A 144,179-nucleotide genomic window follows, 5' to 3' on the forward strand; every position below is an offset into this window, starting at 1 on the left:
TGTAGAGAGGAATGTTAAACAAAAAACACAGATTTTACTCCCAGTGAGATTTAAAACTCTCAGAACAGAAATCTTTACAGGGCAAAAGGGGTAAGTACCCATTAACCTACTCATCTTTTAATATAATGACTAAAAATAGTAAAACTTTCTGGACTGAGAATTCCATATCCCAAATGCAGAGTCCTGCCATGAGGTCACTGAGGAAAGCTTTGATGATGAGCATTGACCTCAAATATTTAAAGAACTAGATTCACCATGTTTGTGTGGCCAGGACCTGTGCCCCTTTAGGTTCAGACGCTGTATATTTCTCTGTGATTAAGCACATATTACAATATCAACTAACATTTTTAACTTGATTGTCTTTTGGTAACAAAGCTTCCAGGAGCGCCTGAGCCAGCTACGCCATTCAGGAAAACAGCTTAAAATTACGACGTTAGTTTAGTTTTAAAAATATTATGAGCCGGGCTTCCCTGGTGGCGCAGTGGTTGAGAATTCGCCTGCCGATGCAGGGGACGCGGGTTCATGCCCCGGTCCGGGAGGATCCCACATGCCGCGGAGCGGCTAGGCCCGTGAGCCATGGCCGCTGGGCCTGCGCGCCCGGAGCCTGTGCTCCGCAACGGGAGAGGCCACAACAGTGAGAGGCCCGCGTACCGCAAAAAATAAAAATAAATAAATAAAAATAAACCGAATCCTATCCTTTACAAATTTGTCACAAAACTTATGAGTACAGATTTTTTACCCGATTGTTAATGCCTCTTGTAACTACTGTAAATGCAACTTGTATTGTAATATTCTAACATTCAAGGATTTTATTTTGGCCAGAAACCATAATTGGAGAAAAAGTTTATTAAAAACAAATTCAACCTCAAAAAGTTGAAGATTTACTTTGATACTAACTGGAAAAGGCCTAATATAGTAGAATGCAAATATTAATCATGAGTTTATAAACTACGTAACACATTCAATAATAATTTCATCTTACAGAAACATTGTATTTTGATTTAGTTTATGCCAAACCACAGACTCAATCCAAGGAATTTTCTATGGCACAACTATTCACTTGGAAATACAAGGTTTCTCTAGAATAGAAGCTTAACTATTATATTCTCACTGATATTTGATTGCTCTAAATGAGAGAGAAGTAGAGATAGAATGAATATATCACTGGCTTAGTTCACTACATTTGGTGTGAAATGTAGGTTTAAATCCAGGGTAGTAGTTTCATGACACTGGACAAATTACTTAACTTCTCCATGTCTCAGTTTACTTCTGGGGATGCTATTAATGGTCCTCAAAATAATTTGATGAGATAATAGCTAGAAGTTGTGTGTGTTGTAGTAGCAGATTGAATTCCCTAGAAAGCTAACTCTGACTTGAAGATTAAGTTCATTATGGAGTATTCTTGGGATAAACACTGTGGAAGGGAATATGCAGAAATGGGATTAGGCAGAGGTAGACGCTAAGAGGCAATGTGGTATCAGTGGAAGCCTCAGCCAGCCCATGGAGAGTTCTGTAGATAGGATGAATCTTCAGAGGAGTCCTGAGTTTGGATGAGAGGAATGAGTCGTTTTACCCCCTCACAGATCAGTCATAAGATGAGGGCCATCTGGAATGGTGGAATGACCTTGGCTGAGGCTGTTCACTTCAGCTGAGGCAATCATTGAAGAGGGCTTGGCAGCTTGAGGACTGTCAATCATTAGCAGTACTTCCAGCACCTGGAGTAATTGACCCTCTCTTTCTGAAGGGGATCTGGGCAGCACTTCAGTGTCCACTACAGTTAGTCACAAAGTCAAATGTAAGTGTTTAACAGTATATGTTACTATGAGAAGGGTCATTTTTCATATTTCAAAGAGACTTTAGAAGTTCCATCCTGCCTCTTTTTATTCAGTTGCACTATTTTTGTATTTGAATTTGCTCTTCTATATTGGGTCAGGCACCCTATGAGGTATCTTGCATGTCTTATATCATTTAATTTTCATAATAACCTGGTAAATTGGTATCATTTTCAACAAGTTACTAGAGGAAACTGTTGTCAAAATTGAGGGTATAAACGTTTTAATTTATGAATCTAATATACAGTGAAATATGAACTCAACCCCAATATTTTTTTAAATCTAAAGCCTATATTTTATTGAGGACTTTGGTGTGGTTGGACTTTGCTATAATTTATAACTTAAGCTATTCTGACAAAATCTTTTAATGCCTATAAGGATTTTAATTTAGCATATGCTGTCGGCAACAATTATCATATTAAGATTAAATGTAAGATCTTTTAATTTTTATATAATTTTATAAGTAAGTTAATTACATGAATTTAGTTTAATTATTAAAACTTGTGTTTAATTTGGATAGACAGGTAAACCTAGAATTTTCATGAATATCTGACAAATATTCTCATATCTTATATAAAATATTTTGGCACCATAATTTCTTACTATGCTATTCACTCATTTTGACCTAGAAACACAAGTGAACTGATTAAAATAAGAATTTACCTAACTGTTAAATACCAGTGTCCAAAATAGAATGAACCAGAAATATCACAAGATATAATGTGACACACACATTAGGTGGTCTTCAAAAAAATACACTTTGTTCTTTGAGATACACTAGTTAGAGGTGCATAAGCAGTACACCATGAGAAGATAGAAGAGAACAGCTGAGTTTTTCAAGTAGCTCACTCATGAAAGGCAGGCGAGTGGGTGGTGTATTCAGTTAAGGGATTGAGGAGTTAAGGACCTTTCTCCATAACCGAGGGCTCAGAGAAAAGCCTTGGAGGTACAGAGAAAGTGAAAAGGAGATCCAAGTGAGAAAAAGCACAATGTATAGTGGGCATACAAGTCTAGAAGCAGACAGATAACAGGGATCACTTTTGATTTGGCCTGTGACCAAGGATTGCAGTCATATGAAACATGTTGGGGTTGGCTATTTTATTTAAAAAAATATTTATTTATTTTTTTTGGCTGCACCACGCACCATGTGGGATCTTAGTTCCCTGACCAGGGATTGAGCCCATGCCCCCCTGCAGTGGAAGCACAGAGTCTTAATCACTGGACCTCCAGGGATGTCCCTGGGGTTGGCTATTTTAGAAGGCTTCCAAAAGCGTTATTCTCAGAAGTTTAGTGATAGAAGGAAACAGCATCAGCCTCCAGGTTATGGGATCAGAGATCAGCTTCATCACATGAGAGTTACTAGAAATTTCCCCCAGGTTGTGGCATCAGGTTTTTAGACAGTTTTAGCCTCTGAGAATGATATGAACTTTTCTTAAAAATCTTCCATGAGTGTGTCTTCAAGGTATTTTAGAAGTAGATTAGAATTTATTGCATTGGGGCCTGGATGTAATAGTTAAGATGAATTTTAAACAAGAAATTCTTGGAGCGACATAGGTCATTCCCAACTTGGCTCCCCTTCCCAACAAGAACAACTAAGAACTATTTATGGACAAGACACCACTGAAAAGATCCTAGAACACAGTGGTGAAGCTAAAGCACCCCCTGTATCACAGAGGCCAAGACAGAACCAATCAGAGGATAAGACGAGCAGTTACATGCTGACCTCAATGTCCCACCTGCAGGCTGGCCCAGTGACCAAGCCCCGCAGATTCCCCGACAATCCCCATGAGGTGAGAGCAGAGTGGGGACTGCCAAGAAGCAACTGACAGGGCTAAGGAAGCTGGATGTCGGCAAGAACTGTAGGCTCAGAGGTCTCCCCTACAGTTCTTAGCTTACAGTTCTTAGCACTGTGGGTCACTTCTTGTCAGTCCCCACTCTGTTCGCTTCATGGGGATTGTGGGGGAATCTGTGGGGCTTGGTCACTGGGAATCTGATTGTGACTAAGAAGTGGGGAGGAGCTCACAACAACCAGCACTTAGATCTGGGCAGACCAAGCTCCTACCTACAGTACCCGAGTTGTAGTCCCAACCAGCAGCTATACTCATCTGCAGAGCCAAGTGGGACAGTTTGACCAAGGAACGGGGAGGGGTGCGGATATGCCTGACTTGGGTCCTCAAAGGAAGAGCCTTGCCGGCCCTGGAGCCTGGTCTGCCTCGCCCCCTGCCCACCCAGGCAGAGGAGGTGTCATAGCCCCACCCCTGCTGAGTGTAGCTCCCAGCCCTGCCTGACCAGAAATCCTGTCCGGAACATGTGAAAACTGTGTAGCCCAGCAACACTCAAGTGGAGAGTCTGGAAGACAGAACTGATCTTCTGCAGAGCAAAGCCAGTGGCCCCATTCAGCTAAGGAACTTGGGGTACTGGTCGGGTTGAGTCAAGACCGCAAAGAACCTCGCTAGGGCTTCCCTGGTGGCGCAGTGGTTGAGAGTCCGCCTGCGGATGCAGGGGACACGAGTTCGTGCCTCGGTCCGGGAAGATCCCACATGCCATGAAGCGGCTGGGCTAGTGAGCCATGGCCACTGGGCCTGCGCGTCCGGAGCCTGTGCTCCGCAATGGGAGAGGCCACAGCAGTGAGAGGCCCACGCACTGCAAAAAAAATCAAACAAAAAAAAACCCCCCAAAAACAAAAAAAGAACCTTGCTAACTTTGCAGTCAGTTCTGCCGGGACAGGGAAACTAATTTGTAGCCCCACCTATGACTGAATACAGCCTTCAGCCCATCTGACTAGGGAACCTAACCAGAGCACACTGGAAGCTGCAAAGCCCATTCAACAGCCCTGCTTACAGTGTCACTTGAACAGAGAGCACTACCAGTGGCTTTCCCCATCTGCAGAACAAAACTGGTGACCCCATCTGGCTGGGGAATTCAGTGCATATTCTTGCTTGATTCAGGTCAGTGAACAGAGAGCACTGCAGGTCTTAGGGCTGTTTTGCTGCCCACCGAGTGCAGGGAAACTAATTCATAGTCCCACCTACAACAGTATAGTACCCCGCCCTATTATCTAGGAAGCCCAACCAAAGAACCCAGACACCCATGGAGCCCATCCTACAGCCTCGCTTGGGCAGGGAACAAAGCCAGCAGTTCTATCCAACTGTTCTCAGCGAGTGGCACCACCCCAATCCCACCTCAGAGCTTGGGCAATGGCTCTGCCCCCAAATAGAGCCCATTAGTAAGCTCCACCTGCCCAAGGACATTACCAGCTGACATGTCCAGAAACCCAAAGTGAGCTGCATGGTAGAGAACTGTCTCTGCCAAACACATTAGGGTGGTTCAACGTATGCAAATAAATAAATGTGATGCATCACATTAATAGAATGAAATATAAAAATCATATGATCACCTCAATAGATGCAGATAAAGTATTGGACAAAATTCAACATCCTTTCATAATAAAAACTCTCAACAAATCAGGTATAGAAGGAACATAACATAATAAAGGCCATATATGACAAGCCCACAGCTAACATCATACTCAGTGGTGAAAGGTTGAAAGCTTTCTTGCTATGATCAGGAAAAAGACATGGGTGCCAACTGTTACCGCTTACTGGAAGTCCTGGCTGGAGTATTAGGCAAGAAAAAGAAATGAAAGGCATCCAGATCAGAAAGGAAGAAGTAAAATTGTCTCTGCTTGCATATGATATGATCTTATATATAGAAAATCATAAAGACTCTACAAAAAGTGTTATGTTAGCAAATTCAGTAATGTACAACCTGGTAACTGTAGTTAATAATACTATATTAGTTAAGTACTTGGAAATTGCTAAGAGAGTAGATCTTTAATGTTATCACCAAAAAATGAAATGGTAATTATGTGAAGTGATGGAGGTGTTAACTAACCCTACTGTGGTAATAATCATTTCTCAATATATAAGTATCAAATCATCACATTGTGCATCTTAAACTTATACCAAATTATATGTCAATTATATATCAATAAAGCTGGAAAATAAATAAAATTCAGTTCCTCCCAAGAGGCCAATCCTCAGTTAGATAAGGAGCTGAGCCAGAATGAAACTCAATGCACTGCTTCCTTCTTTGAGAAAGTCATATCATGAAAAATAGAAAGCTGGCTGAATGAAATAGTGTGCTTAGTGATATAGCTGAATTACATTTTGGCATAAGCTCCTTATCTCATTGTAGTCTAGTCATGGACAGGCAGCCATTAACTTGGTGTAACAAAGTTTTACCTGTATCATTTAATTTAATCCTCAAATCCATGCTATGAGAAATAATTATTAATCTCATTTTACAGGGAATTCAGATCCAGAGAGTTAGTGTAATTTACTCTCGTGTCTGCAATTAGCAAGTGCTGGTCAAGGATTTTCAATGCAGACTGACTCCATTGTCCTCCTGTTTAATTACTGTGCTTTACTGACATTTCGAATATAAATGGGCTTTAGAAGCTTTTACACAATAATTTTTAAAATGAAATCTCATGTGTGTTCCAACACATAAAATAGATAAAAGTGGATGTATCTGGTTTGATTTGGGAAAGCAGGGAATTTGATATCTTACTTACTCAGACTCTATCAGCCCCATCTGTCTTGTTTTGTGTCTCTAGACACAGCTTGGACCCCTCTAGACTAGATTATACTGGAGATTGGCATAGTCATTAGAGCACAGACAAGTTTTATTTTGTTCACTTGATAACATAACCAAGGTATGTATGTAATACACAAAATACAATTTCATTTTGTGGATCAGACCTATAGAGAACAAAAGGAAGTCATTATTCAAAAGTCTGGGGGAACACTGATAGAATCAACCCAAGATCATCAATCTGGGAATATCTTATTCTTGTTTCAATGGCTCCCTTAAGTCTCTCTTTACCATGCTTTTATTGATGCAAACAATCATTTGGGAAACCCAAATGTGATAAAAGAAGCACAATTCCTCAGTCTATGCAGGTACATGTTAATTCCATTTAAAAATTTTTTTCAGAGGATGTTGATAGCATATCAATACTTCTACCATTTTATGATGAACTCCTTGTTAGGGTCAGTTGCCTCAGGTTAAAAAAAGTGTAAATATGTTGTTTCTTTCAGTGAAATTATCTCCTTTCAAGGCCTGGAGGGATAAAGTTTGAATTGCATCTATGATTCCTGATGTTTATGTAATGAAGTTTGCATACAGCTGAGGTTCTACATTGTATTAAGGGAATGATCAACAAATCTGTTTAGATTACATTTCTTCCAGGTAAATCTTAGGATAAAAATGTAGAGTTAACAAAGAGACTTTGCAATGTGAAAATGTAGTATACGAAAATAACCACATTAACATAAAATATTTATATGTTCCAACCTTATTTTCAGTAAAATAATTTTATACCATATAACTATTCTTAATAAGTGACCAAGTAAAATAGCAGCCCATTGATACTAATTATTTGACTTATCTCCCTCAAAGTATTTCTTAAAGTATGCTTCCATTACTAAAACCATACTGAAAAAGCCACAAGCTTCATTCAAATAAAAATTTCTGATTATGCAGTTCACCACCAAGAGGAAATGCATTATTAATTATCAGAGCATTTGCTAGTTCCACTCACATTCTGCTTGGTAGTAGTTACTGCCATTTGCCATTCCATAATTTACACTACACTCAGACCTAATTGCTTGCAGCTTCTAAAACAAAAAAAACTTTTTAATCTTGGGTGCCTGCTGACACAGTTCTTTTTATCTGGGAACCCACTCTACTTTTAATAGAGTAATTAATGCTCCCTGCTATAATAAAATTCCCACAATCTCATTGCCTTAACCTACAAAGATTTAGTTCATTTTATCAAATCTAAGCTGCCATCTATTGTAAGGTGCATTGTTTTGTATATTGCCAAGGAAGAAAATGAATTCTCCCAGTTAAAATTATGGTACCTTGCTTCCTTATCACTTTAATTTTAAGAAGCATCCTTATTATAGAGAAATTAAAATGTAAGGAGGAAAAGTACCTGAGAATCAATGATACTGCATTCTCCTTGTGCATAGTCTACTGAAGATCATCTAACTGGAAAGGGTCTCCATCAGGCTGTGACTAAGGTATCCTGGCTCTTTCCATCTTGAGGCTCCACTGTCTCCTGGCGACTTCTGAGTTCTCCATAGGATCCTGTCCATTGAGATTAGCAAGAAGTCACGACAGAGAGAGAGAGAGAGAGAGAGAGGATGGCAATCGTTGTTTCAAATGTCAGGTCTAGGAGTGTCTTACATCACTATCACTCACATCCCTTTGGCAGCACTGATCACATGACACATCCAGATTTACGAGGAAGAGAAACGTATTTCTCCTGTGGTCCAGGAGGAAAATGAAATGGTGTGAATACCACATGGTATCACTACTCCAGTTCAGCCCCTATCACTTCCACTTATCTATCACAACTTAGCACAAGAATCACCTTTTCTGTTCAAGTTTTTCTTACTCATTACTCTTCCAAGTTAAAATGACTACTCTTCCTTTTGTGCTGTACTGATTTTTTTTTAAATTTGATTTTATTTATTTTTTTATACAGCAGGTTCTTATTAGTTACCTATTTTATACATATTAGTGCATACATGTAAATCCCAATCTCCCAATTCATCCCACCACCATCACTCCACCCCCACTTTTCCCCCTTGGTGTCCACACGTTTTGTACTGATTTTCTGATATAAAATTAATAACCCTGTATGTTTGCATTAGACAGTGTCATAGTCTGCTAGGGCTGCCATAACAAAATACCACAGACTGAGTGGCTTAAACAACAGAAGGTCATTTTCCCAAAAATCTGGAGGCTAGAAATCCAAGATCAAGGAGCCAGTAGGGTTCCTTTCTGGTGAGACCTCTCTTCCTTGCTTGCAGACAGCTGCCTTCTCACAGTTTACTCATGAGTCCTTTTCTCTGTGCACGTGCACGCACCAAGAGAGAAATCTCTCTGGTGTCTGTTCCTCTTCTATAAGGACACCAGTCCTATTGGATTAGGGCCCCATCTTTATGACCTCATTTAACCTTAATTACCTCCTTAAAGGCCCTATCTCCAAATGCAATGACATTGGGAGGTTAGGGCTTCAATACAGGAATTTTGGAGAGACACAATTCAGTCCATAACAGATACCAAGTCCTTTTAAATGAGTGGATCCCTTCTGCCTGGAAGAACTTAGAAAATTAATACAGTTGTTTTAGTTTAATTGGAATTAAATTGGAAGATGATGAAGAAGGGAAACTGTTGGGCTGTAGTTCTAGAATTTACCTCATTTATCTATGTGATTTTTTTTTTTTTTGTGGTACCCGGGCCTCTCACCGCTGTGGCCTCTCCCGTTGTGGAGCACAGGCTTCGGACGCGCATGCCCAGTGGCCATGGCTCACGGGCTCAGCCGCTGTGCGGCACGTGGGATCCTCCCGGACCAGGGCACGAACCCGCGTCCCCTGCATCGGCAGGCAGACTCTCAACCACTGCGCCACCAGGGAAGCCCATCTATGTGATTTTTAACCCTTCAGACACAAGTTTCTTCATCAAAAATTTTAGGGATTACAACAGATGGGTCTTTAAGTTTTCTTGAATGCTAAAATTTTTAATCTATTTGACACCCACAATAAAAATCAATGAAAGATCTTAATTCTCAATCAGGGCTCACAATTTTGATGTACATTCATCTTTTAAAGCAACAGATCATATTCCTGTATTGGGTCACAATTCACATTTATGCAAATTCATGACTGAATTCATGATTCCTGGCTTTGTAACTATATCCTACCACATGCTGAAGACACATAATGCTATTCCAATTTCCCTTGCTATTGACTGGGTTGAAGTATAATATATTCTAATAATTATTTGCCATCAGGGAATTCTTTAGCAAGTCTTTCCTCAGTTATTCCATTTCTGCAATACAGATGGGGAGATTTTTCACTTTTCAAAACACTAGTGAATAAAATTCACATAAAGCTACCTTTTAAAATATAAAGAATTCATCTCATTTGAATCCTACCAAGGTCACCAGTGACTCTAAATGTTACTTGAAAAAACGCATTTAAGTTAGAATGTGTTGTTAAAAAAGCAAAAATCAGCCAGAGCATTGTGAATGAGGGATAATGATAAACAGTATTTCACCATATAGTTAGAAGTCATCAGCAGTAGTAAGTTAACACTATTAGTTTTGAGGCTAGTTATAGTTAGTATTTTTATAAAAATACATTAAGAAAACAAAAGAATGCTAATTTATTTTTCTAACTAGGAAGAAGTTAGAACAAAATACAAATATTCAAAAGAAAAATGTATCACTTCAGATTTGAAAATGTTTCCAAATATATTCATTTCTCTGTAATCTAATTACATATTTTGAGACTTTCAAATGATACTTCTCTGTTGAAAGCAGGAAATAAAGAATATTTTTAAAAATCAACATATATACATGGTAAGATTTGGGTATATATAGATATATATGTTATTAATGGCACCAATGATCAGAAGTTTTTATTGAGCCTCACTATATATACAAGTCACTGTATTCAGTGATTTAAATATAAATCCTCACACTAAATGAATGAGGTAGGTGCTATTAACATCCTGTTTTGTAAATGTGGAACCCAACCAAGGTACAGAGATTTAATGTCAAGACTGTACAATTATAAAGTTGTTAAGCCCAGACAATTTGACTCCAGAATTTGTGTTCTTTCCACCATATTAAACTATTTCTGATAACGCTGGGGCATCAGTTATGTGATTCGTACCTAAAGTAAATAAAGTCTTAATAAATTTTGTATCTTTTTGTGTATGGTTGTAAAGTAACTTTTTATAGTACATAATTAAGAATGAATTAGAAGTATTTTTTTATTCTTGCCAAAAATGTACAAACAGAATCTAACCATGAAGAAACAACAGATAAGCACTGTACAAGATACTTGTATTCTTCAAAACCGTCAAGGTCAAGAAATACAAAAAAAGGCTGAGGAACTTCTCCAGAATAAAAAAAGACTAAGGAAACATGACAAGTAAACGCAGAGGATGATTTTGGATTGGATCCTGGACTGGTGATAAAAGGGAATATATATAAAGGGGATTATTGGAAAAATTGACTAGATCTGAATATGAGCTGAAGTTTAAGTAATAATGTATGAATGTTAAATTTCCTGTGTTGTGGCTATATAAGAGAATATACTTGTTCTTAGGAAATACACACTGAAGTACTGAAATGTGTGTGTGTTTGTGTGTGTGTGTGCATTGGTGGGGGGTGCACATGAAAGGAGAGAATGATAAACAAATGGGATAAAATGCAAATATAAATGAATTAATGAATCTGGTGAAGGCCATAAGGGGATTTTCTTGCAACTTTTCTTTAGGTTTGAAATCATGGAGAACATAATGCTAAGTGAAATAAACCAGACACAGAAAAACAAATGTTGTATGATGTCATTTATATGTGCAATCTAACATATTAAGACTCAGAATCAGAGAGTAGAATAGTGGTTGCCAGGAGCAGGAGGGAGGGGGAAATAGAGAGATGTTGGTTAAAGGGTACAAAGTTTCAGTTATGCAAGATATGTTCTGGAGATCAAATACACAGTATACAACACGGTGACTATAGTTAACAATACTGTATTAAACACTCAAAATTTGCCAAGAGGGTAGATCTTAAGTGTTCTCACCACAAACAAAAAGAAAAAAAAGAAAGAACATGGTGACTATGTGAGGTTATGGATGTATTAATTAATTAATTTGATTGTGGTGATCATTTCACAATGTATTCAAAACATCAAGTTGTACACCATAAATATATACAGTTCCTATTTATCAATTATACCCCAATAAAACTGAAAAAATAGGAAAAAACACACTAAAAGGATAGGATAGAAAGAAGTATGTTATCAATTGTTTAATTCATAAGCTTATAAAAATATAGATTAATAAGCCATCAAGCACTAAAGCAGGCACTAAGGATCAAATGAAATTGAAACTAAGTATCTTCATCAGGAATGTAATTATCTGTGAAGAAATGTTTGAAAGTAATAAAAACCTTCAGTTAAATAGAGAGTTGGGATATGTTAATTTAATTGTTTTTTATTAAGAAAACTATCAAGAGACTAAAAGAATATATTCCAGATAATATTAAAATATGTTGGCTTCTTTCACAGGAAATATCCATTTTAATCATAAGAATGTTTCCTTTCTTGTGGATCTTCTTTGGTAACTTTTTTAAACTAATATAAGTTAGGCACTTTCACATTTATTATTATTTTAATTCACAGAATCATTCTCTAAGTTGTGTTATTATTTCCATTTTTGTAGATGAGGAAACTGAGGCTCAGAGCAATTAAAGAACTTGTTCAAGGGCACACAGGAGTTATGCTTCTTGGATTTCACATCCCCATCAGCCTGATTTTAATCCCATATTTTTTCTACCTTAACTCTCTGGCATTTGGTGAAAGGTGATTCATTAAAATATAAAGTAAATTGAAATAGCCAAGACCACTTTCAATGAAAAATGAGATGGGATCCTTCTTAGTGGCAAAATGGATTTTGAAACTTTGCTTTGTAATGAAATGCTAGCCCTTTACAAATTAGAAGTTGTTGATCTTTAAACCATGGCTCATTTCAGTTTACTGAAGGGGAAAAAAAAGACTAAAATGGAAAGAAAGAATAAAAGAAATACTGCTTTTATCAATGTGTTAGACATAAAAATGACTGATTAATTGAAAAATTGTCACGTAGCTTCTCTGATATTGAATAATTTCAGACACATTTGGCGTAAAACTGAATGATTCCTTAGAGACCTTTTTTCTACCCCCATAGCTGCAATGCACCTTAAAAAACCCTCATTGGCAGGAGTCTCAAAGCTGCTGCAGCATTTTGTATGACAAAATATCTGACAAGAACTCTTCTCACTGGGACAGCCATTAGAAGCCCAGAAAATAATGCCAATAGAATAAGTCATCCATCAGCTAAAGAAGATGTGCCTTCTTGGCTTTTTCATTTTATTTTAAGGAGAATCATAAAATAAATATGTGCCATTGTCATTGATATCCAAAAGAATTTTTTGAAGTGTTACATAATTATTTACTGAACTATTAAATAATAAAGAAAATAACTTATTGTGTTAATTAATTAATCAGTTATTTAGTATACTGTTGTTGCTCCACAACAGAGATTTTCAAAAGTGCATTAGAATCACCTGGAGGTCTTATTAAATGCAGATTGCTAGACCCCAAGCTTTGAGTATCTGATTTAAGATTGGGGCAGGGCTTGATAATTTATATTTCTAACAAGTTCCTAGGTGATGCTGATGCTGCTGATCTAGGGACCATACTTCAGGAACATTTGGTTGGGAATATATGTAAGATTTTTAGATTTCCAAACTAAGATTCTTCATTGATCATCTGGAATCACTTAGAATCCTTTGTATTCAAGAAAAGATTATAAATATGCAAACATAACTATCTTTAAAAGGCTCTGTCTCCACCTGGTTTGTTATTTGACCTTTGGACCTAGATCTTCACTGTCCAATATGGTAAACACTAGGTACATGTGGCTATTTAATTAATTAAAGTTAAATAAATTTAAAAGTTCAGTTCTTCAGTCACACTAGCCACATTCAAGTGTTCAATAGCCACATGTGGCTAGTGGCTACTAGAGTAGACAGAGAAGAACATTTCCTTCATCTTTGGAAGTTGTATTGGATAGTTAATAGAGTCTTCCTTAATTTTTAAAAAATTTTTTATTAAAAAAAAATTTTTTTTGACTGCGTTGGGTCTTGGTTGCTGCTCGTGAGCTTTCTCTAGTTGCGGCAGGTGGGGGCTACTCTTCGCTGCAGTGCATGGGCTTCTCATTGCGGTGGCTTCTCTTGTTGCACAGCGTGGGCTCTAGGCACACGGGCTTCAGTAGTTGCAGCACACGGGCTCAGTAGTTGTGGTATGTGGGCCCTAGAGTGCGTAGGCTTCAGTACTTCCAGTGCATGGGCTCAGTAGTTGTGGCGCGTGGGCTCTAGGGCATGCTGGCTTCAGTAGTTGTGGTGCACAGGCTTAGTTGCTCTGCGGCACGTGGGATCTTTCTGGACCAGGGATCGAACCTGTTTCCCCTGCATTGGCATGAGGATTCTTAACCACTGCACCACCAGGGAAGTCCCTTCCTTAACTTTTTTAAGTTAACATAACATAACATAAACAGAGCAGGCAGATCCGTGATGTAATTTCAGGCATTTGGTCTTCCTCAACATCCCCTCCAGCTAAGATCATCTGTGCGTGCATACATGCACACTCACGAACACAATTTTCTCATTCAATATCTAATATCTACAAGCTAACCTTCAAGTCTGGGATCCAGTTTAAAGACATACACACTAGGAAAGATTGTCCCTTACATGTTTTAATCGTTTAAAATTCTGTAGGTTTTAAGAGCTACCTGAAGTTCTAATTTGAGGGCACAGATAATAGAGAAAATTAAAAGTAAAATTAAAATAGTAAAACATATTTTGATCCTGGGATGTTGGAACAGAGGAATGAACCATTCAGGAAGCATGTAAAATATTCAATTTTAGTTCATTTTCTTCTAAATTGTCCTGGGTATTATACTGAATCTTCTCTATAGTGCCAATTTGGCTATGAAGAATAGAGAACAGGGGGCTGTGGCTTTCTATACGGAATGCTGTATGTCTGTGTCCCCATTCTACTTACTTTTCTGTGACATTGTATGACATCATTGGATCTCAGTGCCTTGTTTATAAATGGAACCAACATGATTGTTGTAAAGAGGACATGAAGAAAGTATGCTTGAATGTACTTTGTATACTGTCAAAGCTTATGCAAATTCTGTCTATGGCATTTCTCTCATGCTAAAAGTTGATATTCTGGTTGTGAAAGAAAGCTGATAAACAGCCTTACGAGACAGTATGGCACTACAATCCCAGAAATTCTCATCTTCATCTCTGTGAAACAGGGCTGCCAACTCAGTGCACTTTGCAGCACTGTGCAAAGATAAACAACAAAATATTTCAGCCTTTTAAAGCTTCACACATTCAACTTAGAAGTATAAGATGGATGTGATAAGTAGGATGCTAAGGTGTCTCTCAATGTTCTTTGCCCACTCCTATGAGATCCTCTGCCCTTGAGTGTTTGTGGGACCTGTGAATATAATGAGATATTACTACCATGATTATGTTAAATTTCATGGCAAAAGGAATTTTGCAGATGTCATTAAGATCTTAAATTAGTTGATGTCAAAATAGGGAAATCAGGGCTTCCCTGGTGGCGCAGTGGTTGAGAGTCCGCCTGCCGATGCAGGGGACACGGGTTCGTGCCCCGGTCCGGGAAGATCCCACATGCCGCGGAGCAGCTAGGCCCGTGAGCCATGGCCGCTGAGCCTGCGCGTCCGGAGCCTGTGCTCCGCAATGGGAGAGGCCACAACAGTGAGAGGCCTGCGTACCGAAAAAAAAAAACAAAAAAAAAAACAGGGAAATCATCCTGGGTGGTTCAGACCTAATCAGATAAGCCCTTAAAAGGTCCTGAACTCTTCCTAATGCAAGAGATTGGAAGTGTGAAGGATTCAATGAGAGGGAAGGTCTCTGTTACTGACATTGAAGATGAAGGGGGCTACATGGCAAAGAATGTGGGAGGCCTCTAGGAGCTGAGAGTAGCCACAGATGATAGCCAGTGAGGAAATGGGGACTTCAGTCCTACAACCACAAGGAAGTAAATTCTGCTAACAACCTGAATGAACTTGGAAGAGAATCCCAAGCTCCAGATGAGAGTGCTGACATCTTGATCGCAGCCTTGTGAGATTATGAGCAGAGAATCCACTCATACTAGCTCAACTTCTGACCTATAGAAACTGTGAATAATTCTTTACAATAATTGTAAATTGGTGTTTAAGCTGCTAGATTTATGGTATTTTTGGTACAGAACAATAGAAAACTAACACAGTGCACTGGCACTTAGGAGGTTGCTTTTTAGTATCTATTATTTGAGAGAAAGAGACACTTTGACTGCAGTATTTCTGTACATAAAGTATTTGAAATCATAGCATGTTATTCATATTTAGTGTGGTTCAATTCCTCAGGAATCAGAGGACTTAAAGGGAGGAGAGTATGCAGTGAGTAGATGATTCCTAGGCTCTAATTCAGTAGGTCTGCATGTGTGGCCTGCAGTTAAGACTACTAGGGAACATCTGTCAATGGTTACTGAGAAAAAGTTAATTAAAATCAAGGCCACTTGGTCTGTACAATGAATTTTATGGGCGTGCCATGTGAGAATCAGGTAAGGTCCTTTTAAAAACTGACTTAGGGCTTCCCTGGTGGCGCAGTGGTTGAGAGTCCGCCTGCCGATGCAGGGGACGCGGGTTCGTGCCCCGGTCTGGGAAGATCCCACATGCCGCGGAGCAGCTGGGCCCGTGAGCCATGGCCGCTGAGCCTGCGCGTCTGGAGCCTGTGCTCCGCAACGGGAGAGGCCACAACAGTGAGAGGCCCGCGTACGGCAAAAAAAAAAAAAAAAAAAAAAAAAAAAAACTGACTTAGAGAGAAAGGCACAATATATATATCTGTGATCACCAAAGTGTCAATAATATCCTAAGCCTTCTTACAGTTTTTCCATCTTCCATTCAAAATGGTAATAACATACAATATTCTAGAAGAAAGGGAGTAGAGAAAACCTTACCACAGAAGTGTCTGTGTTTTGAAACATCTGATATTCCTAAGTGATCATGATCCACCTTGTTCTCATCTTGGGCTGTACGGCCAACATTATTTTTATTGAGGATGATCAACTGCCTTACAATGTGTCTTTGGTATGCAACTCAGTGATCTGCAAAGTCGAGAAACAAAAAGAGGTCATATTGAAGACTCTGCTTATTAAAAGCCACCCTGCCTTAATATTAGAGCCACAACAATGATTGGAAAATTGAACATTTTTTATTCCTTCTCAGTTAATTACAAATTTTCTTCTAGCATTAATATTGGACTATCATATGTTTAAAATTATATCTCAACATCGATGAACCTATATTTTAAATAATTCCTTAATTTGATTCTATTACTGCTGGTTCATTGATCTACTTTTGAGAATCAATTGGAGAGATCATTGATAAAGAGCACTTACAGTGGCTGAGAAGTAATTTGATCAGACCTACTACCGTAGTCAAGATGAGAAAGTTACCAGTTCTGCCTATGGAATGAATCAATATTGGTAGTAAAATCTAAGTATAGGGATTTATTCCTCTTGAAAATTATCTCCTAGGCATACAGTGCTGTTCCTGAAGATTGTTCCGTGGACCACCCACATTAGAATCACCTAGAAAGCTTGTTAAAATGTACATGCCTTGGCCTCACCTCTGGCCTATTCAGTTAGAGCCTTTGGTTTTACTGCCCAAGAGTCTGCATTTTCAAGAAGCTCCCTACAAGATTCTTAGGAACACCTAAGTCAAGAAACAGTGATAAATGGAGGCTAAGAAGTGGAGTTGTTTTGTTTCCTAGGTCTGGTAGACTCCAGACCTCTTCAATCTCGGCATACCCTCTCTTCTGAGGTTCATGAGGCCTACCTTAATGGTCTCTGATCTCAACGATGATGACAAATCCTACCTCAATATTGAATGTCTTTGTACCCTCTGCCAACAACATATCTCAAGTAAGAGACTGTTTCTAACTTGTCTTTAGCTTTGCAAATCTCTCCACTTTCCTCCATTTTTATTCAAAAGAGTAAATCACCTAGAATGCCTTTGAATATGATGTTACTATTTTATACCAGATGAGTTAAGATAGTAGGCACATTTGGAAGGGTTTGTGCCTCAGGACTCCACAGTCATATTTTGAACCTGAAAATCTGAGACTTTTCATGCTTCAAGAGAAGTTATCTTAAAGCATGTCATAAGATCATGTGATGGGCCTGAAACTTCTGGGAATTTAAACAGGGATGATTAACTTTTGTGATCATGGATGAAAGAAACCCCTCAAAAAAAGTCAGGAGGTGAGCTTTCACCTATACTTTACATATATATTTTGGGCCTTGGAGATGGATAGACCTCAAATTGTACTGCTACTGTGTTACATTTGAACCGTATGTGTCTGTTTTGTCTTCTATAAAGTTCATGTGTATATGTCTCAATTTTATCATCTATAAAATTCACCTGCCTTTAGGATAGAGTTTTCAGATAAAATATAGGACGTGCAGTTGAATTTGAATTTCAGATAAACAACAAACAATTGTTTCAGTATAAGTGTATCCCATGAAATACTTGGGACACATTTACATGAAAAATTGGTTTGTTGTGTATCTTAAATTCATATTTAACTGGGCATCCTACACTTTGTTAAATTGCACAACCTTAGTTTAGGGATTTAAATTGCATAAGTCTAAGGATTTTTGGAACAATTAAATGAGCTAGCACATGCAAAATGCAAAAATGAATGCTTGGTAAATATTTGGCATTGCTGTGTACATTTTCCTACTTCTTATCCATAACTTCTGTTCCAGTTTGGGCACTCTGCATAGGTGGAAGCTCTGATAGGAAGAGATCTACTTGTCTTCAGATTTTCCCATCTGACTAAATAACAACTTTTATAGTTAAATCTGCTATTAGTTTTCATAGCTTAGCTATATGTAAATTCCTATATTCTACTTTGCAAAAATTAGAAGCACAGAAAAAACAGCTAAACATTATTTTATTTAAGCCCTGGAACAGGTTAATACATATATCTAATAACAATCAATGAAAAGTCCTTTTTACTGATATGAAACATATAGGTTAGATATGAGGTACACTATATAGGAAGTAATTTCCTTTGGACATATCTTAAAAATTTCTGAAAAACATCGTGAAATTGCATCAGTAACTTTTTTGATAATGCAGAAATGTTTCAAGAAGCCAAACAGTAAGCCAGTTTCTGTACCAGTTTCACTTCTTTATAAATGAAAATGGTGTTTCAGTCTAATTCAGTCTAATTCTAGTTGTGATTTTCTTGCCATGAATTTTCATAAAGAGAGAAAACCAATATGTATATATGTTAATTTTTAAACTTCATATTATATACTTATATAAGCAAATCCAGATATACTTAATAAAATAGAAATGGGAGTCTTGTTTATTGTCATTTACATCAAGTTGGTGATTTGATTTTGAGTTGGGTGCTCTTCAGCAGATCAGATTAATTGGAACTTCTCAGTACAGTTCAGCAAATACTGCTAAGTGATTTTCAACTGTTCGCAGCTGATGACTAGGAGGACAATAATTTGGGGGGCCTTTTTAGATCAAATACCACAATATTTTAGATTGAACATATCTAATGTTAAATAGCTGTGTACACTTTGCTTTGGCAGACAGCACAAAGGAAAAAGACACAATCTGCCTTTGGTAATTTTAACTCATCGAGGAGATAAGTTTGTATCTATTTCACTTTCTGTAGTTTCAAGAGTGTTCTTTAATTCAAGGTCCAAATTGGTTCTCCAAATATCAAGAGATTTTTAATTAATAAGTGTGTAAAATTTTGGTAGAAATGCTGTATAGTTTATCACTAGACTGTGTGGTCCTCAATTTCTTCCCTCTTCCAAAGTTTAGGGACCTTTGTGTGAGGGACAGGAGAATTAATGTGAAACAGAAAGCCTAGCCTGCTAAAGGAGAAACGGTTTGCTCAACGATTAATCACTTCAAATTGCAGTGTGGGTAGCTGCAATTAATTCGGGATCTCCCTTCTTTCCAGCAGAAAAGACTGTGTCTTCTAGTAGCAGCATTGTTCCTATCATGTCATCCCTTGGCAATTCTATACCTGAGGAGTAAGAATGACTTAGGTATGTCAGAGGAATCACCTTGAAAGAGAATACAAAGTAATAAAAACAAACATTTATCGAGTGCTTCAATTTGCCATGCACTTTTCTAAGTTCGCACTCTACATATGTTACTGTTTATATTCTCAACAAATCTGAAGTGGATAGTATTATCCTCATTTAAATTGGGACACAGAAAACTTAAGTATCCTAACTAGTGTCACACAAGAATGAACTGGTGGAGTTAAGATTTGAACCCAGGCGGTCTGATTCCAGAGCCACTGCTCTTATGATTTATATCATAATTGTGGGGAGATGGTTAGTCCTTCTTCATAATTCAGCTTTCTCCTATCAAGAAACTATTACTATTGAGTGGAGTTCAAGTTAAATCTGGGAGCAAAACATTTAGCCTAAATTATTGTCTTCCTTATTGTCTGTCACATGTCTGTAATTTCTCAGCACATTCAATCATTCAACATATGTTTATTGAACATCCACTACATTTGGGGATTATTTGAGACTTCAAGGTTAAGAATGCAAATAAATTACAGTTTGGCATTAGAAGAAGTTAACTACTTAAAGTGCAAGGTCCGGGAGGTATTAGAAGCACCATGTATAATATGTGGGGAACAGAAATAAATAAGGTCTTGGATTCTGCCTGGGCCCTTAGGAAAGGCTTCCTTCAGATTTTCTCTCTAAAATTATATGGTTTTAAGATCAGCATTAACTTAAGATCTTGATTGCTAACATCAAGGATCTATAGCAATCATACTCTGCCTTTATACCAAGACGTCAATAATGAGCTAAATAAAACGTTCTGTATTATAAAATATTATCTATTTATATAATTTTGGAACTTGCCCTACCAGTTCTCATTCATAGATCCTACTAAGCAAACACATAACTGCATATCCATGCTATTTAGTAGCGGCCATAATCTTCATCCAGGGTATGACCTCATCTTGATATCCCTCAGTGTTCTGCCTATATTATATCAACTTGACTCTGTATCTTAAAAAATGTAGCTGTGATCATTTGCTAATTTTCAGGGAAACTGGGCCTTTTAACACTGACTAAGGGAAAGAGAAAATCAAATTCCCCTTTCTGTTCTTTTTATCCCTATACACTTTTTGCTGGTTAAGTTATGGATGGAGTATTATAGCATAGAATAAACACATTAAATGTACAGACTAGTGAACATACCTCCCCTCCCATCCGTAACATGTGCCTGTACACACGTGAATACACACACACACACAGGAAAATACAGACTCAGTAAATGGCCATTTATCTCACATTTCATATAGAGCAGAGAAATACTCATATTTGTTTTTTTTCCTTTCTAGTTTGCTTTTCTAAACAATTCAGGATATATAACAATGATATGACACAGATATATTACTCTGTGGAGATATGCGCATTCACGACATTGGCAAGCGGTTTGAGATTGATGACATAGAACTGCTCTACCAGTTGATCTGGCATTGTATGCTCTTCTCCTCTAATGAAAGAAGGAGCTACACATGGATCATAATTATCAAGAACTATCTGTTACTGTCAGTGACAAAAGGAAATCACATTTTTTCACTGTGTGTATTACATATTACTGCTGAAGATTAAATAAAGGTAATGTATTGTAGATACAGAAGGAATACATTAAAAATTAGCTGAGATATTTATAAGATGCCACAATAGGAAGCAAGGGTTCATGGCATTATCTAAGATAATGATGATTTTGGCATTGAACACGACTTACATATTTATGCAATGGTAAATGTTTTCCTGTTTCAGAAGTTACTTTTTATAGAAAAAGGCAACAAGCATGTAATCCCTGGTATTAAGTGCATTAGGGGAAGTAACTAAGCAGATGAAATGTTTCTGAACATTCTCCAGCATTGTAAAAATACACTTAATCATATGGCCACATCACTGGTTACATGACCTCTTTAAAAAAAAAATCTGAATAAGAAGCACAAATATTTTAAAATATTTTTAGGGTTAAGAAAAGCAAAAACAAATACTGTGTTTTTGGCAGGGAATATTATCTAAGTTGCATAGATTAGGATGACTTTGCTCTGTTTTAAAATCTAAGTTCAAAATTATTTAACTGTGAAATGGAAATGATAAACAGAAATACTATTTACATTACCAGATATAAATTTTCAAATATTCGTAGTAATGGACGGGAACCTGGAAAATACTGGTTGCAATTAAATTTGGATTTGGAATTGTAATCACCTATTCACACCCTCAGCATTCAGCTAACTAGTTTTTCTATTACATTTTAAAATTATCTTAGCTATACCTACACAAATGTTAGAGGGCTTGAGTTTATAACTTAACAATTTACTAACTGAGGAGAAAGTAAGTGATCTTCTTTCACATTAATCAGTTGCTACAATTGATGACACCGAGCAGAAAGAACAACCAGAAATCAAGAGCTCTGGAATTCTCAATGCCTACTGCTTGGTTTCATTGCAGCAGCTGTTCCACTTTGGCTGTGAGAATTCAGCAGCAGGGTTTGGTCTCCCTAACCACTCCTGTGGTTGTGTATTCATGCTATACTCTGAAGTCCACTTTCAGAGAATCTCCAGTTGCTGGTTTTTGGTTTGTTTGTTTATTTACTTACTAGTGTGGCAATTAAAAATATGTTTCTTGTAGGTCTAGACAATAAATTCATGCATACTTGGTAGTTAACTATAAAAAAGAGATGAGCCGGGCTTCCCTGGTGGCGCAGTGGTTGAGAGTCCACCTGCCGATGCAGGGGACACGGGTTCGTGCCCTGGTCGGGGAGGATCCCACATGCCGTGGAGCGGCTGGGCCCGTGAGCCATGGACGCTGAGCCTGTGCGTCCGGAGCCTGTGCTCCGCAAGGGGAGAGGCCACAACAGTGAGAGGCCCACGTTAAAAAAAAAAAAAAAAAGAGATGAGCCATCAATACATGTTCTGTAGAGGCATTCCAAAACAGGAGTGTCTGGTATATTTAACACAGGGCTTAAGGTATTATAATAATTGAAAGACAAGCTATGTTTGGTATTTTACTATTATTATTTTACTTTATGGTATTTTTGTTTATTTCCCCTTTTTGTTATTTTTCTGGACTAAGTTGCTCTACATGCTTTTTTTTTCTCTGTCACTTAGAAGGCAAGACTCTTTAAAAATTTTCTGTTGGTGATAGGATGACTGAAATGTTTGACCCTATCAAGTATTATCAAGGATGTGGAATTTTAGAACACTTACATTGCTAGTGATGATGTAAATTTGCACAGCTGTTTTGGGGGAAATACCTAAAATTATTTACTTAAGCTATGCAGCAACTTAAGCAGCTTATTTTATTCCTGGATATATACCCAACAGAAATAATTGTTCATGCATGTACAAGGCATGCATGACAGTGATCACAGAAGTTTTATTCATAATAGTTGAAAGCTGAAAACAACCTAAATGTACATCAAAAGTTGAATCGGTAAACAAATTGTGATATATTTATGCAGTGGAACACTTTACAGCAATGAAAAAGAGCAAACTACCAATAGGTGCAACAAGATGGATTAATTTCAAAGACATAATATTGACAGAAAGAAGTCAGACACAAAAGAGCACGCACTGTATGATTCCATTCATGTGAAGTTAAAAATACAACTTGTTGTGATAGAGATTAGAATAGTATTTATCATTGTAGGGGGATGTTACTGGCTAGTCAGGTGGACAGGAGAAACTCCTTGGGATGCTAAAGATGTTCTCTAACTTGATGTGGGTGGTGGTTACATATGTGAGTATATGTGAAAATCCACAGAAATTAAGATTTATTTTTTCAATTTAAGTAATTCTTCAGTTAAGAAAAATATACTGTACCAGTATATTATATACCAGTTGTATATAAATGTCAACTACTTTTGAGTTAATATTCCTTTCTTTTCTTTTAACATCTTTATTGTACTATAATTGCTTTACAACGTTGTGTTAGTTTCTGCTGTATAACAAAGTGCATCAGTTATACGTATACATATATCCCCATATCATCTCCCTCTTGCATCTTCCTCCCACTCTCCCTATCCCACCCCTCTAGGTGGTCACAAAGAACCAAGCTGATCTCCCTGTGCTTTGCAGCTGCTTCTCACTAGATATCTATTTTACATTTGGTACTGTATATATATCAATGCCACTCTCTCGCTTCGTCCCAGCTTACCCTTCCCCCTCCCCAAGTCCTCAAGTCCATTCCTTATGTCTGCGTCTTTATTCATGTCCTGCCCCTAGGTTCTTCAGAACGATTTTTTGTTGTTGTTGTTAGTCTCTGTATGACAGACTCTAGGTCCAACCAACCCACTACAAATAACTCAATTTCATTTCTTTTTATGGCTGAGTAATATTACATTGTATATATGTGCCACATCTTCTTTAGCCATTCATCTGTCGATGGGCATTTAGGTAGTTTCCATGTCCTGGCTATTGTAAATAGAGCTGCAATGAACATTTTGGTACATGACTCTTTTTGAACTATGGTTTTCACAGGGTATATGCCCAGTAGTGGGATTGCTGGGTCATATGGTAGTTCTATTTGTAGTTTTTTAAGGAACCTCCATACTGTTCTCCATAGTGGCTGTACCAATTCACATTCCCACCAACAGTGCAAGAGTGTTCCCTTTTCTCCACACCCTCTCCAGCATTTATTGTTTCTAGATTTTTTGATGATGGCCATTCTGACTGGTGTGAGATGATATCTCATTGTAGTTTTGATTTTCATTTCTCTAATGATTAATGATGTTGAGCATTCTTTCATGTGCTTGTTGGCAGTCTGTATATTTTCTTTGGAGAAATGTCTATTTAGGTCTTCTGCCCATTTTTGGATTGGGTTGTTTGTTTTTTAGATATTGAGCTGCATGAGCTGTTTATATATTTTGGAGATTAATCCTTTGTCTGTTGATTCATTTGCAAATATTTTCTCCCATTCTGAGGGTTGTCTTTTCGTCTTGTTTATGGTTTCCTTTGCTGGAAACCATAAGTTTTAAGTTTCATTAGGTCCCATTTGTTTATTTTTGTTTTTATTTCCATTACTCTAGGAGGTGGATCAAACAATAGCTTGCTGTGATTTATGTCAAAGAGTGTTCTTCCTATGTTCATTTCTACCAACACCCCATTTTCCAGATGCAGTTCCATAGTAGGAACCTAACTACGAGGAAGACTGAAAAATGTACTCTTCCTATGCTTAGGAAGAGGAAAGTTGTGAATACTAACATTTTCTCTGGCATAGTCACACTAATCCCACATGTCCCATCCAGCTATTGCTCTTAAGTTTCTGTTCTTCTTAAGAACAAAATTTTAAAAAAGATCTCTCTCTATTACCTATTTAAACATCCTTAAATTCTTTTTTCTCTTCAACATACAGCAATCCATTTTCCATGCCCATTAAATCATGCTGCTCTTATCAGTGATCTGAAAGGGACATATCAAATGGTTGAATTTCTATTCTCTTAATACTACTCTCAACAACATTCCACACAGTTGGCCACTTCCCCCTTCCTGGTATTTCTTGATGTATATCATGTTTGAAACCATAGTGCTTGTCTTCTGCCTACTCTACTAACTTCCCCATCTCATTCTGCTTTGAGGTTGCTTCAACTCTTCCTCAAGTGTTTTTCGTAGGCTTTCTACTTTCTTCTCCAGAGAAAGCACATCTGGTTTTGTTTTTAAATTGTTAGATGCCACTCTGTCCTAAATTTATATCTCCTGTCCCATCCTCATTTCTTTTTTTTTTAAATTGAAGTACAGTTGATTTACAGTGTTGTGTTAGTTTCTGGTGTACAGCAAAGTAATTCAATTATATATATATTCTTTTTCATATTCTTCTCCATTATGGTTTATTACAGGATACTGAATATAGTTCTGTAAGCTATACAATCGGACCTTGTTGTTTACCCGTTCTACATATAATAGTTTGCATCTGACCATACTCATTTCAATGTGGCTTTTCATATTTAATGGCATTTGGTTTCTTTCTTTTCTTTTTACTGCCTTTCCATGTAACCTATCAGTGAGTCTTACTGGTTTCTCCTCAAAGGTGTATCTTAGGTGTGAACCTTCTTTCCATCTCCACTTTTCCTCATTAAGAGAAGCTTATATTTTTCTCTCATCTAGCCTAGTACAGTAGTTTTATAACTGGTTTTCTTGACTCCTTTCTGTTAGTTTGTAACTCTTGTCTTCATAAAATCTGTTCTCCAAAAAATAGCCAGAGATTTATTTTAAAAAGAATTATATCACTCCCTTGCTTAAAACCTTACAAAGGCTGATTATAATTATAATATAGGGCTGAACTCCTTACTATCACCTACACAGTCCTATAAAATATGTCTCTTACTTGCCACCTTGACATCATTGCCTACCAGTTATTCACTCTACTCTAGCCACTCTGGTCTTCTTGGCACTCATTGAACATTGCTCACCTCAGGGACTTTGCAGTTGTTCTTGTTTTCACTAGGAACTCTCTTCCCCAGATCTTCCCATGGGTAGTAACCTCTTGTCATTTAGCTCTCATTTCTAACACTACCTTAGTGAGATCTTTCTTAATTACCCAATTAAAACTTTCGATTTCCCTCTCCTACTATGTTAGTTTTAGTTTTCCCCAAAAGCAAATCTTGAGACAAGGTCTTGAACACAGGTAGTTTATTTAAAGTTGATTCCAGGAATCACAAATGAAGGAATGGGGAAAGTGAGGCAGGGAAGTAAAGAAAAATGAGTAGGTTGCTGTAGTGAGAAAATGGAGCTAAATCCTTCTAGGACACCCTAAGAAACTGTGGAACATACTTTAGAATGGTCCCATCAGAGGAGAAGGACACTGTGGTATTTATATACTAACTCTAATTCCCCATTGGTTGAGATTGAGGTGAACCCTGCTCCTTGCACTGCTGAGTTGTGCCTAGTCAGGCATACTACTGTGGTGCCAGAGAAAGTCATCAGACAGAGAAGCAGAAATATGCATGTGCTTGAGGTTCCAGATGGTGTTCTACCATAGTTGCAGGTGAATTCAACGTAGACCATGGATATACATGGCAGGGCATTAATAGCATCTGTCACACACCTCTGTCCCCCAAACACACGTACACACTACCTATGCCTATGCTGCTTGTCAACTATTAGTACATTTTTATATCTTCTCATTTATCATTGTCAAATTTATCTTACATATTTGCTTTCTTATTTACATTTGCTTCCCCCACAAAGAATGTGAATTTCATAAAAACAAGGTTCTTGTGTTTCTTATTCACTGTGATTTTCTGAGTGTCTTGGACAGTGATTGGAATGCACACAGCAAATATCTTTTAAATGAAGGAGAAAACAATATTCTCTGCAAATTTTTCCTATAAGTACTGGGATCATTTTCTAGAACACTTTAAGTTAAGGTCTACCTTGTCATTTTCTTATAAGTCTATGATTTTCCTTTTTTTGTAAAAGCGGGAACTGTGCTTTCTAAACCGTGACTGTCTTGCATTATTTACTACTGGAGATGTCAGCATATTTTGTGCAGTTGATGACATTTCTTCTAAAAAAATGCCATCTGCCAGCCATATCAATCAGTAACTGACAAGGCATATATAGAAAAATGTCTCTAAGCTCAAGTGACAAAAACATATAAGCATACACATCACCAACTGCACGCAGCTGTCCCAAGAAAGAACTAAGTGCTGTACATAAGAGAAAGTGGAAAGGAAACCAAAAGAAGAGAGAGAGGGAGAATGAATCATTAAAGTGATAGGAGTGATACATCCTAAGTAGGTTCTAAAGATGCCACCAGAAAACTACCAGAGCTAATCAATGAATTTGGTAAAGTTGCAGAATACAAAATAAATGCACAGAAATCTCTTGCATTCCTATACACTAATAATGAAAGATCAGAAAGAGAAATTAAGGAAACAATCCCATTCACCATTGCAACAAAAAGAATAAAATACCTAGGAATAAACGTACCTAAGGAGGTAAAAGACCTGTACTCAGAAAACTATAAGACACTGATGAAAGAAATCAAAGATGACACAAACAGATGGAGAGATATACCATGTTCCTGGATTGGAAGAATCGATATTGTGAAAATGACTATACTACCCAAAGCAATCTACAGATTCAATGCAATCCCTATCAAATTACCAATGGCATTTTTACAGAACTAAAACAAAAAATCTTAAAATTTGTATGGAGACACAAAAGGCCCCAAATAGCCAAAGCAATCTTGAGGGGAAAAACCAGAGCTGGAGGAATCAGACTCCCTGACTTCAGGCTATACTACACAGCTACAGCAATCAAGACAATATGTACTGTTACAAAAACAGAAATATAGATCAATGGAACAGGATACAAAGCCCAGAGATAAACCCATGCACCTATGGTCAACTAATCTATGACAAAGGAGGCAAGGATATACAATGGAGAAAAGATATTCTCTTCAATAAGTGGTGCTGGGAAAACTGGACAGCTACATGTAAAAGAATGAAATTACAACACTCCCTAACACCATATACAAAAATAAACTCAAAATGGATTAAAGACCTAAATATAAGACTGGACACTATAAAACAATTAGAGGAAAACATAGGAAGAACACTCTTTGACATAAATCACAGCAAGATCTTTATTAATCCACCTCCTAGAGTAATGGAAATAAAAACAATAATAAACAAATGGGACCTAATGAAACTTAAAAGCTTTTGCACGGCAAAGGAAAACATTATAAAGACGAAAAGACAACCCTCAGAATGGGAGAAAATATTTGCAAATGAAGCAACGGAAAAATGATTAATCTCCAAAATATATAAACAGCTCATGTAGCTCAATATCAAAAAAACAAACAACCCAATCAAAAAATGGGCAGAAGACCTAAATAGGCATTTCTCCAAAGAAGACATACAGATGGCCAAGAGGCACATGAAAAGCTGCTCAACATCACTAATTATTAGAGAAATGCAAATCAAAACTACAATGAGGTTATCACCTCACACTGGTTAGAATGGGGATCATCAGAAAATCTACAAACAACAAATGCTGGAGAGGGTGTGGAGAAAAGGGGACCCTCTTGCACTGTTGGTGGGAATGTAAATTGATATAGCCACTATGGAGAACAGTATGGAGGTTCCTTAAACAACTAAAAATAGAATTACCATATGATCCAGCAATCCCACTACTGGGCATAGACCCAGGGAAAACCATAATTCAAAAAGACACATGCACCCCAATGTTCATTGCAGCACTATTTATAATAGCCAGGTTATGGAAACTACCTAAATGTCCGACAGCAGAATGGATAAAGATGTGGTACATATATACAATGGAATATTATTCAGCCATAAAAAGGAATGAAATTGGGTCATTTGTAGAGACGTGGATGGACCTAGAGACTGTCATACAGAGTGAAGTAAGTCAGAAAGAGAAAAACAAATATCATATATTAACGCATATATGTGAAATCTAGAAAAATGGTACAGATGAACCAGTTTGCGAGGCAGAAATAGAGACACAGATGTAGAGAACAAAAGTATGGACACCAAGGGGGGAAAGCAAGGGGGTGCGTGGTGCTGGGATGAATTGGGAGATTGGGATTGACATATATACACCAATATCTATAAAATAGATAACTAATAAGAACCTGCTGTATAAAAAATTAAATTAAATTTAAAAAAAAAGAAAAAAAGAGAGCAGCCATAAAAAGGAAACACAGTTTTCAATGAAATTTAGAAGGAACATTAAGGACATGGGTTTATAGAAAAAACACATCAGGAAAAGGTGACTGACGGTGCATTGAAGGTGAAGCAGAGATTTTAATATTAATTGTGGAAAGAAGAAAGTGGGCTTTGGAGTGGAGATCAGTGCTGTGAATCACAATCAGCTAAGCGCCTTAGACACTAATATGGATGTTTATAAATGTTTACACCTGTGAAATGGCTCGGCTTTTTAGAGAACCTCAGTGGTGTTGGGGGATAATAGCTGTGAGTTCAGCACCTATAGCTTTTTCACCCCTAAAATCACTACCATGGTATTTTTTAATTTAGGATGAGTTGCTTTGGTGATTCTTGTCTTGAGCAGTCCTAGAGAGGACTAGGATAATGCATGATTATCTGGATTGGTACAGTGGACTAAACAGAGGCTATTTCTGACACAAACTAGTATCTTATTGATGAAGTGCAGGTTTCTGTTTTTGTAGATCACTCCTTGGCTTTGTGCCTCACCTTTGTTTCCAGATCAATCTTTAAATCTTCTGCCTTTAATGCATGAAACTATTTGATGTGGGGCTTCCCTGGTGGCACAGTGGTTGGGAGTCCGCCTGCCAGTGCAGGGGAGACGGGTTTCACCCCTGGTCCGGGAAGATCCCACATGCTGCGGAGCAACTGGGCCCATGCGCCAAAATTACTGAGCCTGCGCTCTAGAGCCCACAAGCCACAACTACTGAAGCCCACGTGCCTAGAGCCCATGCTCCGCAACAAGAGAAGCCACCACAATGAGAAGCCCACGCACTGCAACGAAGAGTATCCCCCACTCGCAGCAACTAGAGAAAGCCCACACGCAGCAACGAAGATCCAACACAGCCATAAATAAATAAATTAATTAATTAATTAATTAATTTTAAAAAAGAAACTATTTGATGTAACACTTCTTTAGAAAGAAGAAAAATGGGGGATAAATTCCTTGAAATATTTTCTTGTAATATTTTATAAATCATTCAAGGTGGAGATTATTGGTAAAACGCCTAAAATGAAGATTCGAACTATCTTATAAGAAACTAACAAGACAATATTTTTAAACATTTCTATCCACATACATGAAGGTTCATTTAGAGCATGAAAATATAAGCACTTCAAGGAAGATTAATAACTTTATATATCCTTTTTAATTTCACTGAAGTCAGTATCTGAGTGTGTATATACACTCTCCTCTTTAAATACATGTGAAGAATCGATGTGCAGGGTGTGTAAACCATGACATAATGAAGCAGAAATGGCACTCAGATCGATTTTAGTATCTACCATATTACAGCCTCGCATGGTGTGTCATGATTGCAGATGGACGGGGAAACCACTGTAACCCGCCCTCTTGCTTGATGGACGCTTTTAATCCAAGGGATTCTCTGTTTGAGAAAAGATGAGAATACAACTGGGATGTTAAGAGAAGAGTTAAATCGTTTGCCACTTTTCCAGAGAATAGCTACAGATACGAATAGAGAGAGAAATTCCAGGGCACTCAGGGTGGAACGTCATTGGTCCTGAATTGCTCATGTCAGAATTGCTCAGGCCACACATAGATTCTAATCGCTGAGAATAGCAACAGCTTTAATAATGGAGGCTAATAATAAATGTATGAAATGGGATGGGCTGTTGATGTTCAAACCCACAATGAAAAGGCTCTTCCAAGTGTTGATACTGCTGCATTGGGATTGTTTTTTTGCAGTCATCCTCAAAAGTAAAAAATCACAACAGAATAATCTAATTTTTTAGAGGAGAGGGGATAGGCATAGTGGAAATTATACACAGCAAGAGAATTAAACAAGTGAAAATTAAGAAAGAAAAGAAAGGGCAACAGTGGATTATAGGAAAGAAGAAAGGGAGGGAAGGAAGGAGGGGGGAAGGAAAGAATGAACTAATATTCTTGGGATGATTATTGAATTTTGGACTCTTGGCTCTATACAAAACAATTAAAAATTCTACTTAAAACTTTACACATAGCTCTCTAAAATATCTCATTTTATTTATGTATTTTTGGTCTATAATTGGACTCTTCCACTAGTTAAGAAAGCTCTGTGAGGAAAAGACTTAAGTCTTATTCATCCCTGTATCGCCTATGTCTAAAACAGAGTCTGACTCATTGAAGACCTCGAGGGAACATTTGCTAAATAAACAGTCTAACAAAATAGGAATTATTTTCCAGAAAAGGTAATAACTGAAGGCTGAGCTGCTGGTGGCAGGATGGACAAGGGAAGAATATTTCCACCAAAAAACTAAAAATCTGTGTAATTTTCTGCTATTTCTCCTTATTAAAGACTGTTTTCATACACCTGATGTCCACTGTCAAGTTCAAGGTTCTATTATCCCTGAAAGAACAAGGTATATTCTCGTCTGGGCTCTAGATATATTTAATTCTGTTACAAACTTCTAAGGTATCATTTCATATTTTTAAAATATATCTGATGCCCCCATAATTGAGAAGGTATTTGAGGGCAGAATATATTTCTTTCCTTCTTTCTTTTTTTTTTGAAAAACACATGGTAGCCTCTTGACTGTTGTACCAATTAAAATTTCATCAATAATGTGAGAGTTCCTTTTTAATAAGTAACTTATACATGCTGTCAGAAAAGAGGGCAAATGGAGTTATATTGAGAGAGCTGCAACAGTTAGATTAAGGAGACAAATAAAATTTGTGTAAACATTTGATAAATGGGAAAATCATAATGGCCTTTTCAGAATAAACATTTGATTTTTTTTGTGGGTATTATTTGAGTGAAATTAATGAATTTTCATTTGAGCATGTTGGCTTTTTACTCATAAAGAAAAAGCAATTCAACAGAATAGTCAAAAGCAAAAGCCTTTTAAAAATTTTACGTTCCAAGGGATAATTCAGCCCTCTTCTTTACTTCGTCACTTTGAACTAGGCTGCTTACATTTTTCAAATTAACTAGATGCTTTACAAACCTTTGTATGTGCTGGATAAAACTGGCTGATGTCTGACAAACTATAGTCTACAATCTCCACATCAGTTGTTTGTAACATGCTTTGAGCTGAATTCTAATTTTCACTTCCCTATTTCTAATTTTTGATAATTGCACACTGCCTATCAGTAATGTTCTCATTTAAACCCTTGCTGTAATAGATACATATATATCTAGTTCTTTTGCTCCTGTATAAGACATTGTGGCAGTTAATTCTATAGTCTAAGGACCATTTTGTAAAGAAATTTTGCTTGAATTGCTTATAAAATAATCCCCTTCTCAAACTTCATTGATAAACCTCGTTTTTCTAATTAGTTATTACATTGGCTCAAACAACTTCCTAGAATCAATCTGTTCCTTTCTATTTCAAACTTCTGTGCCATCATTTCTTTAACTCTATCAGTCACCTCTGACTAATCTACCTTTATAATTCATACCCACAACCCTGAACTATTTCTCTGCCTTCTGACTTAACCTTTTCAATCTCTACTATCCTTTCCCTAGTTTAGGGAATCTGGAGGTAAGCCTGCTATTTCAAAAATGATACTACCGGGCTTCCCTGGTGGCGCAGTGGTTGGGAGTCCGCCTGCCGATGCAGGGGACGTGGGTTCGTGCCCCAGTCCAGGAAGATCCCACATGCCACGGAGCGGCTGGGCCCGTGAGCCGTGGCCGCTGAGCCTGCACGTCCGGAGCCCGTGCTCTGCAATGGGAGAGGCTGCAACAGTGAGGGGCCCGTGTACCGCAAAAAAAAAAAAAAAAAAAAAAAAAAAAAAAAAGATACTACCTCCCTTTGGTGGGACAGATTTAATAATTTTGTTATAAAATACTTTATGTTCTTTTTCCATTTTGTCCTCAGTTTGAAAATAATATGGTTTTTTGTTTGATCCATTTGTTGATAAACTAAAGCCAAATTAAGTTATGCTTAATAAACCTGAAACTTTTATATGATTCAATGTGCCACAGTTGAGAATTATTAGTAACTGAGGACAAATTATCACATTAGTATATTTTATTCTTTCTAAATACAATTTTTATGTTATATGTCGTAAAATTCACTTTGTTGGGTACGTTTTTATTAATTTTGGCACATTTGCAGAGTCATGTATGTACAGCCAAAGTCATGATACAGAACAGTTTTATCAAATCAAAAACCTTCTTTATGGGCTTCCCTGGTGGCACAGTAGTTGAGAATCTGCCTGCCAATGCGGGGGACACGGGTTCGAGCCCTGGTTTGAGAGGATCCCACATGCCGCGGAGCAACTGGGCCCATGAGCCACAACTACTGAGCCTGCGCATCTGGAGCCTGTGCTCCGCAACAAGAGAGGCCACGACAGTGAGAGGCCCACGCAATTAAAAAAAAAAAAAAAAAAAAAAAACTTTCTTTATGCCTCTCCTTGATAGTCAACCCTTTCCCCTACCCTGAACCCCTAGCAACCACTGATCTATTCTCCATCCTGATAGCTTTGCCTTTTCCAGAACAACATATAAATAGAATCATTTAGTTTGTAGTCTTTTGATCTGGCTTTTTTCAGTTAGCAAAAAGCATCTGAGATTTATGAATGTTGTTGCATGTATCAATAGTTTTGGGGTTTTTTTTTTAAGTTTTATTGCTGAATACTATTCCACTGTATGGATGTACTACAGTTTGTTTATCTGTTCACTGGCTGAAGAACATTTGGGTTCTTTCCAGTGTTTTGTGATTATGAGTAAAGCTGCTAAAAACTTCCACATACAGGTTTTTGTGTGAACATAATTTTTCTCTCTTTTGGGGGGAAGTAGGATTTCTGGGTCCCATGGTATAGGTGTGTTTACCTTTATAAGAAACTGTTTCTGCTTTCCAAAATGATCATTTTGCAATTTATGAATGTTCGAGTTGCTCTGTATCCTCACCAGCAACTGATTTTGTTTTTTAGGCATTCTAATAAACATTTGGTAGTATTTCATAGTGGTTTTAATATGAATTTTCTTAATGACCAGAGGTGATGAACATCATTTTATCTGCTTATTTGCCATCCGTATACCTTCTTTGATTTAGTGTATATTCAAACCTTTTGCCCATATTTTTATTGTGCTGTTTACTTTCTCTTTGATGAGTTTTGAAAGTTCTTTATATATTCTGTAAACAAGTCCTTTGCCATATAGGTGATTTACAGATATTTTTGCCCCGTCTGTGGTTTGTGTTTTCATTCTCTTAACGGTGTGTTTTGCTGTCTCAGGTCTTCTACCAATCTTTTGGGGGGAGGGTTGGGGAGCGAGGCCCATGGAGTAAGTTAGGTGTTAAGGGTGGGTCTGAACTCCATCCCTATCTATGATCCCCAAGGGATCCACATACTCTTGACAGTCTCTACTTGTCCTTTACCAATTTGTTAATAATTCCAGCTGAACTCTTTTTAGATTTTGGTCTAGTTGGTTACCCTGTGACTGAGGTCTGTTACGGATCTGAAAAAAGTTGTAAACTTGCAGTTTGTCCAGCTTTGGTTCTTGTTATAAGGATGGATAAATGTTTTTTTCAGCTCTCTACTTCCCATGTAGAAACCAGAATTCTCCTCATTCTGTTTTTCATGTGACTTTTCATTTACCTAAGTTGGGGAAATATTATTAGAAACAAAAATCATTTGTTAACCTAGAAAACCTCTCCACAAAGGTAGAAAAAGAGAAAGAAAACAGTTTTATTATTGAATGAGCATTAAATTGGAGTGTGATACATATCATAGGCAATCTAAAAAGAATGCAGAGACAGAAAGAAATCTTACCTTTTTATACAACCAAGCAGATACAACCCATTATATACTTGTTCCCAAGTAAACAATAAACAATAACAAGCCTCAAGTAAGAGGACTTGACAGCACCCTTTCTCACACAAAGTTCATCCAAAGTTCACCTGGTATTTGGAGTGACCATTTGTGTTTGGTAATGGTCTTTATCCAAAAGAAAAAAAAAATTCCTGGATCTTTATGACAGGAGCTAGGTTTGCAACTTAGAGCCAGATACCAGCTAAACTTAGGCTCCTGTCCTCCGTAGAAACTGGGAGATAGGGGCACTATTTTCCTTGATGATTGCATTTCAAATCATGGCTCCCTGGTCCTTGAGGAAACATTACTGGGTTGTAGAACTAAAAAGAGGCTTCCTTAGCTTTTGAAAAGATTTACATACATTTCAAAGAGGCAGAGAAAGATTTTATAATTACTGAAATTCTAAAGTAAATGCTTTAAGAAAAGGATGGGGGAGGAGACTGTTTCCCTGTTTGCACCAGGGAGAACTGATTTTTTTTTCTTATTTTTAATTTGTATTTTTTCTTACCCCTGTAAACATCAGGAATGCAGCCCACAGAAAGGTTTACACAATATATTTAAATGCTATGGTTTACTTGAGATTTACAACAACCCTGTGAGGTAAGCCAGAAAGTAATTATTTCTATTGGTCCAGTTTAGTAGATGAGGAAATTAAGATGCAGAGAAGCCAGTTGAATTGTCCAATTACACACTTCTAAGAAGAAATAAAACCAAGGCCTCTCAAATGCAGCTTCTCTGGAGCTGTCTCCAGTCCTGCCACTCTATACTACCTTCTCAAAAGCTTATATATTAATAATCCCAAGTTTATGTTTAGGATCAAAGAGTAAACACATGCACACTTCACAGGTCTCAACAAACGTTTAGGATATATAATTTAGCCATATTAAATGTACCCTTGATTGGTTCAGTTGACAAGTAATTTGTCTGAGAGCAAAAGAGCCGAGTTAATATTTATTGATACATTTATTATCAATACACACATCTCACCTCATTTATGCCTTCAAAAAATATTTACTGAATGTCTATTATGTACTACATATCATGTTAGGGGCTGGGGAAACAATAATGAATCAAACTGATCAAGTCCCTGCCCACATGAAGCTTATATTCTAGTAGGTAGAAAAGAGAATAATACTTAAAAATACATAAAATATGTATATATATACACAAAGTGATTGCAATATATACAGTGTAGAAAACCAAAGACCAAAACAAGAAACAGGGGACAATATGTGTTAGGAGGATATAAGAGCTTTTTTTTTTTTTTTTTTTGGCAAAGGCCTGAAGAAAGCTAAGAGTAAGCCATGATGATACCTAGGGAAAAAGCAAATAAATAGGGGAAAAATAAGTAAAATGTTCTTGAAGCAAGACTATGTTTGTGTATTCAAGTAACAGCAAAGAAGATATGTGACTGGCGCTGAGTCCAGGAGGAAAGAGAGGTGGAAGGGGCCAGGTTATTAAGAGCCTTGTAAGTGAGATCAGAAGCCTTTGTGTTTTGAGAAAATGACATTGATCAAACATTTAAAAAGTTCACTCTGGCTTAGAAGACACTACAGTGTGTCTAGGGTACCAGCATTGAGACCAGATAGGAAACTATTGGAATTCAGCTGAATTCATGGTACCAAATAGGGGGAAATGTCCCTGCTTTACCTTATTGTTATAGTTTTACAATTCACTTTTTTCAAAATGTTTTTTTTAATTTATTACAGTGGTAATAGTTAGATTTATGATACCATGTAAATAGAAAATATGGACTTTAATACATCAGAAGGGCATTTGCTTAGGAAACATTTCATTGACATTTCATGTAGAAAAATAACTTCACATTTGCCTAGGATAGGCTGAGACCATGACAGAATGAGTAGTAAGAGCGCTCCGAGCTGTGTTTTTCAAATAAGAATTTACTTGATAGTTTATCAAGTAGACAACATGTGGAGAGAAACATAGAGTTTGCACATCCAAATTCATCTTGTAGTAACATTTGCGACTGTGATTAAGGAGAGACGTACTGAAGTAAATTCCTATCTGCTTAAGAACTGACAAAACTTGAGTTACATTTGTCAGTTTCTCAGTATTACTGAAATATGTATTGGTCCACTAATAAGTAATTGCAGAATATCTTCCACAAATTCAGTAACATTTTTTCTGCATGGTGTCCCTATTATTATCTTAAATGTGGCAAATTATAGAATATATGATTCCTCAACTTTAGAATAGTCTTCAAATTCCTTTGCATGTTAAGTAAATTTATTCAAAGGGCTTTTAAGTCACTTTATAATTTTACTAAGATCTGAAATACAATTTCTAGGCTGTTTCTACTTTATTAGTTTGAAATAACTAACTGAAGGCTTTGGAAGAAAAATCAGTATCTAAAACTGTTTTCCCTTTTTCTATTGTGAGAGTAAAACAAAGTAAGTGTTGACATCTCTTTGTCACCTATAGATTTCTCATTACCCTAACAGCATACCATTGTTTGCTACATCCTTAATTGAAGGGCTATTATAAACACTCATGATCATCAATCTTAGTGAGCTCATGTAATTTAATAGACTTCTTGTGGGGTAGTTGTTCCTCAAGAAAAAGTTGCTCTTTATTGTTCAGTTTATTTTCACATTAATGGTTGTTTGAGAAGCTGCATCTATTTTTTTCTTTTCTTTTCTGACAGCTTTTAACTTCTCCTTTTTGTATTTATTTTATTAGTATTATTTAAAGAATCTAGATCCTACCCTCATCTTTTACATAGACTTAACAATAAGAATGACTAAGGTAAAGATGTCACTGACATCCCCATGACCACAACATAAATTCAGTCCAAATTAAAAGCATTCATCTTCCAGGCTTTATTTCTTTGACCTACACCTAGGTATTTTTCTTTCTCATTTGAGTATACAAAGCCAACCTTCTTCACTTTCATACTCTTTTTCTAAGATCATAAAAACTTAAGTCCCTATTCCATAAATACATTCATTCAACACAATTTATATGTAGAATATATGAATCAGTGGTATCATCAGAAAAGGCAAATGAATATGCATTGAATCTTGGGATCAGATATCACTGAGAGCTATAATGAACCTTCCAGATTATTTATACCAGCAATTTTATTTTATTGGTAAGGAAATTCAAAGGTCTGAGAAGTTAAGCAGCATACTTCAGGATACACAACAAAGTGCAAGTACTGAATTGGAACACTGGTATCTTGACTGCCATTTCGTGTTTATGCTACTACACCACAAGGATTTCACCTACATAAGTAGTCATAGTAACAGTATAATGAAACAATACTTCAAAAAGGAGAATTAAGATTATGTTGATGATAATTACATTACTAAGCACCTGCTTGGATATGCCATTCTTTCTTTCATCCAAATTACTAAAATAGAATACAAAGCACTTAAAAAGATACAACTGCTATATTATAGTAACTTAAAAAGAAGAAATGACCATGGTTGTAATATAAATAATTTCCAGAAATGTACCTGATTATGGAACATTTTCAGAAAGTAAGCATTTGCTTTATAAAAAATTAAGTGGCAAGGTTTTCTCTGATTTGAAAGAGAAGAAATCAAAGGAGGTCAGGAAAAGTTGAATATGCACTTTTATTTTTGTTTTAAGGAGAGTAAAAATTTTAAGTGGATACTTTATGTGAATTTTTTAATGTAGAAAGTTATAGAGGCATAAGGAGTTCTAAGAGAGAATCAAATAAAAAGGTAATTCAACAATGAACCCCGTTTATTACATTCTTACTATGTAACAGATGTTTCCTGGCTCTGGGTGGTAAAAGAAAATAAGACCTAGTTTTGGATCTTAGGAATCTCAAGACTAATATTGCAACAAATTTATACTATTTGGTAAACTACAATATAGGTAGAAATATAGGTAGAAAACATGATACAGAGGAAGGACAAAAAAGGAATTTGTTTGCTCCACCCGTCAATGTCAAGAAAGGCCCTGCCAAGAAATGATGACTAATATTGGTGTCAAAAGTTAAGAGTTCACCATAGAGACATGAGGAATATTATACCTCAGTATGGGAATCAGTCTGTTTAATGGTTTGGGGACATGAAACAACATGACATGTTTGAGCAAGGGCCAAAATTTTTCCTTTTGGATTATGCTTAGAATGTTTCAGGGGAGGAGGATAAAGAATTAGATAGAGAGCAGGACTTGGGAAGCCTTGCTCTACATAACACATCAAACAGCTTTTTCATAAGAAGTGAAACATACACATGGACGAAGAAAAAGAAAAACAAAAGAAATGGACAAATCTGGGTTTATTTTGGTGAAATCTGTTGAAGCAAACCTCAGGATCATGATCTTATATATATTGTAGTGAAAAGTAATGCTTTAGGAAAGACAGAAAGTCATCCACAATCGCATCATCATTTACCTTGACTTCTTGAAAGGTAGTAGCATCACACTCCCCTCTACATGCCCCTTCTCACTTTCATTTCCATGAAGAACCCCTCACTCAAACTTTTCTTCCTAGATATCTAAGCTCTTTGCTGCCATCATGCCCATAACTTTGTGACTTGAGGATGTAGTGGGATTGTAAAAAATTCCTCAGCAAATAGTAGTGCAGCCAGGGAAAGAGGAATGGGCAAATCAGTTAAGTCAGGGGAGAAAATAGTATGGTTAAAGGCAATGCAAATTGAATAGTAGACTCATGTTTAAGTTGAAGAAAATGAGGAGAAAGACATAGTGATTTGTGTGAAAAAGACTAGAGGACTAGGGCAGAAATTAAAACCCTTAGAGCTGTATTTTAAACTAAATGTACAAAGTAATTTGAAGCAAAGCTAGTGGAGCAAAATATAGTAAAGAGTTCAAATTGTGCCTGTTCATAAGCAAAGGTGATGAACCAGTGGCATTTTCTTTGTAATAGGAACCCTATAGGAAATCTAAGATCAATGCTGGATGTAGATTTACTTGCATTAAACATGCTGATTCTACACTATTTTTGAAAGGTTAAGAAAACATGTGAGGAGCCCAATACAATGAAAAGTGTTTGCATGATTTCTTTTTTGAACCTGAATAGGTTGAAGCAAACCCTAGACTGAATCTGTAAGATGACAGTTGTAGCAGACACAGATGGCATCCCACCCATATCCTCTCACCTTTACCATCTTGATTCATACTTGTGAACTTCAAACTGCCAGCTGTTAAATTTATGTGTGGTTTTGTTTTTTTTTTTGGCCCTTAGGGCTTGTTTTGCAGCTAGGCAGCAGACCACAAATTATAGGCAATTAATAGCTCCCAGGACAGCTACATGTAAAAGAATGAAATTACAACACTCCCTAACACCATACACAAAAATAAACTCAAAATGGATTAAAGACCTAAATGTAAGGCCACAGACTATCAAACTCGTAGAGGAAAACATAGGCAGAACACTCTATGACATAAATCACTGCAAGATCCTTTTTCACCCACCTCCTAGAGAAATGGAAATAAAAACAAAAATAAACAAATGGGACCTAATGAAACTTAAAAGCTTTTGCACAGCAAAGGAAACCATAAACAAGACCAAAAGACAACCCTCAGAATGGGAGAAAATATTTGCAAATGAAGCAACTGACAAAGGATTAATCTCCAAAATTTACAAGCAGCTCATGTAGCTCAATAATAAAAAAACAAACAACCCAATCCAAAAATGGGCAGAAGACCTAAACAGACATTTCTCCAAAGAAGATACACAGACAGACAACAGACACATGAAAGAATGCTCAACATCACTAATCATTAGAAAAATGCAAATCAAAACTACAATGAGATATCATCTCACACAGTCAGAATGGCCATCATCAAAAAATCTACAAACAATAAATACTGGAGAGGGTGTGGAGAAAAGGGGACCCTCTTGCACTGTTGGTGGGAATGTAAATTGATACAGCCACTAAGGAGAACAGTATGGAGGTTCCTTAAAAAACTACAAATAGAACTACCATATGACCCAGCAATCCCACTACTGGGCATATACCCTGAGAAAACCATAATTCAAAAAGAGTCATGTACCCCAATGTTCATTGCAGCTCTATTTACAATAGCCAGGACATGGAAGTAATCTAAGTGTCCATCAATAGATGAATGGATAAAGGAGATGTGGCACATATATACAATGGAATATTACTCAGCCATAAAAATAAATGAAATTGAGTTACTTATAGTGAGGTGGATGGACCCAGAGTCTGTCATACAGAGTGAAGTAAGTCAGAAAGTGAAAAACAAATACCGTGTGCTAACACATATATATGGAATCTAAAAAAAAAAAAAATCTTCTGAAGAACCTAGGGGCAGGACAGGAATAAAGAAGCAGATGTAGAGAATGGGCTTGAGGACATGGGGAGTGGGAAAGGTAAGCTGGGACGAAGTGAGAGAGTGGCATGGACATGTATACACTACCAAATGTAAAATAGATAGCTAGTGGGAAGCAGCCACATAGCACAGGGAGATCAGCTCGGTGCTTTTTGACCACCTAGAGGGGTGGGATAGGGAGGGTGGGAGGGAGACGCATGAGGGAGGAGATATGGGGATATATGTATATGTATAGCTGATTCACTTTGTTATAAAGCAGAAACTAACACACCATTGTAAAGCAATTATACTCCAATAAAGATGTTTAAAAAAAAGAATGCTAAGTGGTAAATTTTGAAATCTAATTTTATATTTAATATTTCAAAAATCTCCCTGTAACCAAAGGCTACCCCCATTAGAACAGTGGTAAGGATTCAGGTGTTATTATATCTCACTGATTCCTTATTTACAGGATATTAGAGAATATAAAATATGCTTCATCAGAGAAGGAAATGGATGCGTATTATTTTGCCATTGACAAGCTGAGAACCTTGGGGTCAGAGCAATCAAGAACATCTACCTGTCACATATTAGCGGTAAGTGTGTGTAAAATGTAAGAGGAAGGAAGATTTTTCCTAACCTTACAGCTTTCATTATATTCACCTATCTGTCCTTTATATCTTTGATTAATTCCATTTAGGGCACATAGATGTTTTCACAGACAGTTTATTTTGATACACAAAATGGAAAAACAAAGGACCTTTTTTCATTTTGCTTAAGCTTTAACTTCCAATTGAAGAAACTCACCTGGAATAAGCTTTACAATAGTGAGCACATTTTGTGAGTCAATTGTCACTTAAAACATATAATTCCTGAAACAAATTGGTTTACGTGGATTTCAATTTTTATCCTACTGTTTACTTTCTCCCAATAAAATATGCACGAGATGGATGTTAAGAAAATGGATCGAGTGAGACAATACATTTTTGCAAAGGTGATTTCTCCTCAAGTAAATCCATTCATATTACTTCACCAAAAGTTTATGTCTAAGGAGAAGAAAATCAACTATACAAATGACTAACTATTAAACAGAACATATAATGTTTAGGGACAATTCTCTATGGGTCAGTTGCATTTCTGCGTATCTTGTGAGGCACTAGCTGCCCTTTGTTTGATCTTTTCAACAAAGTCTGTGTATCAAACAGCCTTGGAAGTTATAAATAATGTCTCCAGAGCAGGGGGGAGGCATGCTTTCTGCCCATCATACGAAATTCAGGTTTCCTAAGCACAGGGCTCCTTTCCTGAAATGCAACTCACTGTATGTTCTGGTGTCACCTGGACCTCTCCATGTCACTCTCTGGTTACTGGGACTTGGGTAACCAGTGTAAGAAAATGCATATACTCTGGCTACTACTATTGCTTTGAGTAATAACGTACTTTATCTCTTACCCAAGCATCTTGTGTTTTCTGCCAGCATCCATGAAACTGTGACAGGCTAACTTGTTAGCTTGCAAGAAGAATAAAAATCTTAGCTTCTTCACAGCTCTTGACAGCAACCAAATACCTCTGTTTTCCTATTTGCAAACAACAAACAAACAAAATTAGCCTTTAAAATAGCATTTAACATTTTCCTTTTGCTCCTATTTTTGTTTTAATATGTATCATAAGTCTGAATTTCTTAAAATCATTTAACGAGCTTCAAATATATGATTAAAATGTGAGATATGTAACATGATGAAGAGTGAAGCTGTAAATCAAGGAATATAGTTTTGATATCAGTTATTTATCAAAGTGACTCTACAACCATTTTAACTTGTCTCCTTGTAGCACTGTGTTCTTTTTCTAACAGAACATCAAATTCACTGAGCTTAAGTAATGATGATAAAATTGAACTCTCTATTGTTACATGTACATGATCTTTACTTGTTTATATCCATATTTTTTACTTTAAGTGTTGTCAGAACTGTAAGAATAACATATATGTGTATATATTACACATGTATACATTATTTAGATCTAAATTATATAAATTTCAGTATTATTTATATACTTATGTTACATATAAATTTATATATTTTTATTAACATACATTTGAGGAATATGTGTGAATAGTTAAGCCACATCACTGTAAGCTCCTTTGCTAATTACTTATCTAAATCTGAATTTCTTCTGTATTTAAGCAGAATAAACAATTTAAAATTGTAGGCAACAAATTAATTATACTCATAATTTGCATTGATTATCTTATATAATTATCTAAAATAGTTGTACACAATGTTTGTATGGTGTGATATGCAAGAACATGGGGGAAACAAAGGTATTTAACTACTGAAAAATTTCATGACTTTCTGTCATAGGCTTTTGTCCTATCCCCTTCCCCATGTATTTTCTCTTTTTAATTTTAAGTACTGCACAATTTCAAACATGTGCTCCTATGGAGGGGAAGGGACATGCAGTTTTACATCCAGGTGTGATGTGACAGATATCATCACTGAGTTCTGTATACACAGAACAGTATTACCAATTCCATGTCATAGTTATCTATACTACTATAGTGCTTGCTAGAGCAGGGAGTATCTTCTCCCTGCATTTCATCAGCATCAGGATTAATTTGCTGGCCTCAGTGTTGACCAGGATACTGGTGCTGGTGGGGTTAGAGATCTGGACATCATCACAAAGCTATTTCTATCACCAAACAACAAGGACTACTCTAAAGAATAGGCACAGTTTTAGTAAATCATTTTAATGCAGTTGCACTTGATGTCATTACGGGAAACTTGGAAGCTAGAATTAGAGGACATTTTTGATCCTTTAAGAAACTTTCCTAGCTCAGCAGACTATGAATACTGTTAAATCTCTTTCAGAGATAGTATCAGTATGATGGCGTGCTTAGGATTGGACCCTAAAAACCCATATAAGTCAACACGAAAAAAGAGATTTTGGACATTCACTACAGTGCTATCAGTTTGAGAATGTTTGAAGTCTGTGCTTCCTCTTCTATTATTCCTGTTTTTAGATTAGAAACTCGAGAAAGGCAATGCTAACATTTGTCCCTAATTGCTAGGCAGTATGCTAAAAAATAAAGATAAGCAGAAAATAAAACAAAAATGTTGATGGTTGTTATATCTAAGTTATATGATGATAGAAGTATTTTTTTGTTCTTTAAAGGTAATTCTATATTGCCAAAAATCACAACTCATTCTCGAGCCTAATCCCTGGAGACAGATGTAAAAACAGAATTCATAATTGGTTAAGTCTTAAAGAATGGGGCAGAGATTAAGAATATGGTGAATATTAGCACATGAGATATTGTCCTAAGACGTTGGGTTGTTGCTGATGGGTAGAGGGTCACTGATGAGATATGGAGTTTAGGGATAACAGAAGTAGTAGAGATGGGGTACGGATGCCTGTTACATGAATTACTTGTTAAAATAAGTTAGATCTTAATAGCTGGTTTGTGGTTAAAAAAATGTGAATATCAAAATATGATCTACATGAGAATGACCATATCAAATGCCTAAGTAAAGCCCAGTGATCAATATGGTGAGCAGTCTCAAAGAGGAGTAACCTATTTTGAGCAAAATACCACCTACCTGTGAAATGAACATTCAAAAAGCTTATCTTTCTGTAACAGGGTATAGATAATATACAAATATCTCACACACTACATCTGACTCTCTTCTTTGGGGCTTATGCCTTGAGGCCACATAAACGTGTTTGCCGTAAGTTAGTTTATTATTCTCTTTCATTTTAAGTAACTTATTGAATATTTCCTGTACTTTTATGGTAATTTTACAGTAACTTGCTTCCATTATGGTAATAATGAACGTTTATCAGCAACACTGTAAATAGTTAAACTACCTACATTTTTTTTAACAGTCTGGCTTCAAAAATTGCTCATCTAGAACTTATCTAGCCTTAATTACAAAGCAATGTTACCTTGGTCTTTTTGTTATTGTGATATTTGGGATTGGGTTAATTATGACCAACAAATATTAGGAATTGATTCTAGATGAAGGAGTAAGATGGGCTTTGAAATGTCTAAGAGATAGAAAGATCATTTGAAGAATGTATATACAATACCATCACAGCCATGTGAAAAGGGAAAATGCATGGAAAATTACTCAAATACTTGGTGTATACAAAGCTAAGAAGGAATAAGTAATAGTTAACTTATGCTTCACCAATGCATTAAATAAAGTGGATAATTAAACATTATCAGTAAAAATTGGGTATTCCTGTTTTCTTAAAGTTCATGTTGTTCTATTCTTTTTTTTTTTTTCTTTGCGGTACGCGGGCCCCTCACTGCCGTGGCCTCTTCCGTTGCGGAGCACAGGCTCCGGACGCGCAGGCTCAGCAGCCATGGCTCACGGGCCCAGCCGCTCTGCGGCACGTGGGATCCTCCCGGACCGGGACACGAACCCGCGTCCCCTGCGTCAGCAGGCGGACTCTTAACCACTGCGCCACCAGGGAAGCCCCATGTTGTTCTATTCTGAATCATATCTTATTCTTATAATTGTTATACAATATTCATAGAGGCTATTCACAAAACCTAAATGTACAAATGCATACACATATGTAACCCATCCCCATCCAGATATAGTATTATTCCACCACCTCACAAAGATCAGTCATGCCTTTCCCAGCCAATTCCAATAGACCACCTCCACACCATTCCTCTTCCACAGTTCTGATTTCAGCTATAGATTGGATTGGCTCATTCTAGAATTTTTAACAGCTTTATTAAGGTGTAACTGACATACAATAAACTGCATATATTGAAAGCACAAAATTTGATAAATTTTGGCATATGAATACATTCACATAACAACCAGCACTATCAACATAATGAATATATCCATCATCCCCAAAAGGTTCCTCATGCTCCTTCGTAATCTCTTTCACATCCCTCCCAGTCCACAGGAAACCACTGAATGATATTCTTTACGTCACTATACATTCGTTTTCATTTCCTAGAATTGCATATAAATGAAATCATACAGTATGAGTTATGTTGTTATGTGTTATGTTCTTTCACTCAAAATAATTATTTAGAGAGTCATGTATGTTATAGCATGTATCAATAGTTTGTTCCATTGTATGTATACACCACAGTTTGTTTATCTATTCCTCTGTTGATGGACATTTGAGTTCTTTCCGGTTTTTCACTATTACAAATAAAGATGCTCTGAGCTCTCATATAAACATCTTTGCACGGATACAAGCTTTCATTTCTCTCAGGTAAATACCTGGTGGTATAATAGCTAGGTCATGTTGCAGGTGTATGGTTAACTTTTTAAGAAACTGTCAAACTGTTCTCCAAAGTGGATGTACCAACTTACATCCTCACCAGCAGTCTCTGAGAGTTACTTCACATCCTTGGCAATAATTGGTATGAGCAGTCTTTTTACTGTGCATATTCTGATATGTGTGTAGTGGTATCTCACTGGGATTTTAATTTTTATTTCCCTAATGATTAATGATGTTGAGCATCTTTTCACGTGCTTCTCTGTCATTCTTAACTGTCTTTCGGTGAACTGTCTGTTTAAACCTTTTGACCATTTATATTGGGTTATATGTTTTATTATTATTGAGCTTTAAAAGTTCTTTATAAATGCTGGGTAGCTTTTTACCATATAAGCCTTTTACCATATATATGTTTTGCAAATATTTTCTCCCACTCTATTACTTGTCTTTTCATTCTCTTAGCAGTGTCTTTTTGAAGAACAGATGTTTTTAATTCTAGTGGAATCCAATTTATCAATTTGTTCTTTTATGAATTGTCCTTTTGAAGTAGTATCCAAAAAATCTTTGCCTAGCCCAAGAACCCAAAGGCTTTCCCCTATGTTTCCTTCTAGCAGTTTTATAGTTTTGGATTTTACATTTAGATCTGTGATCCGTTTTTTGTTATTTTTCTTGTACAGTGAAAGTAATGGATCAAAGTGTGTGTGTATATTTCCAATTGTTCCAGTATCATTTTTTGAAATGACTATCTTTTCTTCACTGAGTTGCCTTTGCACCACTGTTGACAATCAGTTGTTTATATATGTTAGAGTCTATTGCCAGTCTTTCTATTCCGTTCCATTGAGCAATTTGTCTATCTTTACAAAAATACCACATTGTCTTGATTATCATACTTTATAATGTCTTGACATGAGGTAGTGTTAGTCCTCCAAATTTCCTTTTCTTTTTCGAAGTCATTTTGGCTATTCTTGTCCATTGTATTCCCACATAAATTTTAGAGTATATCAATTTCTTTAAAAAAAATAAAGGCCTTCTGGGATTTTGATGGAGATTTTGTTCAACCTAGAGATATTTGGGGGAGAACTGACAACTAAATGGTCTCATTTTCTAATCTCTAACGCCTTTATTTCATTTATTTCCTTTTACTGGGCTGACAGGTGCCTCTTTTACAATGTGGAATAAAAAATAGTGATAGTAGCTATTCTTATCTAATTCCCAATTTCCAGTGGTTTTCCACTAAGTATGATGTTTGCTATGGAGGGTATTTTTTTGGTATATCCATTATCTAGTTTGATAACATCTCTTTTTATCATGAATCAATACTGATTTGTATAAAACAATTTTCTTTATCAACTTGTATATTTGTCTCATTTAATATGTCATTATGGTATGCCAGCCCTATACTTATTTGTCCTCAGAGCCACTCCTTACTCTTTCTTTGCTCTGCTCTCTAGTGTTTTGGAGATAACTCCTGCAGGCTGCAGCTCCTAGGTTCTCCAATATTTGGCTACTCTTAAGGATCGGGCAACAAGGACACCAGCAGATTATAGTCCAGGAGGACAGAAACAGTCAGACATTTTCTCCTTCTCCCTTTCTCTCTCTGAATCAAGTGGCTTCTCCTTTAATGGTTACATCTTCTCTATGACTCTAGCCCCCAGTATATTGGTTAACCATGGTTCTAGATCCTGCTGACCCCAACTCCCAGTCTCCATAACACGACCTCTTCTCTTTGTCTCTCTATCCTAGAGATGGGAGTGATTTCCTCAAGTTGTGAAGTATTGGTTTTCCTGACTCTATCCTGTTTGGCTTCTCCATTACTTGAGTAACCAATTTCTTGCATTAAATTCTACCTGAGTTATCGATTGAAAGTAACTTCTGTTCTCCTGAATAATCTCTGACAGTTGCATTTGTAATTATTTTGTTTGATTTTCTAATGTGAAGCTCTCCTTTCACTCCTAGGAAAAACTCAATTCAGTCATAAGCAGTTAAATGTATTCAAGTCTCTTATATCATATATAACCAAAACAAAACAAAGCAAAACACCCAGTGGGACCCTGAAACCTCTCTAAATAATTCTCTGCTTCTCTCCTCCTCTTCACATACTTCTCCAAAATAATTTTCTCCACTTACTAGTATTTGTGTGTGTTTGCATGTATATGTGTGTGTGGTGTGTGTGTGTATGTATATATATGTATATAGATATTCAAAAAATTCTAAGAACATAAGGAATACAGAGACATTCAGCTTGTAAAAAATTCCAGCACTACACATAAAGCTCTATTAGCATTACTTGTGGGAAACACCCCAAGTGGTACTCAGAGGAATATTTATAGCCATAAATAAATTTATTTAAAAAATAATGCAACTGCTATGGAAAACAGTATGGAGGTTCCTCGAAAAACTAAAAATATAACTACCATATGATCCAGCAATTCCACTTCTGGGTATTTCTTGGAAGAAAATGAAAATGCTAACTTGAAAAGATATATGCACCCCCATGTTCACAGCAGCATTATTTACAATAGCCAAGATATGGAAACAACCTAGATGTCCACCAATGGATGAATGGATAAAGAAAATATCATATATATATATATGTGTATATATATATATATATATATGTATATATATATATATACATAATGTAATATTATTCAGCCATAAAAAGAAGGAAATCTTGCCATTTGCAACAACATGGATAGACCTTGAGGGAATTATGCTAAGTGAAATAAGTCAGACAGAGAAAGGCACTTATATGTGGAATCAAAAAAAAAAAAATGAGCTCAATGATACAGAGAACCTACTGGTGGTTGCCAAAAGCAGGGGGAGGAGAATGGGCAAAAGGGGTAAAGGTAGTCAAAAGGTACAAACTTCCAGCTATAAAATAAATAAGTCCCGGGGATGTAATGTACAGTATGGCAACATGGTTAATAATACTGTATGTGTATATTTGAAAGATGCTAAGAGGGTAGATCTTAAAAGTTCTCATCACAAGAAAAATTGTAACCATGTGTGGTGATGGGTGTTAACTAGACTTATTGTGATGATCATTTCACAATATATACAAAAGTTGAATCATTATGTTGTATACCTGAAACTATTATGATGTTATATGTCAATTATAACTCAATTTAAAAATAAAATCCATTAAAGAGAATAGAAAGCATAGAGACCATAGGAATAAGAAATTAGGGAAAAGAACAGGCTAATTTGAAAAAGAACTAAAACAATATCTAGAAATAAAAATACAGTTATTGAAATTAAAATCCTAATGGACAAAAAAAATTAGAAATATTTAAAACATGCAAAAAATTTCAAGAAACTAGAGGAGCACCATATTAAGCCCCCCAAAATAGAATGTATGAAATAGTGTAGAAATGATTAATTAAAAGACAATGAAGAAAAAAAAAAAGGGCTTCCCTGGTGGCGCAGTGGTTGAGTGTCCACCTGCCGATGCAGGGGACACAGGTTCGTGCCCCGGTCCGGGAAGATCCCACATGCCGCAGAGCGGCTGGGCCCGTGAGCCATGGCCGCTGAGCCTGCGCGTCCGAAGCCTGTGCTCCGCAACGGGAGAGGCCACAACAGTGAGAGGCCCGCATATTGCAAAAAAAAAAAAAAAAAAAAGACAATGAAGCCAACGAACAAAAGCCTACTCTTTGAAAACGCTGATATAACTGACAGTTTTATAGTTATCATCAATTACAAAAGAAAGAAACAGAAGTAAGTGATATTAGTTTAATAATATTGTACAAAATACAGGTGCAGAAGGAATTTAAATATTCTAAGAGAACAGTATAAATATCATTACCAAATGGAAGACAAGGATAGGTTTCTACATAAATATATATTTCATCTAATAAGTTCAGAAGGAATGATAGAAAGAGAAAATTAACATTGTGTAACTCTCAGTTAATTAATGGATAAATATGCTAATCTTCAAAGACTGCAAACATCAACACAAATGGAGACAGACATTAGGTTCCTAGTAATAAAAGTGCACAGTATCACCTATGGAGCAGTCTTTCCAGAAGAAGAAAAAAAAGAGAAAAAAGTTAAACCTTAATCTGATCCAACTTCAACCGATTTAAAGAAATACAGGGGGAGAAGGCCACCAGTGTTGGCATCAGCAAAATCCAGGCCATATGAAACTGGACTGAACATAAGATGAGGGTTATTTTCCGCCCCCAACAACAACAGCAACAAAATGACAAGGAAAAAGAAGTAATGTATCTATTGGAGAGGGGGGAGGATAAGATCTATAAATTAATGGACATAAAAAGCAATGACAATGAACAGATTTTATCTGACTCTAATTCAAGGATAAAACATTTAAAAAATATGTCAGGTAAATGTGGAAAATAATTGGACATTTGATGATATCACAGAGTTAGTTTTTTTAAGGTAGGATATGCATAATCCTACCATATAAGGTTTATGTTTCATAAAGAGTACTTATCTTTTGGAAACAGGCACTGACATATTTAAAGATGAAATGGTATTATATCTAGGATTTGTTTCTCATTATTTCAGTGGCAGAGATTGGAGTACCTATGGGTATAAGTGGAACCAGACTGACTATGTATTGATAATTGTTGATTCTAATGTCAGGTGTATAGGTTTTACTACACTAGTCTCTCTATGTTGTGTACGTTTGAGAATTTCTCCAATGAAAAGAATATACATGTTGCCATTAAATTTGAAACCCCAATGCAAATAGACCATTATTTAGAAAAGATATTAATTACCCAATTGATCCAAAGAGAAATAGAAAATTGTAATTGAGAAATACAAACTGAAACTCTCCTCAAAGCTTCAGCCGCCTTCAAATGTTTCAGGACAAGGCAGTTCTGCCATATAATAAGCAAAAAATGAACCATTATCTTATGTAAACACATCCAAAGCATACAAAAAGATGGGAAATCTTTCAACTCATTTTCCCAGGCTAGCTCTCCTTGATAAGAAAACCAGCTGAGGACACCCCGAAAACAGAATACTTGAGCCAAGCTCACCCACACATAGGCAAAAATTCTAAATAAACCCATAGAAGTTTCAATACAGCAGTGAATTAAATGTAGAAAAACGAGGCTGAATCCAAGAAATGTAAAGATGATATAACATTAGGAAAAAACTGCCTAAAATATTACCACATTAACAGATAAAATTTTAAAACGCTTTGACCATGTACTGAAATGCAGAAAAAGCTTTTGAAAAGAACTCAACACTAACGCATAGTAATACCATTTAGCAAACTGACATTAGAAGGGAATTTTCATTTCCTAAAATCTACAGCAAAAGAATTGAAATGTGAAACGCAAAGTGTTAGTAGCATTCCCGTTAAGGTAAGGAAGAAGACACAGCAAGCAGTATGCTACCAACTCTACTGTTCAACACTGGACTGGAACGCACAGCCAGAGGATAAGAATACCAAAATAAATGTTAGGACTATTAAAAAGAAACAGAAGTTATTCGTTGTAAATTTGATCATCAGTTTAGAAAATCCAAAGGAAAAGGCCACGGATTTTTCAAATGAGTAAGTGACTTCAGGAAGCTGGTGTACAGATAACAGTAGTAAAACCAAGAGCCTTGCGTAAAAAGCAGCAATTATTAGAACAGGTATATAATATATTCGTTATAAATGAGACTCAAAATTGAAATGAATTTCAGTACACTGTGCAGCAATGTTAGATAAGATAAAAAGATCTGGGTTACACAAAATTATGCAGGTCTGCTTCTTCCCTGTAGAAGAAGGGAAGTTCTGTTCGAACTTTTCAAACAGAAAGTTCGCAAGGGTATGTATTGATGAGCGACGAGATCCCATCATTACTATGCATTTTCTCTGACAGCTCAGAACCTGTCCTGGTCCCCCTACCTTGTGCTACAGCATCTTCATCTCACATCATGTGTGGGACTCGTACCCATTGTCTGCAAGGGTTTAAGTTGAGAAACTGTCCAGAGCATACAGGGAGGTGATATTTCCCAAGGAGCCTTTAATCAATGCACCAGGAGCCAAAACGAGGCCCTAACTCTGCAGAGAGGACTTTGGGTACCACCCACAACAGAACAGAGGGGCACCACAGAATCAGGCCCCACCTCTGCTGTCGTCCCTCGGAGGCCTGGGGCAGGGGTGACTGGATATGTTGCATACTGACTTCCGTCTTGGGAGTCTAGGAGGTGAGAACGTGTGGTGGGAGGACCGGTGGCATCGGGTCGGCAGAGGGAGGAATCCAGTTCTACAGGGGTAAGCTAAGGATATGTTTGAGGGACACTCTAACCCAAAACACAGAAGGCCCCGTAGTCCTGCCCCGTCGTTGGCCCTGGAAGGTTCTGGGCAGGGATTGTCCAGCATACTGCCCTGGGAATTCTCCCAGGAACTCAGAATAATAGTAACTTTGGACCAGGGTGTTGGCATTAAGCCAGCAGAAGGAGGAATGCAGGGCCTCTCAGGAGTCAATGAAGAACCCTATGTGAGTTTGGCAGAACTCCCCCTCCCCCATAACAGAGGCGTCTCCTGGGCGCCCTGCCCCTGCAGATGGGCCTGGGAGACCCCAGGCATGGGTGGTTGGACTGGGCACACCTGACGTCCTGTCTGGCCACTCCAGGAGGTGAAGATATTTGACCAGGACGTCTGCCTCAGGCCAGCAGAGGGAGGAGTACCAGGCTTGGCCAGGAGTCAATAAATGCCCCTCTTTGCATTCTAGGGGAAACCGCCTCCCCAGAGCAGGGGGTGCTCTACAGAGCCCGGCCCCCGTGGTCAGCCCGGGGAGGCCGCTGGCAGGGCTGTAAGGCCCACGTGCCCCCTCGCTTCACCTACTGGTTGGAGGGGGTAGTGTGGGGGTGGGGGGAGGGAAGGGAGGTATATAGAGCCTTGGTCTAATGCTAGAGGATTCAGGGTAGCAGAGGGAGGAGTCCTAGGGGTGGCTTTAAGTTCAGAACCTTGAGCAAGGACTATAGGGAATTCCTCCCTTAAGACAAAGAGGGCCCCACAGAGCACCACCCCTATGATAAGCCCTGGTGTCAGGCTAAGCAGGGCTGTCAAGCTATTTCTCACTTTATCATCAGTGGTCACAGGGAGATGAAGGCCCTATTACAAGGAAGTGACCCCACCCAGGACCTTCTAGAAGTCAAAGTGAGGACTGAGGGGTGGTACACTGAGTCAGGCCCTTGCTCTGTGGCCAGCCCTGGGAAACCATTCAGAGATCCATCATACTGAGTCTGCTCCCCAACCCCCCTGCATATTCCAAAATATCAGGTAAATGAGAGCCTTGGTTTGATTATTATAGGCCTCAGGTCTGCAGAAGGGAGGACACCAGTTAGTCAAGGGGAGGAACTACTATCAGGAACCGGAGGGTTGAGGGTACCACTCATCACAGAACAGAGGGTGTTTCACAGAGCCCTACATGTGACGTCATTCCTGTCAAGGGTCCCCGGTGAAGATATGTTAGACTGAGACCTCCTTAAACTCCTCCTAGGACTTTCAGAGATGTGAGGGCCTTGCTCCAAAGGGGTAGGTCTAAGGTCAGCCAAGGGAGAAATCTCAGGCCCTGCAAGAAACCAAGGTAAGAACTCTGTGTGAGGGGTGAGAATCCTGATTATCCCAGAATGGAGGTGGTCCCACAGAGTTCTGTCATTACTGTCGTCTCAGGGTACACGGGGGCAGGTGTGCTCACATGAGGTCCCCTTTTAGTTCCTTCTCCAGGATGTCAGGGATGTGAGGGCTTTGGAGTGAGGGGTCAGCATCAAAGCAGTTGAGCACAGGACCTCAGGTGCTGCCAGTCAAGGTAATGGCCTTGAATGTGAACTGAGGGAAACACCTGCTACTCCAGAACACAGGAGGCTCCACAGGGCCTCGACTTGCCAGACCCTGTATCAGCTCCAGTTAAGACCCAGGTAGGGCTGGAGAGCTGCAGCCTAAGGTGAACTCTAGTTACTTCCACAGAGTCCTCAGGGGAAAGGCTGATCAGAGAAGAGGAGCCTTATGGGTTCCTAGAGCAGTGCTGGCAAGGAAACCTGCAGAGATGGCCATCGATAAAGCCCAAGGCAGTATCTCCTCACTAAAGAGTACTATAACACCATTTCATCGTCTTTCCTCCAGGTCACCGAGTCATCTACCTTCTTTCCCACACTCCTGCCTGCTGTCAGTCATCATGCCTCGGGGTCAGAAGAGTAAGCTTCGTGCCCGTGAAAAACGCCGCCAGGCTCAAGAACAGGCCAGTGGTCTGGTGGAAGCTCAGGCTACTGTACCAGAGGAAGAAGAGTCCCCTTCTTCCTCATCTCCTCATTTCAAAGATGCTCCCCAGAGCTCACCTGCCACTGGAACACCCAGCAGTCTTCAAGTGTCTGGGAGAGTCCGTTCCGCCACCACTACTGCTGCAGCTGTTTCAAGCATAAGATTTAATGAAGGTGCCGACAATCAAGGGGAGGAAAGGCCAAAAGCCTCCCAGGCCCAGGATACCGCTCAGCACTGGCCCAGAGGCCCTATTGACAAGAAGGTTGTTATGTTGGTGCATTACCTTCTGTACAAGTATCAAATGAAAGAGCCCGTTACCAAGGCGGATATGCTGAGAAATGTAATACAGATGTACAAGAATCACTTCTATGAGATCCTCAGGAAAGCCTCTGAGCATTTGGAGCTGGTCTTTGGCCTTGACGTGAAGGAAGTGGATCCCAACAGGAATACTTATGTCCTTGTCAATAAACTGGAACTAAGCTATGATGCAAAGCCGAGTGATGACAGAGAGGTTCCCAAGACTGGTGTGCTGATGACTGTTTCTGGGTGTGATCTTCACGAAGGGCAACTGCGCCACTGAGGAGCAAGTCTGGGAATTGCTGAATATAATGGGGTTGTATGCTGGGAGGAATAACTTCATCTGTGAGGAGCCCAAGAAGCTCATTGCCAAAGATTTAGTGCAGGAAAGGTACCTGGAGTACTGCCACATGGCCAACAGCGATCCTCCGCGCTATGAGTTTCTGTGGGGCCCAAGAGCCCACGCTGAAACCAGCAAGATAAAAGTGCTGGAGGTTCTGGCCAAGATCCATGATACGGTCCCCACTACCTTCCCATCCTGGTATGAAGAGGCTTTGAGAGATGAGGGAGAGAGAGCCCGAGCCAGGGCTGCAGCCAGGGCTGGCACTGCTGCCCTGGCCAGAGTGCGCTCCAGGGCCATAGCCAGCCACTTTTCCTACCCTGAGTGAAGGCTGAGGAAGATTATTTACTACATGTTCAAAGAGAACAGCTAATGTTCTCATTAGTGGAAGGCTGGGGCAGGGCTGGAGAAAACAGAGTATAGAACATGTTTGTGTTCCTGTTCTATGTAGTAACTTGGATAAGTTTGCCTAAATGTTGCTCCTTTTAGTAGAAAGTTTAAGTAGCTTCAGAGTCTGAGTTTATGAATGATGTAAATCAGACATTTATTGATGTTTATGAGGTTTAAGAGTAAGAGTTTTACTATTTTATAGAATTGGGAAATTTTCCATCTCATTTAGTTTTTTGGAACAAGATAACATGTCATTGGGTTAGGCATTTCCTTGGAAATGTGAAAAGAAATCAGCAGTAAAATGGTTGGGATCAAGAAATAGAGGAAAAAGTAAAAGGCGATAAATTTTTACATTCCCTTATCACGTTTAGTCTGTTGTTCTGTAAAATTAAGAGATATATACTTGGATGTGCTTACTCTATTCAAGAATGTAGAATTAATTACATCATAAGAAATTAGACCTCTTGCACACTGTCTCATCTATTTCTCAAACATTCCATGAGCATCTGCTCTTTGGCAGGCTCTGGGCTACTACTGGGAATGTCAGGAAAAACAAGACCAACTCTGCCCATAGAATTTTAGAGTCTAGGAACCGCTGTAAAGTAAGGAAGATAATGAGATACACCCTAAGACCTAAGGACAGGTCAAAAGGAGGAGAGGACATAGGAGGATCCAGAAGTGAGCAGTCAAGTGTAAATGCCCTGAGGCCAGGGGGTTTGGGAAATGGCAAGTCCTTCAGTGTGAGTCAGTGCTGTTGTAAGCTGGGAGGTGGGTCAGATGATGCTGTGGGAGTGGTGGGCAAGGGCCAGACCCTCAGAAGGTGTGTCTAGAGTTGAGAGACTAAAGCCTGAAATGGAAAACTTCTAGCAGTTACGTTTGAGTCATGGATAAACCAGAGAAAGTTCTCCACCTGGGGTAAGAATGGAAGGTGACCTACATCCTTTCCAGTGTCCTTTTCCCAGTGCAGTTGAGCACAGCACATGAACTATGTGTTTTATGCTCATAATCCCCAGGGAATTTCTGAGAAATAGGGGTGATCATCTATGACATGCATGTGGTCAGAAGCCACCATGCTAGCGATCTTTGCTCTGGCCTGGGAGAGACAGAGTCCACTACATTTGAAGTTCATCTTATTTAGGTTGTCTTGTGTGTAATTTGGCAAACCCCAGGTTAGGGCTAGATTTTTAATGGGACTGAGATAAATGAAAATAGAGGTGGTTTGAATGGAAGGACAGTTGGAAAGGATGGAAGGAGTTGGTGCTTGACACAAATTCTGGAATCCCTAAGTTCCACCTAACTGGGGAAGATTCCCCTAGACACACAATAAATAACATAACCTCAAAAACTTATGTAGTAAGTAATTTAGTTTTACTTGCTAAGCATCATGTTAGCTGATATGTTGTGCCATATATAGGGTGCCCCATATTCTCTGATATCTCTTGGATTAAAAAAAATCATAGAGCAGATTTTGGTAGGGTCTGGGTTCAAAATAATAATAGTAATAACTGTGAATCATGAAAAGACTCAATACTTTCCAGACACTGTGCCTGGTGCTTTCATACATTACATACATCCCAGGAGTCCTACACAGCAGGGCTTATCAAACTCACTTCATAGAAAAGCCTCACAGAGCTTCGCAATTTTCCTGAATTCACATGGCTCATGAGTGTCAGAACTGGGACTAGACCTCTGGTCTGAATTCATTTAGGGCTCTCACTGCTCCACTCCTTGAATAAAGCAGTTGCTCTGTCTCTTAATTCAGTTCTACTCTCAACACTCCACAATGTCTTTTAGGCAATGAAATGAAGGACCCTGTTGCCAATGGACTAACTCCAGGTATAATAAGTAAAAATTACAATGAGAATTAAAAACAATTCAGGATAGGCTGTGAGCTTAATTTACCTAGGCTCCTCCTGCCCCTACCCCCAGAGTTCCTTGAGATCTGACTCTGCCCGTATCCAGCACTTCCAGAAATATATCACTCTTGGCCTGAGTCTTCCTCCTGTCACAATCTAGATCCTAACCTGCTGTCTAGTTTCCTTTCATAAGGCTGCTGTCTGCTCCCAGTGGAAAAAAAAGCCCCGAATCACCTGCCTCTCCCCTGATTTAGAGCCTCCCAATCCCCACAGATGTCCCCTGTCTGTCCCGTCCCTGGCTATTGAATCCCTCTGATAACAACAGCCCCGTCCATGTGGTTGTTTACTTTGGCAGTGAAGTTTAGACGTCTGCTCATCTGCTCTGGGCCCTTCCCCTAAACTCAAAGTTTTTTTCCAAATTGGCCTGTGAGTAAAGTCTGGTTTGGCACAGGATCTACGGGTTATTGGAAGAGAACCCTGAAGTTAGGGAAGAGATTTTAGAAAGCGGATGAGGTTAGTAAGGAAGGAGAATTTAACCTGGGATTTATTTGAGACTGACCACTGAAACCATACACTGAAGAGTGAGCTTAACTAAGTGGCCAAGAACCAAAGCTTCTTTCCGAAGTGGTAGATGAGGAAGGACCAAGGAAATCGCTGTGTCACAACCATCTGCAGAGGCTGGATTCCTAAGAACTCAGGTTTTTAGGAGGATTTAGTATTTTTCTATTGCTGACAAACAAATTGCCATAAATTAAGGGACTTACAACAACACACATTTATTATCTCACATTTCTGTAGATGGGATATATGGGTTGGCTGTGCTGTTTTCTTTGTTCAGGGCTACACAAAGCCCAAATCAAACTGTCGGAGACTGGGTTCTCATTGGTAGGTGCTGAGAAGAATTGCATTCCACTCTTACTCAGGTTGCTCTCAGAATCCAGTTCTATGAAGAATTCAGTTCTTTGTGGTTATAAGACTGAGGCCGTTTCCTTGCAGACTGTCAGCTGGAGATGCCATAGTTCCTCTAGGCCTTCCTTCAGCCCTTGCAAATGGGCCCCTGCTTCTTAAACAGCACATTGAATCTGTCTCTTGTGGAAACTCTCCTACTTGCCCCTCTGCTGCATCTCTCTTCTGCATCCATCCAGAGAAAAGTTCTCTGCTTGTAAGGGCTCATGTTGTTTGATTGGGCCCACCCAGATAATTCAGTATAACCTCCCTATTTTAAGGTCCATTCCATAATTTTAATTACATACACTAGGTGCCTTTGGCTATGTGACATGACATATTCACAAATTTCAGAGATAAAGCTATGGGCATTATGTGGAATGACTATTGACTCTACCACTGAGGTAGAAAATGTCTCCTTGGTGGAGATGCCAGCTTTAATAAGAAAAAGAAATTGACCATCATTTTCCTGACTCTCGTCTGTATCTGCTCCAGAGGAAAACCCTGCTTTTCCAGTGTGCCTAGAGACATCTGTACAAGTGTTCAGGCATGTTCAACAGGTGGTGAATAGCACAGACTCACAAGTATGATTTTTTCATGCAGCAGAAGGAAGAAGAAAAATCTCAGTGTACTGAGATTACAGAGGTTACTGAAAAGGTCAGTGCAGAACGGTGCTAAGAATAAAGAAGGGTGCGTCCTCCCTGCTGAGATTTAGGAGATCCTTTTGAAAGCTGAGGTGACCCTGTATTTGAAAAACACAGGTCACATACTGGCACTAGAAAAAGTTGTTGAATTGCAAGGATATTTGAACTTCTCAGAAAATCCTCCAGGAATGACGAGGGCTAATGTCATAACAAATTTTAATAGTTGCTCTTTTTTGAGCAACTACTGTGTGACAGTTAATCAATTACAGGAAAACATCTGTAAAAATACAAACACATGGAGGCTAAACAATACACTACTATATAACCAAGAGATCACTGAAGAAATCAAAGAGGAAATCAAAAAATGCCTAGAAACAAAGGACAATGGAGACACGACGACCCAAAACCTATGGGATGTAGCAAAAGCAGTTCTAAGAGGGAAGTTTATAGTAATACAGTCCTACGTTAAGAAACAGGAAACATCTCAAATAAACAACCTAACCTTGCACCTTAAGCAATTAGAGAAAGAAAAACAAAAAAACCCCAAAGTTAGCAGAAGGAAAGAAATGATAAAAATCAGATCAGAAATAAGTGAAAAAGAAATGAAGGAAACGATAGCAAACATCAATAAAACTAAAAGCTGGTTCTTTGAGAAGATAAACAAAATTGATAAACCATTAGCCAGAGTCATCAAGAAAAAAAGGGAGAAGACTCAAATCAATAGAATTAGAAATGAAAAAGGAGAAGTAACAACTGATACTGCAGAAATACAAAAGATCATGAGAGATTATTACAAGCAACTCTATGCCAATAAAATGGACAACCTGGAAGAAATGGACAAATGCTTAGAAAAGCACAACCTACTGAGACCGAACCAGGAAGAAACAGAAAATATGAACAGACCAATCACAAGCACTGAAATTGAAACTGTGATTAAAAATCTTCGAACATGGGCTTCCCTGGTGGCGCAGTGGTTGAGAATCTGCCTGCTAATGCAGGGGACACGGGTTCGAGCCCTGGGCTGGGAGGATCCCACATGCCGTGGAGCAACTAGGCCCATGAGCCACAACTACTGAGCCTGCACATCTGGAGCCTTTGCTCCGCAAGAAGAGAGGCCACGACAGTGAGAGGCCCACACACCACGATGAAGAGTGGCCCCCACTTGCCACAACTAGAGAAAGCCCTCGCATAGAAACGAAGACCCAACACAGCAAAAATAAATTAATTAATTAATAAACTCCTACCCCCAACATCTTCTTAAAAAAAAAAAATCTTCCAACAAACAAAAGCCCAGGACCAGGGCTTCCCTGGTGGCGCAGTGGTTGAGAGTCCGCCTGCTGATGCAGGGGACACGGGTTCGTGCCCTGGTCCGGGAAGATCCCACATGCCGTGGAGTGGCTAGGCCCGTGATCCATGCCTGCTGAGCCTGCGCATTCGGAGCCTGTCCTCCACAACGGGAGAGGCAACAACAGTGAGAGGCCCGCGTACTGCAAAAAAAAAAAAAAAAGCCCAGGACCAGATGGCCTCACAGGTGAATTCTATCAAACATTTAGAGAAGAGCTAACACCTATCCTTCTCAAACTCTTCCAAAATATAGCAGAGGGAGGAACACTCCCAAACTCGTTCTACGAGGCCATCATCACCCTGATACCAAAACCAGACAAGGATGTCACAAAGAAAGAAAACTACAGGCCAATGTCACTGATGAACATAGATGCAAAAATCCTCAACAAAATACTAGCAAACAGAATCCAACAGCAAATCAAAAGGATCATACACCATGATCAAGTGGGGTTTATTCCAGGAATGCAAGGATTCTTCAGTATATGCAAATCAATCAACGTGATATACCATATTAACAAATTGAAGGAGAAAAACCATATGATTATCTCAATAAATGCAGAGAAAGCTTTCGACAAAATTCAAAACCCATTTATGATAAAAACCCTGCAGAAAGTAGGCATAGAGGGAACTTTCCTCAACATAATAAAGGCCATATATGACAAACCCACAGCCAACATCATCCTCAATGGTGAAAAACTGAAAGCATTTCCACTGAGATCAGGAACAAGACAAGGTTGCCCACTCTCACCACTCTTATTCAACATAGTTTTGGAAGTATTAGCCACAGCAATCAGAGAAGAAAAGGAAATAAAAGGAATCCAAATCAGAAAAGAAGAAGTAAGGCTGTCACTGTTTGCAGATGACATGATACTATACATAGAGAATCCTAAAGATGCTACCAGAAAACTACTAGAGCTAATCAATGAATTTGGTAGAGTCGCAGGATACAAAATTAATGCACAGAAATCTCTGGCATTCCTATACACTAATGATGAAAAACCTGAAAGTGAAATCAAGAAAACACTCCCATTTACCACTGCAACAAAAAGAATAAAATATCTAGGAATAAACCTACCTAAGGAGACAAAAGACCTGTATGCAGAAAACTATAAGACACTGATGAAAGAAATTAAAGATGATACAACTAGATGGAGAGATATACCATGTTCTTGCATTGGAAGAATCAACATTGTGAAAAGGACTCTACTAACCAAAGCAATCTACAGATTCAATGCAATCCCTGTGAAACTACCACTGGCATTTTTCACAGAACTAGAACAAAAAAATTCACATTTTGTATGAAAACACAAAAGATCCCGAATAGCCAAAGCAATCTTGAGAACGAAAAACAGAGCTGGAGGAATCAGGCTCCCTGACTTCAGACTATACTACAAAGCTACAGTAATCAAGACAGTATGGTACTGGCACAAAAACAGAAAGATAGATCAATGGAACAGGATAGAAAGCCCAGAGATAAACCCACGCACATATGGTCACCTTATCTTTGATAAAGGAGGCAGGAATGTACAGTGGAGAAAGGACAGCCTCTTCAGTAGGTGGTCCTGGGAAAACTGGACAGGGACATGGAAAAGTATGAGATTAGATCACTCCCTAACACCATACACAAAAATAAGCACAAAATGGATTAAAGACCTAAACATAAGGCCAGAAACTACCAAACTCTTAGAGGAAAACATAGGCAGAACACTCTATGACATAAATCACAGCAAGATCCTTTTGGACCCACCTCCTAGAGGAATGGAAATAAAAACGAAAATAAACACATGGGACCTAATGAAACTTAAAAGCTTTTGCACAGCAAAGGAAACCATAAACAAGACCAAAAGACAACCCTCAGAATGGGAGAAAATATTTGCAAATGAAGCAACTGACAAAGGATTAATCTCCAAAATTTATAAACGGCTCATGCAGCTCAATAGCAAAAAAACAAACAACCCAATCCAAAAATGGGCAGAAGACTTAAATAGGCATTTCTCCAAAGAAGATATACAGACTGCCAACAAACACATGAAAGAATGCTCAACATCATTAATCATTAGAGAAATGCAAATCAAAACTACAATGAGATATCATCTCACACCAGTCAGAATGGCCATCATCAAGAAATCTAGAAACAATAAATGCTGGAGAGGGTGTGGAGAAAAGGGAACACTCTTGCACTGCTGGTGGGAATGTGAATTGGTACAGCCACTATGGAGAACAGTATGGAGGTTCCTTAAAAAACTACAAATAGAACTACCATATGACCCAGCAATCCCACTACTAGGCATATACCCTGAGAAAACCATAATTCCAAAAGAGACATGTACCAAAATGTTCATTGCAGCTCTATTCACAATAGCCCGAAGCTGGAAACAACCTAAGTGTCCATCATCGGATGAATGGATAAAGAAGATGTGGCACATATATACAATGGAATATTACTCAGCCATAAAAAGAAACGAAACTGAGCTATTTGTAATGAGGTGGATAGACCTAGAGTCTGTCATACAGAGTGAAGTAAGTCAGAAAGAGAAAGACAAATACCGTATGCTAACACATATATACGGAATTAAAAAAAAAAAAAAGTCATGAAGGACCTAGGGAATAAAAGACACAGACCTACTTGAGAATGGACTTGAGGATATGGGGAGGGGGAAGGGTAAGCTGTGACAAAGCAAAAGAGAGGCATGGACATATATACACTACCAAACGTAAGGTAGATAGATAGTGGGAAGCAGCCGCATAGCACAGGGAGATCAGCTCGGTGCTTTGTGACCACCTAGAGGGGTGAGATAGGGAGGGTGGGAGGGAGGAAGACGCAAGAGGGAAGAGGTACGGGAACATATGTATATGTATAAGTGATTCACTTTGATATAAAGCAGAAACTAACACACCATTGTAAAGCAATTATACTCCAATAAAGATGTAAAAAACAAAAACAAAAACAAACAAACAAACATTCTAACAATAGGAAGAAATTACAATTCCTCTTCCTTACCATGTTCGTCCAAAATTCATCCTTGCCCAGAGGTAACTGCATTAAAAATTCTTCTGTGTAATATTTTAGCATTTATTCCAGGCCTAATCTTACATACCTGTGCTAGAAATATACACTGTTTTTAAAATACATGTATAACACTATTGTTCTGACTTTTGCCCTTGTCACTGAATAAAATGAATGAAGGATCTTTCCGTGAGAGCATATATAGATCGTGTCACTCTTTTAACTACTCCCTAGGATTCTAAAGTGTGTATGTGTTGTAATTAATTGAACCATTCTCTTTCTGACAGACACACAAGTTGTTTCTCATTTGCTGCTATGATTAACAGAACTGACATCAACATCATCGAACATCAACCTCGGGCAAATGTGCATGTTTTATCATAGGAAAGATGTACAAAAGTGCAATTAGGTTAAAGTGGAAGGAGTGTTATGATAGTAAACTTTTATGAATATTGCTGATATTCTGTTCCAAGAATGCTATACCAAATTATCTTCTCACATATTTATGTATGTGAATAAATTAAGCTCTCATTGTTATTTTATCAAACTTTTAAATTTTGGTCAAACTTTTGATTGAAAATATATCATCTCACTGTTACTTTAATTTTTATTTCCCTATTTTCTAAATAGATCGAGCAGAAAATTAATTTAGTCCTTCACCCATATAAAGCAAAGTTTCTTCAGTGATATCTTAAGTACCACGATTGCCCTAGGTGCACGCTTTAAGAATTCTGATATGTCAACTAAATGTTCCCTTTACTTTGAGAAGCAAGGATTTGTCAGAATGATCAGGTGCCAGGAAATGAGCCTGGACAGGAAAACATCACTACGTGAGGGACATCAGGAGGATGTTGGGAGGGGTGATGGTGGGATGGGGGGAGTAATTTCCAGAATCCATGAGAGAGATCAAATATTGAAACAAGTCCAGAGAGCCTATAGGGCAGCTGGAAGTCGGGGAGCTGTACACGGACTTCAGCAAAAGGTGGAAAAGGTACAAGGAGGAGAGAAGGTGGAGAATCTGGTGGAGGGTACTGGACAGCTTACATGGAAAGGCTAGGGAATCTCTGGATCATCATTATCACCCTGAAGTTGTAGAGTGGTCTGAGTGGGAAGGTCTACTGGATCAAAGTACCAGAAGCACGCCTGATACCCCACCCTCCCTTAGAATCCCCCTACCCAATGTCAGGCAGAGTATAGCTAGCTCACCTGTGTCATCCACCAAGTGAGGTTACTGACGGATTCTGGGAGGGTACATCTCTTCACTACTCTGGTGGTTCCATGCATCCTTGCCAGTGTACCAGGGCTGAGAGCTGTCTTGATGCCTGAGGGAGACGACTATTTCTCCCCATGTATGTGGCCCTCCTGCTGAGGCTGAGGCTATGCAAGTGGAAGGAAATGGTTGGTGATCCAGGTCAGTTTTTAACTGGGCAAGTATTACTAATGAGTAGAAGGGGGTGTGCAGATGCAAGGAGGGGGAAACTGGAGGAGGAATTCCCTAAGGCTAATTACCTCAGTGACTCTGGGAATAAAGGGCTGAGTATAGACATGCCTTGAAAAACAACTCAGGCGTTATCCTCAGCTTGCACTGCCTCCATGGTTCCTGATTTCTTTGCACACCAGAGGGCAGAAGTACTTTGGCTCTGTTTGGTGGTCTGTGTTGCTACCAGATACTGACTGGAGTAGGGAGCTGGCCCACAATGCAAACATTTACAGGGCAGATGGAGAACCATGTAGTTTGTGTAGTTCCTTGTTAAATGGACTGGGGATGACAGATATATGTGGAATCCAAAGCTATATCTCTCTTATGGCAATAACTCTTATGGTTTAACATGATTGAATTAAAATTAAAAAAAGAAAATTCTGTGCCAGCCATTCCTGAAATCATCACAGTGATCTGTAGTAAATACAGTAAAATCAAACTCTGAAGTGAGGTCAGTGGACCAGCCTGTCAGTTTCAGGCTGGCCGATGGAGGAATCCCAGGCCCTAACAAAATTAAAGGTGAGGACTCTGAATGAGGTCAGAGGGACCAGCCATTCCAGAACAGAAGGTGCCAACATACAGAGGCCCATCCCTGTTGTCAGCCTTGGGAAGCTCCAGAAAGGGTGGCTGGAAATGGCTTCCCTTGAATTCTGTCTCTGGGTGTCTAAGGGATGTGAACAATTTGATCTGAGGTGGGCAGCATCAGGTCAGCAGAGGGAAGAGTTCCTGTCTCTGCTTGGAGTTTAGGTAAGGTCCCTGATTTAGTTTGAGGGGACCCCGCACCCCAGAAGAGTGGACCCCAGGGCCTCACCCCTGCTTTCAGTCCTGGCAAGTTCTGTGCAGGGATTTCCTAAAGTAGTGCCTTCTGCATTTCCCCTCTGGGGACTCAAAAAGTTGGGGGCATTGGACCTGAGTGTCAGCTCAATGGAGAGTGGGTCCCAGGCACTAACAGAAGTAAACATGAGAATACTGTTTGATTTCTGAAGGAACCCCAGAACATGTGGGCAGCAGAGTGGCCTGCTCCTGGTGTCAGCTCTGGGAAACCCCGGTATGGCTGTGAGGCTCAAGAAGTCCCTTCACCTCACCCTTTGAAACCTGGAGAGCGATGTATGGAGGGCCTTGGTTTCAGTCTAGTTAACCAGAGGGAGGATACACAGGATCAGCCCGGAGTTTAAAAAAAAAAAAAAAAACCTATGTGAATTCCAAGGGAATCCCCACCTGTAGAACAAAGTCGAACCCATAGAACTCCGCCCCCTCACCCCATGTCAGTCCTGGGAGACCCCAGGCAAAGCTGGCCGGAAGTGGTGCACTCTGATATATCTGCCTTGGGGTCTCAGGGAAGTGAAGGCATAGGTCTGAGGGGAGCGGTGTCTTGTACGCTAAGGGAGGCACTCTGGGCTCTACCTGGAATTACAGGAAAGATGCTGAGTTAGATGTGAGTGTACCGCCCGTCGCAGACTAGAGAGGCTCCCAGAGAGCCCCGCTCCTGCTATCAGCCCTTAAAGAAACCAAGCAGGAATGTAGCAACCTCTGAGAACCTTCTAAATTCCCTCTGAGGGGCCTGAGGCGGGTGAGGGCGGTGGAACCAGGGTGTCAGCTTCAAACTAGCAGAGGGATGGGTCCCAGGCCCTAAAGGACTAAAGGCAAGGACCCTGGGCAAAGTCTGAGAGAACCACCCGCCCCGGGCACATAGGTGGCCTTGCAGAGCGCAGCCCCTTTTGCCAGCCACGGCGAGGGGCCTAGGTAGGGGTAAGGATGTGACGCAGGCCAACTTCTGCCTGTGGTGTCTGAGAAGGCAGCATCAGGTCGGTCCAGGGAGAAGCTCCAGGCTCTGTGTGGAATTACGGTAAAGACCCAGAGTTAGGATTGAGGGGACCGGCCAGTCCAGATTAAAGGGCTCCCCAGAGAGTTCCGCCCTGCTCTCAGCCCTGAGAGAACCTGCACGGCAATCATCTGACGGAACGACCTGTAAGTATCTTCAAAATTTCCCCTGAGGGGATGAGGGCAGAGCAGGGTGTCAGCTTCAGACCAACAGCGAGACGGCTCCCAGGCTTTAATGGGGGTAGAGGCGACGTCTGTCTCTTGGTGTTCCTGGGGGAATGAACACTCGAGAATGGGAGGTGCATCCAGGCCCCGCGGCCTGTTACAGCGAGGGCGCCGAGTGAGGTCTTGGGGAACTCCCACCCCTGACAAAGGCGGCCTCGCAAAGCCCCACCACCGCTGTCAGCCCTAAGCGGCCTCCCGTAAGGGGGTGAGGCCGAGGCATCCCCTCGTGTGCTCCTCGGGCACTCTCAGCAAGACGAGGTCTGGGCTGAGACGGCAGCCTCATGGTCATTAAAGGGAGGGAATCCAAGCTTTTCCAACCATCAGTGTGGGGATCCCGAGTGAGGACCGGGGGGACCACCTGCCTCAGAACAGTGGGGGTCACAGAGAATCCTATCCATGCCATTAGCCCCGAGGGTACCTGGGGCAGATGGGTTAGACTGAGGCCTCCCTAACCTCCTCCTCAGGACTTTCAGGATTTGAGGGCCTTGCTCTGAGAGTATAGGTCTCATGTCAGCAGAGGGAGGAGTCCCAGGCCCTACCAGAAGCGAAAGTGAGGGCACTGAGTGAGGACTGAGACCGCTAATCATCCAAGGATAGAGAGGGTCCCACAGAGCTCTGTGTTCTCTTCCCTGTGCATCCCCAGGCAAGTGTGGTACAATGAAGTTCTGCTCATTTCCACTTCTGGGGTCTCAGAGTGACAAGGATTTTGAAATGAGGGGTCAGCATCAGACCAGTAGAGCACAGGAACCCCAGGGCTTGCCAAAAGTGAAGTGATGACACTCTGTTCGTTAACTCGGAACAGAGCCACTGCTCTAAGCCCCAGTGAGCCCCAGGAAGATTTGGTAGGTAGGAGTTAAGGTACACCCTAGTTATTTCCACAGGGTCCTCAGGGAAGAGGCAAATTAGAGAATAGGAACTTTGTGGGCTCCTAGAACAGTGCCCTCAAGGAAACCTGCAGAGGCGGCCTTCAGTAGAGGCCAAGGCTGTATCTATCTCCCTGTTGAAGTGGCCCAGCAATCTCATCCTCTTTCCTTTAGGTCACTGAGTCACCCGCCACTTGCCTGCTGCTTTTGTTGAAAGTCATCATGCCTCGGGGTCAGAAGAGTAAGCTCTGTGCCCATGAGAAACGCTGCCAGGCCCGAGACGAGCCCGAGGATCTGGTAGGTGCTCAGGCCACTGTGAGAGGGGGAGAAGAGTTCCCGTCTTCTTCCCCTCCTCATTGCAAAGCTATTTCCAAAAACTCACCTATTGCTTGGTCATGTTGCAATCCACAGGGTCAGAGAGCCAGAGCTGTTTCATACACTGAGCCCATCTACAGAGGCCATATGGATGAGAAGGTGGTTATACTGGTGTACTACCTGTTGTACAAGCATCAAATGAAAGAGCCTATTGCCAAGGCAGACATGCTGAGAAATATAATCCAGATTTATAGGAACCACTTCCTTGAGATCCTCAAGAGAGCTTCTGAGCACCTGGAGATGATCTCTGGCCTTGACCTGAAGGAAGTGGATCCCTACTGGCCCATCTATGTCCTTGTCAACAAGCCAGAACCAAGCTATGATGCAAACCTGAGCGATGATAAAGAGGTTCCCAAGACAGGCCTGTTAATGGCTGTTCTGGGTGTGATATTGACTAAGGGCAATTGTGCCACTGAGGAGCAAGTCTGGCAAATATTGAATGTGATGGGGTTATATGAGGGGAGGAAGCACTTCATTTTTGGGGAGCCCAGGAAGCTTATCACCAAAGATGTAGTGCGGGAAAGGTACCTGGAGTACTGTCAGGTGCCCAACAGTGATCCTCCGCGCTATGAGTTTCTGTGGGGCCCGAGAGCCCACACTGAAACCAGCAAGATGAAAGTGCTGGAGGTTCTGGCCAAGATCCATGATACGGTCCCCAGTGCCTTCCCATCCTGGTATGAAGAGGCTTTGAGAGATGAGGGAGAGAGAGCCCGAGCCAGGACTGCAGCCAGGGCTGGCACTACTGCCCTGGCCAGCGTGTGCTCCAGGGCCATAGCCAGCAGCTCCTCCCACCCCAACAGAGTCTGAGGCAGATTCTTCACATTGTTGTTAAAAAGAGAAGTCCACATTCTAAGTAGTAGAAGGTTGGGGTGGGGCTGCAGACAACGTAGTGTATAACATATATTTGTGTTTCTGTTCCATGTAGTAACTTGGATCATTTTTGAAAGTATTGTTCCTTTTAATACAAGGTTTAAGTAGCTTCATAATCCCAGTTTATGAGTGATGTTGCTCAAACACTGATTGCTGTGAATGAGATTTAAGAGTAAGAGTTTTATTATTTCGTAAAACTAATTGGAAAAGTTCTACCTTATTTAGTAATTTGGAATAAGATAACATGACAATAGACGAGGCATTTCCTTGGAAATGTGAAAAATTCAACAATGTAATAGTTGGGGTCAAGAAATGGAGAAATAAATAAAAGATGATAAATTCTTGGCTTCATTTATCACTTTTGGTCTGTTATTTCATAACATTATATATATATATAAATAAAATAATATTGTAATAAACATTATTGTAATAATATTTATTATTATTAATATTGGAGAAATAATATTGTAATAAATTAGACCTCTTTTTCAGTGGCCCACTTTTTTCTCCCTTAACAATAACTAAGCATCTAATCTTTGCAAAGCTCCCTGTTAGTATGGGGAATACTAAGATGAACAAGAACCATTCCTGCCCATAGAATTTTAAAGTAGAATTTTAAAGTCTTGGAGCAGCTATGATGTAAGGAATATTGTAAGATATCCCCTACCACTAAAAGGACAAGTCAAAAGATGGTGTGAGGACTTGGGGGTTTTAATTGTAGTGAAATGTAAATATCCCATGGTAAAAGGGTTTGAGACCTTGGGAAACTGCAAGCCCTTCAGTGGGAGGTAATTTTAATTAAGCTGCGTGGTGGGTCAGATGAGTTTGTTTGAGTGGTAGGCAGAGACTAAAATCTCAGATGATGTGTCTCAGATTGAGAGACCAAAGCCTGGAATGGAAAGCTGCTTTTAGCAGTTACTTCAAGACCATGTATAAAGCAGAGCGATCTTCACCTGGGGCGGGAGTGGAATAGGGCCTGTGCTCTTTTTCCAGTGTGGGGGAACATAGTCCACAAAATAGGTGATTTGTGCACATTATAACAAGGGAGTGTCTGAGAATTAAGGGTGATACTTATATGAGGCGGGATGCTCAGAAGCCACTGTGCTGGCAATCTTTGCCTTGGGCTGGGAGAGACATAGTCCATCCAATAGATGGGCATTTTAATTAGGTTATCTGGGATGTAATTTGGTAAACTCTAAGTTAGAACTAGATTTGTGATGGAGGTAAAGTAATTGCAAACACAAGTGTTTTGGATGGAAGGGAAGATATAAGGGAGGGATGGAAATAGACTTTGACACAAATTTCAGGAATTTTGAGTTGCATCAAACTGGGTAGGGTTCCCCACACCAGTAATAAATAATATATCCTAAGAAAATTTATACAGCAAGTAACTTAGTTTAACATGCTAAGCAACATATTGGCTGATTTCTTATGCCATATCCTAGAGAGCTACAAATTCTATGATATTTCCTGGATTAAAAAAATAATAAACCAGAGGGGGAAGTTAGTAGGTTTTAGGGTGAAAATAATTATAGTAATAACTAAAGTTTAGTAAAACCCAATAAATGCCAGAGACTGTGCCAGTGTCTTGCATAAATTACATTCCAACATTCCTATTTACATGATATATGTGAAGCAAGAGCAAGAGGACTACTTATCAAGTCCATTTCACAGATGAAGACTCTGAGGCTCACAGAGTTTTGCAATTTTCCTGAGTTCACCTGGCTTGTAAGTGACAGAGCTGGGACTAGAACCCTGGTCTGAATTCCTCTAGAGCCCACACTGTTCCACCCCTCCCAGCCTGAGGCCAACCTTCTATCTTTTAATTCATTTCTCTTCTTATTACTCCACAATGTCTCCCGGTAAATAAAAAAAAGAAGGTATCTGCAGCCAATGTACTAAACCCAGGTGTATTAATAAAGTGAAAATGAGAATTAAACACCAAGTGAGGACTATCTATGGCCTGCATTTGCCTAAGGTTCTCCTGCCCCTATCCAAAGGGTTCTTTTAGGGCTGATTCTACCCAGTGCTTGTACATGGGATCAGATCCAGTCCTTTCCGAATTACATTGCTCTTCCCCTGGGTCTTCCCCAGTGTGCCCTCATGCCCACATCTGGATCCTGACCTGCTGTCCAGCTCTCCCCTGCTTCATTTTATAAGGCTGCACTGCTCCAGTGGAACAGAAAAACCCAGAATCACCCACCTTTCCCCTGATTTAGAGCATTCCAACTCCCTGCAGACATCCCCTGTCTGTCCCATCCCTGACTGTGGAATCTCTCTTCTAGCAGCAGCCCCAACCACTGTTGTTTACTTTGGAGGTGAAGTTTAGAAGTCTGCTCATCTGCTCTGGGTGCTTCCACCACACTTTCAAAATTTTTTCCAAATTGGCTTGTGAGTAGATTAGGCACAGGATCTACAGGTTCTTGCAAGATAAACCTGAAGTTAGAAGGTTTTAGAAAGCAGACAAGGTTAGAAAGAAAAAAGAATTTAATCTGCCGACTTATTTGAGACTGGCCACTGAATCTGTACACTGATGAGTGAGCTTAACTAAGTGGCAAAGAACCAAAGCCTCCCTTCTAAATGGTAGATGAGGAAGGACCAAGGAAATCACTGTGTCACAACCATCTGCCTAGACTGGATTCTAACAGACCCTGTAGCCCTTCCAGAAGTTTATGCCAGTATTCCACATATTGCCACAAATTTAGCAGTTTACAACAACACAAATTTATTCTCTCACATGTCTGTGGGTGAGAAATCCAAGTTGCTTCTGCTGGTTTCTCTGTTCTGGGTTTCACAAGGCCCAAGTCAAGCTTTCAGCTGCCAGACCTCTCCTCATGAATTCTGGGAACAATTTCCTTCCAAAAGCATTCAGGTTTTGGCAGAACCCAGTTCTTTGTGATAATAAGACCGAGGCCCCGTTTTCTTGCTGACTGTCAGCTGGAGCTGCCATAGTTTCTCCATACCTCTCCCCTGTCCTCACATGTGGGCCCATATATTTTGAGTCAGCAATTAAACTTTGAATCTTTCTCACGCTTGGCATTTCTTGAACTTCCCTGTCTGCCACATCTCTCTTCTGCAGCAAGCCAGAGAAGGTTCTCTGCTTGTAAGGGGTCATGTCATTAGATTACCTGGGGTCCAGCCAGGTATTCCAGTATAATATCTTTATCTTAAAGTCGTTTGCATAACCTTACCACGTCTGCAAAGTGCCTTTGGCCATGTAACATAACATATTCACAGGTTTCAGGGATAAGGTATGGGCATCTTCATGGAGCAATTATTCAGTCTACCAACAATGTAGAACATATCTCCCTGTTGGACATGCCACCTTTGATAAGAAAAAAAAATTGACCATCATTTTCCTGACTCCTGCCTGTATCTGCCCAAGAGGAAAACCCTGGTTTTCCAGCGTGCCTAAAGACACCTGTACAAGTGTTCAGGCATGTTCATCAGGTGATGGGCAGCAGAGGCTCACAAGCTGTGATTTTTGACCACGCAGAAAAAGGAAGAAGAAAAGTTTCAGTGTATTGAGACTACTGTAAAGGTAAGTGCAGAAAGGTACTATTTAGTGACAAAAGGTGACTGACACTTCCCTGCTGAGATTTACAGTGTCCTTTAGAAAACTGGTGTGAGCCTGTATCTGAAAACACCTGTCACATAGAAGACACTAGAAAAAGTTGGAGGGTTGCAAGGCAATTTTTGCCTTCTCAGAAACTTCTCCAAAAATGAAGAGGGCTTTTGTATACAAATTGTAAGTGTTGTACTTTACTGATGATCTCCTACTCCGTTAACTGTTTGTGGAGAGATTGCAAGACTGTATCGTCCAGTCCACTTGTATTAGAAAGGGTTTTGTGACTACCCTTGCCACTGAAATATGAACAGAAACAATGTTTGTCCTTTTCAGACCAAGGCATTTGACAGTCAGTGTGCTACCTCGATGCTTTCTGTTCAATTAAGCAGCAAACATGCAAAGCCTGTGCTGAGATGTGGATCCACACAGTGGAAGCAGCCTGGATCCCTGGGTCACGTGACAGCAGAGACACTGGCCAAACCAAGGCAAGCTTTATGTGTAGGAGAGAGAAACTTTTGAAGTGTTGTCATTCAGGTTTCCGGCTTCGTCCTACATTTCTGCTAACAGATACTTTATCTGAATAACACACAGCTACAATTATTTCTGTTGTCCGTCTTACTTAAATATACTAATTACAATAGAAATACTGCATATATTCTTGATGCTAGAAAAATATGGATGAATCCAAATCCCATTCCTTATTTCATCCTCCAAAATTCAGCCTTACTCACAGGTAAGCATAATTTTTAAATGTTGTATATATTATATTAAAATATATTCTGGGCTTTTTTCTTACATAGATATAGTACGAAAATTCAATGTGAGTTTTTTAACATACATAGATAATGATGTACATATTGTTTTGCCTCTTGTCCCTGTCACTTAATGAAATGAGTGCAGGATTTTCCGTGAAAGCACATATGGATCCATCTCACTCTTTTAACTACCCCCAATAATTCTAAAGTGTGTACGTGCCATAATTAAATTTACCATTCTCCTGATGGGCACATAAGTTGCTTTCTATTTGTTGCTATAACTAATAGAACTGATACCAACATCGTTAAATATAAATTATTGGGCAAATGTGTATTTTTTCTTATGGAAAGACATAGAAATGAACATTGGGTTGAAGTGGAAATAGTGTGTTGATTGTAAATTTTTATGAATATCACTGCTGTTCTGTTTCAATAATACTGTACCAATTTATACTCTCACATATTAATGTATATAAATATCATAAACTCACAGGCATTTTATTTGATCAACTTTAAATGTTGATCAATCTTTTATGTGAATATATATCCTCAATGTTATTTTATTTTGTATTTCCATTTTCTAATTATTTTACTCAAAAAATAATTCCTCATTAATTAATTCCTCATCCATACAAAGCAGGATTTTTATAAGGTATCTTGAGTACTGGGATATCTCTGGGTACGTGTTTTAAAATTCTATGTCAGTAAGATTCTTTTCAATTACTTTAAGAAGCAAGGATTTGGTTAGAATGACTAGATCCCCAGGAAGAGTCTAGACAGGATATCCTTAACTAGTAAGGAGCACCAGGAGGCCTGGGGGGTAAAGAAATTTCCAGAATCCATGAGAGAGGCGACATACTAAACCAAGTCCTGATAGCCCAGGGCAGGCTGGCAGTCAGGGTTCTGAATTCAGAGCTCGGCAGATAGTGGAAAAAGGGAACAGAAGGACAGAACATGGGGAATCTTCTCCCCCCTGTCATGCAGTGATAATATTAATGAATTCTGGGAAACCTACATCTCTTCACTACTCTGGTGGTTCTGTGCATCCTTGCCAGTGTACCAGGGCTGAAAGCTCTCTTGATGCCTGATGACAAAAGCTATTTCTTCTGTGTACAGAGCCCTTCCAGCACTGAAGGTGGGGCTAGAACATTAAAAAATAATCTAGATGCTATCCCCACCTTAGACTGCCTCCCTTGGTTCCTGAGTTCTTTGCAGCCATAAGGCAAACGTGTATTCAGTAGTCTATGTTGCCACCAGATACTCTCTGGGGTAGACAGCTGGCACCAGGTATGTAAACATTTTACAGACTGGGTGGAGAGAATCATTGCAAATGGTGCAGATTGGGAGTTTGGGATTGACATGTACACACTGCTATGCTTAAAATAGATAACCAACAAGGACCTACTGTAAAAAAAGTAAATTAAAAAAATGATTGGAGTTGATATGTGATGTCCAAGTTGTTGTAATAACTCCAGATTGATTGAATTAAACATTAAAATTAAATTGTGTTAGCTATTCTCAACATTTTCAAGTTTTCTAATTACAGAAAAGTTGCAAAGGTAGTACAGAGAGTTCCCTTATACACAGTGCTCACTTTCCCCTATTCTTAATATCACATTAGTATGATAAATTTGTCACGACTATTGAACCAATATTGATACCTTACTAGTAGCAAAAGTCCATACTTCATTCAGTTTTCCTTCGTTTTTTTCCTAATGTCCTTTTTCTGGACCAAGATCCCACCCACAATAGCACATTGCATTTAGACATCACTTCTCTTAGGCTCCTCTAGACTGTGACAGTTTATCAGACTTTCCTTATTTTTGATGATCTTGACAATTTGGGGGAGTATTTGTCAAGTATTTTGCAGAAGGTCCCCTCTATTGGGATGTCTTTGATATTTTTCTCATGATTAGACTGGCATTATGGGTTCTTAAGAGGAAGGCCTCAGGAATAAAGTGCCATTTTCATCACATTATATCAAGGGCACACTATCAACATGACTTAACAACTGATGATATCACCTTGTTCACCTACCTAAGGTAGTGTTTGTCAAGTTTCTCCACTGTACAGTTACTCTTTCCTCCTCCTTTCCATACAGTACCCTTTGGAAAGAAGTCACTATGTTCAGCCCACACTTAAGGGGTGGGGAGTTATGCCCCACCTCCTTGAGGGTGGAGTAGCTATATAAATTATTTGGAATTATTCTCTACTTAAGAGTTTTCTATTCTCTCTGATTTATTTATTCATTCAGTCACTTATATATAGTAATGTAGACTCACGGGTATTTATTTTATACTTTGGGTTATAATACAGTATTAGGTTTATTTTCCCACTCATGTTGTTCCCTTGCTGTTAGAGTCTTGTTGCCTTTAAGCCCTCTCAGAAGATAGAGCTTAGAAAATGTCTGTATACTAGCCCATGTACCCATATATATCTATAATTATTTATACATCTGTCCATTTGTATCTATATTAAGATACACATGAGTCATACTGATGTCTCCAACTCTGATCTAGTATCACGTTGATTCATTCTAGCCTTCCCCCCTGCTTACCTCTGTGAGAAAATTGGCTCCAACTATCCGTATACTTATTTACTCAATCCCAGTATACATGTATATTGATTTCAGATTGTTAGCCCATACTCTTCTGAGAACCTTACCAACTAGAATACAGTATCTATATACAGTTCCTTTTTTCTTTAGTCTTGCAGTATCCACTCATTTCCAGAGTTACTTAGGTCAGCACTCCTTTTCCCCATACTCATCATTGATGTTATTTCATACGTTTGTAAACAGCTAAATTTTTTTTTTTTGTCATAGTCTGCATTCCATCCTGGGATACCTAGATCTCTGAACTGATTTTTTATTTGCATACGTTAAGGTTCACTCTTTGTTCTCTAATGTTCTATGGGATTTAAAAAATGCATATTGTCTCATATCCATCATTACAATATAATAAAGATAGTTTTACTATCCTAAAAAATCCCCTGTACTTCATTTGTTCAACCACTTCCCCCCACCCGACAAAAAAACGTCTAGAAACTACTGGCCTGTTTTTTGTCTCTGTTGTTGTCTTTTCCAGAATATCTTACAAATGGAATCATATAGTATGTAGCATTTTCAGACTGGCCTCTTTTGCTTAGCAATATGCATTTAAGGTTCATCCATGTTATCCCGTGAATTAGGAGCTGATAGTTTATTACTTTTTATTGCTGAATAGTATTCCATTGTATGTATGTACCACAGATTATTTATTCACTCACCTATTAAAGGCATCTTGGTTTTTGGTAAGGTAATTATGGATAATGCTGCTGTAAGCATTTATGTGCAGTTATTTGTGTTGACATTAAGTTTTCAATTCAATTGGATAAACAGGAGCACAATTTCTGGGTTGTATCAGAAAAAATGTTTAGCTTTTTAAGAAACCGCTAAACTGTTTCCAAAATAGCTGCACCATTTTGCATTTTCAACATCAATGTGTGAGAGATCCAAATGCATCCTTGCTAGCCTTTCAGTAGGTGTGCACTGGTAAAAAATTGTTGTTTTAACTTGCATTTCCTTAATGCCAAATTGTGTTGTGCATCTTTTCATATGTCTATTTATCATCTGTCTATCTTCTTTTGTGAGATATTTGTTGTCCACTTTTAAAATAAGGTAATGTATTATTTTTGTAGAACATCTGTAATAACACAAACTGGGAGGCTTACAACAAAAGGAGTTTATTCTCTCACAGTTATGAAGGCCAGAAGTCTGAAATCAAGCTGTCAAAAGAGTTGGTTCCTTCTGGAGGCTCTAAGGGAAGATCCATTTCCAGACCTTTCTCCTACCTTCTGGTAACTACCCAGCAATTCCTGGATGTTCCTTGGCTTGTAAATACATCTCTCCAATCTCTGCCTACACCTCCATATTCACATGCCTTTCCCTTCTATGTCTGTGTCTCAATTCTTCCTCTGTCTTTCTCTTATGGGACCTGTCCTTGGGTAGATCATCCTTAATCCAGGATGATCACATCTTGAGATCTTTAACTTAATTACATATACAAATACTTTTTCCAAATAAGGTCACATTCATAGGTTTCAACAGTCTCTTTTTAGAGATACCATTTAAATCACTACTGGTTCCTTGTTTTATTATTGTTGAGTTTTAAGAGTTCTTTGTACATTCAAATACAAGTCATTTATCAGATATGTGATTTGCAAATATTTTCTCTCAATTTGTGGCTTAGTTTTTCATTCTCTTGACAGTATCTTTCACAGAGCAAAACTTTTTAATTTTAATAAAGTCCAACTTATAAGCTTTTTTCTTTTATAGATTGTGCTTTTGCTATTGTATCTAAAACTCATCACCACATCCAAAGTCATAGATTTTCTCCTGTATTTTCTTCCAGAAGTTACATAGTTTTGCAGTTTACATTTAGATATATACTCTATTTTGAGTTAATTTTTGTGTAAGGTGTGAGGTTTGTGACTAAGTTCATTTTTTCCCATATGAACATCCATTGCTCTAGCACTCCTTGGTGAAAAAAATTATTTTTCACTTATTGATATTTGCCTTTGCACCGTTGTCAAAAGTTAGTTGACTATATTTGTGTGGGACTATTTCTGGGCTCTCAATTCTCTGGTTCAATGACCTATTTGTCTGTTCTTTCACCAATACTATGCTGTCTTGATTACTACAGCTTTATTTTAAGCCTTGAAATAGGGTACTGTGAGTCTTCAAACTTCATTCTTCTTTTTCAACATTGTGTTGGCTCTTCTAGGACCTTTGCCACTCCATATAAATATTAGAATCAATTTTTTTTTTATATCTACAAAGAAGTTGCTGGGATTTTGATTGGGACTGCATTAAGTATAGATTAAGTTAGAAATAATTCACATCTTAATAATGGTGAGTCTATCAATTCATTAACAGAGAATATTTCTCCATTTATTTAGATCCTCTTGGTAAGTGTTTTGTAGTTTTCCACAAATCGATATGGTATATATTTTGTTAGATTTATATTTAAGTATTTCATTTTTTTGCATTGGTAAATGTTTTTGCTTTTATAAACTTCTAATTTCAATTGTTAATTGCTGGTATATGGTAAAGCAATTATACTGTTATTAGTTCCAGGAGGCTTTCTTTATAGATTCTTTGTGGTTTTCTACATAGACAATCATTTCCTCTGCAAAGAATATATAATTTTAATGTATCCCTTTCCTATCTGTAAACCTTTTTTTTTTTTTGCGGTACGTGGGCCTCTCACTGTTGTGGCCTCTCCCGTTGCGGGGCACAGGATGCGGACGCACAGGCTCAGTGGCCATGGCTCACGGGCCTAGCCACTCCGCGGCATGTGGGATCTTCCCGGACCGGGGCACGAACCCGTGTCCCCCGCATCGGCAGGTGGACTCTCAACCACTGCGCCACCAGGGAAGCCCTCTGTATACCTTTTATCTATTTGTTATTGTTTGTCTTGCACTGGATAGGACTTCCATCATGATATTGAACTGGAGTAATGAGAGGACATCTTTGTTTCATTTCCAGTCTTAGGGGGAAAGCATTCACTCCCTCATTATTAGGTATAAAGTTAGCTATAGGTTTTATGTACTCTTTATCAGGTTACAGAAATTCCCTTCTAAACCTACTTTTTAAAGTTTTTATCCTAAATGGGTATTAAAATTTTCAAATTATTTTTCTACATCTATTGGTATGATAACATTTTTCTTATTCAGTCTATTATCTGATGAAATCACTAATTGATTTATAACTGTTATATTAGGCTTGAATTCTGGAAATGAGCCCTACTTGGTAATAATGTATTACTCCTTTTACATACAGCTGAATTCCATTTGCTATTATTTGTTAAGGATTTTTTTGTCTATGTTCATAAGAGATATTTGTCTGTAGTTTTCTTCTCCAGTAATATCTTTATCTGGCTTTGGGCTTAGGGTGATGCTGGCCTCATAAAAAAAACTGAGAGTGCTTCTCTCTTCTTCTATTTTCTGAAAAAGATTGCAGATGATTTGTATTATTTCATCCTTAAATATTTAATGGAATTCATCAATGAAACTATCTGGGCCTAAAGATTCCTTTATTTAGAAGGTTTTTAACTATTAATTACATTTCTTTCATAGGCGTAAGGCTCTTCAGACTATCTATTTCAATTTAAATAAGTTTAGGTAGTTTGTGACTTTCAAGGAGCTAATCCATTTCATCTTTATCAAATTTGTAGACACAGAGCTGTTCATAACATTCCATTTTGATAAAAATCCTTTTAATGTCTCTGGGATCCGGAGTGGTGATCCCTCTTTTATTCCTGATATTGGTAGCTGATGTCTTCTCTATTTTCTTTCTTGGTTATCCTGGCTAGTGACTTACCAAATTTACTGATGTCACTGAGGATTTTACAGATTTTCTCTATTGTTTTCCTATTTTAAAATTTCATTTATTTATAATTATTTTTTATTATTTCCTTTCTTCTGCTCATTTTACGTTTAATTTGCTCTTTTTTCTCTAGTTTCCTAAGGTGGGCTCTTAGGTTATTTGCATCAGAGCTTTCTTTCTTTTCTAATATTTGCATTTAATCCTCTAAATTTCTCTCTAGGCAGTAGTTTAGTAGCAATCCACAAATTCTGGTAATCTGTATTTTCATTTTCACTTATTTCAAGAAATTTTTAGATTTCAAGAGAAATTTTAATTTTAAAGAAGAAATTTTTGATATAAATTTTAAAGAAGAAATCTTTGATTTATGGGTTGTTTATAAGTGTATTGTTTAAGTTATAAATATTTGGGAACTTTCCAGATATATTTCTGTTATTGATTTCTAATGTCTGCTGTGATCTGAGAACATACTTTGTATGATTTGTATACTTTGAAATTTGTTAAGGTGTGTTTAATGGTGTTTTATGGACAGAGATATGGATGAAAATGTGGTGTAAACAGTAGGCCCTTATTAGTTATCTATTTTATGTATAGTAGTGTGTATACTGTATAGCACAGGGAACTCTACTCAATACTCTGTAATGGTCTATATGGGAAAAGAATCTAAAAAAGAGTGGATACATGTATATGTATAACAGATTCACTTTGTTGTAGACCTGAAACTAACACAACATTGTAAATCAACTATACTCCAATAAAAATTGTTTAACAATTTTAAAAAAGAAAAAGAAAATGTGGTCTAGCTTGGTGAATGTCACATGTGAGCTTGAGAAGAATGTATATTCTGCTGTTGTTGTTGGATGGAGTAGTGTATAATGTCAATTAGGTCAAGCTGATTGTTAGGATTGCTCATGCCATCTATATATCTGTAATGATGTTCTGACTTCTTCATCTATCAATTACTGACACAGAAGTGTTGATGCCTGCAACTATGACTGTATATTTCTTCTTTCAGTTCAATCAGTTTTTGCCTCATGTATTGTGATGCTCTGTTGTTAGGTGCATATATGTTTGAGGTTGTAATACCTTCTTGGATAATTGATCCTTTTATTATTACATAATGTCTCTTCACATCCCTGATATTATTCCTTGTTCTGAAATCTGCTTTGGCTGAAATTTATATAGCTACTTTAGCTTTCTTTGACTGCTGTTATCATGGTATATCTGTCCCTATCCCTCTACTTTTTTTTAAGCAGTCTACTCTGAAGTGCATTTTGTTGAATTCAAAGGTGAAATGCCTAACTGAGATATAAGAAATTAAAATAAAGTTAGACAAGCATGCATCATGAGACAAACCAGTGATGAGTCCCATTCAAACAAAATCAGAGCAGATACTAGTTCATACCACAGCCCCCATGAATGTGTTTCTATTTAATAGAACTGTACATTAACAGTAGCAACACAATGGCCACATGAGACCATAAGTGCACTTGAACTTTTAGTTAGTTCTGGCTAGGTTCTGACAAGTCTACCATTCTTTTTTCACCAGCCAAGTAAACAGAAGAATTTATCTGTTAATGTCAGAAACCTTAAAGTTCTTTTTATTCAGCTGAAGATGACCACAAGTAAGGGTGCAATTTCTAGCTTCCTGCTTCCTCAATACAGATTTGCCTAACAGGTTAATTTCAGCACAACAGAAGGTGTCATCTGGCTGGCTGCACCATGTACTGGTGAAAGGAAAAAGTTTAACGTGCTTTGTGCTCAGGTTGCTAAGCTTCTTGGCTGGCCCTGTCTTCCCCTCCACCTTGGTTCTCAGCATTCTGAGACTTGGTCAGCTGAAGATAAAAGAAATCTACCAGACAGTTTAGAGGTATGTTCTTAACAAGATAATCCATCACATCATCTAAAGACTCCTTCTTTTTCTGTAGCTGACTCTTGCTTGAGTGCTTTAGTTCAATTACAATATAGATTTATTCCAATTACAGTAAGCTGGTTATGTGTCTACCATGTATGTGAATTTTCCTTGCTCTCGTTTTAATTAATAGACATTATTTTTAGAGCAGCTTTAGACTTACAGAAATATTGAGCTGAAAGCACTAGTACCCATATACCCCCACCCTGACACACACACACACAGTTTTCCCTATTACTGACATCTTGCATTAAGTGTGGTACATTTGTTACAATTAATAAACTAATATTAATATATTATCATTAACTAAAGTCCATAGTTTACATTAGGGTCACTCTCTGTGTTGTATAGACCTTATAGATTTTGACAGATGCATAATGTTATGTATCCACCATTACAGTATCACATAGAAGAGTTTCACTGTACTAAAATCCCTCATCCTTTTGCTTTTAACCTATCAGAGTCTTGATACACAAATGGGTTTCTCATAGATAGCATATAGTTGGGTCTTTTTTAATTTATTTTTTATCCACTGTGACAATTTCTGCCTTCTAACTCGTGTATTTAGAGTATTCACATTTAAAGTGATTATTGATATATCAATAGTTTTACTAAAATCTACTATTTGTGTAACTGTTTTCTATTTGTTGCATTTGCTCTTTTTTATATCCTTTTTTTATGCTCTCTGGTATTAACTGAGCATTTTATATGACTATTTTATCTCTTTTCTTGATATATCATTCATACTTTTCTTTAACCTCTTCACTGGTTTTCTTAGGGTTTACAATACATATTTCTAAATAATCTTAGTCCACCTTCAAGTAATACCATATTGTTTCACATGTAGTGCCGATTCTTTATAACAGAGGATTTCTAATTCCTTCCTGTCTCTTGTGACATTGCGCTCATTTATTTTACTTGTCCGTGTGCTACAATCACCTAGTCCATTGTTACTATTGCTGCTTAAAACAAACATTTTTAAATTAATTAAGAATGACAAAAGTTAAAGATTTCATTTCATCTCCATTTATTCCTTCTCTGATGCTTTTCCTTTTTTATACTCATCTGAGTTTCTGACCTATATCATATTCTTTCCATATAATGAATTTATTTTAACATTTCTTGCACAGTAGATCTACTATGAGGCCTATGAGGCAATGAATTGACTCACGGTTTTTTTGTCTGTTTGTTTGACTGAGAAAGTCTTTATTTCCCCTTCTCTCTCTCTCTCTTTTTTTAAAAATTTTGTTGGGTACAGAATTCTAGTTGATAATTTTCCTTTCAACATTTTAAGGATTTCACTTCACTCTCTTCTTGCTTGCATGTTTTCTGATGAGAAGTTTGCTATAATCTTTATTTTTCTTCCTCTTTAGGAAACGTGTCTCTCCCCGCCCCCAACTTTCTTCAAAATGTTGTCTTTGCCTTTGGTTTTCTGCAATGTGAATACGATATGCCCAGGTATAGTTTGTTTGTTTGTTTTGGTATTTATCTTCGTGTTCTCTGAGCTGTCTGGATCTATGCTTTGGTGTCTGTCACTAATGTTAGAAAGTCCTTGGCCTATTGTTTCAAATGTATTTCTACCCCCATTCTTCTCTGTCTGGCATTGGAATTATCTGTATATTACACCTTTTGATATTGTCCCATGGTTTTTGGATGTTCTGTTAATTATTTTGTTCTTTGTTTCTCTTTTTGATTCAATTGAGGAGGTGCAATTCACCTGTCTTCAGATTTACTAACTGTTTCCTCACATGTGTCACATCTACTAATGAGCCTGTCAAAGGTATTTTTTCAATTCTTTTACTGTATTTTTGATTTCTAGCATTTAGTTTTGATTCTTTCTTATAGTTTCCTTCTCTCTAATAACATTACTTATTTAGTCTTGCATGTTGTCTATTTTTCCTATTAGAGTTCTTAAAATAGTACTCAAATTTATTTAAATTCCTTGTCTGGAAATTTCAAAATCTGTAAAGTAAAAACCTAACAATTCTAACTGGATCAATATTTACCACTAACTATTATGTTTAACCTCTGACTATTGATGATTGTTGATTCTGAGTGTCAGGTATATTGGGTTCATTTTACTCTTCTCTGTATGGTTGTATACCATTAATAATTTCTCTAGTGAAAATGTTCATTATAAATATCATATCTTTATACCACATTTTCTTTCTCCAATAATCTGTTGATGAGAAATTGCTAAACGCATTTTAATAGGTGTGCTGACCTTCATACAGAGACCAAATAATGACACCCGAAGAAAAAAAATCACTTGAGCTAGGCTCACTTACGTAGAGGCATCTATCCTAAATAAATTCATGGCATATCCAATACAGCAGTGAGTAAAGAGGCTGACTTCGAGAAATGCAAAGATATTATAACTACAAAAAATTTTCAACTGGAATTTCTCTATATTAATAGATTAGAGGATAAAATGTATTTGATCATGCCCAGGGGTGTAGAAAAAGCCTTTGAAAAACTACTTAACACCATGGTAAAAAGCCTTTAGTAAAATAACATTTGAAGAGAATTTTCATTTCCTAAAATCTACAGCAAACTTAGATAAATGTGAAATGTCAGAAGTATTCCCATCAAAGTCAGGACAAAGACACAGATATTATGGTACTGTATCTACTGTTTAAAAGTGGACTGGAATACATAACTAGAGGAATAAGAATATTGAAATAAATAAGAGGAAGGAATATTGAAAAGACAGAGATAATAAATGGCAACAATATAACACTCTAATTAGAAAATCCCAAGGAACCAGTGCACAAAATACTCAAATGAACAAGAGACTCCAAAAGCTGTTGTATATAAGATTACTATACCAAAATCAGGAGCCTAGCCACACAAAATCAATAGCTAATTAGAATAATTAATAGAAAATACTCCCATAACAACAGCAGCAACATCCAAAACTTACCTAAAAGGAAACTTAACAAAAATGTACATGATCTTTTTGTAGGCAACTATAAAAATGTACTGATAGGAAAAGAAATCCCAAATAAATAAAGAAGTACACGATGTTTATTCATGGGGAAAAGAATATTGTAAATATGCCAATTCTCCTTAAATTATTTACAGATTTACTACCTGGTATGGACTGAATTGTGCCCTCCCCACTCCCCACAAATTCATATGCTGAAGCCCTAATCCACCACTGTTACTGTATTTGGAAACAGGGTCTTTAGGGAGGTTATTAAGGTTAAATGAAGTCGTAAGGGTGGGGCGCTAATCCAATAAGGCTGAAGTCCTTACAGGAAGAGGAATTGACACCAGATATCATTCTCTTTCTGTGTATTTACAGAGAAGAGTCCCTGTGAGGAGACAGCAAAAAGCCAGGAGGAGAGCTCTTACCAGAAATTGAGTCGGCCAGCACCTCTATCGGGAACTACTAGCCTCTAGAACTGTGAGAAAATAAATTTCTGTTGTTAAGACATCCAGCCTCTGGTATTTTGCTACGGCAGCCTGAGCATGCTAATACACTGCCTCATATGTAGTTTCCAAGATGGCTACCAGACTTAGACTGCTGTTTACTAAACTCGATCCTGGAGAAACTATAAAAGGGAGAATGAAAGAACAATACCAGCAACAACAAAACAAAATAAATGAGAACCCCCTGGGAGAGACTACGTCCGTGTTGAACTAGAACCTGACTGTGGGCAGGTAGGGGGATGCCCTGAATTCGAGACAGGTCTGTAGCCTGCAAGAGAGGCAGATGACAGGACTGATTAGAGGAAAGCCTTTAAACTTGAGCCCTTGATTCTTCGACTGTGCTCTGGGACCATGAATCTCTACTGCTTCACTGAAGGAACCTGAGGCAGCATTTCAGAGCCCGCATGCCAGGAGCATGGGACACCAAAGATTGGGCTGGTTGTGGCAGTATGGTCCACAGGCTGTGAAATAACCATCTGAAACTTTGTTAGTGGATGGCGACTGGCCTTTTTAAATGATCATCTTAATAGACTATCACACACGGACTCAAAGAGAAAAGCAAGTAACACAGTACTTGTACAAAAGGACAGAAATTCATTTCTGAACTTCTGGGCAATGCCCCTGATGTCAACAAAGAGAGACCACAGTGAGAACTGTCAGGCTAAGGCGCCCCTTCACTAACTCCTCTGGGATTCTGTGGGGCATGGTTGGGGACAGGGATGGATTCATACCAGAGAAGGAAGGAATCGCAGGCCCTGCCAGCAGTCAACGTGACGACCTTGAGTGAGACCTGACGGGCTCCAAACCACAGAAGAGAGTCTCGCCTCCTTTCCCCTCAGCTCATCTTACCTGCAGCAGCCGTCTCTGGGAAGCTCCAGGCAGAAGTGTCCAGATGAGATGTGCCTGCGCTTCACACCAGCATCTCAGGGAGTTGACGTCTTTGATGTGCGGCCTTGGCCTCAGGTCAGCAGACGGGAGGTAGCCCAGCACCTACAGGGAGTCAAGAGAAGACACTGAAGGAGGACTGAGAGCACCATCCACCATAGAAGAGGGGGCCCCAAAGAGCCCTCACCTTCAGTCTCGGGGGACCCAGGCATGGCTGTGAGGCTCAGGCCCCCAGATACTTCCGGCTGGGGGTGCCGACAGAAATGAGAGTCAAGGTGTGATGCCTGCTGACTCAGCTCAGCAGAGGGAAAAGTCCCAGGACCTGCCAAGAGTCAATGAAAGGCCCTCGTGCCAGGCCTGCGGGAAGCTCCCCTGGAACCACCCTCCGACCCCCTTCCCGTCCCGCCCCGCCCCGCCCCGGCCCCAGCCCCAGCACCCCCATGCTGTGCTCCTGGAGCCCAGATGCGCATGACCGGATGTGACGTCCTCCTACACACGCGGTGGGGGCAACGCCATTGTTGAGAGCTGCCGTCCGGTGAGGGTGAGCCGCAGGAGGAATCCCACGTCTCTTCAGGTGTCAAAGTGTGAGGTAACCCCAGTTAGAAGTGTGGGGACATGCCCACCGACACCCCCAATCCCCTTTCCCTCCGAAAAGAGGCGGCCACACAGGCCCCACCCACCCCACCCCTGCTCTCGGCCCGAGAGGCTCGGGCCTGGCCGTTAGGCCCAAAGTCCATCCGCTTCCCCCGCGGGGTCTCGGGCAAGGAAGGCCTCGCTCTGAGGCTGGTGGACTCTGGCTCACCTCAGTTGAGGGAGCGTCCCAGGCCCTGTGGAGTGAAGGACGGGACCCCTGTGGGGACCGAGGGGCTCCACACCCCAAAATGGCGGCCACGCAGACCCCGCCCCTGATGTCGGCCTGGGAGCCTCCGGGCAGGTCTAAAGACTGAGGGGCTCCCTCAGTGCGAACGCGGACGGACGGACGGACGCGGGAGACCCAGGGAGGAGGGGGCCTTGTTCTGAGGGGCTGGCCGCAGGTCAGCAGAGGGAGGATTTCCAGGGCACGGGAGGAGTCAGGGTGAGGACCGTCCTCCCCGTCGCAAGGGCACCTCAGAACCCCTCCCCTGTTGTCAGCCGCTTCCTTCTGGCCACACGCGGAGAAGGGAGGGCTGCTGTCTGAGAGGGGAGGTGCAGGCCAGCAGAAGGCGCGTCCCTAAGCACTGCCAAGAGTCAGCCCAAGCCCTTGAGTGAGGGCCAGTGGGGCCGCCAGCCACAGGGCCTCGACCTGTCTGCCGCACGCTGCAGGCTTGGTAAAACTCTGCCACGTGCGGCCGCCTGGTCACCCTCACTGCCTCCTAGTGAGACTCAGGGAGGTGCCGGCACTGGTGCGAGCAGATGGCCCTCGGGGCAAGAGAGGAGCTCCAGGCTGCACCGGCCGTCCAGGGAGGACCCCGAGTGAGGACTAAGGGAGTCACCCACCCCGAAGAGAAGGGACCAGAGAGAACATGGCCTGTCCCCTCCTGTCAACCCTTAAACTCCCAAGAAAGGACTGTCAGGCCGAGCCTGCCCGTAATTTCCTCTGCCAGGTCCAAGGGAGGTTAGAGCTTTGTTCTGAAGGGGCAGCCACGAGGCAGCAGAAGGGAGGGTCCCAGGGCCCTTCGGTGGTGGGCTGAACGCTCCCTCCTTTCCTCCTCCTGGGTGTCACGGAAGATGGTGGTGTCAACTTCAGAGCAGCAGAGGGCATGGGGGGGGGGGAGTCTTGCCGACAACTGTCATCCTGACTCTGAATGGGAACCGCGGGGACCTACCTCCCCTGCCAGCCCCCACTGTCACCCCCGTACCGCCCAGGCAGGGCTGGCTGGCTGTTCCCCAAGGCTCACTCGACCGTCCTCCACAGGGCTCTCAGGGGACAGGCTGAGCAGGAGAACAGGAGCCCTGTGGGTCCTCGGGCAGTGCCCTCAAGGACCCTGCAGAGGTGGCCTTGGTTAAAGCCAGGGAGGACTCTCCCCGCTGAAGGTGCTCACAGCATCTCCTTGTCCCTCCCCCAGGTGCCCTCGTTGCCTGCCTTCCTGCCCACACTCCCACCTGCTGGCCCTGACCTGTGTCATCATGCCTCGGGGCCGGAAGAGCAAGCGCCGTGCCCAGGAGAAACGCTGCCAGGCCCGGGGGGAGACTCAGAGTCTCAAGGGTGCCCAGGCCACTGAGGCGGTGGCGGTGGCAGAGATAGAAGAGTCACCCTCCTCCCCCGCTTCTGTTTCTCGGGGTACTCCCCCGAGCTCCCCTGCTGCTGGCACTCGCCAGGAGCCTCAGGGAGCCCCAGCCACGAGCTCTCGTGCTGCAGGGGTTTCATGCCCAGGATCTGAAGAGGGTGCCCAGAGCCAAGACGAGAAAAGTGCAAGTACCGCCCAGGCAGCACCTTCCGTTCACAGCACTTACAGAAATCCTCTGACCAGGGAAGAAGGCAAGTTGGTGCAGTTCCTGCTGGAGAAGTACAAGACGAAGGAGCCCATCCTGAAGGCAGCAATGCTGAAGGCTGTCAACAGGAAGTACAAGAAGCACTTCCCTGAGATCCTCAGGAGCGTCTCTGAGTGCATGGAGCTGGTCTTTGGCCTCCAGCTGAAGGAACTCGACCTCACAAGTCACTCCTACATCCTCATCAGAAAGCTGGCCGTCCCCAGCGAGGGAAGTCTGAGTGATGAGTCGGGGATGCCCACGTCCGGTCTCCTGATGAGTGTCCTGGGCATGATCTTCACGAATGGCAACTGTGCCACCGAGGAGGAGCTCTGGGAATTCTTCAGTGCGTTGGGTTTGTATGCTGGGAGTAGCCACTTCATCTTTGGGGACCCCACGAGGCTCATCATAGATTTCCTGCGGCAGAATTACCTGACGTACCGCCAGGTGCCCAACAGCGATCCTCCGTGCTGTGAGTTCCTGTGGGGCCCGAGAGCCGATGCTGAAACCATCAAGATGGAAGTGCTGGAGTTTATGGCCAAGAGGATTCATACCGTCCCCAGTGCCTTCCCAGATCTCTATGAGGAGGCTCTGAAAGATGAGGAAGAGAGAGCGAGAGTGAGAGCCGCGGCCAGGGCTGCAGCTGTTGCTGAGGGCAGGGCACCTTCCAGGGCCAAGGCCCGCAGCTCCTCTCACATGTAGGGAGGGAGGCCGCGGGCAGACTGCTCACTTTGTTTTGGAAGAGAGCAGTCAGGCTCCTAAATAGTGCAGAGTAGTGGGGGTGGAGGGAACAAAATATAGATCTCATTTATCTTCCTGTTTTACACTAGTAACTTCTATATATTATTTATTGATTTATTTAGGTTTTTTCAAATGTTTTTTCTTGTAATAGATAGTGTGTTTTCTTAAGAATACGAAGACGTGAATGACATTGCTTGCATACTTATTGCTGTTTAAAGAGTTCTAAAGTTACAGTTTTGGTATATATAAAAGAAATTCATGAACCATCTATATTTTCTGTAGGATCCAGAAGTAGAAAACATGGCAGTGCAATAGAGATTTTCATGGAAATGTGAAAGGCGACCACAGAAAATATTTAGAAACAAAAAATGGAGAAAACACAGTAAAAGGTATTTAATCCGTGGTTTGCCTTATTTCTTTGAAACTTTCTTTTGGTAGAAATAAAAGATACTTTGACTGATTTAGCTCATTTGTGAGTATTTGTTTCTTTTGTCTTGGTGCACTGCATATTCTCTGCTACCTACTGGATTAAAAATAAACTCTGATGGGAGGGTGGTATTTTGGGGGTTCATAATAATCATATCATAACTGCTATTCATCAAAAACCCAATATTTCTTTTTTTTTTTAATTTATTTATTTATTTTTTTAATTTGTTTCTGCTTTATAACAAAGTGAATCAGTCATACATATACATCTGTTCCCACATCCCTTCCCTCATGCATCTCCCTCCCTCCCACCCTCCCCATCCCACCCCTCCAGGCGGTCACAAAGCACCGAGCTGATCTCCCTGTGCTCTGTGGCTGCTTCCCACTATCTATCTACCTTACGTTTGGTAGTGTATATATGTCCATGCCTCTCTTTCGCTTTGTCACAGCTTACCCTTCCCCCTCCCCATATCCTCAAGTCCATTCTCAAGTAGGTCTGTGTCTTTATTCCCGTTTTGCCCCTAGGTTCTTCATGACATTTTTTTTTAATTCCGTATATATGTGTTAGCATACGGTATTTGTCTTTCTCTTTCTGACTTACTTCACTCTGTATGACAGACTCTAGGTCTATCCACCTCATTACAAATAGCTCAGTTTCGTTTCTTTTTATGGCTGAGTAATATTCCATTGTATATATGTGCCACATCTTCTTTATCCATTCATCCGATGATGGACACTTAGGTTGTTTCCATCTCCGGGCTATTGTAAATAGGGCTGCTATGAACATTTTGGTACATGTCTCTTTTTGAATTATGGTTTTCTCAGGGTATATGCCTAGTAGTGGGATTGCTGGGTCATATGGTAGTTCTATTTGTAGTTTTTTAAGGAACCTCCATACTGTTCTCCATAGCGGCTGTACCAATTCACATTCCCACCAGCAGTGCAAGAGTGTTCCCTTTTCTCCACACCCTCTCCAGCATTTATTGTTTCTAGATTTTTTGATGATGGCCATTCTGACTGGTGTGAGATGATATCTCATTGTAGTTTTGATTTGCATTTCTCTAATGAGTAAAGATGTTGAGCATCCTTTCATGTGTTTGTTGGCAGTCTGTATATCTTCTGTGGAGAAATGTCTATTTAGGTCTTCTGCCCATTTTTGGATTGGGTTGTTTGTTTTTTTGTTATTGAGCTGCATGAGCTGCTTATAAATTTTGGAGATTAATCCTTTGTCAGTTGCTTCATTTGCAAATATTTTCTCCCATTCTGAGGGTTGTCTTTTGGTCTTGTTTATGGTTTCCTTTGCTGTGCAAAAGCTTTTAAGTTTCATTAGGTCCCATGTGTTTATTTTTGTCTTTATTTCCATTTCTCTAGGAGGTGGGTCAAAAAGGATCTTGCTGTGATTTATGTCATAGAGTGTTCTGCCTATGTTTTCCTCTAAGAGTTTGATAGTGTCTGGCCTTACATTTAGGTCTTTAATCCATTTTGAGCTTATTTTTGTGTATGGTGTTAGGGAGTGATCTAATCTCATACTTTTACATGTCTCTATCCAGTTTTCCCAGCACCACTTATTGAAGAGACTGTCCTTTCTCCACTGTACATTCCTGGCTCCTTTATCAAAGATAAGGTGACCATATGTCCGTGGGTTTAACTCTGGGCTTTCTATCCTGTTCCATTGATCTATCTTTCTGTTTTTGTGCCAGTACCATACTGTCTTGATTACTGTAGCTTTGTAGTATAGTCTGAAGTCAGGGAGCCTGATTCCTCCAGCTCCATTTTTCGTTCTCAAGATTGCTTTGGCTATTCGGGGTCTTTTGTGTTTCCATACAAATTGTGAAATTTTTTGTTCTAGTTCTGTGAAAAATGCGAGTGGTAGTTTGATAGGGATTGCATTGAATCTGTAGATTGCTTTGGGTAGTAGAGTCATTTTCATAATGTTGATTCTTCCAATCCAAGAACATGGTACATCTCTCCATCTATTTGTATCATCTTTTATTTCTTTCATCAGTGTCTTATAATTTTCTGCATACAGGTCTTTTGTCTCCTTAGGTAGGTTTATTCCTAGATATTTTATTCTTTTTGTTGCAATGGTAAATGGGAGTGTTTCCTTGATTTCACTTTCAGATTTTTCATCATTAGTATATAGGAATGCCAGAGATTTCTGTGCATTAATTTTGTATCCTGCTACTTTACCAAATTCATTGATTAGCTCTAGTAGTTTTCTGGTAGCATCTTTAGGATTCTCTATGTATAGTATCATGTCATCTGCAAACAGTGACAGCTTTACTTCTTCTTTTCCAATTTGGAATCCTTTTATTTCCTTTTCTTCTCTGATTGCTGTGGCCAAAACTTCCAAAACTAGGTTGAGTAAGAGTGCTGAGAGTGGGCAACCTTGTCTTGTTCCTGATCTTAGTGGAAATGGTTTCAGTTTTTCACCATTGAGGACGATGCTGGCTGTGGGTCTGTCATATATGGCCTTTATTATGTTGAGGAAAGTTCCCTCTATGCCTACTTTCTGCAGGGTTTTTATCATAAATGGGTGTTGAATTTTGTCGAAAGCTTTCTCTGCATTTATTGAGATGATCATATGGTTTTTCTCCTTCAATTTGTTAATATGGTGTATCACGTTGATTGATTTGCGTATATTGAAGAATCCTTGCATTCCTGGAATAAACCCCACTTGATCATGGTGTATGATCCTTTTAATGTGCTGTTGGATTCTGTTTGCTAGTATTTTGTTGAGGATTTTTGCATCTATGTTCATCAGTGATATTGGCCTGTAGTTTTCTTTCTTTGTGACATCCTTGTCTGGTTTTGGTATCAAGGTGATGGTGGACTCGTAGAATGAGTTTGGGAGTGTTCCTCCCTCTGCTATATTTTGGAAGAGTTTGAGAAGGATAGGTGTTAGCTCTTCTCTAAATGCTTGATAGAATTCGCCTGTGAAGCCATCTGGTCCTGGGCTTTTGTTTGTTGGAAGGTTTTTTATCACAGTTTCAATTTCAGTGCTTGTGATTGGTCTGTTCATATTTTCTATTTCTTCCTGGTTCAGTCTCGGCAGGTTGTGCATTTCTAAGAATTTGTCCATTTCTTCCAGGTTGTCCATTTTATTGGCATAGAGTTGCTTATAGTAATCTCTCATGATCTTTTGTATTTCTGCAGTGTCAGTTGTTACTTCTCCTTTTTCATTTCTAATTCTATTGATTTGAGTCTTCTCCGTTTTTTTCTTGATGAGTCTGGCTAATGGTTTATCAATTTTGTTTATCTTCTCAAAGAACCAGCTTTTAGTTTTATTGATCTTTGCTATCGTTTCCTTCATTTCTTTTTCATTTATTTCTGATCTGATTTTTATGATTTCTTTCCTTCTGCTAACTTTGGGATGTTTTTGTTCTTCTTTCTCTAATTGCTTTAGGTGCAAGGTTAGGTTGTTTATTCGAGATGTTTCCTGTTTCTTAAGGTGGGATTGTATTGCTATAAACTTCCCTCTTAGAACTGCTTTTGCTGCATCCCATAGATTTTGGTTCGTCGTGTCTCCATTGTCATTTGTTTCTAGGTATTTTTTAATTTCCTCTTTGATTTCTTCAGTGATCACTTCGTTATTAAGTAGTGTATTGTTTAGCCTCCATGTGTTTGTATTTTTTACAGCTCTTTTCCTGTAATTGATACCTAGTCTCATAGCATTGTGGTCGGAAAAGATACTTGATACAATTTCAATTTTCTTAAATTTACCAACGCTTGATTTGTGACCCAAGATATGATCTATCCTGGAGAATGTTCCATGAGCACTTGAGAAAAATGTGTATTCTGTTGTTTTTGGATGGAATGTCCTATAAATATCAATTAAGTCCATCTTGTTTAATGTATCATTTAAAGCTTGTGTTTCCTTATTGATTTTCATTTTGGATGATCTGTCCATTGGTGAAAGTGGGGTGTTAAAGTCCCCTACTATGATTGTGTTACTGTCGATTTCCCCTTTTATGGCTGTTAGTATTTGCCTTATGTATTGAGGTGCTCCTATGTTGGGTGCATAAATATTTACAATTGTTATATCTTCTTCTTGGATTGATCCCTTGATCATTAGGTAGTGACCTTCTTTGTCTCTTCTAGTAGTCTTAATTTTAAAGTCTATTTTGTCTGATATGAGAATTGCTACTCCAGCTTTCTTTTGATTTCCATTTGCATGGAATATCTTTTTCCATCCCCTTACTTTCAGTCTGTATGTGTCTCTAGGTCTGAAGTGGGTCTCTTGTAGACAGCATATATATGGGTCTTGTTTTTGTATCCATTCAGCCAATCTATATCTTTTGGTGGGAGCATTTAGTCCATTTACATTTAAGGTAATTATCGATATGTATGTTCCTATTCCCATTTTCTTAATTGTTTTGGGTTCGTTATTGTAGGTCTTTTCCTTCTGTTGTGTTTCTTGCCTAGAGAAGTTCCTTTAGCATTTGTTGTAAAGCTGGTTTGTTGGTGCTGAACTCTCTCAGCTTTTGCTTGTCTGTAAACGTTTTAATTTCTCCATCAAATCTGAATGAGATCCTTGCTGGGTAGAGTAATCTTGGTTGCAGGTTTTTCTCCTTCATCACTTTAATTATGTCCTGCCACTCCCTTCTGGCTTGTAGAGTTTCTGCTGAGAGATCAGCTGTTATCCTGATGGGGATTCCCTTGTGTGTTATTTGTTGTTTTTGCCTTGCTGCTTTTAATATGATTTCTTTGTGTTTAATTTTTGACAGTTTGATTAATATGTGTCTTGGCGTATTTCTCCTTGGATTTATTCTGTATGGCACTCTCTGTGCTTCCTGGACTTGATTAACTATTTCCTTTCCCATATTAGGGAAGTTTTCAACTATAATCTCTTCAAATATTATCTCAGTCCCTTTCTTTTTCTCTTCTTCTTCTGGAACCCCTATAATTCGAATGTTGGTGTGTTTAATGTTGTCCCAGAGGTCTCTGAGACTGTCCTCTGTTCTTTTCATTCTTTTTTCTTTATTTTGCTCTGCAGCAGTTATTTCCACTATTTTATCTTCCACCTCACTTATCCGTTCTTCTGCCTCAGTTATTCTGCTATTGATCCCATCTAGAGTATTTTTCATTTCATTTATTGTGTTTTTAATCGGTGCTTGATTCATCTTTAGTTCTTCTAGGTCCTTGTTAACTGTTTCTTGCATTTTGTCTATTCTATTTCCAAGATTTTGGATCTGGGAAATAGAATCTTGGATCATCTTTACCATCATTATTCTGAATTCTTTTTCAGGTAGACTGCCTATTACCTCTTCATTTGTTAGATCTGGTGGGTTTTTATCTTGCTGCTTCTCCTGCTGTGTGTTTTTCTGTCTTCTCATTTTGCTTATGTTACTGTGTTTGGGGTCTCCTTTTTGCAGGCTGCCGGTTCATAGTTCCCGTTGTTTTTGGTGTCTGTCCCCAGTGGCTAAGGTTGGTTTAGTGGGTTGTGTAGGCTTCCTGGTGGAGGGGACTAGTGCCTGTGTTCTGGTGGTTGAGGCTGGATCTTGTCTTTCTGGTGGGCAGGTCCACGTCTGGTGGTGTGTTTTGGGGTGTCTGCGGACTTTTTATGAGTTTAGGCCACCTCTCTGCTAATGGGTGGCGTTGTGTTCCTGTCTTGCTAGTTGTTTGGCATAGGGTGTCCAGCACTGTAGCTTGCTGGTCGTTGAGTGAAGCTGGGTGCTGGTGTTGAGATGGAGATCTCTGGAAGATTTTTGCCGTTTGATATTATGTGGAGCTGGGAGGTCTCTTGTGGACCAGTGTCCTGAAGTTGGCTCTCCCACCTCAGAGGCACAGCACTGACTCCGGGCTCCTCAATTTGGGATGATGTGTTGTCTATTTATGTATTCCACAGATGCAGGGTACATCAAGTTGATTGTGGAGCTTTAATCCGCTGCTTCTGAGGCTGCTGGGAGAGGTTTCCCTTTCTCTTCTTTGTTCTCACAGCTCCTGGGTCTCAGCTTTGGATTTGGCCCCGCCTCTGCGTGTAGGTCGCCGGAGGGCGTCTGTTCTTCGCTCAGACAGGACAGGGTTAAAGGAGCAGCCGCTTCGGGGACTCTGGCTCACTCAGGCCGGGCGGGAGGGAGGGGCACGGAGTGCGGGGCGAGCCTGCAGCGGCAGAGGTCGGCGTGACGTTGCACCAGCCCGAGGCGCACCGTGCGTTCTCCCAGGGAAGCCGCCCCTGGATCCCGGGACCCCGGCAGTGGCGGGCTGCACAGGCTCCCGGAAGGGCGGTGTGGGCAGTGACCTGCGCTCGCACACAGGCTTCTTGGCGGTGGCAGCAGCAGCCCCAGCGTCCCACGCCCGTCACTGGGCTCCGCGCTTTCAGTCGCGACTCGCGCCCGTCTGTGGAGCCCCTTTAAGCAGCGCTCTTAATCCCCTCTCCTCACGCACCAGGAAACCAAGAGGGAAGAAAAAGTCTCTTGCCTCTTCGGCAGCTCCAGAGTTTTCCCGGACTCCCTGCCGGCTAGCTGTGGCACATTAGCCCCCTTCATGCTGAGTTCTCGCCGCCAGCCCCAGTCCTCTCTCTGCGCTCTGACCGAAGCCCGAGCCTCAGCTCCCAGCGCTGCGCGCCCCGGCGGGCGAGCAGACAAGCCTCTCGGGCTGGTGAGTGCCGCTCGGCACCGATCCTCTGTGTGGGGATCTCTCCGCTTTGCCCTACCCAGGTATGTGGGGGAGTTTCTTGCCTTTTGGGAGGTCTGGGGTCTTCTGCCAGCGTTCAGTAGGTGTTCTGTAGGAGTTGTTCCACGTGTAGCTGTATTTCTGGTGTATCCGTGGGGAGGAAGGTGATCTCCGCGTCTTACTCTTCCGCCATCTTACCCGGAAGTCCAATATTTCTTAATGAGTATGCCACTGCTTTCCATGTAGTACATAACATTCCAGCATTCATGCAGGATAGGATTTAGCAGACTCCCTTTATAGGTGAATAACTTGCAAATTTCTCAAGTTCACAAGACTGATTAAGGGACCTTGCTGGGTCTAGTCCCCTGGTCTGGAATCGTCTAGAGCCTACACTCTTCCACTCCTCCCAGCCTAAGCCAGACCTTACGTCTTTTAATTCATTTTTCTTCTCACCACTCCAAAATTTATCTCATGGGATAAAAGGGGCCCTGTTCCCAAAGCACTGTTGTGGAATACAGTAATAGTAACGCTGAATAAGTGAATGGTATGAATAAAAAAAATTATTTTGGTGACAATGGGGTCTTCTACATATGCAACGTCAGATACCCTGAAAAGATCAGCATCTCCTCATTTACTCTTCAAGTTTCTCAGGGACATAAAAGCCTTGGTTTAAGAGCTGTGTCCTCAGGTCAGTGGAGGGAGGAGGCCCAGCCTCTGAGAGTTACTCAAGGTGAGGACCTTAGAACAGAAGGGGGCCCCACAAGGTATACCCTGCTTTCTCCCTTCTGTGGCCATGCGCAGAGCTGTCTGTCTGAAGGTACCCCTTCTCCTCCTCCGGGGCAAGGGTGGAGAGGTTCTCAGGGAGGTGAGTTCCTTGGTCTTGGGGCAGCATCTCCAATTCTGCCCAGGTCGGAGATCCTAACAGGCCTTAATTTGCTTCAGGGTGAGGACACTGGGTGCTGATGAGTGGACTCCCCATAACAAAGGGGGACCACACAGAGGCCCCCTGGCAGGGGTAGCCAGGGAATAGGTCCCTTACCTCCCCTTCTGGTGTCTCAGGAAGGTGAAAGCCTTGGCCTGAGGCTGGCAGACAGACAGTAGGGAGGGTGGAGTCCCATATGCTACCTGAAGTCAAGGTAAGAAACCTGAGTTAGGACTGAGGGGCCACTGACTCCAGAAGAGTGGGGCCTTGTAAAATCCTGCTCCTCAGAAGACCCCAACAGCTTCGGACAGATCTGGTTCATCCTGACTTCCAATTCAGAATTTCCAAGAAGGTAATGCCTTTGTTCTGAGGAGCACAGCTTCAGGGGAGTGGAGGGTGGAGGCCTGGGTCTGGTCAGGCCTCACGATGAGGACCCTGAATGAGGAGCAAGAGGACCACTCACTCCAGAACAGAGGAGAATGCAGAGTCCCACCCCTGACGTCAGCCCCAGGAGGCCCAGGACAAAGCTTTCTGGCTGACGTGCCCCCTCTTTCCACTGGGGGTGGTCTCAGGGAGGCGAGGGCCTTGGTCTATGGGGACCAGCCTCACTCAGTAGAGACTGGAAATCTAGTGTCTCTAAATGGGGATAGAGGGACTCCACGTAGAACACAGCCCTGCCACTGGACGCCTCCCCTTGGCAAAGCCAGGAATGTTGGCATGATGCGCCCCACACCTTTCCTTTTAGAGCGTCTCAGGTAGATGAGGCACTTGGTCTCAGGGGCCAGCCTCAGGTGAGCACAGGGAGGAATTCCAGGTCATGCCAAGAGCCAAGCACAGGACCATGAGGACTGAGGGAACCACCCAAATCATAAAAGTGGGGACGCCACAGAATCCCTCCCCTACTGTCGGCCATGAGTGACCACAGGCAGTCATGCCCACGTGAGGAAACCCTCACATCCTCCTAGGTGGTCTCATGGAATTAAAGGCTGCAGTATGAGAGCACAGGCCTCTCTAGGTCACGGGAAGAGTCAGCGTAAGGGCTCTGAGCGAGGACCAAGGGGAACGCCCAACTGAAAAGAGAGAGGAACACATGCACAGCCCCACCACCCTCTCAGCCCTGGGAAGCCCCAGGCAGGGGCAGTTCCATGTGTCACCGACTTGCTTCCAGCTCCGGAGGACTCGGGTCAGTAGAGGGAAGAGTCCCAGATCCTGACAGACTGAGGACTACTGAGGTCACAGACCCCAGCAGAGTGGAGCCCGGAGAATCCTGCCCTCTGCTGTTAGTCCTCAGAAGCCCCTGAGAAATAGCTGTGGCTACACGTGGCCTACTCTGACTTCTACTTCTGGGGACTCAGGGTGGTGAGGACTTTGCTCTGAGGCTGGCTGACTCAGCATAGGGGAAATTTCCAGGTTGTGCTAGGAGTTGGGGTGAGGACCTAAGGCTGGAGTGGAGCGTGAAAACCATAACAATGGGGGCAGCACATCATCTCTCCCCTGCTGTCAGTCCTGGGAGACGCCTGGATAGATGTCAGGCCGAGCAGAGGCAACCCTTAACTCCTCCCGGGGTGACAGAGAAGTGAGCACAGTAATAGGTGAAGAGAGGGAGAAATTATAGGTCTTCCCAGGAGTCAAACTGAGGAGGCTGCATGAGGACTGGTGCGGCCGACCATCATAAGGCCTGGGTTTGCCTGCCACAGCTTTCTGCCTTCAGAGACCACAGGTAGATGTGGGAAATCAGGCTACCCTCACCTTCTTCTATTGGGTCTCAGAGAGCTGTGGGCCTTTCTATGAGCACATGTCCTCAGGTAAAGAGAGAGGAGCCACAGGCCTTCCCAGGAGTCAAACTGAGAACCCTGAGTGACGACTAAGGGGAACATGCCCCACCCCCTGAGCTGTGGGGACGACAAAGAGTCTAGCCTTGCCCCTGCTTTCAGCACTTGAAGGCTCAGGACAGGGCAGTCGGGCCGAGGCTCCTTTACATCAGGTCTAAGGGAGGTGAGATCCTCAGCCTGAAGGTAAAGCCATTAGAGGGCAGAAGGGTGGGTCCCAGGCCCTACGTGAAGCCAACTGAGAGCAGTGAATAGGGACTGAGGACCCAGTGATCCCAGGAGAGAAAGGACTCCACAGAGCTGTCAGCACTGGGTTCCCCCTGTCAGGGCGGTGAGCTGGGGCACCCCTCACTTCCTCCTCATGGGTCCCCGGGACCACCGAGGTGTCAACGGCAGAGCAACAGAGGGGAGGAGGCCCAGGCCCTGGCTGCCGTCCATCTAAAGATCCTGAAGATGAACTGAGCGGACTCCCCGCCCTAGAACACGGAAGGTCCCACTGGCAGCCCCTTCTGTCACCCCAGTGACACTCAGGTAGGCTGGCTGGCTGTGCCCCAAGGCTCACCCGACCGTCCTCCACAGGGCTCTCAGGGGACAGGCTGAGCAGGAGAACAGGAGCCCTGTGGGTCCTCGGGCAGTGCCCTCAAGGACCCTGCAGAGGCGGCCTTGGTTAAAGCCAGGGAGGACTCTCCCCGCTGAAGGTGCTCACAGCATCTCCTTGTCCCTCCCCCAGGTGCCCTCGTTGCCTGCCTTCCTGCCCACACTCCCGCCTGCTGGCCCTGACCTGTGTCATCATGCCTCGGGGCCGGAAGAGCAAGCGCCGTGCCCAGGAGAAACGCCGCCAGGCCCGGGAGGAGACTCAGAGTCTCAAGGGTGCCCAGGCCACTGAGGCGGCGGCGGTGGCAAAGATAGAAGAGTCGCCCTCCTCCCCCACTTCTGTTTCTCGGGGTACTCCCCCGAGCTCCCCTGCTGCTGGCACTCGCCAGGAGCCTCAGGGAGGCCCAGCCACGAGCTCTCGTGCTGCAGGGGTTTCATGCCCAGGATCTGAAGAGGGTGCCCAGAGCCAAGGTGAGGATAGCGAGTCACAGATGAGCGGGCCTGCCCCATCCTGGACGGTTCGCCTTTCCCTCCCCTACCTGGACACTGGTGTTTGCAGCATGCCCAGAGATCCTCCCTCTCGTGGTCAAGGACCACTGCTAGGTTTCCAGCCATACCTGGACCAAGCAAGACAAAACCGCCAGCACAGGTTGACGCAGGCGCACCAAGACCTAAAAGGTGACTCAAGGTAACCCCGGGTTCATTATGCCTCATTTGTAATAACTTAGCATTGCAGCTTTTGCTTCCCCGCCCCACCCCATGGGTTCTGCTTGGGTGCTTATGGTTAAGTGCCTGCATACTAGCAGGAAAGTTATATAACCTAAAGCTGTCAATCGATTTGTCACTCAAATAACACAGGACACAGGGAGGGACCACCACTCTACAAAACACAGCCCTACCCCATTGCGGGGCTGCTTCTGGTTTCCAGACAGCCCGCTCTCCTGCTTTCTCGGGAGTGTACTTTTGCTCTGCTTAACTGAACTCTTGCTACTTAAAACTGCTCTACGTCTCTCGATTGAATTCTTCCTCCTTGGGAGGGCAAGAACCAAGGAAATCGCCATTCTGCTGGTGACAATATGGATCACATATCCATTACTTTTATCAGGTACAAGTTAAAGTTTTGATATTTCATAAAACAAATTTAGAAACCTTCCATTTTTTTACGACCTAGAACAAGAAAACACAGCAATGGAAGAGGGATTTCCATGGAACTGTGAATAGACTCGGCAGTAAAATAATGTGGGTCAAGTAAAAAAGAAAAGAAAAAGAGTAAATGGTGGTACATTTTTGGTTTCTCTTATTCTTTTAGTGCTTCTTTTTGTAAAATTGAAAGATGTTTTCTTAGATTATTCAAGATTGTGAGAGAAATTAAACAATAATAAAGTAGACATCCTTATCGTTTCCACTCTTATTCCCAACCATTAATTGAGCATCTACTCTTTGGAAGGCTCCATGGCAGAACTGGGGATGGTAAGAAAAAGAAGACTGAGCCACTGTCCATAGAACTTTAGAGCCTAGGAGATGCTGCCATATCAAGAAGATGGTGAGACACGCTCTAAGACCTAAATAAATGACAAGTTAAAACAAGGGGTGAGAAAGAGAGGAGGTTCCAGATGAGAGCAGTCAAGTGTAAATGCTCTGAAGCAAGGAAGTCTGGAGCTTTGGGACACTGCAGTTCCCTTGAGGAGGTGATTTTATGTTAGGCGGGATGGTGGGCTAAATGAGGCTGAGTGAATTGTGGTGGGGGAGGGTGGGACCCTTAGATGGTTGGGCCTCAGAGTTGAGAGACTCAAGACTGGAATGGAAGATTACCCTGAATTTTTACTTTGGGACTGTGGGTAAAACAGAGAGAATCTCCACCCGGGGCAGGAATAAAATGGGTTCCTTGTCCCTGTCCCAGTGCAGGTGAACACAGTGCACAAACTAGGTGTTTGAATCCCATCGCCTCCAGGGAGTTTCTGAGAAACAAGGAGGATACTTCCTTGAAGTGAGATGTCAAGAAGCCACTGTGATAGCACTCTTTGCACTGGGGTCAAAGGGCCAGAGGCCACTCCATTAAAGGGATGTTCTACTACTTATCTTAAGTGTAATCTGGGGAACTCCAAATGAAGGCTACATTTTTGGTGGTGGTGAAATTATAATGAAAATAGGGGTGGTTTGGATGAAAAGGCAACTGGGAGGGAAGTTGTTGGTCCTTGACGCAAATTCTAGAACCTCTGAGTAGCATCCAGCTGGGAGAGATTCCTCTACACTCAAATGACATATTTACAAATGGGGAAATTTTATATAGTTTTACTGTCTAAGCAGTTTTGTTCGTTCCAAAGGTGCTGCGTATTTTCTGACATCTCATGAGATTAAAGAAAAAAATCCCAAAGAGTTGGTATTATGGTCTGGGGTCATAGTTATTGTAGTAATAAATGCCATTCTTGAGATACCATTGTTGCAAGTGCTTTACAAACATCGCGTATATTACAATAGCTCTATATGATCAGACTCACTTTGCAGATGATGAACTTGCAATTTTCTCAAGTTCACAAGACTTGTGACAGAGCTGGGAATAGACCCTTGGTCTGAATTCCTCTAGAGGCCACACTGTTCCACTCTTCGCAGCCTGAGGCAGACCTAGTATCCTTTAATTCACTTGTCTCCTCACTACTTCAAACTCTATTTCAGGCAATTTAAAAAAAAAAAAAGGAAGCAAGCAAACAAAAAACCCTGCAGCCAAAGTACTATAAACAGTCCTGATGAAGGAAGGTTAATACAAGAATAAACCATAATTTGGGGATTGTCTGTGGGCTTCATTTACCTAGAGCCCTCCTGCCCCTCGCTCCAGGGTTCCTTGAAAGCTCACTGCCCTGGTCCCAGCACGTGTGTTCAGCTCCAGCACTTTCCCACGTTAGAGGTCCTTTCTCCTGAGACTTCCCCAGTGTGCCCTCAGGTCCAACTCTGGACTCTGTTAATGGTGCATTGAGACTGGCCTCTGAATAAATACACCAATGAGTGAGCTTACCTAGGAGGTCAATATCCAAAGCCTCCCTCATAAGTTGGAGATGAGGACCTGAATAGACATTTCTACAAAGAGGATATACCAGTGTCCAAACAGTACATGAAAAGATGCTCAATATCATTAGTCATTAGGGTAATGTATACAAAAAAGACACAGTGGGATACCATTTCACTAGGTTGGTTATAAAAATGGAAAATAACAAGTGTTTGCGAGGATATGAAGAAATTGGATCCCTCATACATTGCTGGGAAGAATGTAAAATGGTTCAGCCTCTTTGGAAAACAGTTTGGTAGTTCCTCAAATTTAAATAAAGAATTACCATATGACCCAGCTATTCCATCCCTAGGTATATAACCAAAATAACTTAAAAAATGTATTCAAACAAATCTTTGTACCCAAATATTCAAAGGAGCATTATTCATAAAAGCCAAAAAATGCAAACAACCCAAAATTTCCATCACTGAATGAACGGACAAAGAAAATGTGGTATATTCTTACAATGGAATATTATTCAGTCATAAAAAGGAATGAAGTACGGATAACTGAGAGACCATGGATGAACCTTGGAGACATTATGATAAATGATAAATGAAAGGAGTCAGAAACAAAAGGTCACATATTATATGACACCATTTACATGAATTATCCAGGATAAACAAATTCACAGAGACAGAAAGCAGATTGATGGTTGCCCGGGGCTAGGGAGAGGTATGAGTGAGAAGTAATTTTTTGAAGGGTAAGAGGTTATGTAAGCAGATAGGGTAGGCAGTCCCTGGAGAAAGAGAACCAGGCATGGATTTCTTGACATAAGAGAAGCCATTTTTGGCCTAAGCCATTTTGTGATCTAAGCCATTTTAAGATCATTTTGTGAACCTGGAGACAATGTTTGCCCTTGAACACACCTCCATAATAATGATCTTAAGGGAATAAAAGAATGCAGCAACCAAAGACTGTTATCAGGCAGGAGTAGTAACAGTAGCAAAGGTAATAAGTCAGTTGTTAAGACTCCCAGTCTTTTCAAGGGTAAAGATTAGCCTGAAGCACAATCTTCAGCTGTTCTGCAGAATTCAAACCCCCCTCGAATGATCAACCACCACCAGATCAACTGGAACCTAAGGAATGATGACGGTAATCTTTTCTGACCCTTGTGACTTCAAACCCCTATAAAGCTCGGACTCTGTTGACCTTTGCCCCAACTCTATGCTGAATTCTCCTCTGCTCAAGCCCCTTCATGAATATGCATGTACCCTTAGCTTCAAACTTCCCCAGTTCTGCTGTCCAGGGAAACACTGCTTTGGGAAAGATCCCCAGGGTTCTCCTGCCTTGCTGCAAGTAATAAATCCTTCCTTCTCCTGCTCTTTGACTTGGCTGTGTATTTGGCTCGACACCCACCAAGAGGCAAACCCAGTTTTCGGGGAGCAGTTACCTTTTGGAATGAGGAATAGGTTTGGAACAAGATAGAGGCGGTAATTGTACAACATTGTGAATGCAGTAATGCCACTGAATTATTCACTTTAAAATGTTATGTGGATATATATCAATGAGTTATATTTTTAATATTATATATAATACAATGAATAGATTGATTGATCCCACTATACATACACTATGTATAATATATAGGTATATGTATGGATGTAAAATCAATGGAATGATAGAATCAGATAGAATGAGAGAATTACCATGCTACAGCCCCTAATGGATTAACGGATAAGGGTGAAGATCCTCACCAACTGTCAATACCACCAGGAAGCAGAAAACAGACACTACGTGTCTCCTAATGGAAGCACACAGCTTTGTGTCAGGAGTGAACTTGCCAATAAACAAAGTGGTAAATCAATAAGCCTTAATCTGAACAAGCTGTTTCCTACAATTATTGAGGATTCTTGATGCTGAGGTTCCAGTTATATTGGGTTCATTATTTTATTCTCTGTAATGTTATATATGATTGTTTTTATTATAAATATCATGCCTTTAAATTTGAAAACCCAAGTAAAATGGAACAATTTTTAGCAAACTATAAGTCACTAAAGTGAAAATGTAGTCCAAACCCAGAGCAGCATCAAAATGTTCCAGGACAATCCAGGTTTGGAGCCCCCTCACACCAAATGATCAGGGAAAAACTAATCACCATCTTATTCGAATTCTTCCAAACCATACAAAAAGATAGAAAACGGATCAACCATTTTAATAGGGTAGCCCTCCTTGATACAAAGTCCAGATAAGAATGCCCCAGTAAAAGGATACTCACCCATAACCATGTGATTAAATGAAGAAATGGGCTCTAAGGAACACAAAGATATCATATTAGAAAATACTGACCATTGGAAATCACTGCATTAACAGAGAAAGGTGAAAATGCATTTCTAAAGGGAAAGAATATTTGTCTCTACACTTCTATTCTCAGCCTGTTGACACCAAATGTATGGGTTTTTTTGTTTTGTTTTGTTTTGCTCACACAAACCAATTCTCTACCACCAGCTGAGTATCCTACAATTCAATTCTGACAATATCTACCTGCAGTTAGCATCAGATCCCACAAGGTAAGGGCTCATTCCCACAAGATTGCCCTACACTTAATCCAAACCCAGGTCTCCCATAATTCTGACTGACTGGCTATAAATTGGGGACTCCCACAACCCCCTCCCTGGGTTTGGTAATTTTCTAAAATGGCTCAAAGAACTCAAGGAAACAGTGTACTTACTAGATTACTGGATTATTGTAAAAGGATGTGACTCCCTAACAGCCAAATGGAAGAGATGCTTAGAGTGAGGTGTGGGGAAGGGGTGTGGAGCTCTCATGCCCTCTCCAGCTGCATCACCCTCATAGCACCTACATGCGTTCAGCAAACTGGAAGTTCTCCAGACCATTTTGGTTAGGATTCTTAGGCAGGCTTCATTACACAGGCATGCTTAATTAAGTCATTGGCCACTGGTAATTAAGTCAATCTCCAGCCCTTCTTCCCTCAGAGGTCAGAGGGTAGTACTGAAAGTTCCTAGCCCCTGATCACATGGTGGGTCCCCCAGGCAGCCCCCCACCCTTAGGGGCTTTCCAAAAGTCACCTCATTAACATAAACTCAGGTGTGGTTGAAAGGGGCTTGTTACCAGTAACATGAAACACTCCTTTCACCTTTCTTGCTCTTTTCACTTAGAAAACCCCAACAGTTTTGGCAGCTCTGGGGACTAAGACCAAACATATATTTCTTAGTATAAATCACAATATCACAATTTAATTATATGCAGGGGTAAAGAAAGGGCCTTTGATAAAAATTTTACACCAGTCCATGGTAATAACTTTTCACAAACTCACATTAGTAGGGAATTTCTCTTCTGTAAAATCTATACGTATTAAGCATACTTAAATGTGGAATGTTATCAGAATTCCCAATAAAATAAGAAACGAGACACGGATATATGGTACCGTCTCTACTATTTGACAAGAATTTTCCTGCTCTGCCATGTGAACATCTTGGAAGTCATCACTCCCATCCTCACAATGACAAAGAGCTGAACAAACTGAACATCAACAACTCTTCTTAGATCCATCAGAGAATTGAAGTTACAGGGAAAACCAATGCTTCAAAACTGAAGATGCAGGCAAATACAGGGAATCACAGCTCTCTGGGAGCAGAATGTCCTGGATCCAGGAAGGAGTAGAAAAATTTACATTGTACTTGATGCAACACTGGAAGCTATGTGTGACAAGCTTCAGAGCCCAAAACTCCTAGGAGCCGAGTCTTAGGGGAGCCCACACACTTCTGTGAGTTTTACCTTCTGGGGTCCTAACAGGTTCTCACGGTAAAGATCCAAGAAAAATTTCCTCATGCTTCTGGCATGAGGGGGACATAAAACCTTTGGAAATACACCTAGGAGAAAGTAACCATTTTGAAACACAGGCCCAGATGTTTCTGTTCTGTGTACTTTCCTAAACCAACTAACTTGGATGAAGGGAAAATCAGAACTCCAGCTCCCTCCAGACTTCCTATGTCACATAACAGGGGGGATAAAAGCTGAGAAGCATTTGTGAAGGCAATAGCCCAGGGGCACAGAGCCATGAAAACATGGAGAGCTAATCACAGGATTATAGAACACTTCCCGTACACCCTACCACTACATCAACAAGGTTCCAATATAATACCAGAGGACTACTGCTGAGAGAACTGCAAGGCTTAGACTACTTATGAAGGTGTTCCTAGGGAAAACCAAAGACAACAAGAACACTCAAGGAAATTGAAATCTCAGGCGCCTGCAGTAAGAGCAAACAGTAAACACGACATAACTCTTATGCAGATAAACACAAGGTCTCATGCTAAAGGCCCTTTAAATCGGTTCCTATTATCCAAAACATTAAGTCCAGCCTTCAACGAAAAATTATAAGATATGCTAAAAGGCAGAAAAGCACAGTCTGATTAAACAAAGCAAGTAAATGAACCACACTCAGATATAGGAGATAATTTGGAATATCAGACTAAGATATTAGAATACTTATGATTCATATGCTAGGCCTCTAATGGAAAAACTGAACAACCTGCAAGAATAGTAGGTAATGTATGTAGAGAGTCGGAAACTGTAGGAAAGAATCAAAAGGAAATGTGAGAAATCAAAAACATCGTAACTGACATGAATAATACCACTGATAGGCTCACCAGTAGACTGCACATGACCAAGGAAAGACTCAATGAAATTAAAGATATACCTTGATAGAAACTCCTCAAACTAAAAAGGAAAGAGAAAACAAAATAATTTTTAAAAAAGAAAAGAGTAACCAAGGATTGTGGAACAATTACAAGAGATGTAACATATGCATAGTGGGAATAATCTGAGAAGAAACAGAGAAAGAGGCAGAATTTTCAAAGTAATAATGACTGAGAATTTCCCCAAGATAATGAGAGACACTAAACCACAGGTCTAGGAAGCTCAGAGAACACCAAGCAGGATAAATAGAAAAAAAAATCTATACCTAGGCATATAATACTCAAACTGCAGAAAACCAAACAAAAAGAATTTTTGAGATGAGCTAGAGAAAAAAAGAACTTACTATAGAGGCACAAGGGTACCAATTACCAAGATTTCTCTTCACAAACGGTGCTAGCAAGAAAGGACTACAGTTAAATTTTTAAAGCATGGAAATGAAGAAACCCAACAACAACAAAAACACTACCACCAACCTAGAATTCTGTAGCCAGGGGGAGAAAATCCTTCAACAATAATGAGAAATAAAGACTTTCTCTGACAAACAAAAACTGATGGAAATTTGTCACACAGATCTACTTTGCAAGAAATGTTAAAAGAAATTCTTCTGGGAAAAGGAAAATGATATAGGTGAGAAGCTTTGGCTGAGAAAGGAAGAGAGTAACACAAGGAATAAATGAAGATAAAATAAAGCCTTTTATTTTTAATATTTTCAGTTGATCAAAGAAGATAACTATTTCTTCAAAATGATAATATAACAGCAATGCATCCAGTGATTATACATTATGGATAAGAGAAATAAATGGCAGAAATGGTATACTTGCCATGTTATGAGATACTTGCACTAACCACGAAGCAGGATGGTGTTATTTGAAAGAGGACTTGAATAAGTTGGAAATGTATAATGCAAACTCTACAGAAACCACTAAAAATTTTTAAAAAGTATAACTGATATGCTAAAGAGGAGAGAAAATGGAATAACATTAAATCTTGAATTAAAACTAGAGAAGGCAGAAAAAGAGCAGGAGATTAAAAAAGAAAGAAAGAGTAAGCTCAATGAGTAGAAAACAGTTACAAATATGGTCAATGTTAACCCAACTATATCAATAATCACTTTTAATGTGAATGGTCTAAATATACCAATTAAAAGGTAGAGATTGATAAAAAGATTGAAAACAAAGGAGACCTAACCCTATGCTGTTTATAAGAAACCCACTTTAAATATAAAGACATGAAATGACTAAAAGTAAAGGGATGGATACAATAGCCAGGTCATGGAAGCAACCTAAGTGCCCACTGACAGATGAATGGATAAAGCAGATGTGGTACATATATACAATGGAGTACTACTCAGCCATAAAAAGGAACGAAATTGGGTCATTTGTAGAGATGTGGGAGGACCTAGAGACTATCATACAGACTGAAGTAAGTCAGAAAGAGTAAAGCAAATATCGTATATTAATGTATACATGTGGAATCTAGAAAAATGGTACAGATGAACCGGTCTACAAGGCAGAAACAGAGACACAGATGTAGAGAACAAATGTATGGACACCAAGGGGGGGGAAGTGGGGGTGGGGGTGGGATGAATGGGGAGATTGGGATTGACATATATATACCAATATGTACAAAACAGATATCTAATAAGAACCTGCTGTATAAAAAAATAAAATGAAATAAAATACAAAGGAAAAAAAAGTAAAGGCATCGAGAAAACTCTACCATGCTAATATGAGTGAAAAAAAAATCTAGTCTAGCTATATTTATTTCAGACAAAGAATTATTCAGAACAAGAAAGTCAGGAATAAAGATGGGCATTACTTAATGATTATGTGGCCAATTCTCAAAGAAATCATGGCAACCCTTAATGTGTATGCACCAAAAAATTCTGTTAAGATACACGAGGCAAACACTGATGAGACAAATCTACTCTTATAGAAGGAGATGTCAACATGTCTCTTTTCATAATTGACAAATCCACTAGGCAGAAAATCCACTAGGCAGAAAATCAGTAAGGTGCAGTTGAACTGAAAAGCAACATCAATTAACTAGGTCTAAATGACATGCATAGAATACTTAACAACAGCAGAAAGCACATTATTTTCAAGTCCACATGGAACATACACCAAGATAGATCACATTCTATGCCATAAAACACACATCATCAAATTTAAAAGAATATAAATGATACAAAGAATAATCTCATTCTGTGATGGAAATAAACTAGAAATTGATAACAAAAAATAGCAAGAAAATCAAGGGTATTTGGAGATTAAACAATATACTTCTAAATAACGCATGGGCCAAAGAGAAAATCTAATGAGAAATTTTAAAATATGTTTAACTAAATGAAAACAAAATTACAACTTATCAAAAGTTGTGCAATATAGCAAAACCAGTACTTAAAGGGACATGTATATCATTGAATGTCTATACTAAAAAAATCTAAAATCAATAATTCAAGCTTCTACCTTAGTACTGGTGAAAGAAGAGAAAAAAAGCAGAGGAAAAAGAAATAAGAAATCAAAGCAGAAATCAATGACACTGAAGAAAGGGAAAAAAAATAGAGAAAAACAACAAAACCAGAAGCTGTTTCTTTGAACATATCCAAAAGAAAAAACAAGATAACATTCTAACCAGGCTACTCAAGGAAAATAAAAAGAGAGAAAACACCAATTAAATCGCTAATAGTAGAAATGAAAGAAGGGCCATCACTACTGATTCCATGGACATTAAAAGGATAATAAATGAATGTTATAAACAACTCTATGCCTACAAATTTGAAAAGTTAAATTGACAAATTTCTTGAAGATACAATTTCCCAAAACTAAACAAGGATAAATAGATAATCAGAATAGGTCTGTATCTATTCAAGAAATTTAATCTATAATTAATAAGCTTCCAATAAAGACAGCACCAGGCCCAGATGCTTCCACTGATGAATTCTAAAAAAAGTTTAAGGAAGAAATGAAAACAATTCTCTACAATCTCTTCCAGAAAATAGAAGCAGAGGGAACACTTCCTAATTCATTCTATGAGGCCAGCATCACTCTAATGTCAAAACCAGATAAAGAAATTAAAAGAAAGGAGAATTGCAAACCAATATCTCATGAACATAGATGCAAAATCACCAACAAAACATAAGCAAAACAAATCTAACAATGTATAAAAGGAATTATATACCACAACTAAGTGGAATTTATTTCAGGTGTGCAACATTTGAAAATTAGTAATCATAATTCATCATATCAATAGGCCAAAGAAAATAATCACATGATCATATCAATAGATGAAGAAAAAAATTTGATAAAATCCAATACCCATTCATCATAAAATTTCTCAGCAAACTAGAAGTAGAGAGGCATTTGCTCAGCTTGATATACTGAATAGAACATCTAAAAAAAAAAAAAACAGGTGAAACATCCTACTTCATACTGAGAAGATAGATGCTTTCACACTAAGATCAGGAACAAGGCTAAGATATCCCTTCTTTCCATGCCTATTCAACACTAAACTGGAAGTCCTAGCCAATGCAATAAGATAAAAGAAGGAAGCAAAAGATATACAGATTTGAAAGGAAAAAATAAAACTCTTTTTGTTCACAGAGGACATGATTGTCTATGTAGGAAATCTCAAATAATCAACAACAAAAAAACTCCTGGTATTAATAAGCCAAGGTTAATATACAGCAGTCAATTGTTTTCCAACAAACAAATGGAATTTGCAATTAAAAACCTAATACCATTTATATTAGCACCAAAGAAAGATTAATTATAAATTCTTAAAAAAATATGTGTAAGATTTATATGAGAAATACAAACTTCACTGAAAAAAATTAAAGAAGATCTTAATAAATAGAGAGACATTCCATGTTCATGGATAGGAAGATGCAAGATTGTTGAGATGTCAGTTACTCCCAACTTGATTTATATACTCAATACAATTCTGTTCAAAATTCCAGCAAGTTATTTTGTAGATAGCAACAATCTAAAGTTTACATAAAAAATGAAAAGATCCATAATAACCAACTCAAATCAATACTGAAGAAGTTCAAAGTCAGAGAACTGATATTACTGGATTTCAAAACTTACTTTTAAGCCACAATAATCAAGACCATATGCTATTAGCAAAAGAACAGAGAAATAGACCAATGGCACAGAATAGAAAACCTAGAAATAGACCCCTCAAGCAGTCAACTGATCTTTAACAAAGGAGCAAAGGCAATTCAATGAAGAAAGCACTCTTTTAAACTCGCAGTGCTGGGACTAGACATCCACAAACAAGAAAAAAGAATCTAGATATAGACTCTACATATTTCAAAATAATTAACTCAAAATGGATCACACACCTAAATGGAAAACTCAAAATTAAAATAAAATCCAGGGACTTCCCTGGCGGTCCAGTAGTTAAGACTCTGCACTTCCACTACAGGGGGCATGGGTTTGATCCTTGGTCAGGGAACTAAGATCCCGCATGCCTTGTAGTGTGGCAAAAAACCCCCACAAAAACAAAAACCAAAAAAAACCCCGAGAAGATAATATAGGAGAAAATCTTGGTTTTAACCACAAGACTTTAGACACAACACCAAAAGCACAATCCATGAAAGAAAAAAATGATAAGTTGAACTTTATTAAAATTAAAAACTTCTACTCTGTAAAAGATACTTTTAAGAGAATGAAAAGACAAGCCACAGACTGGAAAAAAATAATTGTAAGATACATATCTGATAATAAACATGTATCAAAAATATACAATGAACTCTTAAAAATCTCAACAAGAAAACAAAAAAGTCAACTTAACAATGGTTAAAAGAGCTGAACAGACACCTCACCAAAGAATATACACAAATGGCAAATAGCATATGAAAAGATGATCAACATCACATGTCTTCAGGGAATTTGGGAGATACCTATTAATATGGCTAAAACAAAAACAAACACCTGACAGTACCAAATGCTGGCAAGGATGTTGACCAATAGGAACTCTCATTCAGTGCTAAAGGGAATGCAAAGTGATAGAGACACACTGGAAACCGTCTGGCAGTTTCTTTTAAGCTAAACATAATCTTATCATATGATCTAGCAATTAAACGCCTACTTATTTACTCAAAAGAGTTGAAAACTTATGTCCATCCAAAAGCCTTCAAACAAATGTTAATAGTACACTAATTCATAGTTGCCAAAAACTGAAATCAACCAAGATGACCTTCAGCAGATGAATGGGTAAACAAACTGTGGTAGTCCACATGATGGAATGCTATTCAGCCATGTAAAGAAATGACATTTCAAACCACAAAAAGATATAGAGAAACTTAAATGTATATTGATTAGCAAAAGTAGCTAGTTTAAAAAGCCTACATACTGGGCTTCCCTGGTGGCGCAGTGGTTGAGAGTCCGCCTGCCAATGCAGGGGACGCGGGTTCGTGCCCCGGTCCGCGAGGATCCCACGTGCCGCGGAGCGGCTGGGCCCATGAGCCATGGCCGCTGAGCCTGCGCGTCCGAAGCCTGTGCTCCGCAACGGGAGAGGTCACAACAGTGAGAGGCCTGCGTACCGCAGCAAAAAAAAAAAAAAAAAAAAAAAAGCCTACATACTGTATGATTCCATCAATATTATATTCTGGAAAAGGCAAAACTTCAGAGAGAGTAAAATGTTCAGAGTTATCAGGGGCTCAAAGTGAGGCTTTGAGGGATGGACAGGTGGAGCATGGGAGATTTTTAGGGCAGTGAAACTCTTCTGCATGATGCTCTGCTGGTGAGTAGATGACATCATGCATTTGTCAACCACTACAGAACTGTAAAACACAAAAAGTGAAATATAAACAATGGACAATAGTCAATAATAATGTATCAATATTATTTGATCAATTGTTACAAATGAACTTGTATCCATTGAACCAATACAAGATGTTAATAATAGAAGAAACTAACTGGAGGAAGAAACTGGCTGTATGGGAACTCTTTGTACTATCTGCTTAACTTTCTGTAGTCCTAAATCTGTTCTTTAAAAAAGTCTATTAATTTAAAAACTAGAAAAAAATCTGGACAAGAACACATAGCTTGTACAGAGCTATATATAACAATACCAAATAAATAAGTGTCATGAGTAATGAAAAGCAGAGGATAACAATGGTAATAATTTGATTCTCTACTTAAAAATCTAAGGAAATAGGCACAGAAAATAGTCAAACATATAAAGAACTTCAGAAACCTGGTGGAAAAAAAGATCACCACAGCAAAATCAAGAGACTGGCCTGAAACAATCAACAATTACTTAGATCATGTTAATAGAAAATACACCATAGACAAAAGCAACACTATAAAAAACATACCTAGAAAGAAACCATACAAAAATGTATATAATCTATATGGAGGCAACAGTAAGAATTTCCTGATTGACGTAGGAAAAAGAAGTCTCAACCAGAATAGAACGTTATGTGTACTCGTGAGGCACAGCTATTGTAAGAATATCGATTTTGCTTAATTCTTTCACAGATTTAGTACCTTATCCATAGCAGCTGATGACAATCAAACACAGGCTACTGTTTCCTGTACCCAAAATCAACCATGGAGAAATTATAGAAGGAATAAAGAAAAAACATTAACAAAAGCAAAAACATAAAACTAAATAATCCCTGAGGGACAATAAGTCTCCACTGAACTAGAACCTGAGTGTGGGCAGGTAGGGGGATGCCCTGAATTCGAGACAGGTCTGTAGCCTGCAAGAGAGGCAGATGACAGGATTGACTGGAGAAAAGCCTTTAAAGTTGAGCCCTGGATTCTTCCACTGTGCTCTGGGACCATGACTCTCCACTGCTTCACTGAAGGAATCTGAGGCAGCATTTCAGAGCCCACGGGCCAGGATGGCACCAAAGGGTGGTGTTGTTTGAAACAGAATGAGTACAGAGGCTGTGCAATAACCACCTGAAACCTCTTTAGAGGATCAGGACTGACCTTTTTTAAAAATCAATATTATGATCAAACACAAGGAATGGAAAGAATGAATCACACTTAACAAGGGTAGGTATTCTTTCATGAAAAAATGCATATACACACACACTTGTTAGAGATATAAATGTATTTCTTAGTATGAATGAGGGTCAAAAAATAAGTGACCACACTGGACTGAGCAATGTGAGATAATATAAAAGAGCTAGGTCTCACAAAATCCTGTAGCTTAGCCTCTTCTCCTCAGAAAGTAGATCTTTTAAGAGTAGAAGGTTCCCCAAAGTCTAAGTATGGCTGGCGAACAAACGCTATGGGCCAGTGTGCCTTTTCTTTTAGAGCCCACCATGTGTCCTGGGATCCCGCCTTACACTGCAACTTTCCCGTCTGGTATGTAGCCTTGGACTCATCCATTTTCTGCAAGGTTTGCAGGGAAACAGCTCAGAGGTTTCAGAGAATTAGTATTTCCCAGGAAGCCTTTAAAGAAGCAGCCAAGAGGAGGACACCTTACTCCATGCCTCCACCTTGAGGAATGATGCGACAACCCACCCCAGAATAGAGGAACCCGCACAGAGCCCCGCCCCCGCTTTCACTCCTGGGAAACCCAGGGCAGAGCTGTCACCATGAGGTACTGACTGACTTCCACCTCCAGGCTCTCAGGTCTCTGGAGGGGAGAGGAGATGCTGAGAGTGAAAGGAGGATGCTTAGTTAGAATTGCAGGAACATGCCTCCCTAGAGCAAAGGAGACATCATAGAACCCCCGCTCCAATCCGACGCATGCTAAAAGGCTAGTGACAAAACTGTTCGGCCCAACGCACCGTCAGTTCTGCCTCGGGGTCTCAGGGAATGAAGACGTTGATCTGAGGCTGGTGGTCTCAGATCAACAGAGGAAAACATCCCAGGCTTTATTTGGCGTCGAGAGGAGACTGAGCAAGGACTGAAGGCACGCTCAACCCGGCACACACACTTGCTGTCCCTGTGGTCCACCCTGGGAGGCCCCGGGCAGGGCTGTCAAACTCCGGCGGGGGCTGGGGTGGGGGCGGCTTGGCCTGGTGCGGGTGGCGACATGAGCGACGACTGAAAACCCTAACAAAGGGGGGGGTCCCATCAAACCCTGCTCCTGTTGTCAGCTCTGGAAGGCCCCAGCAGGGGTGGCCCGCTAAGGCTCTCCCTCATTTTCTCCTGGGGTGGGGGGTGGGGTTTAGGGAGGGAAGGCCATTGGTGGAAGGAGTTTAGCTTCAGAGCGGTAAAGGGGAGGATGGCTGGGCCCTGCCAACAGTTGACAGGATGATCCTAAATGTGAACTGAGAGGATTATAGAGGGGACCACACAGAGCCTAGACCTGCCAGCCCAAGGCACACTGACTTCTCTGCAGGGGTCTCAGGGGACAGGCTGATCAGAAAAGGAGCCCTTTGGGTCCTAGTGCAGTGACCTGACAGAAAACTGCAGAGGCGGCCTTGGTTAAAGCCAGGGAGGACTCTCCCCGCTGAAGGTGCTCACAGCATCTCCTTGTCCCTCCCCCAGGTGCCCTCATTGCCTGCCTTCCTGCCCACACTCCCGCCTGCTGGCCCTGACCTGTGTCATCATGCCTCGGGGCCGGAAGAGCAAGTGCCATGCCCGTGAGAAACGCAGTCAGGCCCGGAGTGAGGCTCAGCATCTCCAAGATGCTCAGGCCCCTGCAGGAGAGGAAGAAGAGTCTCTCTCCTCCCCCACCTCTCCTCTTGGTGGTAATCTCCAGAGCTCCCCTGCTTCTGGGTCAGGTAGAAGATCCCAGGGGTCTCAGAGAGCCCCATCCACTACCACTACTTCTGCAGGTGTTTCATGCACAAGATCTGATGAAGGTGCCAAGAGCCAAGATCAAGAAAAACCAAGCACCTCTCAGGCATCACTCAGCACTGATTTTTCCTGCAGAACCGCTGTAGACCAGACGGCAGTTCTGTTGGTGCAATTCCTGCTGTGCAAGTATAACATGAGAGAGCCCATTACAAAGGAGGGTATGCTGAAGCATGTCATCAGAAAGTACAAGGAGCAGTTCCATGAGATCCTCAGGAGAGCCTCTGAGCTGATGGTGCTGGCCTTTGGCATTGATGTGAAGGAAGTCGATCCCACCAGGCACTGCTATGCCCTTGTCAGCAAATTTCAGCACACCAGTGATGACAGGATGAGGGGTGAGGAGATCGTGCCCAAGACCGGCCTCCTTATGACAGTCCTCTGTGTGATCTTCATGAAGGGCAACTGCGCCACTGAGGAGGATATCTGGGAAGTACTCAATGTGATGGGGATATATGCTGGAAAGAAGCACTTCATCCATGGGGAGCCCAAGAAGCTCATCACCAAAGATTTGGTGCAGGAAAAGGTACCTGGAGTACCACCAGGTGCCCAACAGTGATCCCCCCTGTGCTATGAATTCCTGTGGGGCCCGAGAGCCCATGCTGAAACCAGCAAGACGAAAGTCCTTGAATTCTTGGCCAAGATTCATGATACGGTCCCCAGTGCCTTCCCACTCTTGTATGAAGAGGCTTTGAGAGATGAGGAAGAGAGAGCCCGAGCCAGATTTGCAGCTATGCTTCGCACTGGTACCATGGCCAGTGTGCGTTCCGGGGCCGACTTCCAGGGCAGCTTCTCCCACCTGTAGTGAAATCTGAAGCACCTTCCTGCAGTAGTGTAGGGGCTGAGGTGGTGTTGGAGGGATCACAGTGAATAGCATATTAGAATAACTTACAGATTTATGTTTTGTTGTTGAAGGTTTTCAAATGTTGCTTCTTCTTTAAAAAAGTTTAATTAGATTCAGAATCTAAGTGTATGAATGATATTGGTTACATACTTAATGCTGTTTATGAAGTTTAAGAGTAATAGTTTTGCCATTTTATTAAACAAATAGGGTAACCTTCCATCTTTTTTAGTGACCTGGAACAAGAAAAGATAGCAGTGTAATAGGCATTTCCTTAGAAATGTGAAAGAAATTAGCAGTAAAATAGTTGGGGATCAAAAAATAGAGAAAAAAGTAAAAGATGGTCAATTCTTGGTTTCCCTTATTCCTTGTATTTTGCTGTTCTGTAAAATAAAAGTTATACACCTGAACTTGCTTCGTTTATTCAATAATATAGGAGAAATAAAATCATAATAAATTGTTCACATTTTTTCCCCTCAAACATTAATTGTGCATCTGCTCTTTGGAAGGCTCCATGGTAGTATGGAGGGTGGTAAGAAAAAGAAGACTGAGTCTTTTCCCATTGAATTAGAGTCTAGCAGCAGCTAACATATAAGGAAGATGGTGAGATGCCCTCTAAGACAAAAAAGACAAGCAAAAAAAAGGATGAGGGGGAGGGCCAGATGAGAGCACTTAAGTATAAATGTCCTGAGGCAAGACAACTTGTAGCCTTGGAAAAACCTCAAGTCCTTCAGTGAGAGGTAATTTTCAGTTAAGATGGGTGGTGGGTCAGAGGAGGGTGTGTGAGGGTGGTGAGCAAGGGCCAGACCCTTGCGTGGTGTGTCTCAGAGTTGAGAAACTGAGCCTCCGATGGAGAACTGCTTTTAGCGGTTATTTTGGGATCATGGATTAACCAGAGAGAAAACTCCACCTGGGGAGGGAGTGGAAGGTACCCTGTGCTCTTGTCTCAGTGCAAGAAAACACAGTGCACAAACTAGGTGTTTTATCCACATCATCACCAAGGAGATTCTGATAACTAAGGGTGATACTTCCTTGAGGTGGGATGCCAAGAAGCCACTGTGCCCATATCCTACTCTTTAACCTGGACTGGGAGAAACAGAGCCTGCTCCATTAGTAGGGTATTTTAAATGGGTTAATGTGAGTAAAATTTGGTGACGCCTATGGAAGGGCTTGATTTTGGTAGGGGTTAAATGAATGAAAATAGGGGTGATTTGGATCCAAGGGCAGCTGGGAGGGAGAGAAGGAGTTGGTTCTTGACAAACATTTAGCTTTGAGTTGCATCCAGATGGGGAGGATTCCCCAACATCCAAATTAAATAATACATCCTCTAAGGGGCATGACTTACTAAGGTATATTTTCTTGTTAAGCAGAATTTTTGGCTGACTTGATGTTCAGTGTCCTATAGCACTGCATATTCTCAGATATCTCCTGGTTTAAAACAACAGCAAAACAAAACAAAAAATCTCGGCAGGAGGGTTGGTATTATCTGGGTCAAAAAATCATGGCAAAAATTGCCACTCTTTAAAGTTTCAATGCACACCAGTCACTGTGCCAGGTGTTTTACATACACTATACACATTCCAACAGTCCTAGAAGACAGAACTTATCAATCACACTTCATTGAGGAAGAATCCGAGGCTCACAGAATTTGGTAATGTGCTGAGTTCACATAGCTAGTGACAGGGCAAAACTAGAGCCCTGGTCTGAATTCCTCCAGAGCCCATACTGTTCCGCTCCTCCCAGCCTGAGGCAGCCCTTCTGTCTCTTAATTCATTTCTCTTCTCACTGCTCCATGGTGTCTCTCGGGCAATAAGAAAGAGGAACTTGTAGCCAAAATATTAAAAGCAGGCCTAAAGAAGGAAGGTGAAAATGAGAATCCGACACAATTTGGGGATTGTCTGTGGGCTTCGTTTACCTAGGATCCTCCTGCCCCTCGCCCCAGGGTTCCCTGAGAGCTGATTGCCCCGGTCCCGGCACGTGTGTCCAGTCCCAGCACTTTGCGGCATTACAGTGCCCTTCCCCTGGGTCTTTCCCAGTGTGCCCTCGTGTCCAGACTGGAACCTGACCTGCTGGCCAGCTCTTCTCGGCGTCTTCCTCTGGAGGCTGCACTCAGCTTCCGGAGGAACAGACAGCCCATATCCCCTGCCCTCCCTCGACTCGGAGCATCCCGACTCCCTGTAGATCCCATTCCTCACCGTGGACCCCTGGGACAGCAGCTGCCCTTTCCATGTAACTGTTCACTTCAGACAGTGATGTTTACACACCTCCTCATCCCCACTGGGTGTCTCCACCACATTCTCAGTGTTTTCAAACCTGCTGGTGACTAGACTCTGATTTGGCACAGAATCTACTGGTTGTTAGGGTAATAACCCTGAAGTTAGAGAGGAGGTTTTGGAAGCCACCCTGGCATTTGCAGTAGAATTTTAATGGGCTGAATTATTTGAGATTGGCCACTGACCACATACCAATGATTGAGTTTACCTTTTTGGTCAAAACCAAAGCCTCCTCCATAAGAAGTAGATGAGAAAAGATCATCTACATAGACAGAACTCCTAAAAACTCAGGTGTACTTCTAGGAGGTGGAAAATGTTTCTGTGGCAGACGTGCCATCCTTGATAAGAAAAGAAAAAGTCAACATTCTTCCACTGCCTCTTGTCTCTATGTTTGCCCCTGAGGAAAATTTTGGTTTTGAGTAATAGTACAAATGCTCTTATTGCCCCCAGATTCTAATAGTATGGATAACTCACAATTCCCCTTCCCTATCATATTCCTCTAGAATTCATCCCTCTCCTCAGAAGCAACCACAATTAAAATTTTGTGTTATTTTAAAATTGATTCTAGACTTTTCCTTACATAGATGTGTTATAAAAATACATTGTGAGTTTCTTAATATACATGGATAACAGTGTACATATTGTCCCGCTTCTTGCCCTTGTCACTTACTAAAACGAATGCAGGGTCTTTCCCTGAGAGCACATATAGATTCGTCTCACTCTTTTAACTACTCCTAAGTATTCTAAAGTGTGTATGTGCCATAATTAATTTAAAGATTCTCCTCCTGATGGACACATAAGTTATTTACCATTTGTTGCTATGATTAATAGAACTTGTATCAACATTACTGAGCATGAATTCTTGGGCAAATATGTATGTTTTCTTATAGGAAATACATAGCAAAGTGCAAACTGGATTGAATTGGAAAGAATGTGATGACTGTAAATTTTTATGAATATTGCTGATACTCTGTTCAAATAAAGCTGTACTGATTCATATTCTCACATATTAATGTATGTAATTTGCACTCTCACAGGCATTTTATTGTATCAACCTTTTAAATTTTGGTCAAACTTTTAGGTGAAAACATATTGTCTCACTGTTATTTTAATTTCCAGGTTTTCTAAGTAGGTTGAGCAGAAAATTAACTTAATCCCTCATCCATAGAAAGTGGGATTTCTTCAGTGATGCTTTGAGTATCAGAATTCCTCTGGGCATGCTTTAAAATTCTGAAATGTCAGTAAGATTTTTCCCTTTACTTTGAGAAAGAAGGATTTGATCAGAACGACCAGGTGTCAGTGAATGGGTTCAGACAGAACACCCCCCAGCCAGTGAGGAACATTAGAAAGAACCGGGGAGAGAGCAGTGACCAGAGTCCATGAGAGGGAATATGAAGTCGAGAGAGGCCAGAATTTCACGACACAACCTGTTATCTAACTGGTCTATAGCAGCTATAAACATTTTAGACTTAGGGCCTCTTATTCCAACTTAAGCCTTCCCCAGAAATCCAATCTGTGATTTGAAGGCAGTTAGGATGCTGTATGGTAGCCATTATTTTTGGACTATATTCATCCTATTCCTACAGCTTAGACTTGTCTGAAATTGTACCAAATTACTTTGGGTGTTCAAAGAGGATGCTCCCCTCTGGCTGTTCAATATTTAAAAGTCTCCCAGCCATGTTTGTCTTCCAATAGTTGTTCAGCTCACTGCTCTCCAGTATTTTAACTCCCCTGGTAGTTGTTCTTTGCCCAGTCCCATGGAGTCCTGCCCTTTACGTGAGCAGCTTAATATTCAGCGAAAGACCCAAGGGGACCTTCTACAGATTTCTGGAGCATTAACTCCACCCAGCTCTCTTCTCTCCACCAACTTGCCCTGCAAATTTCAGCAGCTTTACTATTCCCAAACTCTACTTACTGTATCCTCAGTTCAATGAGTCCACTGCGCTCTGTTCTGGTTTATCCTCCTTGCACTACAGTCTAGACACTGCCTCTAAGCAGAAATACAGGGTCATTTGGGGAGCCTACCTCATCTGTTTTCCTACTTTTTGGGATCATAATGTTGTGCTGACTGTTTTCCAGTCACTTCATATATTCTGCCTATTTTGAAAGTTGTTTACAGCAACTAACGTGAAAGTCCTCCTGAATTTTTTATAATGGCAATTTTTAAAAACGTTTTATTTGAAACTACTTTTAGACTTATAGAAAAGTTGCAAAAATAGTGCAGAGAGTTTATCCCTCATCCAGCTTGTCCAATGTTAACATCTTAGGTAACCATCATACAAGTACCAGAACAAGGAAATTACTTTTGTCTTAGTAGCATTAACCAAACTAACTACCTCATTTAAACTTCATAATTTTTTCCACTATTATCCTTTCTAAAGATCCTAATCAGTGTCCCACATTGTGTTTAGTTGTTATTTCTCCCTGGACTCCTACAATCTACAATAGTTCCTCAGTCTTTCCTGCTTTTTCAATACACCGTCAGCCCTGAAGAGTATCGATCAGTTATTTTGCTGAATGTCCATCACTTTAGGCCTATCTGGTATCTTCTCATTACTGGACTGAGGTCATAGTTCCTTGAAAAGAGAACCACAGAGGGTCTTCCTTGGTGGCACAGTGGTTAAGAATCCGCCTGCCAATGCAGGGGACATGGGTTTGAGCCCTGGTCCAGGAAGATCCCACATGCCGCGGAGAAGTTAAACCTGCTTGCCACTACTGGGCCTGCACTCTAGAGCCCGTGAGCCACAACTACTGAGCCCACGTTCTGCAACTACTGAAGCCCACGTGCCTAGAGCTCGTGCTCTGCAACAAGAGAAGCCACTGCAATGAGAAGTCCATGCACCGCAACAAAGAGTAGCCCCCGCTCCCTGCAACTAGGGAGAAGCCCGCATGCAGCAACGAAGACCCAACGCAGCCAAAAATAAATAAATAAAATAATTTATTTTTTAAAAAAAGGAGAACCACAGAAATGATGCCATTTCTTTCAACAGTGCACCAATATCACAGGGTTCCTGATTTCAATGCATCTTATTACTGGCAACAATGACCTTGATCACCTGGTCAAGATGATCTCTGCTGGGCATTTCCACTGTAAAGTTACTATGATTTCTCCTGTAGTCAACAAATAATAATTTGAGACAGTGCAAATATGTTCTCTCCTCAGATGCACTGATTGTAGCATCCATTAGTAGGTTAAGTATGCAGTAATCACCACTGTGATATATGCCTAATAGTGGCTTCCATTTCCCTTCTTTAAGTACTTATTAATTGCAATTCCGCTATGAGGAGGAGCTGTCGTGTCTCTTCCATCTATATATTTAATTATTTATATTGTTATGGACTCAGGAATTTTTTTTATTCTTTGGGTTATAATCCAATATTAGCATTATTTATTTTGTTGCTCAAAGCTTTGGCCATTAAGAGGTCCTTCTCCTAATGTTGTCTTCTTTCAACAATGCTCTCTTCCCCGTATCTTTTGAGAATATTCTTTTTTTTCTGGTTCTACAAGATGTTCCAAGCTCATTTTGATTTTTTCCATCTCAGCCCTGAAAGAACCACCTTTCCAAGGATCCTTGGTTCCTTTTATAGAAGAATGATGCTTAAGAAACCAAGATCTTGTCTCTAGGTATGCTGATTACTACTGGAATGTCATTGTTTCTAGGCTCTCTCAGCAGCCAGGACTGGGAAATATTTGTGTATTAACTCATGTATACACACATATCTATTTTTATATCTCTGTGTGTGTGTGTGTGTGTCTGTAATGAGTTTATACTAATACCTCAGATTCCAATTTAACACCATAGGAATCATTTTAATCTCCCCAGTTTATTTAATTGTAATTTCTTTCTCCAATTGTAAGAAATCTTAGTTTTATTGTTAACAACCTATTTACTTATTTGTTCAATTCTAGTATTCACATAAATTAGTTTCAGAATGTCTTATCAATGCCTCTATGAGAAACACATTTACTGACTACATAACATTTGTGCACAGTTCTTTTCATTTTTATCCTTTTAGCATCCAGTCAAGTTATTGTTTTCTAAGGTTATTTGGGTTAGTTCTTCCCCCCTTACCTTCAGTATAGTTATGTTATTGATTTTTATTACTGGTAGTTTCATTTGTTAGTGTTTGTATCTCATGTTGGGTTTCTCCCACATCCTGATTGGTTTTAAATATTCATTTATTAATGGCAGCATTTCTTAACCAAGTATTTATTTCTATTGATTAATGCTTTACCAACAGACATCATCATACACACAGTAGATGACCTCATAATATCCATATCAGCTGGCCGTGATCATAAGGATGTGCCAAAAATATGCATCCAGATATTTAAATTAGAAAAATCTGTTTGTCTTGTGCATTCCAGGGGTACTTTTTTATTCAGGTGAATGCCTCATATTTATTCACTTTTTTCCACATACTAATTCACATACAACAGCTAAAATGTTTTACATTGCTGCACATACCAGAGCTCAACCTGATCTTATACACTGGGCTTAATTCTTGAAGGCAAGAAATTTAATGTCTCCATATGGCCATTAAAACCAGCTGAGGAACTACTATTTGTCATGATGTTGATGATGGGTCCTTTACTGCTTGTGTTTTTTTTTATTATTGTTGCCAAGTAACTGAAAAACTCATGCAGCAATGCTGAGGATAAGACCTTTCCCTATTAAGAAGAAAAAGATGACAGCCTGCTGTGTGAACAATAGGGAAACTACCCTTATCATTCCCAGCACAAACACTTCATCAGTAGGGGTGCATCTTTACAAAAAAAAACTCTTTTAAATTTTTCTGTAAAATATTCTGTTCCTGTTCACTGACATGAAACTTTTAGAGCTTTTAAAGAAAAAAATAATATGTTAACTGGCAGGAAAAAAAAGAAGATAAAAATCCAGAAAATGTATTACACATCTGTCTTTACCAAATAGTTGGTATCTTAAAACTTCACATTAGGAGAGATAGAAGCAGTTATTATTATCACATGGCATCTTGCCCCACTTAATTCCAGCAGAATAAGCCACCTCCCACTGTGCTGTAGAGAAGGATAGTCTCAAGTCAGATCAAAGGCCAAGTTGTGATTATTGTGAAAAGAAGAGAAGAGGATTGCATACTCTTTTTTTAGCTATCTATCCTCTCAAGATATAATTTCCCATTTGAAATATTGCTACATGAATGTCAAAAAAGTATCAGATGGTAAAACAGTATCAATAGCTCAACTCTGTGAAAAATAGCCTTTGAAAATGGAGGTCCATGGAAACACAGTTACTGAGCTCTTTCAAACCAAATCTTCTTAGCATGCCACAGTGATTCCTTCAAGAATAAAATTACAGACTTAAACCCTCATCTGACATTTAATCCTTTTTTTATAAATAAGAATTAATTTTTTTCATATAACATGGAAATGTAGAAAATTTATGCTTTTAGATTTATCTTCATGACTTGGATATTATTAAAAGTTAGAGATTAATCTTGCTCTATCCTCGAATGGACAATATGATGCATATGTTTAACTATATTATAAACAAGAATACTATAGGAATTTAATATGTATAGCAAAATTGATGTGTGCCTCTTTAAAGCAGATATTCACCTTTAAATGTTCCCATGTGCTAAAAAATACTGACATCTTTATTCATACAGCCTTTCCCAGGAATAGCTAAAATTCTCCCTTTTCCATGCCCTCTAAAGAGGCAGTTGAATACCATGTGCTGGTTTATTATCAAACAAATGAACAAAATATATGATACTGTATTTCAAAAAGTAACCCAAACTACTTATTGTACATATGATGAATAGAAATTAATTCTCCCCTCTTTCTGGGTATCTAACTGCATATTCTTTTACATAAATCACATATTAAAATATACAAGATAAAAATCTTTGAAAAGTTCTAACCTCAAATAAACAAAAATAAAATAAATCCAGTATATATATATATATATATATATATATTTGGTCACTCCGTGTGGCATGCGGGATCATACTTCCCGGACCAGGGATCGAACCCACATCCCCTACAGTGCAAACACAGTCTTAACCACTGAACTGCCAGGGAAGTCCCAAAAATAAATCCTGTATTAAGACCAGTAACAAAACATATTCAAGTCACGTGATCAATGACAGAATAAATGAGCTTATATTCATCTCTGATCCAATATTTCATTTCTCCAACCCAATTTTCAAACCAAGAACTGGAATTTTTCTTTTTTTTTTTTTTTTTTTGAGGTACACGGGCCTCTCACTGCTGTGGCCCCTCCCGTTGCAGAGCACAGGCTCCGGACGCGCAGGCTCATTGGCCATGGCCCACCGGCCCAGCCGCTCCGCGGCATGCGGGATCCTCCCGGACCGGGGCACGAACCCACGTCCCCTGCATCGGCAGGCAGACTCTCAACCACTGCGCCACCAGGGAAGCCCAGAACTGGAATTTTTTAAAGCACTTTATTGTGGTATGATTGACATACAAAAAACTGTGTACTTTTAATGTATACAACTTGATGAATGTAGAGGTAAGAATATATCAATGAAACCATCACCATGATTTATGCCATAAAGCTATCCATGACCTGCCTTTTTATTTATACTAATTATTATTTTGTGATAAAATGCTTAATATAAGATTTACTCTCTTAACAAACTTATAAGTATACAATACAGCATTATTAACTATGCTGTACAGTAGATCTCTAGGTCTTATTCATCTTATATAAACAAAACTTTGTGCCCTCTAATACCTCCCAGTTTCCTTCTCCCTCCAGGCCCTGGCAAACATCATTCTTTTCTCTGCTTCTATGAGTTTGACTATTTTAGATTCCTCTTATAAGTAGTATCGTGTAGTATTTGTTCTTCTATGTCTGGCTTATTTAACTTAGCATAATGTCCTCCAGATCCATCCATGTTGTCACAAATGGCAGGATTTCCCTCCTTTATAAACTTGAATAATATACCATTTTATGTGTATACTTTATGGGTACATTTCTTCAAACCAAGAACTTTAAAACAGATTCTCCCTCACTAAAGAATAAGGATATCTGTTAGACTCTTTAAAATTAGGAGGGGGGGGTGCTTCAAGATGGTGGAGGAGTAAGATGTGGAGATCACCTTTCTCCCCACAAATACATCAAAAATACATCTATGTGTGGAACAACTCCTACAGAACACCAACTGAACGCTGGCAGAAGACCTCAGACCTCCCAAAAGGCAAGAAACTCCCCATGTTCCTGGGTAGGGCAAAAGAAAAAAGGAAAAACAGAGACAAAAGAATAGGAATGGGACCTGCACCTCTGAGAGGGAGCTGTGAAGGAGGAAAAGTTTCCAAACACTAGGAAGCCCCTTCACTAGTGGAGACAGGGGGTGGGCAGAGGGGAAGCTTCGGAGCCACGGAGCAGAGCGCAGCAACAGGGGTGTGGAGGGCAAAGCGGAGAGATTCCCGCACAGAGGATCGGTGCCGACCGGCACTCACCAGCCCGAGAGGCTTGTCTGCTCACCCGCCGGGGCGGGCGGGGGCTGGGAGCTGAGGCTCGGGCTTCGGAGGTCAGATCCCAGGGAGAGGACTGGGGTTGGCTGCGTGAACACAGCCTGAAGGGGGCTAGTGTGCCACACCTAGCCGGGAGGGAGTCCGGGAAACGTCTGGAGCTGCCGAAGAGGCAAGAGACCATTGTTTCGGGGTGCACGAGGAGAGGGGATTCAGAGCACCGCCTAAAAGAGCTTCAGAGACAGGTGCGAGTCGCGGACAGGTGCGAGTCGCGGCTACCAGCGTGGACAACAGAGGCAGGCATGAAATGCTAAGGCTGCTGCTGCCACCACCAAGAAGCCTGTGTGCAAGCACAGGTCACTATCTACACCTCCTCTCCTGGGAGCCTGTGCAGCCCGCCACTGCCAGGTCCCGTGATCCAGAGACAACTTCTCCGGGAGAACACATGGCACGCCCCAGGCTGTTGCAGCGTTAAGCTGGCCTCTGCCGCCGCAGGCTCGCCCCACATCCACACCCCTCCTTCTCCGTGGCCTGAGTGAGCCAGCGCCCCCTAATCAGCTGCTACTTTAACCCCCTCCTGTCTGGGTGGGGAACAGACGCCCTCAGGAGACCTACACACAGAGGCAGGGCCAAAATCAAAGCAGAACCACAGGAGCTGTGCAAAAAAAGAAGAGAAAGGGAAATTTCTCCGTGCAGCCTCAGGAGCAGTGGATTAAATCCCCACAGTCAACTTGATGTACGCTGCATCTGTGGAATACCTGAATAGACAACGAATCATCCCAAAATTGAGGCAGTGGACTTTGGGAGCAACTGTAGACGTGGGGTTTGCTGTCTGCAACTGACTTGTTTCTGATTTTTATGTTTACCATAGTATAGATTTTAGTACTTGATATCATTGGAGGATTTGTTTATTGGTTTGGTTGCTCTCTTTTATTTTTATTACTTAAAAATTTTTTTATTTTAATGATTTTTAAATTTTAATTATTTTACTTTATTTTATATTTTTATTTTTTTGAATTTATTTTCTTTCTTTTTTTCTGCCTCTTCTTCTGAGCCATGTGGCTGAGAGGGTCTGAGTGCTCTGGGCTGGTGTCAGGCCTGAGCCTCTGATGTGGGAGACCTGATTTCAGGACATTGGACCACCAGAGACCTCCTGACTCCATGTAATACCAATAGGCAAGAGCTCTCCCAAGATCTCCATCTCAAGGCTAAAACCCAGCTCCACCCAACAGCCAGCAAGCTCCAGTGCTGGACAGCCCATGCCAAACAACTAGCAAGACAAGAACACAACCCCACCCATTGGCAAAGAGGCTGCCTAAAATCATACTAAGTTCACAGACACCCCAAAACACACCACTGTCTTTCTGGTGGGCCCTGCCCACCAGAAAGACAAGATCCAGCCCCACCCACCAGAACATAGGCACTGGTTCCCTCCACCAAGAAGCCTACACAAGTCCCTGAACCAACTTTACCCACTGGGGGCAGACACTAAAAACAATGGGAACTACGAACCTGTAGACTGTGAAAAGGAGACCCTAAACACAGTAAGTTAAGCAAAATGAGAAGACAGAGGAATATGCAGCAGATTAAAGAGCAAGGTAAAAACCCACCAGACCAAACAAATGAAGAGGAAATAGGCAGCCTACCTGAAAAAGAATTCAGAGTAATGACAGTAAAGATGATCCAAAATCTTGGAAATAGAAGGGAGAAAATTCAAGAAACTTTTAAAAAGGACCTAGAAGAACTAAAGAGCAATCAAACAATGATGAACAGCACAATAAATGAAATTAAAAATTCTCTATAAGGAATCAATAGCAGAATAAATGAGCCAGAAGAACGGATAAGTGACTTGGAAGATAAAATACTGGAAATAACTACAGCAGAGCAGAATAAAGCAAAAGGAATGAAAAGTATTGACGACAGTCTAAGAGACATCTGGGACAACACTGAACGTACCAACATTCAAATTATAGGGGTCCCAGAAGAAGAACAGAAAAAGAAAGGGTCTGAGAAAATATTTGAAGAAATTATAGTTGAAAACTCCCCTAACATGGAAAAGGAAATAGTCAATCAAGTCCAGGAAACACAGAGAGTCCCACACAAAATAAATCCAAGGAGAAACACGCCAAGACACATATTAATTAAACTTTCTAAAATTAAATACAAAGAAAAAATATTAAGAGCAGCAAGGGAAAAGCAACAAATAACACACAAGGGAATGCACAAAAGGTTAACAGCTGATCTTTCAGCAGAAACTTTGCAAGCTAGAAGGGAGTGGCAGGACATATTTAAAGTGATGAAAGGGAAAAACCTACAACCAAGATTACTCTACCCAGCAAGGATCTCATTCAGATTTGATGGAGAAATTAAAACCTTTACAGAGAAGCAAAAGTTAAGAGAATTCAGCACCACCAAACCAGCTCTACAACAAATGCTAAAGGAACTTCTCAGGCAGAAGCCACAAGAGAAGGAAAAGACCTACAATAACAAACCCAAAACAGTAAAGAAAATGGTAATAGGAGCATACATATTGATAATTACCTTAAATGTAAGTGGATGAAATGCTCCAACCGAAAGACATTGACTGGCTGAATGTATACAAAAACAAGACCTGTACATATGCTGTCTACAAGAAATGCACTTCAGACATAGGAACACATACAGACTGAAAGTGAGGGGGTGGAAAAAGATATTTCATGCAAATGGAAATCAAAAGAAAGCTGGAGTAGCAATTCTCATATCAGACAAAATAGACTTTAAAATAAAGACTATTATAAGAGACAAAGGAGGATACTACATAACGATCAAGGGATCAATCCAAGAAGAAGATATAACAATTGTAAATATTTATGCACCCAACATAGGAGCACCTCAATACGTAAGGCAAATGCTAACAGCCATAAAAGGGGAAGTTGACAGTAACACAATCATAGTAGGGGACATTAACACCCCACATTCACCAATGGACAGATCATCCAAAATGAAAATAAATAAGGAAACATAAGCTTTAAATGACACATTAAACAAGATAGACTTAATTGATATTTATAGGACATTCCATCCAAAAACAACAGAATACACTTTCTTCTCAAGTGCTCATGGAATATTCTCCAGGATAGATTATATCCTGGGACACAAATCAGGCCTTGGTAAATTTAAGAAAATTGAAATCGTATCAAGTATCTTTTCCAACCACAGTGCTATGAGACTAGATATCAATTACAGGAAAACAACTGTAAAAAACACAAACATGGGCTTCCCTGGTGGCGCAGTGGTTGAGAGTCCACCTGCCGATGCAGGAGACACAGGTTCGTGCCCCGGTCTGGGAAGATCCCACATGCCGCGGAGCGGCTGGGCCTGTGAGCCATGGCCACTGGGCCTGCATGTCCGGAGCCTGTGCTCAGCAACAGAAGAGGCCACAACAGTGAGAGGCCCGCATACTGCAAAAACAAAAAAACAAAAACAAAAAAAACACACAAACACATGGAGGATAAACAATGTGCTGCTAAATATCCAAGAGATCACTGAAGAAATCAGAGAGGAAATCAAAAAATACCTAGAAACAAATGACAATGAAAACACGATCACCCAAAACCTATGGGATGCAGTAAAAGCAGTTCTAAGAGGGAAGTTTATAGCAATACAATCCTACCTCAAGACACAAAAGAAATCTCAAATAAACAACCTAAACTTACACCTAAAGCAATTAGAGAAAGAAGAACAAAAAAACCCCGAAGTTAGCAGAAGGAATGAAATCACAAAGATCAGATCAGAAATAAATGAAAAAGAAATGAAGGAAACCATAACAAAGATCATTAAAACTAAAAGATGGTTCTTTGAGAAGATAAAGAACAGTGATAAACTATTAGCCAGACTCATCAAGAAAAACGGGAGAAGACTCAAATCAACAGAATTAGAAATGAAAAAGGAGAAGTAACAACTGACATTGTAGAAATACAAAGGAACATGAAAGATTACTATAAGCAACTATATGCCAATAAAATGGACAACCTGGAAGAAATGGACAAACGCTTAGAAAATCACAACCTTCTGAGACTGAACCAGGAAGAAATAGAAAATATAAAAAGACCAATCACAAGCACTGAAATTGAGACTGTGATTAAAAATCTTCCAGCAAACAAAAGCCCAGGACCAGAGGGCTTCACAGGCAAATTCTCTCACACATTTACAGAAGAGCTAACACCTATCCTTCTCAAACTCATCCAAAATATAGCAGAGGGAGGGACACTGCCAAACTCATTCTACAAGGCCACCATTACCCTGATACCAAAACCAGACAAAGATGTCACAAAGAAAGAAAACAACAGGCCAATATCACTGATGAACATAGATGCAAAAATCCTCAACAAAATACTAGCAAACAGAATCCAACAGCACATTAAAAGGATCATACACCATGATCAAGTGCAGTTTATCCCAGGAATGCAAGGATTCTTCAATATATGCAAATCAATCAACGTGATACACCATATTAACAAAGTGAAAGGTAAAAACCATATGATAATCTCAATCGATGCAGAAAAAGCTTTTGACAAAATTCAACATCCATTTATGATAAAAAAAAAACTCTCTAGAAAGTAGGCATAGAGGGAACCTACCTCAACATAACAAAGGCCATATATGACAGACCCACAGCCAACATCATTCTAAATGGTGCAAAACTGAAACTATTTCCACTAAGGTCAGGAACACGACAAGGTTGCCTGCTCTCACCACTATTATTCAACACAGTTTTGGAAGTTTTAGCCACAGCAGTCAGAGATGAACAAGACATAAAAGGAATCCAAATTGGAAAAGAAGAAGTAAAATGTCACTGTTTGCCAATGACAATATACTATACATAGAAAATCCTAAAGATGCCACCAGAAAACTACTAGAACTAGTCAATGAATTTGGTAGGGTTGCAGGATGCAAAATTAATGCACAGAAATCTCTAGCATTCCTATACACCAACCGTGAAAAATCAGAAAGAGAAATTAAGGAAACACTCCCATTTACCACTGCAAAAAAAGAAGAAAACATCTAGGAATAAACCTGCCTAAGGAGATGAAAGGCTTGTACTCAGAAAACTATAAAACACTGATGAAAGAAATCAAAGATGACATAAACAGATGGAGAAGTATACCATGTTCTTGGATTGGACAAATCAGTATTGTGAAAATGACTGTACTACCCAAAGCAATCTACAGATTCAATGCAATCCCTATCAAACTACAATGGCATTTTTCACAGAACTAGAACAAAAAATATCACAATTTGCATGGAAACACAAAGACCCCGAATAGTCAAAGCAATCTTGAGAAAGAAAAACAGAGCTGGAAGAATCAGGCTCCCTGACTTCAGACTATACTACAAAGCTACAGTAATCAAGACAGTCTGGTACTGGCACAAAAATAGAAATATAGATCAATGGAACAGGATGGAAAGTCCAGAGATAAACCCATGCACCTATGGTCACCTCATCTTTGATAAAGGAGGCAAGAATATACAATGGAGAAAAGACAGCTCTTCAACAAGTGGTGCTGGGAAAACTGGACAGCTACATGTAAAAGAATGAAATTAGAACACTCCCTAATACCATATACAAAAATAAACTCAAAATGGATTAAAGACCTAAATGTAAGGCCATACACAATAAAACTCTTAGAGGAAAACATAGGCAGAATGCTCTATGACATAAATCACAGCAAGATCCTTTTTGACCCACCTCCTAGAGAAATGGAAATAAAAACAAAAATAAACAAATGAGACCTAATGAAACTTCAAAGCTTTTGCACAGCAAAGGAAACTATAAACAAGATGAAAAGACAACCCTAAGAATGGGAGAAAATATTTGCAAATGAAGCAACTGACAAAGGATTAATCTCCAAAATATACAGGCAGCTCATGCAGCTCAACATCAAAGAAACAAGCCAATCCAAAAATGGGCAGAGGACCTAAATAGACATTTCTCCAAAGAAGATATACAGATTGCCAACAAACACATGAAAGGATGCTCAACATCAGTAAATATAAGAGAAATGCAAATCAAAACTACAATGAGGTATCACCACACACCGGTCAGAATGGCCATCATCAAAAAATCTAGAAACAATAAATGCTGGGAGGGTGTGCAGAAAAGGAAACCCTCTTACACTGTTGGTGGGAATGTAAATTGATACAGCCACTATGGAGAACAGTATGGAGATTTCTTAAAAAACTAAAAATAGAACTACTATATGACCCAGCAATCCTACTACTGGGCATATACCCTGAGAAAATCATAATTCAAACAGAGACATGTACCACAACGCTTATTGCAGCACTATTTACAATAGCCAGGACATGGACGCTACCTAAATGTCCATTGACAGATGAATGGACAAAGATGTGGCACATATATACAATGGAATATTACTCAGCCATAAAAAGGAATGAAACTGAGGTATTTGTAGTGAGGTGGATGGACCTAGAGACTGTCCTACAGAGTGAAGTAAGTCAGAAAGAGAAAAACAAATACCATATGTTAACACATATATATGGATTCTAAAAAAAAAAAAAAAAAAAGGTCATGAAGAACCTAGGGGCAAGATGGGAATAAAGATGCAGAAGTAGAGAATGGACTTGAGGACATGGGGAGGCGGAAGGGTAACCTGGGACAAAGTGAGAGAGTGGCATGGACATATATACACTACCAAATGTAAAATAGATAGCTAGTGGGAAGCAGCCGCATAGCACAGGGAGATCAGCTCGGTGCTCTGTGACCACCTAGAGGGGTAGGATTGGGAGGGTGGGAGGGAGACGCAAGAGGGAGGAGATATGGGGATATATGTATACGTATAGCTGATTCACTTTGTTATACAGCAGAAACTAACACAACATTTTAAAGCAATTATACTCCAATAAAGATGTAAAAAAATAATACAATTTTATAAATCATGTGCATTAACACTGTTTTTTTTTTTCCTTAAACCACATCTTGCCGTATCACTCAGTCTGAGAATCCAGTATAGTGTATGCAAGCTTTTGTATGTATTGATGCATTTTACAGTTTTCCTTCATGGGAGGGATTCAGTGCCTATCAGTATATTTTTTAAAAGTGTTAATGATTCCAACATAGTTGAGAACTTCTTTTCCAGTATCTATCATACTACTGGAATTTTAAGTTAAATTCTAAAATTTTTAAATTTTATTTTGTTAATGGCTCTGCAAGCAGAAGTTGACTCATTTGTATATGGTTAGAAGAATTGATAAAGAGGCAGAAAGGGTCAATTCAAGTGTAAAGAAGCATTTGATTTTGGATATTAAAATATGAAATGAAAGAACGCAAATACTTTTATTGAGTTAAAATGATTAAGTTCCAAAAGAATATTGTCAGATATAATTGTCACCTGAGATGATAAATAAATATAGCATATAGATTATTATGTGGGGATTTAAAAAATATTTATTAGTATTTCAAATCTTTAAAATTATATATATATGAATAGAATATATATAAGAATCAACTATAAATATAGTAAGGTTAGGAACTAGTTATATATATGTATATATGCATATTTACACACACACACCCAACATTCTGTACATTGATTTAAGATGTTTCTGGTAGCCAGTGAAAGAAAACACAACTTAAACTGACCTAAACAATAAAGAATTTTATTTGCCCAGATAACTGGCAGTGAAATTGTAAGTTAGGTTTCAGGTTTGGCTTATGCCAATAACTTGTCCTTTATTTTACTGAAATAATCTTGACACTAGCCAACCCCCTTCTCTGTCTTTAGTCTACTAGCAAGATAGCTGTAGCCGTTCTGGGCTCCACAACGGCATATAACAATTTGCAGAGGATAAGAAAGAACTCTGGTGTTCCGGCACTCGAAGAGACGTTTTTATCACCCCCCCATTACCCATTTATGTCACCTGACCACTTCTGTCCAGTTTCTAGGAGGTAGTATGTGCTAATTAACTTAAGCCAATCAGACTCTCACACCAACGAGATTTGTAGGGTCAGATTCCTCTGAGGCACATGGAATGAGAGTACTAAATGTTTGACCTACATCAAGATTCTGTTAGGATTCAAAAGAGGGGAAAGGATGTTGTGAGAGCTTCAACAATGCCCACTACAGTTGTATACTGCTGCATATTTCACCAGATCAATAATATTTAACATTTTGATGGACAAGTATCTATAACGTGATAAAATTATATTTTACTTGCTGTTGCTGTTCTGTCATGGCTGTGGTGGTTCTAAATACATCTCATCCTATTACTATTTCATACCTTTAAAAACTGAAAAACCTCACTGAATCAAAAAAAGGAAATATTTAATTAGAAATAAAATACATTCCGAATATTTCATGATTGTATTCTGTGCAGGGAATTCTTGATGATTTCCTGTATTATGAGAGAGAATGTCAAGCTCAATTATTTTCGATCAGGCTAAATCTTTCTACATTAAAAGTGGTGAGATAAAAGCTCTTCAATTTACGGGTATTTTACTTAGAGCATAGGCCTCAGTCTTTGAAACATTTTAAGTGAAGTTCATTTTTCATTATGCATTAAAGTTCTACGTTTCTCACATGGGGCCTCAAATTTGGTTTGTCTTTATGAGGCAATGTGTCCATTGTTCCTCTGTTTGTTCTCAACTACATTCCCCTCCTTTTTTCCATTTTATATAATTGGGGCTGACCCCAGGAGAAATATTTCTCCTAGATTCCTGGGTCAGCTGACTTCACCTGTAGTCTGCCAATGGAAGGCACTATCAGAAGGAGGGCGTATAATGGGTATTTCTCACTCTCTCTGCCTGCAAATGGGGCATTTTTGGCATCAGCTGCTTCTCCTCTGTGGCTTCAGTTCTTACAAGAATTGAATCCAACTTTCACCAGGAGGACCCCCTGGTTTCTGGGCTTCTCCTCCCTTCGTTCCTTTAGCAAAGGCACTGCAGCAGCTTTTGAGAGAGCTAATCTCTGAGTTGCCTCATCATCTCCTGTTAGGTTTTTCACCTATCACCTATGTAATCACTTCCAATATTAAATTCCCTCTGTCTTAAATATTCTGAAATATTTCTGTTTCCAGAATGGAACATAACGTGTGCATACTTAAACACAGTTTTATTTAACTTACCTGTACTTAACCCTCTGTTATATGTTTTCTGCTTCCATGCTCCCACACTTGAAATTGCTCTGGCAACATCATTAGTGGCAAACAATATTGCTAAATCCGATGGACAAATTTTAGATTTGGATATTTCTGCTTTGTTTGACACTCCTGACTATTCACTTTCTTTTTTTTTTTTTTTTTTTTGCGGTACGGGTACGCGGGCCTCTCACTGCTGTGGCCTCTCCCGTTGTGGAGCACAGGCTCCGGACGCGCAGGCCCAGCGGCCATGGCTCACGGGCCCAGCCGCCCCGCGGCATGTGGGATCTTCCTGGACCGGGGCACGAACCCACGTCCCCTGCATCGGCAGGCGGACTCTCAACCACTGCGCCACCAGGGAAGCCCTATTCACTTTCTTAAACTATTTGTTTCCTTTATTTCTACAGTGCTAATCTTTATTATTTCTACCTCTCTGATCATCTTGCTTAATCTCTTTCGTGACCTTCTACTCCCTTTCTCATTAAAAAAAAATGTTGTTTCCTTTCATCTCATTTTTATCCTCTACTTGGATGAACTTTCCTAATCTTAAGATATAAAGTACCATTTAAATGCTGATGATTCTCAAATCTATTTCTCCATCATTAACATATTAATGTACCTCAGAAGCATATTATTTGGCACTTGCTGATAATTTCCAAAAGTGAATTGATTACCTTCTAACTTTCTGGAAACACACATACACACCAAACAAGGCAAGCACCCACAATAACTCTGCTCCTCTTCTATTGCTTACCTTGTAGATGTCACTATAATCCAACTAAACACTGAAGATAAAAATGTGGGCTCTATCATTGACCACCGTGTCTGCAATGAGTCTTGCCTCAGGTTATTCATGCCTATGAGTAGTCATCTTGCACCTATGCAACTAATAGGATATTGCACAAATGACTGTGCTTGACTTCAAACACAAAAAGGTTTGCAGCTTATACCTTTTCCTTTTTCTTGGATAACTGGTTGTTAGGGAAAGCGAGCTGTCGTTTCATGAGGATACTCAAGCAACCCTATGTAGATATTTATTGGCAAGGAAATGAGTCCTCCTGCCATGAGCCAGCAAGGAACAGGCTTCCTGCCAACAGCCATGTGAGTGAGCTATCTTGAAAGCAGATCCTTCAACCCCAGTCAGGCCAGCTGATATGCAGCACTAGCTGACATCATGACTGCAACCACATGAGAAGACCCAAGCCAGAACCATGTAGGTAAAGCTGCTCCAGAATCCTGACTCACAGAAACTGAAATAATAAATGTTACTGTTGTTTCTAGCTGCTAAGTTTGGGGGTAATTTGTTGTGTGGCACTGAATAACCAATACAACTATTCTGTCTCTCCTTACTAATCATCAAGTTCTGTCAATGTCATTGCACAAATATTAATGAAATCCACTTTCCATCTTCAAATACTATTGTCCTAGTCAGGTCTTCATCAACTCTGGATTGGATTTAGCCCTCAAAATTATCTCTTCTCCTAGCACGATACTTTTCAAATCCATTCCCCATTCCACTTTCTAAGTGACTTACAGAGAATTCAAATTAACCATTCCACTTTTATGCAATAAGGATGTTAAAAAAACCAAAGAACTCCAGTGGTTCTTCTGCATTAATATGAAAGTAAAGTATTTGCCATGATGTAAAAAGTCTTAGGTAACCTGAAAGCTTTTATTTTCCTATTCAGTTTTATTTCTCACTACTTCTCAGAACTCACTTTGTACAGCAGAAATAAATACTGGACTGTTTTTTGACCTTGACACACAGCAGTTACATACCTCTATGTCATTTCTCCTAAGTTTCCTCTTCTTACAAACCCTTCTATCATCTTCTTCCTGACCACTTCATTATCAACTTTTGAGACCTAACTCAAGAATCATCTCCTCCAAGTAAACTTCTATAACTCCTGGAGGTCCGACTAAATAAACTCCTTTTGTTAACTTATAGGACTATTTAAATCCCTCTATCATAGCACTTACCACATCATAATAAAATTCTTTAAGCATCTGTTTCTCCTACTACTATGTGTGTGCAATGAACTGAATGCTTGTGTCTCCCTAACATTCATATGTTGAAATCCTAACCCCATAGGTAATGGTATTAGGTGGTGGGACCTTTGGGAGGTAATTAGGTCATGAGAGTGGATCTCTCATGAGTGGGATTAGTGTACTTGTAACAGAGACCCCAGTGAACTCTCTAGCTCTCTTTCCACCATGTGAGAATAAAAGGAGAAGTCAGGAGTCTGAAACCTCACCAAAACCCAACCATACTGGTACCATGATCTCAGACTTCCATCCTCCAAGAGTGTAAGAAATAAGTGTATGTTGTTTAAGACACCCAATTTATATTTTTGTTATAGCAGACCAAACTGATGAAGACAGTGTGGAAGAACAAATCTTCACATTGGTTTTGAATAGAAATCTACTGATTGCATGCTTTATTTACTTGTAGTTTGCAAGTCTGCAAATGGAACAAAGAGACTCAGGGGATTGAGGTTTTCTGACTAGCAGAAGGAGTTATATGAGAGAGAGAGAGAGAGAGAGAGAGAGAGAGAGAATAGACAAATTTAGATAGAAATAGTGCTGGATCAAATTAGTACAAGGCCAGTGGGTTATTTTATGTGCTAAGTGATCAATTTACATTTCTAAAAGAAATATTTAATAATATAAGTAAACAATATTTCCTGCAACAAACATGATTTACAAGTTTACATGGATAAACTGTTACATTTATAAATCTTGCTTCTTTTTACTACTTATTATGCATAAGAAGAGGTTCTTGTAACTCAGACAATAGATTATGCATAGTTTGATCTTAAATAGATTTTTCTTACATAGTCCTTTCTTTACAGTATTCTGAGTTAATCAGAATGTTATCTAAAATTTACCTCCTTATTTTTAATGAGATATATTGTAACAATGCCAGCATTTTAAGTCAAACAATAAATATAATTGTAATTCCCCTTTTCTTTAATTATCGGTGTAAAATAAAAAGTTTATAATTGTTAATGTCCAAAATAGGAAACATCTGAATATCAGGGATTTTGTCAATCATTTCTACACATTCAGTATGTAGATAATACCTAGCCTATATCAGATACTCCATAAATATTGTTTATACAAGAGTGAATTGGATCAAATAATGGATCAATGATATCACTAATATATTAACACATCATATATGGGCTAATATGAGTAGATTATCATCTATTTAAGGCTTGAGTTTTGATCCAATTATCTGAGAAAATAATCATTAAAGACTAAAACACTCTATGACATAAATCACAGCAAGATCCTTTTGGACCCACCTCCTAGAGAAATGGAAATAAAAACAAAGATAAACAAATGGGACCTAATGAAACTTCAAAGCTTTTGCACAGCAAAGGAAACCATAAACAAGACCAAAAGACAACCCTCAGAATGGGAGAAAATATTTGCAAATGAAGCAACTGACAAAGGATTAATCTCCAAAATTTATAAACAGCTCATGCAGCTCAATAGCAAAAAAACAAACAACCCAATCCAAAAATGGGCAGAAGACTTAAATAGGCATTTCTCCAAAGAAGATATACAGACTGCCAACAAACACATGAAAGAATGCTCAACATCATTAATCATTAGAGAAATGCAAATCAAAACTACAATGAGATATCATCTCACACCAGTCAGAATGGCCATCATCAAGAAATCTAGAAACAATAAATGCTGGAGAGGGTGTGGAGAAAAGGGAACACTCTTGCACTGCTGGTGGGAATGTGAATTGGTACAGCCACTATGGAGAACAGTATGGAGGTTCCTTAAAAAACTACAAATAGAACTACCATATGACCCAGCAATCCCACTACTGGGCATATACCCTGAGAAAACCATAATTCAAAAAGAGACATGTACCAAAATGTTCATTGCAGCTCTATTCACAATAGCCCGGAGCTGGAAACAACCTAAGTGTCCATCATCGGATGAATGGATAAAGATGATGTGGCACATATATACAATGGAATATTACTCAGCCATAAAAAGAAACGAAACTGAGCTATTTGTAATGAGGTGGATAGACCTAGAGTCTGTCATACAGAGTGAAGTAAGTCAGAAAGAGAAAGACAAATACCGTATGCTAATACATATATACGGAATTTAAAAAAAAAATGTCATGAAGAACCTAGGGGTAAAACGGGAATAAAGACACAGACCTACTTGAGAATGGACTTGAGGATATGGGGAGGGGGAAGGGTAAGCTGTGACAAAGCGAAAGAGAGGCATGGACATATATACACTACCAAACGTAAGGTAGATAGATAGTGGGAAGCAGCCACAGAGCACAGGGAGATCAGCTCGGTGCTTTGTGACCGCCTGGAGGGGTGGGATGGGGACGGTGGGAGATGCATGAGGGAAGGGATGTGGGAACAGATGTATATGTATGACTGATTCACTTTGTTATAAAGCAGAAACTAATTTAAAAAATTAAAAAAAAAAAGGAATTCTCTACACAATTTTTCCCATTTTTTCCTGTGTGGGAAATGAAAAGAAGAAAGAAAAAAGAGAGTCACAATAGAGCAGAATAAAATAGTAGCAAATTTCAAATTTTTGACTGAGAATGATCACATGAATTACAAGAAGGGAGAATGAAGGATGGTATTCAGTTTGTTGAAGGAAAAGGTTGCATTCTCTCCTCCTCTGTCCTTCATGGTTTGGCTCATTCCTAAGCCAATGCTTCTCCAAGTGTAGCCCGTGGATAAGCAACACGACCTACATCACCTGAGGGTATTGGAACTGCAGAATCTGAGGCACCACCCCGGTTCCACTGAACCAGAATCTGCCATTTAGCAAAGCCCCGGATGATCTATGTGGCCTTTAATATTTGAGAAGCACTGTATCCACTGGAACTTTTACCAACAATCAGGAAAAAGAAGAAAGATATTGAATATCAACCCCAGTGGTTTCAAGTGCATGGATTAAGACTACAGTGACTTTAGGGTTTAAAACTAGGAGACCTCTGGGTTAATACATTTCTCGCCCATTCACCTGACAGATGAGAAACCATATAATTCATCAGCAACAATGAGCATCTTCAGGTGAACTGATTGCTCAATAGCAGAGACTGAACAAATTGAGTCTTAAAATGAGATTGTAAGGTCTAGGATGCCAGGGACTGTACCTGGCACAGCACACACACACACACACACATACACACAATCCTTTTTGAATAAAAAAAAAAAATGTGTCTGCATGTTCCATACCTAGTTAAAGTGAAATGCATTAGTGTAGAGCAATGTTTCTCAAACATGGCTTTTCATAAGAATCATCTGAGGAACTTTTAAAAAATACATTAAGGGGCTCACCCACAACCTACTGAGTCAAAATCTTTAGGGATCTCCAGGAGAGGAGCCCAGAGCTTGCGTCTTTAACAAATATCCTAGGTAAATTTTATGGTGAGGTAAATTTGCTAAATACTGCTTTGGAAGAATCACTATTATTGATTAGGATATTGGACCTTCGGTATCTCTTGTCTTTCCAAGAAGGCATCCTGTTATCACATAGGAATATGGACGCAGTCTACCTTCCATAAAATCTGGTAACTTTCTGAGGTAGGGCTAAGACATACAGTCAAAAGGAAAGTGGGATGCCACATTTTGATTAGGCTTTAGCAATCTTCACAGAACTGGGATGATAAGTATGACTAATTCTTTTAGGGGACCTATTCTAAAGAGAAAGACCAAGCTAATTTCATTTTTAGACACTACTTAAAACTTTATGTACATACTTAACGATTTGTGCACTCTCTGTACCAATTAATAATTAAAAAACAACAGTGCCAGGAAACCCCAACAATTATCAATTTTTCCTAATTCCCCAAAACAAAAGTAGGGTGACTTGCATAGTCACACATCCAGAAATCTTTCAATGCTGAAGTTTTAAATAGGTCTAACTTCAGATTAATATGTGAGACCTGAGCTGGTGAGAAAATGATGCTGAACACCCAATTGGGAATCATCCCCTGAGTAATTACAACTAGCCAATGGGCAGACTCACCTGGGGCAGTTTTAAATATACAGACCCCTGAGCTATGATAGGATAAACAAAACTCAACAGTAACAACAAGAACAACAAAACTAAAATTAAAAAAGCAAAAACGATATTACAAATTTACTATAGAAATTTTCAAGCATACACGAAGTTAGAGAAACTAGTATACTAAACCCAGTCCCATGATTAGTACTAGCCCACTTTTTGATCTTCTCCAAAATTTTGGGAGGTAGAAATTTATAAATACCGGACTTTATGTTGTTTTACAAATAAATACTTTGCTATAATGCATAAATGATAGATATTTTGATTTTTAACATAATGATTATGCTATTTTTATACATATCAGAATTTATAATAGTTTCTTAATGCTATCTAAATAACCAGACAATATTCATATGCTCTGATTCTCTCAAAGAATATTTTTACAGTTAGCTTTTTTCTTTTTAATTAGGTTCCAAACAAGATCTGCTTATCATGTTTGGCTCTTTTGTCCTTTAAATCTCTTTCATTCTGTAAGAGCTGCATATCCCCACTCCTTTTTCCCCTTGCAACTGATTTTCTGGAAAAACTAGGTCATTTGTCCTATAAAGCTTCTTACAATTTTTTTTTTTAGTTCCATGCTTTCTGGTAGTATCATTTAACTTGTTCCTTAAAGCCATGTATTTCGTATAAACTCTAAATTAAATCTAGAGGCTGATTTGATTTAGATTCAATTTTTTAAAGCAAGAATACTTCATTACATCACATCATGAGACACACGATGTATGGTTGTACTACTTATAGTGATGTTAAGATTGATCTTAGTGGGTCCAGGTGAAGCAATGAAGGAAATAATGTGAGAATGTATTCCATTATAAATGTGGAATGTATTCGATCTCATTCCATTATAAAAGTGAGTTAAATAATAGAGGAGGACTAGATTTCTTTGGAGATTTGCAATTCATCACCTTCCCCTCCTTTGTCATGGGTCTAGTAATGGGAACTTCCATATGGACACTCAATTGTGTAGTCCTGAGATATGGAGAAACTGTGCTTGATTCCTGCTTGAGAAAGCTTAAAGTGTCTCTAACCACAGGATTTGAGTGGCTGTGTTAGGATCAGCCTATAATCTTTGGGAGCATGAAATGTTCAAGAGAGTCCTGTGGACTAGATATAAGAAAGAGCCAATATGACATTGTATTGAGTCCTGTTCAGAGGTAGCATTACATTATCCCACTGAATAAAATGAGCAAGGTGAGGACAAAATAAAATTGTATTGTGCTCACATCCCCTGAGTTGTGTGTTCTATATTCTAGTAACACATGAAGATACAGAATGAATAGAAATACAGCTATTGAAGATGACTGCAGATGAGTAAGTGGAGAGACATTTCTCAGAAATTTGGCTGTGATGGGGCCAGAATAATGGAGTGTTCACTGGAGGAAAATGCAAGGAGGATTTTATTTAATGTAATAAAGAGATCAGGAGACTATCCAATAGGGGCATCTAGAGGGAGGCAGACACCACCATCAAGTAATGGGATGTACTTTCGATACTAGGGCTTTGAAAAGAGCTGCAAGTGATGATCTGGGAGAGAAATCCACTTGGATCAAGGGAAATGCAGGAGTGACCCCTAATAATAGGAATTTCCAAAGAATTCAGGAAATTGTCCCAAGAGTTAAAGTTAAAGTTAAAGTTAAAAGGTAGGCAACCTGGTGATAACCTTTTGGGATACATGCAGAGTATTAGCAGCCATCATTCTGGAAGGCTGCACAGTGGAATCACTTGATCCACAACCCAGAATAATTCAATCAGAATCTCTAGGGGCAACCCAGATATTGGTATTTTATTAAAGATCCCAAGTGGTTCCAATAGGCAGTGAAGTTTGAGAACCACCATCATAACTGATATGCTCACTTTCAAGGAGAATCAAGTTTCACTAAAGGTAAAGATATGATACAGTGATTTCAGAGGATTTCAGAGCAAAAGAGGAAGGGTGCAGTGGGGAAAAGTTTCAAAGATCATAATAAGCATAACAGCATGGGGAGGATGGCAGGCTTAAAGTTTGGGCTTTGGGGTACCATAATCTTAGACTCTAATTCAGGCTCTACCACCTTTTAGCTTTGAGATCTTGAGCAAATTACATGCCTTCGTTCAAATTAAATTTCTTCATTTGTAAAATGATTTTATTACTAGA

The 144,179-nt window shown here is 39.8% G+C and overlaps 1 protein-coding gene across 1 annotated transcript; it reads left to right on the forward strand.

Moving 5' to 3' along the window:
• Positions 1 to 54,746: 54,746 nt before the first annotated feature.
• Positions 54,747 to 117,055, forward strand: LOC308609472 (uncharacterized protein; the record flags this gene model as incomplete). Its single annotated transcript, XM_081223123.1, is given in 17 exon segments — positions 54,747 to 55,370; positions 55,372 to 55,790; positions 56,377 to 56,676; positions 58,709 to 58,874; positions 59,261 to 59,314; positions 68,216 to 69,217; positions 73,188 to 73,352; positions 81,652 to 81,843; positions 86,176 to 86,283; positions 88,312 to 89,351; positions 97,237 to 97,300; positions 97,697 to 98,112; positions 99,917 to 100,468; positions 114,652 to 114,810; positions 115,945 to 116,776; positions 116,778 to 116,816; positions 116,819 to 117,055. Coding segments are annotated over 17 exon segments (6,369 nt in total).
• Between the last annotated feature and the right edge of the window lie 27,124 nt (positions 117,056 to 144,179).

This window comes from Mesoplodon bidens (genome assembly GCF_964165515.1).
Source record: "Mesoplodon bidens genome assembly, chromosome: X".
Classification (NCBI taxonomy): Eukaryota; Metazoa; Chordata; class Mammalia; order Artiodactyla; family Ziphiidae; genus Mesoplodon; species Mesoplodon bidens.